The sequence below is a fragment of the Wyeomyia smithii genome, chromosome 1 (assembly GCF_029784165.1).
Source record: "Wyeomyia smithii strain HCP4-BCI-WySm-NY-G18 chromosome 1, ASM2978416v1, whole genome shotgun sequence".
Classification (NCBI taxonomy): Eukaryota; Metazoa; Arthropoda; class Insecta; order Diptera; family Culicidae; genus Wyeomyia; species Wyeomyia smithii.
The window spans coordinates 134,720,468-134,842,867 of record NC_073694.1 but is presented as its reverse complement, the minus strand read 5'-3'; the positions used below and the strand labels follow the sequence as shown (position 1 = coordinate 134,842,867).

The 122,400-nt window shown below is 40.7% G+C and overlaps 1 protein-coding gene across 1 annotated transcript; it reads left to right on the top strand.

Moving 5' to 3' along the window:
* The first annotated feature begins 59,531 nt into the window (after nt 1-59,531).
* LOC129717564 (uncharacterized) lies at nt 59,532-121,836 on the top strand. The gene is made up of 4 exons (XM_055667551.1): nt 59,532-59,908; nt 116,237-117,073; nt 117,782-119,840; nt 120,116-121,836. Exons 1-4 carry the CDS (start codon nt 59,756-59,758, stop codon nt 121,234-121,236), a joined length of 4,170 nt encoding a protein of 1,389 aa, XP_055523526.1. The 5' UTR covers nt 59,532-59,755; the 3' UTR covers nt 121,237-121,836.
* Nucleotides 121,837-122,400: the final 564 nt, after the last annotated feature.

The following is a 122,400-nucleotide window of genomic DNA, read 5'->3' as shown; positions in this document are numbered from 1 at the left end:
CTGAGGCAAATGTCTTGTGTTTTCGAATAAACGTAAATAACTCGTTAGTGGAACGAGATAAACGATTACTGTTTTCAGCAAAGATGCACATAATAGTAAAACGCTTCTTATGGCTTTGAGGTTTAGTTCACTTTTTGTCCGCAGAGATGGCGCACGAATCTAACTTTTGATAGGAACATCCAAGAGATATGGTTTCTTCAGCAAAGTTGTAAAGCTATTTAATTCAAACAAAACTACTGAAGACGAAACGATTTAGCAAATCTCGATTGTAGAGCCACCAAATGTTGATACAGTTTTCTATGGTCTTGTTTGTAAAAAACTGTTTTGAACGGTGCTTGATCAATTCAATGCAATCATTTATAACAATTTCTGTTCTAGGTTGTATGAACAAACTCACTAAATCGATCTTTTTAACTTCCTCGTAGGACATTGCTCGCTTCTTCGTAAAACACTTGAATAACACTTCAAAACTGTAAAGCACACATAAAACTTTGTTTCCTCCACATACACAAGCAATCAGACCGACTCAAAGGTATGAAGTAGAATTAGTCAGCCATAAAAGACATATGAGCCGCATGATTCAAGAGCATAACAATATGTGTGAGATTGCTGGTTCACGCGTGGGAGTAGTTGTGAGGTTAACTCAATGGAATTTCCTGTATGGAAAACCTGACTGCAATGTTGGAAAATGCAACCATGAGAACCTCCATTTGTTTATGCTGTATGCCGACATATCCGGTACACAGCTTCTACTTCGGCTGTAACTGACGAATAAATGCCCAAATGCAAGCTCGAACCATTTGTTTAACTCTGGCTGTAATATTTGTGTTTGGTGACAGAAGTTTGCGTGTGGTGTTTCATGGCCGTGTTTTCATAAAACAAACATTGGGAATCATTTTTAGGATAATAATTCATGTTTTTATTCGGTTTAGTATGATTTCACATGAATAATCGCTAAGTCTCAGCGATGTTGTAATAAGTTAACAAGATAAATTTCAGAAAAAAACTTTGGGTTGATAAAAAAACATCGTTTGAAGATAATAAAGATACACGCGAAAATCAATTTATTGCTAATATTAACCTTTTTTTTGAACAAAATGAAAAAAATATTTTTTTTACTAAATTGTGTACAACTGAATAATCATACTAATTTTCAAGTTTTTCCAGTATATTTTTGAACCTAATTGCTATGACATACGTTGATAAGTCTCCATTAAATTTCTAAAAATTACATAAAAAATTAAAAATTTTAAATTATCTTTTTCTACAAAAACGCAAATTTTACTCAAACTTTTAACATATGTTATAAACAACGTATATTCTAATAAACCAATCAATCTAATTATTTTACGTTTTTTCAGTGTGTTTTGAGCCAAATTGCTATAATATACGAAAAACTTTGTTGATGGATCACCCAAAAATTCAAAAATTGCAAAAAAATGGAAAATTTTTAATCATCTTTTTCTACCAAAACGCAAATTTTCCGCAAACTTTTAACACATATTTTTGAAGGGCACAAGTAGGGCTCTCAGACACACTATCAGGTGCTGTGCTTACACGTGCTTACATTTAATGTTTTTGATGGTCAAAATTAGGAAAATTACGCATATTTTCAATGTGGCCTGCGACTGACTCTGTAGGGTTGAAATCTATTACCCATCCTGTTTCAGGAAACTGATTTAATAAGCTTTCAATCATATTTGAACATACCATGATAGCTTTAGTAGGTTTTTATATATTCCAAAATATTCAGAAAAACTATTTTTCTCCGTTTCTGAAATAGGTAACTTTGAGGGCATTTTTCAACATGAACCGTTTTTTGTATCAAGATTTCATTCAAAAATCATGAAAATATAGATAAAATACTACAAAATCATGTGCTCAAAACATCCTGAATATGAAATTCGCATTTTGGTAATTTTGGCCACTCTTTTATATAGGGACCGTCTTATGTGCAAGCGTCAAATATTTGGCACTTTTTGACAGATAAAAATTTGGTCAAAGATAATTGTTTGTCACTCTCCAATTTTAACATGGGGCAAACACGGGCAAACAACAACCATGATGTCAAACAAATTTGACCATTATGTCAGAAGGTCAAATATTTGACCATTAGACAAAGAGTGTACTACAGGCTTAAGCCTCTCATCTCTGACACGCAACATGGATTTATGCCGAAACGCTCAACGACGACAAATCTTTTAACGTTCACTTCATATGCAATAGATGTTATGTCGAAAGGGTTTCAAACAGACGCTGTATACACTGATTTGTCAGCAGTCTTCGATAAAATCAACCACGACATCGCTATTGCAAAACTTGACCGAATGGGTTTTGGAGGCAATATTTTACGTTGGCTTCAGTCATATCTTGCGGACCGCCGCATCGCTGTTGAAATCGGAGACAACCGATCAAAAAAATTTCATGCTGCTTCCGGAATTCCACAAGGTAGTCATCTTGGGCCGTTAATTTTCCTTTTATACTTTAATGATGTCAATTGCGTCCTTAACGGTCCCAGGTTATCTTTTGCTGACGACATGAAAATATATGCCGAAATCAGATACTCAGAAGATGCTCTCAATTTACAACATGAATTTGAAAATTTTGCTAAATGGTGTGATATGAATAGGATGACTTTGAACTCTGATAAATGTTCTGTGATTTCGCTGACCAGGAAAAAGCGGCCTATAATGTTCAACTATCACTTGGGTGCAGTACCAATTAAACGAGAAGGATGCGTGAAGGATTTGGGAGTCTGGATCGATGGTCAACTCACATTCAAGGAGCATATATGCTACACTGTTGCTATAGCTTCTCGAAATTTATGACTGATTATGAGAATGGCCAAGAATTTTAAAGACGTGTCCTGTTTAAAAAGTCATATTGCTCATTAGTCCACTCGACGATAGAATACTGTTCGGAAGTGTCCAACCCTCATTACCTCAATGGTGTTAATAGAATCGAGGCAATTCAACGAAGATTTGTTCGTTTCGCTCTTCGTCATCTACCATGGAGTGATCCTCACCAGTTGCCAAGTTACGAAAATCGGGCGCAGCTCATCGGTCTCGACTCTTTGCAAGTAAGACGGGATCTTTCGCGCGCTATGGTAATTGCCGACACCCTCATGGCGCGAACTGACTGTGCTGTACTTCTGGGTAATATCGACATAAACGTGAATTCCCGAATTGTTCGAAACATCCCTTTTCTACGAGTTCCTTTTCGTCGCACAAACTATGGGGCAAACGGAGCTCTCATCGGACTACAACGTGTTTTCAATAGTTCAACACCTTCCTCGCACTAGGATTAGAAGTAGTTTTTTAAGTATATTAAGACACAATCATTAGGGCCAGATAGAGTCTGTCGATTTTTTTTGTGTGTAAAATGTGTAAATAAACCGCTTTATCTTCTCTTGGCGCTGTTTGAACGCGGGACATGCAGACAGCTCATGCGGAGTCTGCCCACAAGAGAGGCACTTTTCAGCACCCTTATTACTGGCGTCATCCGCATGTTGCTCTCCGCACTTGCCACAACGTGCTTTATTGCCACAGTGGGAGGCCGTATGGCCCAACTGTTTGCACCTTACACAATTCATTACCCGCGGTACAAACAAGCGCACGGGTAGACGCACCTTGTCCACGAGCACATAGCTCGGCAGAGCAGTCACGCGAAAAGAGTCTGATGGGGTGTAAGTTTTTACACCCTTGTCGAGCAACACTGAATATAATTGCTTACATTCGAGTATCTTGACTGGTTTCAGGCTAGAATCCTTGAAAAGGCCTTTTCCAGCCTTCAACATGTCCTCGACGGTCAGACTCGATTCGCTGACCACACCGTCAAACTCAAGTACGCGAGCTGGAATGTACACGTGGTACTCCCACGTGAAGAGCTCACAAGCAGCTATTTCGTTTGCTTGCTTGAAGTCGGATACCAAAACACGCAGTTTATTTGGGCGTACTTTCGTTATTTCAGTGACGGCTGAAAACCGTGCCAGATCTCCACAAATTTGCAATCTGTTCAATGCTTTTATTTTCGGCCGGAAAAATACAGCCCCAATACTTGCTTTGCCCTGCGGATACTGCTTTAGCCGATGGGTAGCTTCCTGCGGGGCACCATTTTTAACCCTTAGAACTTTCTATCCGGGAGGGCTAGGCGGTGGAACGAGCGGGTTTTCATCCCCGCTTTCGGTCATGCCACCATCGTCGTCCATGTTGGACGCGTGAGCCACACACGGAAAACGCCAATCAGCAAATAATATTGTAGAAAAAAACAAGAAAATAAAAACTACTTAGCTTCTGCAGACGCTCTCCTCCACAATCAGCGCACGGGCGATGCCAATCTCTTTTTACTTTTCCTTCCAGCAGGGTTGGTTGTCCGATCGTTCGAAGCTGCAGCCGTTACAGCCACACAGCAGCACCAACACAGCCAAGGGACGATCCATTAATGATGTCACGCTAAATTTGGGAAAAATTAGCTCCCCCCCTCCCCCTTGTCACAAGATGTCACAACTTCCTTGACCCCCCCCCCCTTAATTACGTCACGTTTTTAAAACCCCCCCACCCCCTGGAAATAATGATGAAAAATCGAGGAATTTGTTAGGAATGCATTTTTTCTCAGTGAGAACGATTTTACTGAAAGAAAAACTGAAACTAAAAGGAAAAGAAGATTATAGAAGATAACTAGAAAAGGATGCTGTTGATAGGGACGCATATCGACGACATAGAAAGCCGAGACAGTAATTGCAGCATCATTGCTGATTTTTGAAAGACCATCAATATTTAGTTCCTCTTCTTCAATCAATTCGCAATCCAAATCTTCTCCACATTGTAGTGGGCATAGTCCTTTCTAGTCAAAGAATTTATAGTGGTCCTAAATTTAAATATACAGTGAAAAAATTAGTTGAGTGAATTTTAATGAAACTGAGTATATGAAAACAACAGTGTATAACCAGAGCACGCAAAACAAACTGAGGAGAGAAAAGAGAATTAGTTGGTAAGCAGCGGAAGTCAACTTACGAAGACTCGGTGAGAGAGAAGCATAGATAGAAAACTCCAGAGCTAGAGGGAGAAAGCACGAACCAAACTGGTGAGATAGCTGTAGAGAGCTACGAAGAGGGGTATTGCATTTCACCGAAGGAAAAGTTCAGCATTCTGTTGGCTATACTTGGAGCGCGTGGATGCTCGTGCTTTTATCCCCAAAAATATGGCGTCGAAACGCAAAGCGGATCGAGACCGGCACGACACACATGTTACAAAAGCCAAGCATTTTTATTTATGTTTTGTAACAATTTTTGTATTGATTGGATTGAGAGACACTAAAAATTAATGAAATTGCGCTGTCATTCATAAACGAACATGCACGGTAAAACAGAATTAACGAACATTATGGTTTTTAACGTGAAAAAAATTGTCATTTATTTTATCTAAAGCAAATCCTAAGCAAAAAAAGGGATCGTAGAACTATAAATGAATAGGCGGGGGCCTAGCGTGGGTTCGAATCCCAACGCCGACATATGTGTCGATGGTTGTGGGGTGGAGTGATCCACTTACAACCAACCCAACTAGTCTAAATTCAATTCTAGCCGACACCGGGTTATTTTATGAGGCGAAAAATCTCTGGGATCACGCCTTCCATCGCATGAGGAAGTAAATCCGTTGGCGCCGGTCCGTTAATCAACGCACAGTGGAGAGTCGCTGGCCATCGACCCAAAAATGAAAATGCGAATTTCATTTCAATTATATTTTTCCTATAGTTGTATACTATTGAAGTGTCAGAATCCAAATTTAAGAGCATTACGACAAAATTTGAATATTCTATGATTTTTCAAAGTGTACTGAATCAGTGTTTTTTAGCGTTTTTCTTGAAAAAAAAATGCAATGTTGCGAAATTTGCTGGAGCCTCAAGGGTAACTTGTATCTTGATGACGTCTATGGAAAAGTTGTCTGTAAAATAGTGGAGAATATATCCTCTTCATTGGATGAATCAGGAACATCTAGTCCGATCCTGCGCAGAGTTGCGCAGAGTACCCTTGTTTTGAAGAGAAACAACAAGTGTTCGGCACATATCGAATTTTCAAAATGTAAATTTAAATTGCACACTGCAAACAGTCAACAGAATAACAAATGGCTCATATAAGTCTGATAAGAACAACGTTTTCAAACATATTTCAGTATGATTAATCATACTGTTTTCATATTTACAAGTTTAAGCCATCAATATTACAATATTCAACACAGTATCAAAAACTAAACATTGTTTATGTTTCGTTTCACCTGCACTGAGTACCAAAATCATAATTTAAGTTTGTATCATACCAGTCACATGTAAAAACAATCGTGTAAACACAAACCATGAAATAATCAATCGGCTGCTAATTTCTACAGAACAAATTGTGAATTATTATTCTGACGTTAGAAACTGCATTTTGAAAGCTCTCCTTGAAGATATTAAAACTATATTAAAAATGAACACAAAAATGAAGATGAAGGTGGAAGTGAGTGAAAAGAAGAATTCGATAAAAAGACGCAATGTAACATAGTCACTTTGAAAAAAAAACCAAGTCATAAGTAATTTTTATCACGAAGCATATTTTTCAATTGATATTTTTTCATTTTCTCAATAACTGAATAATATTTTTATATTTTTTCATGGCATATGAAAGTCCTTCAAGCATCATGCATTTTGCTTTCCAAAAAATTGAAACCGGCGTAAAATTTTCCTCATATAATATATATAAAAACATAAAAATTCCCCTGACGTCAAAAATACACATTTTCATGCAAAAAATAACATCAAATTCGGACTCAGTGTCCCAAAATTATATAAAAACCATGTATTTTCCATGATATGAAGACATTTTTTTGCTTGGCCAGAATTTGTATGGAGTCGCCCCACTGTGCAACGGGTCGTAAGTTAGGGTCCTGAGTGGAGCCGCCTCCCTGGGCGTCGGTGATTGGCACTACAAAAGTGGCGGAACTAGACCGACGGAAAATAAGCGAGAATAAAAAAACTATGAATGAATGATGCAAATAACATAAATAGTTCTGAGTTGAACTCTGTGGTTAGGTATGTGACTTTTTTATTTATTTATTTATTTTTTGAGTTTAAATGTGATGTCACACTCACGATAACCCCCCCCCCCCCATATGTCACAAAATGTCACAATAATTGAAACCCCCTCCCCACTCCTAAACGCATGACATCATTAATGGATGGTCCCCAAACAGCAGTGCGCCGGGTACTGAATCTCTTCAAGTAGCGACACAACGCACGTGTCTGTTGGCGTCCGGTAACGAAAGGCGATGATGCGTTGCTTTGTCTTCAATAGACGACAGCAGTGCACACGCAATACAATAGACGGTGACCGTGAAGGCGGATTTTTTTTAATTAATTTATAGGAATTTTAACTGCAGCGGCAGTCATTCATCCCTTTTCTTTATTGAACTAGTAAAAGCCCCTATTAGACTTGTTTTATTGTATAAAAAAAATACTGATATATTTATTTACATAAAATTTCACGTATAAGGCCTGTTTCTCGGATGAACTTTGCTAATTTGACTTCCTCTATTTTGTCATAGGACAAAACTACTCCTATATGCGGTTTCAATTTACATTCTTCCCGTTGTGTTGATGTATTATTCTAGTATGCCCTATTCGGAGTCTGGTTACTGCTCTCTGCTCTGTGGTCGATAAACGATCCGGCCAAGGTATTTAATGTAGTTGGTTTGATGGTTGCTAACAAACCATCACCGTTTTGAAGTAGAATACTTCTCTTAGGAAGTTCGGCTACATAGGGATGTGAAATGAAAATCTGAAACCGAAAAAAGTGAGAAATATGTCCAATTTCAAATGCTAATAAATCGGTTAGTTTTCGATGGATTTCCTTCGTTTTTGCAGTAATCGATTAGAAAATCTTCTAAGAAATTCAAGAGCATTACGACAAAATTTGAATATTCTATGATTTTTCAAAGTGTACTGAATCAGTGTTTTTTAGCGTTTTTCTTGAAAAAAAAAATGCAATGTTGCGAAATTTGCTGGAGCCTCAAGGGTAACTTGTATCTTGATGACGTCTATGGAAAAGTTGTCTGTAAAATAGTGGAGAATATATCCTCTTCATTGGATGAATCAGGAACATCTAGTCCGATCCTGCGCAGAGTTGCGCAGAGTACCCTTGTTTTGAAGAGAAACAACAAGTGTTCGGCACATATCGAATTTTAAAAATGTAAATTTAAATTGCACACTGCAAACAGTCAACAGAATAACAAATGGCTCATATAAGTCTGATAAGAACAACGTTTTCAAACATATTTCAGTATGATTAATCATACTGTTTTCATATTTACAAGTTTAAGCCATCAATATTACAATATTCAACACAGTATCAAAAACTAAACATTGTTTATGTTTCGTTTCACCTGCACTGAGTACCAAAATCATAATTTAAGTTTGTATCATACCAGTCACATCATTCTGTGCCGAACACGCATCAGTACTGGACGTGTTTGGTGATCGGTCCGATAGAGTATAAAACAAAAGACGTGTGAACAAGTGTTGGCATTGTTTGCCTGGTCGAGTGAAATAAATCCGGGTTCAAGGTCGTGCCTTTGTGCAACTGTTTCGCATCGTGACTGCCAGCTGGTGCGTAAGCCGATTTGGCTGCTGGCTGGATTGTGCTACAGCAGTGGACGAGACACAAACGAGGAAAAAGAAGAAGCCATCAGTGTCAGCGAGTTGTATCGCTGTGTGGAGTGATCTCACACCTGGCTCGCTGCTGGTGGCTGTTTGGTGCTGCTGTATTGGTGCTGCTGGCTGTAACGGCTGCTACTTCGAACGATCGGACAACCAACCTTACTGGAAGGGAGAAATAAAAAGGTACGTGTTCTTGTCAGCGCTAGTGCGCTAGACTTAGCGCGATGGATGTAGATCCCTCGCCTCCCGCGCCACCATCCCCGAACCCCTCTGACCCTGACCCTTCTGTTACCCCCTCCCCTGTTCATTCTTCAGTCCCCCCTCGCCCCAGGCTTTACCCAGACGGAGCCCAGGGCAGCTATACTGTTTATTTTCGGCCAAAGGCAGGACCGAAATCAAAAAAGTTGAACCTCTTGCAGATTTCTAAAGACCTGACGAAGGAGTACAAGGGCGTGACCGAAATTTCCAAGGTCCGGCCTAACAAGCTCCGTGTCGTGGTCGGTAACCTGAAAGAGGCCAACGATATAGCTTGCTCTGAGCTCTTCACACGCGAGTATCGCGTTTACATACCCGCACGAGACGTGGAGATCGACGGTGTCATAACCGATTCGAGTCTGTCCGTCGAGTGTATACTGCAAAGTGCCAAAGGGTGCTTTAAGAACAAAACGTGTCCCGAAGTAAAGGTGCTCGACTGCAAGCAATTGCGGTCAGCATCGATCATCGGTGGTAAAACAGTATACACCCCGTCAGACTCGTTTCGAGTTACGTTCGCCGGGTCAGCGCTACCAAGCCACGTCTCGATCCACCGGGTTCGTCTCCCTGTGCGATTATATGTGCCTCGCGTCATGAACTGCCTGAATTGTAAGCAGTTAGGCCACACCGCCGCCTACTGCTGCAATAAGGCACGTTGTGGCAAGTGTGGGGAGAATCATGCGGATGATTCCTGCAGTAAAAATGCTGAAAAATGCATTCACTGTGGGGAGAGTCAGCATGAGCTCTCGACATGTGCGGTGTACATGCAGCGCAGGGATAAAATAAAGAGGTCTCTCAAAGAGCGTTCGAAGCGTTCTTACGCTGAGATGCTGAAGAAGACCGTTACCACTTCTCCCATTACATCAAACCCTTATGATCTGTTGTCCTCTGATGAAACCGATTCTGACGATTCACCAGCGGGAACATCTTACGCCAATCCTGGGGAGTCTAGAAAGAGGAAAAATATTTCCTCTCCTAAACTTCCCAGAAAAGGTCCTAAGATTTCTTAAAGTGAAATGAAAGTTACAAGCAAACCAAACAGTGCTGCGGAAAAACCGAAGCAAACTCCTCCTGGGCTTGCAAATTTAAAGTCCCAGAAGGAGTTCCCAGCACTGCCAGGAACATCTAAAACCCCAGTTGCTCCTTTTGCACTCCCAGTTGATGAAACAAACTCTGGATTAGTGAAATTTTCTGACATTGTGGACTGGATTTTTGAAACTTTCAATGTACCCGATCCAATTAAAATTTTTCTTACAGCATTCCTCCCAACAGTTAGATCATTTTTGAAGCAGTTGACTGCCCAATGGCCTCTCCTTGCAGCGATTGTATCCTTCGATGCCTAATTCAACTGCGTATATGAAGGATTCTATCTCTGTCTTACAGTGGAATTGTAGAAGTATTTTACCAAAAATTGATTCGTTTAAAGTTTTGATAAATAAAAACAAATGCGATGCATTTTCCCTTTGTGAAACTTGGCTTACTTCAAATATTGATCTCAACTTCCATGATTTTAATATTATTCGCCTTGATCGAGACACCCCATATGGAGGAGTACTTTTAGGGATTAAAAAGTGCTATTCTTTCTATCGTATTAACCTCCCCTCGATTCCAGGCATCGAAGTTGTCGCATGTCAAATGACAATACAAGGTAAAGAGCTTTGTATTGCCTCAATATATATTCCCCCCAGAGCACAGCTTGGGCAACGGCTGCTCTTTGATTTAATAGAACTTCTTCCCTCGCCACGTTTGATTTTGGGAGACTTCAACTCTCATGGCGTGGCTTGGGGTTCCCCATACAATGATAACCGCTCCTCTTTAATCTATAACCTTTGCGATGACTTCGACATGACTATTTTAAACAACGGTGAAATGACACGTATCCCGAAACCTCCAGCGCGCCCAAGCGCTTTGGATCTATCCTTATGTTCGACGTCGCTACGGTTGGATTGCACATGGAAGGTAATCCTCGATCCTCACGGTAGCGACCATCTGCCTATTCTTATTTCAATTACTAACGGGTCAACTCGCATGCGACCAATTGACATTCCGTATGACCTCACACGAAATGTCGATTGGAAGTTATACGAGGAAATGATTTCAAAAGCGGTCGAGTCGATTCAACATCATTCACCACTTGAAGAATACAACCTCCTCGCGGGCTTGATTCTCGACGCCGCGTTGCAAGCCCAAACGAAGAAATATCCCGGCGTAACGATCAAAGAACGGCCTCCCACTCCGTGGTGGGACCAAGAGTGCTCCGATGTCTACACGCAAAGATCCGACGCGTTTAAGGCCTACCAGACGGGAGGTATACCTGGCGACTATATACGGTATTCGGAGCTTGATACCAAGCTTAAAAGCTTGGCTAAAGCAAAGAAACGTGGATATTGGCGTCGGTTCGTGAACGAGACGTCGAGGGAGACATCGATGAGCACTCTTTGGAACACAGCCCGAAGAATGCGGAATCGCGTAACGGTCAACGAAAGCGAGGAGTCTTCAAGTAGGTGGATATTTGATTTTGCCAGGAAAGTATGTCCGGACTCTGTTCCTGAGCAAAATATTGTTCGCGATGCGTCTCCGGGCCACGACGCGATAGAATCACCTTTTACGATGGCAGAATTTTCAGTTGCCCTCCTGTCCTGTAACAATAACGCGCCTGGATTAGATAGAATCAAATTCAACTTGTTGAAGAATCTACCCGGCAATGCCAAGAGGCGCTTGTTGAACTTGTTCAATAAGTTCCTGGAGCAAAACATTGTACCGCAGGATTGGAGGCAAGTGAAGGTGATCGCCATCCAAAAACCAGGGAAACCAGCTTCTAATCACAACTCTTATAGGCCGATTGCAATGCTATCCTGTATCCGGAAATTGATGGAAAAAATGATACTCCGTCGTTTAGACCACTGGGTCGAATCAAATGGTCTACTATCAGAAACTCAATTTGGCTTCCGCCGTGCCAAAGGGACGAATGATTGTCTTGCGTTGCTTTCAACAGATATTCAGCTGGCGTATGCTCGTAAAGAACAAATGGCGTCTGCGTTCTTGGACATTAAGGGGGCTTTTGATTCCGTTTCTATTGACATTCTTTCGGGTAAACTTCACCGACAAGGATTTTCTCCAATTTTGAACAATTTTTTGCACAATTTGTTGTCCGAAAAGCACATGCATTTTACGCATGGCGATTTGGCAACTTTTCGCATTAGCTACATGGATCTTCCCCAGGGCTCATGTTTAAGCCCCCTTCTTTACAACTTTTATGTAAATGACATCGACGAATGTCTGGCAAATTCATGCACGATAAGACAACTTGCAGACGACAGTGTAATCTCTGTTACAGGAGCCAAAGCTGCCGATTTGCAAGGACCATTGCAAGATACCTTGGACAATTTGTCTGCTTGGGCTTTACAGCTAGGTATCGAATTCTCTCCGGAGAAGACTGAGATAGTAGTTTTTTCTAGGAAGCATGAACCTGCTCAGCTTCAAACACAATTAATGGGTAAAACGATTTCTCAGGTTTTGGTACACAAATATCTTGGTGTCTGGTTCGACTCTAAAGGCACCTGGGGTTGTCACGTGAGGTATCTGATGAAAAAATGTCAACAAAGAGTGAATTTTCTTCGTACAATAACCGGACAATGGTGGGGAGCCCATCCAGGAGACCTTATAAGGCTTTACCAAACAACGATATTGTCTGTTATTGAATACGGGTGTTTCTGCTTCCGCTCCGCAGCAAACACACATTTGATCAAACTGGAGCGAATACAATATCGTTGTTTGCGTATCGCCTTAGGTTGCATGCAGTCGACCCATACGATGAGTTTGGAGGTTTTAGCTGGAGTACTACCATTGAAAAACCGCTTCTGGAGCCTGTCTTCTCGTATTCTAATCAAATGTGAGGTCTTGAACCGTCCCGTGATTGAAAATTTTGAAAGGTTAATCGAACTTAATTCTCAAACCCGTTTTATGACATTGTATTTCAATCACATGTCCCAAAATATTAACCCTTCTTCGAATATTCCAAATCGTGTCGACTTATCAAATACTTCTGATTCTACTGTGTTTTTCGATACATCCATGATAGAAGAAACTCGTGGAATCCCGGATCATTTACGCGTGCAGCAGATCCCTAAAATTTTTTCCAATAAATATCGAAACATCAACTGCGACAATATGTACTACACTGACGGATCACTTCTTGATGGGTCCACTGGCTTCGGTATCTTCAATAACAATTTAACCGTCTCCCATAAGCTCGATAATCCTGCTTCTGTTTACGTCGCAGAATTAGCTGCAATTCAGTACACCCTAGGGATTATCGAAAAAATGCCCACGGACCATTATTTCATCTTTACGGACAGTCTCAGTTCTATTGAGGCTCTCCGATCGATGAAAGATGTTAAGCACTCTCCGTATTTCCTGGGGAAAATACGGGAACATCTGAGTGCTTTATCCGAAAAATCTACTCAGATTACCTTAGCGTGGGTCCCTTCTCACTGCTCGATACCGGGTAATGAGAAAGCGGACTCTTTGGCTAAGGTGGGCGCAACAAACGGTGATATTTATGAAAGACCAATTGGCTTTAATGAATTTTTCGCACTTGTACGTCAGAATACGATCATCAGTTGGCAAAATGCTTGGACCAGAGGGGAATTGGGAAGGTGGTTACATTCTATAATCCCCAAAGTATCGACGAACCCGTGGTTCAAGGGGTTGGATGTAGGTCGGGATTTCATTTGCGTGATGTCCCGGCTTATGTCCAATCACTATAGATTTGACGCGCTCCTCCGTCGTGTTGGGCTCGGGGAAAGTGGTATCTGTGCCTGTGGTGAAGGTTATCACGACATAGAGCATGTGGTTTGGTCATGCCCTGTACACCGTGACGCCAGGTCTAAATTAATAGCTTCCCTGCAGGCCGAGGGTAGACAGCCGGCTGTTCCTGTTCGTGATGTCTTGGCGAGCCGTGACCTATCCTACATGTCCCTTATATACGTTTTCCTGAAATCCATCCACGCCCCAGTCTAGTCCCGTTCCCCTCCGTCTACACCCAACAAAACGACAAGAACACGTTTGAACCTTAAGCACAAAACCAACAACCAGACCCCGCACAATAGAACCAGGACCCAAGGACTACGAGCCTCTGTCCCAACTCACGACATCGTGGCTCAGCAGAACGAATCCATACATGCCATTCGACGATTATCAGACGACCATTGAACAACAAAACACTGATTGGAAATCCCATGCTAGTTTTAAGTTAGACTTAATTTCAGCTCGTAGTCGGCAGCGAGGATAAAAAATTTGCTTTAGTTTTTAAGTCATCAGATATAATTGGCGCCGTTAAACATTAAATTGTATTTGTGCCGTGTCAAATAAATGTTATGTGAAGAAAAAAAAAAAAAAATACCAGTCACATGTAAAAACAATCGTGTAAACACAAACCATGAAATAATCAATCGGCTGCTAATTTCTACAGAACAAATTGTGAATTATTATTCTGACGTTAGAAACTGCATTTTGAAAGCTCTCCTTGAAGATATTAAAACTATATTAAAAATGAACACAAAAATGAAGATGAAGGTGGAAGTGAGTGAAAAGAAGAATTCGATAAAAAGACGCAATGTAATATAGTCACTTTGAAAAAAAAAACCAAGTCATAAGTAATTTTTATCACGAAGCATATTTTTCAATTGATATTTTTTCATTTTCTCAATAACTGAATAATATTTTTATATTTTTTCATGGCATATGAAAGTCCTTCAAGCATCATGCATTTTGCTTTCCAAAAAATTGAAACCGGCGTAAAATTTTCCTCATATAATATATATAAAAACATAAAAATTCCCCTGACGTCAAAAATACACATTTTCATGCAAAAAATAACATCAAATTCGGACTCAGTGTCCCAAAATTATATAAAAACCATGTATTTTCCATGATATGAAGACATTTTTTTGCTTGGCCAGAATTTGTATGGAGCCGCCCCACTGTGCAACGGGTCGTAAGTTAGGGTCCTGAGTGGAGCCGCCTCCCTGGGCGTCGGTGATTGGCACTACAAAAGTGGCGGAACTAGACCGACGGAAAATAAGCGAGAATAAAAAAACTATGAATGAATGATGCAAATAACATAAATAGTTCTGAGTTGAACTCTGTGGTTAGGTATGTGACTTTTTTATTTATTTATTTATTTTTTGAGTTTAAATGTGATGTCACACTCACGATAACCCCCCCCCCCCATATGTCACAAAATGTCACAATAATTGAAACCCCCTCCCCACTCCTAAACGCATGACATCATTAATGGATGGTCCCCAAACAGCAGTGCGCCGGGTACTGAATCTCTTCAAGTAGCGACACAACGCACGTGTCTGTTGGCGTCCGGTAACGAAAGGCGATGATGCGTTGCTTTGTCTTCAATAGACGACAGCAGTGCACACGCAATACAATAGACGGTGACCGTGTAGGCGGATTTTTTTTAATTAATTTATAGGAATTTTAACTGCAGCGGCAGTCATTCATCCCTTTTCTTTATTGAACTAGTAAAAGCCCCTATTAGACTTGTTTTATTGTATAAAAAAAATACTGATATATTTATTTACATAAAATTTCACGTATAAGGCCTGTTTCTCGGATGAACTTTGCTAATTTGACTTCCTCTATTTTGTCATAGGACAAAACTACTCCTATATGCGGTTTCAATTTACATTCTTCCCGTTGTGTTGATGTATTATTCTAGTATGCCCTATTCGGAGTCTGGTTACTGCTCTCTGCTCTGTGGTCGATAAACGATCCGGCCAAGGTATTTAATGTAGTTGGTTTGATGGTTGCTAACAAACCATCACCGTTTTGAAGTAGAATACTTCTCTTAGGAAGTTCGGCTACATAGAGATGTGAAATGAAAATCTGAAACCGAAAAAAGTGAGAAATATGTCCAATTTCAAATGCTAATAAATCGGTTAGTTTTCGATGGATTTCCTTCGTTTTTGCAGTAATCGATTAGAAAATCTTCTAAGATTCCTACCAAATGCAGGAAATTGCAATTTTATTATTCGAACTATTGTACTATTGAAAATTATTAAGCCTTGTCAAAACACAAAATTCGACCTCTGATTGGTCGTTATATGATTGCTTTCCCAAGTACGGTCGACAGAGTTATGGACCTAGTAAATTGTAAATGCATTATTTGGCCTATATAAGAGCCTTCATCAGATATTAAACAGACATTTCATCAGATATTAAATTGAACAACTGAAATTTGAAGAACACAAATGAATATTTGAAGAGTTAATATTTTCTCGTTTTGCGCTATAATCCAAAGTTAATTATCTTCATCTACATGCATACTCTGACTATTATTACGTATTTGCGTCGCTTGGTGTTTGGCTACGGTTATGCAGAACGCAAATGACGGCGCGATGCGATTCGGCAAGACGAAATGTGTTGAAATGTATAGCTCTACTTCGCCTCAAAAAGAGCTGTATATTTCACCACGGTAAGGCGAATCGCATCGCGCCGTCATTCGCGTTCTGCAGACCTGTAGCCGGTCAACGTTTATTTACTAGAAAAAGTAGAGGTTGTATCCAAGACACGACCGCATAAATGACGTAGAACTACGTACACTATTAACAAATGCATTGAGTGTTTCATTACCCTAGTAACACAACTGTTTTTATCAATGTTTTATAGCGCTTTTTTGGCTGTATTGAGCGCTAAAAAACTTTGATAAAACCAATATTTTTACTTGGGTAATGAGTTATAATGTCTACTAATGAAGGGTTGTGAATTTCGTGAACTGGATTCAGCAGTTAGCAGATCGTGCCGAGTTAAAAACCATACACAGCACACACACACACAAATCATACCATATCATAGACACACACACACATCATACCATATCATTATACCATACACACATCATACCATATCATACACACATGATACCATATCATACACACACAGCAAGCAAGCGACCAATCAGAGGACGTTATTTTTATTTCAACAAGGCTTGACAATTTTCAATAGTGCAATAGTTCGTAGATTTAAACAACATTTTTCTGCATTTGGGCAGATGCGTGTATAATTTTCCAATCGATTGCTGCAAGAATGAAGAAACTTGGTTGAAAACCTATAAGCATTTGAAAAGGGATAAATTTCGTCCCAGTTTTTCAGTTTGCATCCCGGTATGGTATGCTAAAGTAAAACGTAGTTCTACGTCAAAAGGCATTTTGCTGTTCAAAATTGGATTTGGTGATGACGATCTTTATGCTGCCCCAACAGTGGGGGAATAATGGCAGTCTGGCGAGGCACGCTGAGAAGAACCACGCTGTTACTGAGACATGGTGACCAACCACAGCGCAAGTGATTTATTTAATTTGAAGGCAGCCACAGGCGCAACCCGCTGTTACTTCTGAGTGCTGTATCTGCTTTTACTGCTGTCAACGTTGTGAACGGTCCATCCAGCTCACCTTCCGACTAATGAATGTAGCTAGTTTTCCCAGAAACACTCTTTTATAGCCGAAGGGTACTACGTAATAGGCCACGCCCTTCTGTTCAGTTGTCTAATTCTCTAATATTCTTTAAACGAATTATTCCACAATTCGCATTCGATATTTGTTTCCAGCGAATAAACACCGATGGTGCTCTCACACACGCAACGATATTACCCCTATCGTATTACGGCTTGTATATTAAGCAAGCGATTTCGTTTGTCGCTGTCGCGTGTTGCATCATGTTGCAACTGAGCAGTTGAGAGACGACGCAATTCTGTTAATGCTGATTGATTGAATCGACTTCATATTAGCTCTGCATATTCGAATTAACTGCCTCTGTGAATGCGTTCTAACAGGGCAGTTTGTTATTCAAAATCCGTTATGTTGATCGCAGCCTTCGTGCTGTCCCAACCTCATTGAATCCAAAAATGGCCGACTTCGAGTCACCACTTCGAATTTTTGAAAGCACAAGACTCGGAAATAGTTAATGCGTTCCCTGTGAAAATGTTATTTTATGTTTGCTGTGGTGAACCAAACGTAAAATAGAATTTTCATAGGGAACGCAATGAGTATTTCCGAGTCTTGTGCTTTTGAAAATTCGAAGTGGTGACTCGAAATCGGCCATTTTTGGATTCAATGAGGTTTCACCTTAACTAAATAAACTACAACAGAATTTGATTGCTAGGATCCCGCGAAAAATGTTTGCTTGTGTTGATGCTAGGAAATTTTCACCCTTCAATTACTTGTTTATTTGCCTTGAAAAAAGGCATTTTGCTGTTCAAAATCGGTTGCTGATCGCAACCTTTGTGCTGCCCCAACAGTGGGGGAGTTAAGATACACGGACAACATGCACTGTGGAAGCTATTTCACCTTCTGTAAATTAGACGGCCGCGAAAGATCTAACTGCTAGAATCCGCACAGAATGCTTGCTTACGTTGTCAAAAATTATTAACTTTCAATGACTTGTTTATTTGCCTTGAAAAAAGGCATTTTGCTATTCAAAATTGGATTTGGTGATGACGATCTTCATGCTGCCCTAACACGGGGGAATAATGGCAGTCTGGCGACACACGCTGAGACGTGGGGCTGCTCCTGAGACGTGGTGACCAACCACAGGGCTAGTGCTGCCAAGGAAGTACGACTGCTGTTGACAACTTGTCGCTGTCCAGAACTATTATGAGCGGCTTCGGCTGAAACAGGCTCTTATATAGGCCAAATAGCATGTTTTCAATTGCAAGGTATATGATTCTGTCGACCATGCTTGGAAAGCAATCATATAACGACCAATCAGAGGACGTAATTTTCGTTTAAATAAGGCTTGACAATTATCAATAGTACAATAGTTTGCATAATCAATCAACAATTTTCTACATCTGGGTGGATGCGTGTATAATTTTCCAAACAATTGCTGCAAAAATGAAGGAAATCGGTTGAAAACAAACCGATTTATAAGCATTTAAAAAGGGACATATTTCGTCCCCTTTTCGTTAATAGTTTTCCTATTTACATCCCTATGTGGTAGGCTAAAGAAAAACGTAGCTCTACGTCAAAATGACTGACACGCAAGCAGCCGGGTTATCTTTCTTGTAAAAGTATTCTACTTCAACCTTGCGGTCGTGGCTTTGCATACAACCTTCCTGTGATTTTTTTCCATTCGTTTTCCCACTGTAAACGCAACGATAGTCTACAGCTTCTTATCGTACCTTCTCCGGGTACTTGTGTTGTTAGTAAGTTACAGTCTCGTCCTTCTTTCGCTAGGCGGTCTGCGATAGTGTTTCACATAATGCCAACATGGCCTGGGATCCAGCAGAACGTCACCTGTTTCTGATCAGCTTCCATTTCTAAGGCTTGTATCCAGAGCCGGATTTACGGCCCGGGGCCCAATTTTAAGTGGGGGCCCCAAAACAAAAAAAAAACCGTTTTTTATCGTACGAGTTAAAAACATTTATTTGTTATTAAAAAGTTACCAAATATTTGTTAGAATTTTTTATTACGAGTTTTTTTGCAGAGAACTTTATAATTAAATAATCAACATTCAACTCCTTAAGTATATCGTACTCGCAACTTAACAATGCTAAGTTTGACAGCCTTTCATTCTTCATAGTCGTACGCAACCTATTTTTAATCAGTTTCATTTTCGAAAAAGACCTTTCCCCAGTTGCGTTCGAGATCATTAGACTCAAATAAACCCGCAACGCGATTTCAGCGTTTACAAATACATTTTGCATATTTTTGGTCACAATCACATTGTATAAATGTAATTCAAATGATTATTCTCTGGACTCTGAAATTGCTCAGCAAACGAAAAAGGCTGAACTAACTCGTTTCCCAATCCATTTTCCAGATCATCCGGATAGGCAGCCACAAGTTTTTCAGCAGCAAGCTCCAGTTCAGAAGGTTTTGTGTTGATGTCGGACAAAAAAAAACGAATCGGTTGACCGCTTTTCGTTCATCGAGAGCATCGACCAGTTTATCAATCGCTGGTAGAATGCCTTATTCTTAAATTTCTCCTCTGCAGAAATCTGTGTCGATGCGTTTATTTTCTTAACACCAACGGGGCTCAGCCGAACGTTTGGTACTCGTACACAAACCACTTCGTATTTCTTATTCCTCGACAATTCAATGCCAGCTGACTTATAGGTATCATACTTATATTCCAAGAGAATCCATGGTGAACTCTTATGAATGTAATAGATCATTGCACGATGACATCACAAAACAAGAAGAAGAAAGGAATTTGACAGTTGTCGCGGGTTTGTTTACACAGTAACATTTTCGGCTCGGAACTGTCTTGTTAAAAATTGCGTTTCCAAGAATGAACCAAAAGATCACAGTAACGAATTCGCATAGGCGGAGAGTTTTCCCATCTTTTTCGTACTCGTATCATTCATTTTCACTCCTATCGCATAAAAAGTAAATGGAACGCATTGTAAACAAGCCCGTGGGAAGTGTCAGAAAAGTGAGGTTTATTTTCGTGTGCAATGATCTATTGTGATATTGGCGCTTGTGAAAAAATAACACTGAAGGAAAGTTTCAGATCAAAATGGTCTGTTCAAATTTTCTTACTGTAAATCGAACTTTTAATTGAATCTCATTTTTGATTGAGAAAAAAACTTTTTCTCGATTTGTGGGGCCCCAAAAATGCGGGGGCCCGGGCACCCCTTAAATCCGGCTCTGCTTGTATCCATGGGTGTTGCGAGTTACCTTTTTCCAGGGCCTCGAGGGCGCTGGCTGAGTCCGTGAAAATTACTTTGCATTAATCCGCATTTGCATGGTTTCTAATAGCGTACAACAGAGCCTTAGTTTCTGCTGAGAAGATAGAGCATTCTTTCGGTAGTTGAAATCGAATAGTAGTGTTATCTGCGAATATTCCTATGACATCTTTTACGGACATTAAGACCCCGGATCCGGAAACAGCAATCAGACCCGCACGAAACTCTCAAGGCCCGAGGGAGACAACCCAATATGCCAGTCCGTAATATCTTGGCCCAGCAGTGGAACATGTGCTTACCTATGGCAATGAAAACCATCATACAGTAAACCAGTGCTTTTAATGCAAAATATTATAGCTTTAAATAACATTTAGTTTCAGCTCGTAGTCGGCAGCGAGGATAAAAAATTTGCTTTTAGTTATTAAGATACTTCAGAAAGTAAGCTACCAGATATAATTGGCGCCGTTAAACATTAAATTGTATTTATGCCGTGTCAAATAAATTATAGATGAACAAAAAAAAAAAAAACTTTTGCGGACTCTACAGATCCGTCGGTGAAGATTTTCTTGTGTTGTGGGTATTTCGTGTTACATAGTTGAAGGAAGATTTGTCTGCCTTTTTAGGCTGGTTGTCCACCTTTATATTGCAATTTAACAGTTCAGTCGATTATCGGTGTTTTAGCATACCACCAAGTCTTAAAAGCGGGGCGATTTGGGGGATTGAGCTGTCTGTGAATTCACTGAACGCCATACTTATTCTTTCGGCAAAAGGAAAGCTGGAAAACTGTTGAACCCTTGATAATGTTCTACTTTGGTCAGATTCATTCTTGCCAAATAGAAGATTTGCTCTTTCAAATATGCGAACAATTTTGGACACTGCGTGGTGGAGTTTTAGATAGGAAAAAGGTAATTGGCCAGCTTCTGCCATAATAGATTCTATTGGACTGGATCGAAATGCTACACTACATTGCCTTATGCCCGTATTATGAAGTGGCTGAGGCTACTTGGAGTTGGTTTTGCTTACTCCACTGACTATTCCCATTCCGTATAGCATTTTTGGGATCAGAACAGCTTTAGCCATTTGTAGTAACGATTTTCTTACTCCCCTATTCATACGGTTACTAATGGATTTCAGAAGGTTAAGGATATTCTCAGTTTTTTGCGTACTTCCACAACATGCTACTTGAAGTTGAGTTTACGGTCAAATGTCACTCCAAGGATTTTTGCGCTTTCGACTTCGGGTATTGCAATACTGTTTATAGTCACTACTGGGACAGCGGGATGTTTGCGTCTTTTACACACGTGCATTATATTGGATTTCTCCGATGATATTTTTAAACCGACCTGGGTGCTCCATACTCCCAGGCGATGTGCTATTTCTTGAATTTTTCTCTTCAGTACTTTCGGGTTCATTCGTTGTTTTGCTTTCGTCTCGATTAGACGCAAATTGTTCATCTCCGTTTGAGTTTGCAAAATAACAATACACGAGTTATCGTACGGGTGTTTTTTTGTCGATTAGTTCTTGTGCTGCGCGATAACAATAGCCGGTAGTTTATCGGCAGAAACATCTTCTGCACACTGGTAGGGGCAGGCTACCCCGCCAGTGATCCGATACGCAGCTGATATATCAGCAAGAATAATTCTCCCGCACCGCTGCTACCCCGCTAGCAGCACGGACCACCATACGATCGAGCGAGTGGAAGTCAACTACAAGTGGCATCTACAAGGTCGCGTGTAGGATACGGCCACTGTGTCACAACACGAAGCTGGATCGTCATTGTTTGTTCTGCGGAGACGCTCGATTAATCCTACTATCAGCCGTGAGGTCGTGACTTAGACGTTCGGTGAAGTATTCACTTTAGAATTTTTATCATTATTATTAATAGTATTATTATTATTGTTATTATTATAATTATTATTACTATTATTATTATTAGTATTATTATTATTCTTATTATTATTATTATTATTATTATTATTATTATTATTATTATTATTATTATTATTATTATTATTATTATTATTATTATTATTATTATTATTATTATTATTATTATTATTGTTATTATTATTATTATTATTATTATTATTATTATTATTATTATTATTATTATTATTATTATTATTATTATTATTATTATTATTATTATTATTATTATTATTATTATTATTATTATTATTATTATTATTATTATTATTATTATTATTATTATTATTATTATTATTATTATTATTATTATTATTATTATTATTATTATTATTATTATTATTATTATTATTATTATTATTATTATTATTATTATTATTATTATTATCATTATTATTATTATTATTATTATTATTATTATTATTATTATTATTATTATTATTATTATTATTATTATTATTATTATTATTATTATTATTATTATTATTATTATTATTATTATTATTATTATTATTATTATTATTATTATTATTATTATTATTATTATTATTATTATTATTATTATTATTATTATTATTATTATTATTATTATTATTATTATTATTATTATTATTATTATTATTATTATTATTATTATTATTATTATTATTATTATTATTATTATTATTATTATTATTATTATTATTATTATTATTATTATTATTATTATTATTATTATTATTATTATTATTATTATTATTATTATTATTATTATAATTATTATTATTATTATTATTATTATTATTATTATTATTATTATTATTATTATTATTATTATTATTATTATTATTATTATTATTATTATTATTATTATTATTATTATTATTATTATTATTATTATTATTATTATTATTATTATTATTATTATTATTATTATTATTATTATTATTATTATTATTATTATTATTATTATTATTATTATTATTATTATTATTATTATTATTATTATTATTATTATTATTATTATTATTATTATTATTATTATTATTATTATTATTATTATTATTATTATTATTATTATTATTATTATTATTATTATTATTATTATTATTATTATTATTATTATTATTATTATTATTATTATTATTATTATTATTATTATTATTATTATTATTATTATTATTATTATTATTATTATTATTATTATTATTATTATTATTATTATTATTATTATTATTATTATTATTATTATTATTATTATTATTATTATTATTATTATTATTATTATTATTATTATTATTATTATTATTATTATTATTATTATTATTATTATTATTATTATTATTATTATTATTATTATTATTATTATTATTATTATTATTATTATTATTATTATTATTATTATTATTATTATTATTATTATTATTATTATTATTATTATTATTATTATTATTATTATTATTATTATTATTATTATTATTATTATTATTATTATTATTATTATTATTATTATTATTATTATTATTATTATTATTATTATTATTATTATTATTATTATTATTATTATTATTATTATTATTATTATTATTATTATTATTATTATTATTATTGTTATTATTATTATTATTATTATTATTATTATTATTATTATTATTATTATTATTATTATTATTATTATTATTATTATTATTATTATTATTATTATTATTATTATTATTATTATTATTATTATTATTATTATTATTATTATTATTATTATTATTATTATTATTATTATTAATATTACTATTGTTATTGGTATTAGTATTACTGCCTTTTTTTATTTTGATCCATTGTAGTTTGAGAAATTGTTTTTAAAATTTAATAGCAACTACTTGACCCCCCCCCCACATTCGAATATTTATCGTTTGTGTGCGGTAGAGCGTAACGCTCCCGCAAAATGGACGACATGCAGGTGCAACTATTCCTGGATGTGGAAACAACTGGGGAAGAGATTGAGATCTCCCCCATCAATTCCCCTCTACCTTCCCCGCTACCTAGCCCCGTACCAAGGGTACCGGCAACACGGGTGAAAGCTTACCCAGATGCTTCGAAAGGTCCGTTCGTAGTTTACTTCAGGCCCATAAAGAAGCCTCTGAATATAATTCAAATCGGCAAGGACCTGGAAAAACAGTTTTCGGACGTAACCGAAATTACAAAGGTTAGACCGAACAAACTGCGAGTTGTTGTGAGTAGCTTGAAGCAAGCAAACGCAATTGCTAGCTACGAGCTCTTCACGAGAGAGTACCGCGTGTACATCCCTGCCAAGGACGTGGAGATCGACGGTGTGGTTACCGAAGGAAGCCTCACGGTCGATGACATTTTGCGTCACGGGGTTGGCTGCTTCAAGAACCCCCTGATTCAAGATATAAAGATACTGGATGTCAAGCAATTGCATTCAGTATCCATCGAAGAAGGGAAGAAGAAATTCTTCCCTTCGGATTCCTTCCGTGTAACATTCGCCGGATCCGCACTGCCGAACTACATCTCTTTGGACAGGGTTCGTCTGCCTGTACGCCTGTTCGTACCGCGGGTCATGCATTGCCAAAACTGCAAGCAGTTAGGTCATACAGCCACCTACTGCTGCAACAAGGCACGCTGCAGCAAGTGCGGAGGCAATCATGCTGAGACCGCTTGCAGTGAGGATACTGAAAAGTGTCTTTACTGCGAGGGAACTCGGCATGACCTTTCGGCGTGTCCCGCGTACAAACAGCGCGAGGAAAAAATAAAGCGTTCCCTCAAGGTGCTGAGCCACCCTCGACAGGAAACATCTTTTCCTTTTTGCCAACCGATGAGGGTACATCTGACGATCCCGTCGAAGGGTGTTCTTATGCCATGCCAGAAGGATCTAGGAAGAGGAGAATGATCAACTCTCCTAATCTTTCTCGCAAAGGTCGCAAGATAACCCCTAGCGGAATGACCAATAAGCCAACACAAAAAGGAAGCGGTGAAGAAAAACCGAAGCAAGTACCTCCCGGTTTTAATTTTAAATCAAACCAGGAGTACCCACCGCTTCCTGGGGCACCAAAAACCCCTCGTGCACCCATTTCTCGATCAGAAGATAAAAAAGAAACAGGGTTCATAAAATTTTCTGATATTGTGGACTGGATATTTAAAACATTCAACATACCAGATCCCCTACAAAATATTCTTCTTGCCCTTCTTCCTACAGTGAAAACCTTTTTGATGCAACTAGCAGCAACTTGGCCCCTCATTTCAGCTATCATATCTTTCGATGACTAATACGGCGAAAGAGGTTAGGAATTTTATCACTGTATTACAGTGGAATTGCAGAAGTATCATCCCCAAATTCGATCTATTTTCTCATTTAATAAATACATACAATTGTGACGCATTTGCGCTCTGTGAAACTTTTCTCAATTCAAACGATCAACTCAATTCCCACGATTTTAACATTATTCGTCGAGATCGAGACTCACACGGTGGAGGGGTACTTTTAGGGATTAAAAAGTGCTATTCCTTCTTCCGAATCGACCTCCCCTCGATCTCGAATATTGAAGTCGTTGCCATTCAAACGAATATGAATGGAAAAGACCTATGCCTTGTTTCGTTATATATGCCTCCATCCGCGCGAATTGAACAGAAGCATCTCACTGATATAGCAGAGTTGCTTCCCGCGCCTTTTTTGATATTGGGAGATTTTAATTCTCACTGTACGCTATGGGGGTCGCTGTACGACGACAACCGATCTTCTTTAATCTGTAACTTGATCGACGACTTCAATATGACAGTTTTGAATACTGGGGAAGCGACACGTGTACCTAATCCTCCAGCACGTGAAAGCGTGCTTGACCTATCCCTTTGCTCGACATCACTAGCGTTAGATTGCCGGTGGAAAGTAATCAACGATCCCCACGGTAGTGATCATCTTCCAATCGTTATATCAATTGCTAATGGTTCAACTCCCCCGAACCCAATCAATATTTCCTACGACCTTACACGTAATACTGATTGGAAGTGTTATGAGTCTATTATAGCGCAATCTATCGAGACTCACGAGGAACTTCCTCCGGAGGAAGAATACGCGTTCTTAGCTGGCTTGATAATCGACGCCGCGACTCAAGCTCAGACGAAACCGATACCCGGGGTAACGATTAGACAGCGCCCTCCCAACAAATGAGTGCTCTGAGCTGTACGCGCGAAGGTCCGCGGCGTATAAGGACTACCGGGAGTACGGCACTGTCAACCTGCTTCGAAAGTACGAGGCACTGGGCAGGCAGATGAAGAGCTTAGTAAAGGCGAAAAAATCACAGGAAGGTTGTATGCAAAGCCACGACCGCAGGTTTAAAGTAGAATACTTTTACAAGAAAGATAACCCGGCTGCTTGCGTGTCAGTCATTTTGACGTAGAACTACGTTTTTCTTTAGCCTACCACATAGGGATGTAAATAGGAAAACTATTAACGAAAAGGGGACGAAATATGTCCCTTTTTAAATGCTTATAAATCGGTTTGTTTTCAACCGATTTCCTTCATTTTTGCAGCAATTGTTTGGAAAATTATACACGCATCCACCCAAATGTAGAAAATTGTTGATTGATTATGCAAACTATTGTACTATTGATAATTGTCAAGCCTTGTTTAAACGAAAATAGCGTCCTCTGTTTGGTCGTTATATGATTGCTTCCCAAGCATGGTCGACAGAATCATATACCTTGCAATTGAAAACATGCTATTTGGCCTATATAAGAGCCTGTTTTAGCCGAAGCCGCTCATAATAGTTCTGGACAGCGACAAGTTGTCAACAGCAGTCGTACTTCCTTAGCAGCACTAGCCCTGTGGTTGGTCACCACGACTCAGGAGCAGCGCGGTTTTCTCAGCGTGTGTCGCCAGACTGCCATTATTCTCCCGTGTTAGGGCAGCATGAAGATCGTCATCACCAAATCCAATTTTGAATAGCAAAATGCCTTTTTTCAAGGCAAATAAACAAGTCATTGAAAGTTAATAATTTTTGACAACGTAAGCAAGCATTCTGTGCGGATTCTAGCAGTTACATCTTTCGCGGCCGTCTAATTTACAGAAGGTGAAATAGCTTCCACAGTGCATGTTGTCCGTGTATCTTAACTCCCCCACTGTTGGGGCAGCACAAAGGTTGCGATCAGCAACCGATTTTGAACAGTAAAATGCCTTTTTTCAAGGCAAATAAACAAGTAATTGAAGGGTGCGAATTTCCTAGCATCAACACAAGCAAACATTCTTCGCGGGATCCTAGCAATCAAATTCTGTTGTAGTTTATTTAGTTAATACCCCCACTGTTGGGACAGCACGAAGGCTGCGATCAACATAACGGATTTTGAATAACAAACTGCCCTGTTAGAACGCATTCACAGAGGCAGTTAATTCAAATATGCAGAGCTAATATGAAGTCGATTCAATCAATCAGCATTAACAGAATTGCGTCGTCTCTCAACTGCTCAGTTGCAACATGATGCAACACGCGAAAGCGACAAACGAAATCGCTTGCTTGATATTACAAGCCGTAATACGATAGGGGTAATATCGTTGCGTGTGTGAGAGCACCATCGGTGTTTATTCGCTGGAAACAAATATCGAATGCGAATTGTGGAATAATTCGTCTAAAGAATATTAGAGAATTAGACAACTGAACAGAAGTGCGTGGCCTATTACGTAGTACCCTTCGGCTATAAAAGAGTGTTTCTGGGAAAACTAGCTACATTCATTAGTCGGAAGGTGAGCTGGATGGACCGTCCACAACGTTGACAGCAGTAAAAGCAGATACAGCACTCAGAAGTAACAGCGGGTTGCGCCTGTGGCTGCCTTCAAATTAAATAAATCACTTGCGCTGTGGGTGGTCACCATGTCTCAGTAACAGCGCGGTTCTTCTCAGCGTGCCTCGCCAGACTGCCATTATTTCCCCACTGTTGGGGCAGCATAAAGATCGTCATCACCAAATCCAATTTTGAACAGCAAAATGCCTTTTGACGTAGAACTACGTTTTACTTTAGCTTACCATACAGGGATGCAAACTGAAAAACTGGGACGAAATTTGTCCCTTTTCAAATGCTTATAGGTTTTCAACCGAGTTTCTTCATTCTTGCAGCAATCGATTGGAAAATATACACGCATCTGCCCAAATGCAGAAAAATGTTGTTTGAATCTACGAACTATTGCACTATTGAAAATTGTCAAGCCTTGTTGAAATAAAAATAACGTCCTCTGATTGGTCGCTTGCTTGCTGTGTGTGTATGATATGGTATCATGTGTGTATGTGTGTATGATATGGTATGATGTGTGTATGGTATAATGATATGGTATGATGTGTGTGTGTCTATGATATGGTATGATTTGTGTGTGTGTGCTGTGTATGGTTTTTAACTCGGCACGATCTGCCAACTGCTGAATCCGGTTCACGAAATACACAACCCTTCATTAGTAGACATTATAACTCATTACCCAAGTAAAAATATTGGTTTTATCAAAGTTTTATAGCGCTCAATACAGCCAAAAAAGCGCTATAAAACTTTGATAAAAACAGTTGTGTTACTAGGGTAATGAAACACTCAATGCATTTGTTAATAGTGTACGTAGTTATACGTCATTTATGCGGTCGTGTCTTGGATACAACCTCCTACTTTTTCTAGTAAATAATCGTTGACCGGCTACAGGTCTGCAGAACGCGAATGACGGCGCGATGCGATTTACGGCGAAGTAGAGCTATACATTTCAACACATTTCGTCTTGCCGAATCGCATCGCGCCGTCATTTGCGTTCTGCATAACCGTAGCCAAACACCAAGCGACGCAAATACGTAATAATAGTCAGAGTATGCATGTAGATGAAGATAATTAACTTTGGATTATAGCGCAAAACGAGAAAATATTAACTCTTCAAATATTCATTTGTGTTCTTCAAATTTCAGTTGTTCAATTTAATATCTGATGAAATGTCTGTTTAATATCTGATGAAGGCTCTTATATAGGCCAAATAATGCATTTACAATTTACTAGGTCCATAACTCTGTCGACCGTACTTGGGAAAGCAATCATATAACGACCAATCAGAGGTCGAATTTTGTGTTTTGGCAAGGCTTAAGAATTTTCAATAGTACAATAGTTCGAATAATAAAATTGCAATTTCCTGCATTTGGTAGGAATCTTAGAAGATTTTCTAATCGATTACTGCAAAAACGAAGGAAATCCATCGAAAACTAACCGATTTATTAGCATTTGAAATTGGACATATTTCTCACTTTTTTCGGTTTCAGATTTTCATTTCACATCCCTATGTAGCCGAACTTCCTGAGAGAAGTATTCTACTTCAAAAACGCGGGTACTGGCGGCGGTTCGTAAACGCGTTGTCCAGGGAAACAGCGATGAGCACTCTTTGGGATACCGCCAGGCGCATGCGGAACCGTGACGTTTCGAATGAAAGCGAGGAGTATTCAGATCGCTGGATACTCGATTTTGCCAAAAAGGTCTGTCCAGACTCTGTACTGGAACAGAAAACCTTTCGCGACGCGTTATTAGTAACTACGGAAGAGCCTCCATTTTCGATGTTGGAATTTTCAATGGCTCTCCTGTCGTGCAACAATAAGGCTCCAGGGTTAGATAGAATAAAATTCAACCTGTTGAAGAATCTACCCGACTCTGCAAAACGACGCTTGTTGAATTTGTTCAACAAGTTTCTTGAGCTTAATATTGTTCCGCATGACTGGAGGGAGGTAAAAGTCATTGCTATTCGGAAACCCGGGAAACCTGCCTCTGATCACAATTCATATAGGCCGATTGCGATGCTCTCTTGCCTCCGGAAATTAATGGAGAAAATGATCCTCTTACGGTTAGACAAATGGGTCGAAACAAACGGGTTACTTTCAGATACTCAATTTGGCTTTCGCCGGGGCAAAGGGACCAACGATTGCCTAGCGTTGCTTTCTACTGAAATTCAACTAGCCTTTGCTCAAAAAGAGCAAATGGCTTCTGCGTTCATGGATATTAAGGGGGCTTTTGACTCTGTCTCTGTAGAAGTTTTAAGCGCGAAACTTCATTCGCAGGGACTTTCACCAAATTTGAATAACTTTTTGCTCAATTTGTTGTCAGAAAAGCATATGTATTTCTCACATGGCGATTCGACAACTTCCCGAATTAGTTACATGGGCCTCCCCCAGGGCTCATGTTTAAGTCCTCTCTAATATAATTTTTACGTCAATGACATCGATGAATGTCTTGCAAATTCATGCACGCTAAGGCAACTTGCAGACGATAGCGTTGTATCCATTACTGGTGGCAAGGCTAGCGATCTGCAAGGACCATTGCAAGATACCTTAGACAATTTGTCTGAATGGGCTCTTAAGCTGGGTATCGAATTCTCTCCGGAGAAAACTGAGCTGGTCGTTTTGACGTTGACTAACGTCTATATCGAAGTTAGGCCCCTGAATTTAAAAATCTAATAATTCAACCAGGGAAAACCAGAGAAAAGTGGTCAGGTTTTGAGCGCTTATTTTGCAGTCATCTATAATCAGGTTTTCGAGGTTTTGGCATCAATCGATCAGAAATTCTTTTACGGTTAAATTTATGTAACAAAAACAAACTATTGTTTGAGATACACTATTGAAAAATTGGTAATTAATATCGATTGTCTAAATCATACCGCGCAGCCAATCACTACCTCTCTTCCCAAGCACAGTCGACACTAACGGATACAATCGATCTGACTTTGTTGTTATTGTTGTTGTCACTTTCTGTTTCCGATGTTTATGCTGCTGCTAGCGGAAAAAAACCTTGCAAATATGCATCTTTTTGTTGGTGTTAATTTTACGACAGCGGCCGGCGCCCCATCATTCTGATTCCAAAACCGCACCAGTGACATGCGGACGCTAGGTGATAGCAGCTGAAAGGAGGAAATACAAAATAGTACCGGTCATCTCGTGCCGGTTTCACCCGTAATGCTGGTGGCTTTAGTAGTAAATGGCTACTGCAAAACACTTAAATGGCTGGAATTCTGGACGGACTAACCAGGAAACTATAATCGGCAACTGGCACCTTTTGGTGCCTCGAAATTTTGGTACAGAAGCGGCTAATTGAATTTTCTGTTTTACCAAATGCTGCTGCTAGCGGAAAAAACCTTGCAAAAATGCATGTTTGTGTTGGTGTTAATATTATGACAGCGGCCGGCGCAGCCTTCAAGGAACATTTGTCTCTTCCATTCCATCATTTATGTAGCCCATCCCTCTTTTAATTTATCTGACGAAGCCTTGGTATAAAACGAAACGTTCGAACATTTCACCCCATCAGTTTCATTACTAAACCGTACCGGCTACATACGGACGCTATCTTGAAAGAATTCTGGACGGACTGACCAAAAACATGGATATATTCGGCACCTGGCCCCTTTTGGTGCCTCGAAATTTTGTTACAGAAGCGGCTAATTGAAATTTCTGTTTTATTACAAAATGCTGCTGCTAGCGGAAAAAACCTTGCAAATATGCATCTTTTTGTTGGTGTTAATTTTACGACAGCGGCCGGCGCCCCATCATTCTGATTCCAAAACCGCACCAGTGACATGCGGACGCTAGGTGATAGCAGCTGAAAGGAGGAAATACAAAATAGTACCGGTCATCTCGTGCCGGTTTCACCCGTTATGCTGGTGGCTCTTAGTAGATTAACCAGAAAACAACAATGTAATCGGCAACTGGCACCTTTTGGTGCCTCTAAATTTTGTTACAGAAGCGGCAAATTGAATTTTCTGTTTTACCAAATGCTGCTGCTAGCGGAAAAAACCTTGCAAAAATGCATGTTTGTGTTGGTGTTAATATTATGACAGCGGCCGGCGCAGCTTTCAAGAAACATTTGTCTCTTCCATTCCATCATTTATGTAGCCCATCCCTCTTTTAATTTATCTGACGAAGCCTTGGTATAAAACGTACCGTTAGAACATTTCACCCCATCAGTTTCATTACTAAACCGTACCGGCTACATACGGACGCTATCTTGAAAGAATTCTGGACGGACTGACCAAAAACATGGATATATTCGGCACCTGGCCCCTTTTGGTGCCTCGAAATTTTGTTACAGAAGCGGCTAATTGAATTTTCTGTTTTATTACAAAATGCTGCTGCTAGCGGAAAAAACCTTGCAAATATGCATCTTTTTGTTGGTGTTAATTTTACGACAGCGGCCGGCGCCCCATCATTCTGATTCCAAAACCGCACCAGTGACATGCGGACGCTAGGTGATAGCAGCTGAAAGGAGGAAATACAAAATAGTACCGGTCATCTCGTGCCGGTTTCACCCGTAATGCTGGTGGCTTTAGTAGTAAATGGCTACTGCAAAACACTTAAATGGCTGGAATTCTGGACGGACTAACCAGGAAACTATAATCGGCAACTGGCACCTTTTGGTGCCTCTAAATTTTGTTACAGAAGCGGCAAATTGAATTTTCTGTTTTACCAAATGATGCTGCTAGCGGAAAAAACCTTGCAAAAATGCATGTTTGTGTTGGTGTTAATATTATGAAAGCGGCCGGCGCAGCTTTCAAGAAACATTTGTCTCTTTCATTCCATCATTTATGTAGCCCATCCCTCTTTTAATTTATCTGACGAAGCCTTGGTATAAAACGTACCGTTCGAACATTTCACCCCATCAGTTTCATTACTAAACCGTACCGGCTACATACGGACGCTATCTTGAAAGAATTCTGGACGGACTGACCAAAAACATGGATATATTCGGCACCTGGCCCCTTTTGGTGCCTCGAAATTTTGTTACAGAAGCGGCTAATTGAATTTTCTGTTTTATTACAAAATGCTGCTGCTAGCGGAAAAAACCTTGCAAATATGCATCTTTTTGTTGGTGTTAATTTTACGACAGCGGCCGGCGCCCCATCATTCTGATTCCAAAACCGCACCAGTGACATGCGGACGCTAGGTGATAGCAGCTGAAAGGAGGAAATACAAAATAGTACCGGTCATCTCGTGCCGGTTTCACCCGTAATGCTGGTGGCTTTAGTAGTAAATGGCTACTGCAAAACACTTAAATGGCTGGAATTCTGGACGGACTAACCAGGAAACTATAATCGGCAACTGGCACCTTTTGGTGCCTCTAAATTTTGTTACAGAAGCGGCAAATTGAATTTTCTGTTTTACCAAATGATGCTGCTAGCGGAAAAAACCTTGCAAAAATGCATGTTTGTGTTGGTGTTAATATTATGACAGCGGCCGGCGCAGCTTTCAAGAAACATTTGTCTCTTCCATTCCATCATTTATGTAGCCCATCCCTCTTTTAATTTATCTGACGAAGCCTTGGTATAAAACGTACCGTTCGAACATTTCACCCCATCAGTTTCATTACTAAACCGTACCGGCTACATACGGACGCTATCTTGAAAGAATTCTGGACGGACTGACCAAAAACATGGATATACTCGGCACCTGGCCCCTTTTGGTGCCTCGAAATTTTGTTACAGAAGCGGCTAATTGAATTTTCTGTTTTATTACAAAATGCTGCTGCTAGCGAAAAAAACCTTGCAAATATGCATCTTTTTGTTGGTGTTAATTTTACGACAGCGGCCGGCGCCCCATCATTCTGATTCCAAAACCGCACCAGTGACATGCGGACGCTAGGTGATAGCAGCTGAAAGGAGGAAATACAAAATAGTACCGGTCATCTCGTGCCGGTTTCACCCGTTATGCTGGTGGCTCTTAGTAGATTAACGAGAAAACAACAATGTAATCGGCAACTGGCACCTTTTGGTGTCTCTAAATTTTGTTACAGAAGCGGCAAATTGAATTTTCTGTTTTACCAAATGCTGCTGCTAGCGGAAAAAACCTTGCAAAAATGCATGTTTGTGTTGGTGTTAATATTATGACAGCGGCCGGCGCAGCTTTCAAGAAACATTTGTCTCTTCCATTCCATCATTTATGTAGCCCATCCCTCTTTTAATTTATCTGACGAAGCCTTGGTATAAAACGTACCGTTCGAACATTTCACCCCATCAGTTTCATTACTAAACCGTACCGGATACATACGGACGCTCGGTGTTAGCAGCTAAAAGGAGGAAAAACAAAACAGTACCGGTCATCTCGTGCCGGTTTGACCCGTGATGCTGGTGGCTACTGCAAAGTACTAAAATGGCTGGAATTCTGGACGGAAACCAGTAAACAAGAAATCGGCAACTGGCACCTTTTGGTGCCTCGAAGTTTTATAATAGAAGCGGTTAGTTGAATTTTATGTTTTACAATTGCTGTTGCTAGCGGAAAAAAAACCTTGCAAAAATGCATGTTTATGATGATGTTAATTTCCCGACAGCGCTAGGTGTTAGCAGCTGAAAGGAGGAAAGACAAAATAGTACCGGTCATCTCGTGCCGGTTTCACCCGTTATGCTGGTGGCTCTTAGTAGATTAACCAGAAAACAACAATGTAATCGGCAACTGGCACCTTTTGGTGCCTCTAAATTTTGTTACAGAAGCGGCTAATTGAATTTTCTGTTTTACCAAATGATGCTGCTAGCGGAAAAAACCTTGCAAAAATGCATGTTTGTGTTGGTGTTAATATTATGACAGCGGCCGGCGCAGCTTTCAAGAAACATTTGTCTCTTCCATTCCATCATTTATGTAGCCCATCCCTCTTTTTATTTATCTGACGAAGCCTTGGTATAAAACGTACCGTTCGAACATTTCACCCCATCAGTTTCATTACTAAACCGTACCGGCTACATACGGACGCTATCTTGAAAGAATTCTGGACGGACTGACCAAAAACATGGATATATTCGGCACCTGGCCCCTTTTGGTGCCTCGAAATTTTGTTACAGAAGCGGCTAATTGAATTTTCTGTTTTATTACAAAATGCTGCTGCTGCTAGCGGAAAAAACCTTGCAAATATGCATCTTTTTGTTGGTGTTAGTTTTACGACAGCGGCCGGCGCCCCATCATTCTGATTCCAAAACCGCACCAGTGACATGCGGACGCTAGGTGATAGCAGCTGAAAGGAGGAAATACAAAATAGTACCGGTCATCTCGTGCCGGTTTCACCCGTTATGCTGGTGGCTCTTAGTAGATTAACCAGAAAACAACAATGTAATCGGCAACTGGCACCTTTTGGTGCCTCTAAATTTTGTTACAGAAGCGGCAAATTGAATTTTCTGTTTTACCAAATGATGCTGCTAGCGGAAAAAACCTTGCAAAAATGCATGTTTGTGTTGGTGTTAATATTATGACAGCGGCCGGCGCAGCTTTCAAGAAACATTTGTCTCTTCCATTCCATCATTTATGTAGCCCATCCCTCTTTTTATTTATCTGACGAAGCCTTGGTATAAAACGTACCGTTCGAACATTTCACCCCATCAGTTTCATTACTAAACCGTACCGGCTACATACGGACGCTATCTTGAAAGAATTCTGGACGGACTGACCAAAAACATGGATATATTCGGCACCTGGCCCCTTTTGGTGCCTCGAAATTTTGTTACAGAAGCGGCTAATTGAATTTTCTGTTTTATTACAAAATGCTGCTGCTGCTAGCGGAAAAAACCTTGCAAATATGCATCTTTTTGTTGGTGTTAATTTTACGACAGCGGCCGGCGCCCCATCAATCTGATTCCAAAACCGCACCAGTGACATGCGGACGCTAGGTGATAGCAGCTGAAAGGAGGAAATACAAAATAGTACCGGTCATCTCGTGCCGGTTTCACCCGTTATGCTGGTGGCTCTTAGTAGATTAACCAGAAAACAACAATGTAATCGGCAACTGGCACCTTTTGGTGCCTCTAAATTTTGTTACAGAAGCGGCAAATTGAATTTTCTGTTTTACCAAATGCTGCTGCTAGCGGAAAAAACCTTGCAAAAATGCATGTTTGTGTTGGTGTTAATATTATGACAGCGGCCGGCGCAGCTTTCAAGAAACATTTGTCTCTTCCATTCCATCATTTATGTAGCCCATCCCTCTTTTAATTTATCTGACGAAGCCTTGGTATAAAACGTACCGTTCGAACATTTCACCCCATCAGTTTCATTACTAAACCGTACCGGCTACATACGGACGCTATCTTGAAAGAATTCTGGACGGACTGACCAAAAACATGGATATATTCGGCACCTGGCCCCTTTTGGTGCCTCGAAATTTTGTTACAGAAGCGGCTAATTGAATTTTCTGTTTTATTACAAAATGCTGCTGCTAGCGGAAAAAACCTTGCAAATATGCATCTTTTTGTTGGTGTTAATTTTACGACAGCGGCCGGCGCCCCATCATTCTGATTCCAAAACCGCACCAGTGACATGCGGACGCTAGGTGATAGCAGCTGAAAGGAGGAAATACAAAATAGTACCGGTCATCTCGTGCCGGTTTCACCCGTAATGCTGGTGGCTTTAGTAGTAAATGGCTACTGCAAAACACTTAAATGGCTGGAATTCTGGACGGACTAACCAGGAAACTATAATCGGCAACTGGCACCTTTTGGTGCCTCTAAATTTTGTTACAGAAGCGGCAAATTGAATTTTCTGTTTTACCAAATGATGCTGCTAGCGGAAAAAACCTTGCAAAAATGCATGTTTGTGTTGGTGTTAATATTATGACAGCGGCCGGCGCAGCTTTCAAGAAACATTTGTCTCTTCCATTCCATCATTTATGTAGCCCATCCCTCTTTTAATTTATCTGACGAAGCCTTGGTATAAAACGTACCGTTCGAACATTTCACCCCATCAGTTTCATTACTAAACCGTACCGGATACATACGGACGCTCGGTGTTAGCAGCTAAAAGGAGGAAAAACAAAAGTAGGAGGGTGGTATTCAAGACACGACCGCATGACGTTGACTACCGTATTCTTAAAAAAAAAATATTCCATTGAAGCAAATAGTAGAGGGAATTGCAACGCTTCTTTTACAAAACTTCTGTAACAAAATTTCGTGGCTCCAAAAGGTACCAGTTTCCGATTATTCTCGTTCAGAATTCCAGCCATTTTAGTATTTTGCAGTAGCCATTTATTACTAACAGCCACCAGCATAACGGGTGAAACCGGCACGAAATGACCGGTACTATTTTTTTAAGAATACGGTAGTCAACGTCATGCGGTCGTGTCTTGAATGCCACCCTCCTACTTTTTTCTAGGAAGCATAACCCAGCTCAGCTGCAGCTCCTACTAACGGGTAAAACGATCTCTCAGGTTTTAGTCGCTAAATATCTCGGGGTCTGGTTCGACTCCAAATGCACCTGGGCTTGTCATATTAGGTATCTGACACGAAAATGCCAACAGAGGATTAATTTTCTTCGTACGATTACCGGAACTTGGTGGGGTGCTCACCCAGGAGACCTTCTAAGGTTATACCAAACAACGATATTGTCAGTTCTTGAGTACGGCTGTTTCTGCTTTCGCTCCGCCGCGAACACGCACATTATAAAATTAGAGAGAATACAATATCGTTGTTTGCGTATTGCCTTGGGTTGCATGCAGTCGACCCATACGATGAGTCTTGAAGTGTTAGCGGGTATTCTTCCGTTGAAACATCGTTTTTGGAATCTCTCTTACCGGTTGCTAATTCGATGCACAGTTATGAACCCATTAGTAATTGAAAATTTCGAGAGGTTGGTCGACCTTCAATCTCAATCCAGATTTATGACTTTATATTTTGACTATATGGCTCAAGATATTAATCCTTCTTCATACGATTCCTCCAATGTCGCTTTTAGCTACTTCTAATAATGCTATATTCTTCGACACCACCATGAAACAAGACATTTCTGGTATCCCGGATCAATTGCGACCCCAAGAGATCCCTAAGATTTTTTCCAATAAGTTTAAACATGTTAGTTATGATAAAAGGTTTTTCACTGACGGATCTAATCTAGATGAGTCCACTGGCTTCGGTGTTTTCCACGAAAATTTTACCGCCTCCTACAAACTCGATGCTCCTGCTTCCGTGTACGTCGCAGAACTTGCTGCTATTCAGTACTCTCTTGGAATCATCGAAACCCTACCCATAGACCACTACTTCATCTTCACAGATAGTCTCAGTGCCATTGAGGCTCTGCGATCGATGAAGACTGTGAAGCACACCCCGTATTTCCTGGGGAAAATACGGCGGTTTTTAAGTGCTTTAATAGATCAAAATTACCGGGTTACCTTAGCGTGGGTCCCTTCTCATTGCTCGATTCCGTGTAACGAAAAGGCTGACTCTTTAGCTAAGGTGGGTGCTATTGACGGCGATATTTATGAAAGACCAATTGCTTATGATGAATTTTATAGCATTTTGCGTCAGAGAACACTCAACAGTTGGCAATCATCATGGAACTCAGATGAACTGGGACGGTGGCTACATTCCATTTTTCCTAAGGTATCGACTAAAGCATGGTTCAAGGGGTTGGATGTAGGTCGGGACTTCATTCGCGTGATGTCCAGACTTATGTCCAATCACTATACGTTAAACACGCATCTCTTTCGTATAGGGCTTGTAGACAGTAATCACTGCGTTTGTGGCGATGGCTACCATGACATCGAGCATGTTGTTTGGTCGTGTACCGAATACTGTGGTGTTAGGTCTGAGCTTATAGATTCCCTTCGGGCCCGAGGAAAACAACCGAACGTACCCGTTAGAGACATTCTGGGAAGCGGTGATCTCCAGTACATAATACAGCTATACGTGTTCATAAAACACGCTGGTATTAAAATATGAAACTCTTCTATCTATTTGTTAGATTACCATTCCCGCTACACGCTGAAAGAAGATGATACACTAAGCTGGAGACACTCAAACGAAGACTCGGCATCTTTATGTTCACGCAGACACCTCAGTCCAAACTGCTCAAATAGAACATCACTGCTTAGCCATGTACAAATAAATAAATCGTATAACTCAATATAGTTAAAATCAAAATTGTAACTCCCCTCCTCTCACCTTAAATCCCCACTAGCTCGTAGTCGGCCGCGAGAATAAAGAAAAGGCCTCCCTCTTTTCCCTGCTAATTCAGAATTTAAAAAATGTACTTGGCTCAGTTGAACATAAATTGTATCGTGCCGTGTCAAATAAACTATTTAAAAACTAACTTTCGGGTTAGCGTCAGATACTACTACAAGTATGTCGTCAGCATATACAAATAAGCGTATGGACTTAGGAATCCCTTTAAAGACAGTGTCCATAAGAACTAAAAATATGGTCACTGATAACACAGAACCTTGGGGGACTCCCTTGGATTGGACTTTTTTGCATGACAGTGTGTCGCCAATTGCGACTCGAAAAGTTCTTCCGGATAAAATATTCTGTATATAGTTGATAATTCTACCACTGAGGCCCCATTTAGTAAGGATTGATACTATTTACTTATCAGCTGTGTCCTAAGCTTTAGCGATATCCACCATAAGGACTTCGTTGTGTTCGCCGTTGTCAAAAGATTTTCGTAGTTCTTTCTCCAAAGCTACGAAATATACATCCTCTTCCTCTTCCTTTACGAAAAACGAATTGATGTTTATTCAGCAAATTATTTCGTTCCAAGGTTTCCGTCTATTTACTAATCTTTCTACTGTCTTTCCCATACAGCTTAGCAGTGTTATTGGCCTCTGATTACCCAAAATTCTGTTATCTTTGCCTGGTTTTGGTAATGGTATAATAAGGCCTTCTTTTCACTGATCAGGGGTGTCACCCGATCTCCAAACTGTGTTTATAGTTTCAAGTAACTGAATTTTAACGCTATAGGGCAGGTGGTTGAGCGTAGGATAATCGATATTGTCTATGCCCACCGATTTACTTTCCCCTTTATCCACTGCCCAGAAAAATTTTTCGATTGAAAAGTCGTCGTTTATATGTTCATCTATAATTTCCACTGGTTGTTCAATTGGGGGCAGGAATCAGGTACACTGAGATTTTGCGCTGAAGAGCTGACTGCTTGGGGAGTAGTTTGCGAGGTGCTCGGCTACTAGATTTGGATCCTCGATGATTTCATCGTCAATTTTTAGCGTATGGTTTTGGGTATATTTTTTTCCGCATAAGGCTCCAAATCGTCCCTTGACTTTTTCTTTGCGTTGTTCACAACTTTTCTGGACTTGTTTCGGGCATTTTGAAATTCTTCTAGGGCTTGCTGTTTCCGAGGGTCGTCCTGTTTGTATCGTTTCCGGGTGCGAAGTTTATTTCTGCGTTGCCGAATTCCTTCTTTGACTTCATCATTCCACCAAGGCACGGTGTCAAAATTTCGATTATTATCGAGTTTTCATGTACCTCTGATTTTTTTTCACGAAAATGTTGCCAACTGGATAAGTATCAAGAATCGGGAAGTTAAAACATGTTTCATCGGCGATTTTTTGAAAAACTTGGATTTTAATTTTTTTTGCGCAAATCTACAAAAAAAAATCCCACTAACTTCACTAATGTCAGTCATATTAACATAGGCAGTGCATTTGAGGGTAGTGTAGTGTCATTGAATTTCGAAAATTTACCAATTAAGTCAGTCATTTTACCACAGACAAACAGACGTACCACTCCATACAAAATTCTTAAAAAATGTGGTTCCGATTAATTTGTGCGACACTTACTGGACATATTCCACAAATAATAAACTTTCAGCCTTTCTGCTGTTTCTGGCAGCATGGCACGCGACTGTCTACTGAGTTCAAAGGTAAAAGGGCTGATGTGCACCTCCGCTGCAGCGGGAATATTCCGAGTAATTGAAACTCATTTGAATTGACCATTATTTTGATCCATGAATATAAATTTCAAGGTACCTCGGTTTGTCTGTGATTTAACCATAGGAAATCACAGCAACCAATGGATTTGAGGATAGTGCAATGTCACTTCATTTAAAAAATCACAGGAAGGTTGTATGCAAAGCCACGACCGCAGGTTTAAAGTAGAATACTTTTACAAGAAAGATAACCCGGCTGCTTGCGTGTCAGTCATTTTGACGTAGAACTACGTTTTTCTTTAGCCTACCACATAGGGATGTAAATAGGAAAACTATTAACGAAAAGGGGACGAAATATGTCCCTTTTTAAATGCTTATAAATCGGTTTGTTTTCAACCGATTTCCTTCATTTTTGCAGCAATTGTTTGGAAAATTATACACGCATCCACCCAAATGTAGAAAATTGTTGATTGATTATGCAAACTATTGTACTATTGATAATTGTCAAGCCTTGTTTAAACGAAAATAGCGTCCTCTGTTTGGTCGTTATATGATTGCTTCCCAAGCATGGTCGACAGAATCATATACCTTGCAATTGAAAACATGCTATTTGGCCTATATAAGAGCCTGTTTTAGCCGAAGCCGCTCATAATAGTTCTGGACAGCGACAAGTTGTCAACAGCAGTCGTACTTCCTTAGCAGCACTAGCCCTGTGGTTGGTCACCGCGACTCAGGAGCAGCGCGGTTGTCTCAGCGTGTGTCGCCAGACTGCCATTATTCTCCCGTGTTAGGGCAGCATGAAGATCGTCATCACCAAATCCAATTTTGAATAGCAAAATGCCTTTTTTCAAGGCAAATAAACAAGTCATTGAAAGTTAATAATTTTTGACAACGTAAGCAAGCATTCTGTGCGGATTCTAGCAGTTACATCTTTCGCGGCCGTCTAATTTACAGAAGGTGAAATAGCTTCCACAGTGCATGTTGTCCGTGTATCTTAACTCCCCCACTGTTGGGGCAGCACAAAGGTTGCGATCAGCAACCGATTTTGAACAGTAAAATGCCTTTTTTCAAGGCAAATAAACAAGTAATTGAAGGGTGCGAATTTCCTAGCATCAACACAAGCAAACATTCTTCGCGGGATCCTAGCAATCAAATTCTGTTGTAGTTTATTTAGTTAATACCCCCACTGTTGGGACAGCACGAAGGCTGCGATCAACATAACGGATTTTGAATAACAAACTGCCCTGTTAGAACGCATTCACAGAGGCAGTTAATTCAAATATGCAGAGCTAATATGAAGTCGATTCAATCAATCAGCATTAACAGAATTGCGTCGTCTCTCAACTGCTCAGTTGCAACATGATGCAACACGCGAAAGCGACAAACGAAATCGCTTGCTTGATATTACAAGCCGTAATACGATAGGGGTAATATCGTTGCGTGTGTGAGAGCACCATCGGTGTTTATTCGCTGGAAACAAATATCGAATGCGAATTGTGGAATAATTCGTCTAAAGAATATTAGAGAATTAGACAACTGAACAGAAGTGCGTGGCCTATTACGTAGTACCCTTCGGCTATAAAAGAGTGTTTCTGGGAAAACTAGCTACATTCATTAGTCGGAAGGTGAGCTGGATGGACCGTCCACAACGTTGACAGCAGTAAAAGCAGATACAGCACTCAGAAGTAACAGCGGGTTGCGCCTGTGGCTGCCTTCAAATTAAATAAATCACTTGCGCTGTGGGTGGTCACCATGTCTCAGTAACAGCGCGGTTCTTCTCAGCGTGCCTCGCCAGACTGCCATTATTCCCCCACTGTTGGGGCAGCATAAAGATCGTCATCACCAAATCCAATTTTGAACAGCAAAATGCCTTTTGACGTAGAACTACGTTTTACTTTAGCTTACCATACAGGGATGCAAACTGAAAAACTGGGACGAAATTTGTCCCTTTTCAAATGCTTATAGGTTTTCAACCGAGTTTCTTCATTCTTGCAGCAATCGATTGGAAAATATACACGCATCTGCCCAAATGCAGAAAAATGTTGTTTGAATCTACGAACTATTGCACTATTGAAAATTGTCAAGCCTTGTTGAAATAAAAATAACGTCCTCTGATTGGTCGCTTGCTTGCTGTGTGTGTATGATATGGTATCATGTGTGTATGTGTGTATGATATGGTATGATGTGTGTATGGTATAATGATATGGTATGATGTGTGTGTGTCTATGATATGGTATGATTTGTGTGTGTGTGCTGTGTATGGTTTTTAACTCGGCACGATCTGCCAACTGCTGAATCCGGTTCACGAAATACACAACCCTTCATTAGTAGACATTATAACTCATTACCCAAGTAAAAATATTGGTTTTATCAAAGTTTTATAGCGCTCAATACAGCCAAAAAAGCGCTATAAAACTTTGATAAAAACAGTTGTGTTACTAGGGTAATGAAACACTCAATGCATTTGTTAATAGTGTACGTAGTTATACGTCATTTATGCGGTCGTGTCTTGGATACAACCTCCTACTTTTTCTAGTAAATAATCGTTGACCGGCTACAGGTCTGCAGAACGCGAATGACGGCGCGATGCGATTTACGGCGAAGTAGAGCTATACATTTCAACACATTTCGTCTTGCCGAATCGCATCGCGCCGTCATTTGCGTTCTGCATAACCGTAGCCAAACACCAAGCGACGCAAATACGTAATAATAGTCAGAGTATGCATGTAGATGAAGATAATTAACTTTGGATTATAGCGCAAAACGAGAAAATATTAACTCTTCAAATATTCATTTGTGTTCTTCAAATTTCAGTTGTTCAATTTAATATCTGATGAAATGTCTGTTTAATATCTGATGAAGGCTCTTATATAGGCCAAATAATGCATTTACAATTTACTAGGTCCATAACTCTGTCGACCGTACTTGGGAAAGCAATCATATAACGACCAATCAGAGGTCGAATTTTGTGTTTTGGCAAGGCTTAAGAATTTTCAATAGTACAATAGTTCGAATAATAAAATTGCAATTTCCTGCATTTGGTAGGAATCTTAGAAGATTTTCTAATCGATTACTGCAAAAACGAAGGAAATCCATCGAAAACTAACCGATTTATTAGCATTTGAAATTGGACATATTTCTCACTTTTTTCGGTTTCAGATTTTCATTTCACATCCCTATGTAGCCGAACTTCCTGAGAGAAGTATTCTACTTCAAAAATTTTACGAATAAACCATGAAGCTTGACCACGAGAAGTGTAAAATTTGGTTTGCGCCTTGTGCTTCAAAAAACCACATCTACGAAGAGAATAGGCGAGCAGTGGAAGAAAATGCTCTTTTCTCACTTTCTGCCTATGAATAACGAAAATGATAAAAAGTATCCTAGAGTTTTGTGCGGAAGTTGTTATCTGGGGGTGTACTGAAAGTCCAAAGTTAAGTGGAATGTGATCTAATTATTGTCCAATTACTTGTTGCTGGCGCACCTTTTCGAACAAGGTCTGAAGCATCGAGATGTGCACGTCCACGACTACAATAAAGATACTTAAATATAAATAACTTTGAATTATTCAAAAGAAAAATGTTTTTAATGAATTTATTAACCTAATCCGACCAAGATTGAATATTACGGATATTTTCTCTACGAAAACATAAAGACAAACTTGTTCTCTGGATTCCCGTACGTTTTTCCTGCATTCCCACAAAAATTGTTCCATCTTAAATTTTTTTTTGCGCTGAACGTCTTTTAAATAAATAAATTCAATTTTTCAAAAAAATCACCGATGAAATATTTTTTAACTTCTCGATCCTTGATTCTTATCCAATTGGCAACATTTCTGCGAAAAAAAATTAGAGGTACATGAAAATTCGATAATAATCGAAATTTGGACATCGTGCAAGGTACTTGACCTCCCAGCTGGTCTCGAGGTACGATGCTGGCCTAACAAGCCAGTTGTCGTAGGTTCGAATCTCGGCTCGGGAGAGACTGTTAGTGTCAGTAGGATCGTAGCGCTAGCCCCGCAATTGTCCTGTACACTTAACAGTTGGCTGCGAAGTCTGTGTATAGTAAACAGATGGTCGAGTTCCGAATCGGAATGTAGCACCAAGGCTTTGCTTTGCAAGGTACTGTACGTTTGCAACTCAGTCCTGAAGATCTAGGTATGGCCAATTCCGCTGCTCTTATAATTCTTTCGCTGAAATCCCCTACCGATAGTGCTTCATTCCTGGGGATGAACTCGTAAATATAGTCCTCATATTTCGCCCAGTTTGCGCTTTCATACTTCCATTTTTTACGTTGCCTTTGTTGTGGTGCTTTCTCTGTGAGGTTTATAATTATTGGAAAATGGTCGCTGGTGTGTGTCTCATCTTCCACCCTCCACTGCTGAAGTTTTTGTACAATTTCCGGTGATGCAATCGACAAATCAATTGCCGAGCCAGTTACAGAATCCAATCTTGTGTGAGTGCCAGTGTTCAGAACGACAAGGCCATGGTCAGTTATGAATTCTTCGATCACTGCTCCCTTAGCGTCCCTTTTGACGCTACCCCACATTGAAATCACCTAATAGAACAAACGGCGATGAAATTTGTTCGAATAAGCTGGCTAATTTTTCTCTTATTTCAGTCGGCGACATGGGGCATGGAATGTATACGGATACGAAAGTACATAGCTTTTTTTTTTGTTCACACAACATTTATTTGACACGGCACATTACAAATCATTGTTTTACGGAGCCAATTAAATCTAATGCCTTATGGTCTAGAATATCTTATAATCTAAAGGCAAATTCTTTACCCTCGCTGCCGACTACGAGCTAAAACTAAATCTAATACTAAAACTAACATGTTTTTTTTTTTTTGTTTCGCTGTTAAATTGGCACCTTGATGCTCTTCAAGTAGCTATAAACATGTAGCATGTATGGCAAGTTTCGCTGAGCGAGAATATCACGACCTGGCACATAGGGCTGTATTCCTCGGGCCCTGAGGGTATCCAAAAGTAGAGATCTGGCGCCGCAGAATTCAGCACACACCCAAACCACGTGTTCAATGTCTTGATACCCCAATCCACAAACGCAATGATTACTACTCGCCAGCCCAATACGCAAGAGATGTGCATCTAGCCCGTAGTGGTTGGACATAATCCGAGACATCATGCGAATGAAATCTCGTCCTACATCCAACCCCCGAAACCAAGGTTTGGTGGAAACCTTGGGGATGATGCTGTGTAGCCACCTTCCCAGTTCTCCCTTATCCCACGAGGCCTGCCAGTTGACAAGTGTACTCTGACGTGAAAGTTTCAAAAATTCATTGTAGGCCATTGGTCTGTTATAAATATCACCGTTTGTTGCGCCCACCTTAGCCAAAGTGTCCGCTTTCTCATTGCCCGGAATGGAACAATGAGAAGGGACCCACACTAAGGTAATCTGAGAAGATTTTTCGGATAAAGCACTCAGATGTTCCCGTATTTTCCCCAAGAAATACGGAGAGTGTCTTACATCCTTCATCGATCGGAGAGCTTCAATAGAACTGAGACTGTCCGTAAAGATGAAGTAATGGTCCGTGGGCATTTTTTCAATAACCCCTAAGGTATACTGAATTGCAGCCAATTCTGCGACGTAAACAGAAGCAGGATTATCGAGCTTGTAGGAGGCGGTAAAATTATTGTTGAAGATACCGAGGCCAGTGGACCCGTTGAGAAGTGATCCATCAGTATAAAAGGCATTGTCGCAGTTGATGTTTTTATATTTGTTATAAAATATTTTAGGGATCTGCTGCACGCGTAAATGATTCGGGATTCCACGAGTTTCTTCCATCATGGATGTATCGAAAAACACAGTAGAAACAGAAGTATCTAATAAGTTGACACGATTGGAGGTGTATGAGGAAGGATTTATATTTTGAGACATGTGATTGAAATACACAGTCATGAAACGGGTTTGAGAATTAAGTTCAACTAGCCTATCGAAATTTTCAATTACCAAGGGGTTCAAAACCTCACATTTGATGAGAATACGAGTAGTCAGATCCCAAAAGCGGTCTTTTAATGGGAGAACGCCCGCCGAAACTTCCAAACTCATCGTATGGGTCGAATGCATGCAACCTAAGGCAATACGCAAACAACGATACTGCTATACGTTCCAGCTTGATTAAATGGGTGTTTGCAGCGGAGCGGAAGCAGAAACACCCGTACTCAAGCACCGACAATATCGTTGTTTGGTAAAGCCTTATGAGGTCTCCTGGGTGGGCGCCCCACCATGATCCAGTAATTGTCCGGAGAAAATTCACTCTTTGTTGACATTTTTTCATCAAATACCGAACGTGACATCCCCAGGTGCCTTTCGAATCGAACCAGACACCAAGATATTTAGATACCAAAACCTGAGAAATCGTTTCACCCATTAACTGTAAGTGGAGCTGAGCAGGCTCGCGCTTCCTAGAAAAAACTACTATCTCAGTCTTCTCCGGAGAGAATTCGATACCTAGCTGTAAAGCCCAAGCAGACAAATTGTCCCAGGTATCTTGCAATGGTCCTTGCAAATCGGCAGCTTTGGCTCCTGTAACAGGGACCACGCTGTCGTCTGCAAGTTGTCTTATCGTGCATAAATTTGCCAGACATGCGTCAATGTCATTTACATAAAAATTGTAAAGAAGAAGGCTTAAGCATGAGCCCTGGGGAAGACCCATGTAGCTAATACGAAAAGTTGCCAAATCGCCATGCGTAAAATGCATATGCTTTTCGGACAACAAATTATGCAAAAAATTGTTCAAAATTGGTGAAAATCCTTGTCGGTGAAGTTTGCCCGAAAGAATGTCAATAGAAACGGAATCAAAAGCCCCCTTAATGTCCAAGAACACAGATGCCATTTGTTCTTTGCGAGCATAGGCTAGCTGAATATCTGTAGAAAGCAACGCAAGACAGTCATTCGTTCCTTTGGCACGGCGGAAGCCAAATTGAGTATCTGATAGTAGACCGTTTGATTCGACCCAATGGTCTAAACGACGGAGTATCATTTTCTCCATCAATTTCCGGATACAGGATAGCATTGCAATCGGCCTATAAGAGTTGTGATCAGAAGCTGGTTTTCCCGGTTTTTGGATGGCGATCACCTTCACTTGCCTCCAATCCTGCGGTACAATGTTTTGCTCCAGGAACTTATTGAACAAGTTCAACAAGCGCCTCTTGGCATTGCCGGGTAGATTCTTCAACAAGTTGAATTTGATTCTATCTAACCCAGGCGCGTTATTGTTACAGGACAGGAGGGCAACTGAAAATTCTGCCATCGTAAAAGGTGATTCTATCGCATCGTGGCCCGGAGACGTATCGCGAACAAAGTTTTGCGCAGGAACAGAGTCCGGACATACTTTCCTGGCAAAATCAAATATCCAACGACTTGAAGACTCCTCGCTTTCGTTGACCGTTATACGATTTAGCATTCTTCGGGCTGTGTTCCAAAGAGTGCTCTTCGATGTCTCCCTCGACGTTTCGTTTACGAACCGGCGCCAATATCCACGTTTCTTTGCTCGGACCAAGCTTTTGAACTTGGTCTCAAGCTCCAAATACCGCTTAAAGTCGTCGGGTTGACCTTTCACCCAAAAGAAGGCCTTAAACGCGTCGGATTTTTCCGTGTAGACATCGGAGCACTCTTTGTCCCACCACGGAGTGGGAGGCCGTTCTTTGATCGTCACGCCGGGATATTTCTTCGTTTGGGCTTGCAACGCGGCGTCGAGAATCAAGCCCGCGAGGAGGTTGTATTCTTCAAGTGGTGGGTGATGTTGAATCGACTCGACAGCTTCTGATAACATTTCCTCGTATAATTTCCAATCGATATTCCGTGTGAGGTCATACGGAATATCAACTGATCGCGTGCGAGTTGAACCATTATCAATTGAAATTTGAATAGGCAAATGATCGCTACCGTGGGGATCAAGGACTACCTTCCATATGCAATCCAACCGTAGCGATGTTGAACATAAAGATAAATCTAAAGCACTGGGGCGCGCTGGAGGTTTCGGAACGCGTGTCATTTCCCCGTTGTTTAATATTGTCATGTCGAAGTCGTCGCAGAGGTTATAGATCAAAGAGGAACGGTTATCATTAGAAGGGGAACCCCAAGCCACGCCGTGAGAGTTAAAATCTCCCAAAATCAAACGTGGCGAGGGAAGAAGTTCTATTAAATCAAGGGCAGCCGTTGCCCAACCTGTGCTCTGGGAGGAATATATATTGAGGCAATACAAAGCTCTTTACCTTGTATTGTCATTTGACATGCGACAGCTTCGACGCCTGGGACCGTGGGGAGGTTAATACGATAGAAGGAATAGCACTTCCTAATCCCTAGAAGTACTCCTCCGTAAGGGGTGTCTCGGTCGAGGCGAATTATATTAAAATCATGGAAGCTAAGATCTACATTTGAAGTGAGCCAAGTTTCACAGAGGGAAAATGCATCGCATTTATGCTTATTAATCAAAACTTTCAATGAATCAATTTTGGGGATGATACTTCTACAATTCCACTGTAAAATAGAGATAGAATCCTTCATCTCAGCCGATGAATTAGCCATCGAAGGATACGATCGCTGCAAGGAGGGGCCATTTAGCAGTCAACTGCTTCAAAAACGTTTTAACTGTTGGTAGAAATGCCAGCAGAAGACTTTTAAGAGGATCAGTTATGTTGAAATTTTCAAAAATCCAGTCCACAATATCTGAAAACTTCAGCAGTCCAGATTCTGGCTGAATCTTGGACAAAAAGAAGGAACAGTTGTGTTTTTTGATGTTCCTGGAAGTGCCGAAAACTCCTTACTTGAATTCAATTTTGCCAATCCCGGAGGAGTTTGCTTCGGATTTTCTACAGCACTTTTTTGTTTCTTAGTATCAGTCACTTCAGATAGAGACCTTCTCTGTCCTTTCCTAGGAAGCCTTGGAGAAGAAAGGTTTTTCCTCTTCCTAGATTTCCCGGGTTCAACAAAAGAAGATTCCCCAACTGAATCGTCAGAATCAGACTCATCGGATGGCAAGACCTCGAAGAGATTCGGGGAAACCAGTTTGGTGGCAGCGGCCTCTTTGAGCATTTCTGCGAAAGTGCGCTTAGAGCGCTCTTTCAGAGACCGCTTGATCTTGTCTTGGCGCTGTTTGTACGCGGGACATGCAGACAGCTCATGCGGAGTCTGCCCACAATAAAGGCACTTTTCAGCACCCTTATTACAGGCGTCATCCGCATGTTGCTCCCCGCACTTGCCACAACGTGCTTTATTGCCACAGTGGGAGGCCGTATGGCCCAACTGTTTGCACTTGAGGCAATTCATTACCCGCGGTACAAACAAGCGCACGGGCAGACGCACCTTGTCCACGAGCACATAGCTCGGCAGAGCAGACCCGGCGAAAGTCACGCGAAAAGAGTCTGAAGGGGTGTAAGTTTTTACACCCTTGTCGAGCGATACTGAATGTAATTGCTTACATTCAAGTATCTTGGCAGGTTCAAGGCTAGAACCCTTGAAAAGGCCTTTTCCAGCCTTCAACAGGTCCTCGACAGTCAGACTCGATTCGCTGACCACACCGTCAATCTCAACTACGCTAGCTGGAATGTACACGTGGTACTCCCGCGTGAAGAGCTCACAAGCAGCAATCTCGTTTGCTTGCTTGAGGTCGGACACCAAAACACGCAGCTCATTCGAGCGTACTTTGGTAATTTCAGTCACGGCTGTAAACCGTGCCAGATCTTTACATATTTGCATTGTGTTCAATGCTTTCACTTTCGGCCGGAAAAATACAGCCCCAATACCAGCTTTGCCCTCCGGATACTGCTTAAGCCGATGGGTAGCTTCCTGCGGTGTTCCATTCTTAACCCTTGGAACTTTGTATCCTAGAGGGCTAGGCGGTAGAACGAGTGGGTTTTCATCCCCGCGTTCGTCGTCCATGTTGGACGCGTAAGCCACACACGCAAAATGCCAATCACCAAATAATATTGTAGAAAAAAACCAAGAGAAAAAAAACTACTTATCTTCTGCAGCCGCTCTCCACCGCAATCAGCGCACGGGCGATGCCAATCTCCAGTCCTTCACACAAGAGTCCGGTAGCAAAAGCTGCAGCCGCCCCAGCCACACAGCAGCACCAGTACAGCCAAACAGCAGTACGCCGGGTACTGGATCTCTCGCAGTAGCGACACAACGTACAGTCTGTGGCGTACGGTAGCAATAGGCGATGATGCGTTCTTTTGTCTTCAATAGACGACGGCAACGAGCAGCAGTGCACACGCAATACAATGCACGGTGACCTTGAAGGCGATTAACTGGTCGGCACTATCGAGATCGAAATAAAATTGCGACCGAACACGACGAGAGCACAACTCGGAATGTACATAGCTTTTACCGGATGTTTAATCTCAGCTGCTGCAATTTGCAGAGAGGTTTTTAGGTTCAAGATTTTAGGGTCCGCACTTTGGTGGACTGCTAAACCGATGCCGTTTTGTGTTATCGATGTTGGACCTGGGCATATGAACCATGTGTATTTTGCTTGATGCAATGGGTGCAATCTGTGTAAGATTTCGGGTCGCGTATGTTTTGTTTCTTGAAGTGCAATCACTGTTGGTAGCCATTTGTTGGTAAGTAATTGTAGCTCTGCGTATCTTCCTTGAAGCCCGTTGAGGTTCCACTGTAGGGCGATTGTTCTGCCGGGTTCGGTAAAGCTTCGCATGTTTGCATGATGATCGACGTCTTCTGAAGCGTTTTGGGAAGGTTGTTGCTCGCCGATAGATGCTGACAAAGGAAGAATAGCGGAAGGTGATGTTCTTAAAGCATTTATAGATGATGTACTTGCCTGTGGGGATAGACCCCCCGCATCAACAGCCGCCGGAGGCTCAGCACCCAAAAGTGGAACTTCTCCGATCAGGGTTGGTGCGAGACAGAGCCTGGGGTTTATGGTCCCCTTACCATTTCGTCTATGTTGCTATCTCCCAGATGTATTGGGCTGGGTACACGTTTCAGTGTTTTTATATTGCTCGTTGGTTGTTGCTGTTATTCGATTATTGGCCGCAATGGAGGGTATTTCATCGACGGGTCTGGGTGTGACGTCCTGGACAGGTTCCCAACCTGGCTCCAGTTTATTTTGGGAGGGATGTGGCCCGTTAATAATTGCGTTTGTATTTCGCCTATGTGGTTGTCTCGCTGATGTTATAGGTAGGATTTTATATGTTGAGTTGCTGCTAGGTTGTTCATTGTTTGTTGATTGATTTACAGGTCGCACTGGGAGGTACATCATTAACGGGTTGGGGTATGACGTCCCCGACAGACTCCCCTTTCAGCTGCGCTTCCTCGTAAGAAAGTGAAGAGAGTACTGCACCTTCCTCTTCTTCAGACCTGTTTATTGTTTCTGTGTGGCAGTTGCTAATGCGTCTTGGGTCAGAGTATGTGGTATCGTCATGAGAGTTACTACCGCTGTTTCTGTTTTTGTTTGGTTTGAGCATGTTGATGAACAAAGATATCATCATTCACTTGCGTTTCCTCCTATGATAGCCATTCCTCTTCTTCCTCTCTTTCCGTGTCTCGCTCCTCTTCCATCTCGTAATCTCAATTACGTGTGGTTCGGCGAGATTTCCGTTTTATTTTCATGGGGGGTTGTATTGTCACGGTCGATCTCACTTTTTCGCTTTGATTTTCTTTTTTGGTTTCCTTTTTGACGATTTTTGGGATATTGAGGTGTCCGGTGTCCGTCATATCCGCTCTGGCTTTGGCCATATGATTTTTGCTGAAAGTTTGTGTTTGCTTCGGCGTTCTTCTGAATTCTAGATGTGATTCGAATTATATGTTGCTCCATATTGTAAACTGTTTGTTCCAGTTGTTCGAGTTTTTTGTTTTTAGCGTTCAATGCTTCAACTAGTTTGGCGATCTGTTCGTCCTTCTTCTTGTTGTCCTCCAACAATGCTGCTATCTTCTCTGCGTCAATCCTGGATTGTGCAGTAACCTGTGCGTAACTTCCGTTTCCTTGTTCCACCCGATTCTTGGCGTCGGTATAGTTTAGTTAGTGATCAATCATATTTTTCACTATTTTCGCTTCTTTTTGGAATACTGGGCATTTTCTGTTGCATGGACGGTGATCTTGTTCACAATTCTGACAGTATAAGTTTTCTTCACATTTGTCTACCACATGAGAGGCAGAGCAGTGATAGCACCTTTGCTGCTGGGTGCACCGCTTTTTTGGATGCCCATACGTGTAGCAGTTGTAACATAATAGTGGATTGGGATAAAAAGGGCGTGTCGGCACTTTCAATACACCTACTTTAACATACTCAGCATATGTTGTCTTTCCAAGAGTCAATATAATTGCAGGCGTATTTTTTATCTCGCCGTTTTCTATACGGGTGATTCGCTTTACGTCGATTACTCCTTGATTATTCAGTCGGCTTTTGATAAAGTCTGCTTCTTCCTCCAACAAGTCGTATGACGATATCACACATTTGCATGAGTTGAGTTTTGGGTGGTACGTAACTTCGATTTTCGTTTTGTCAATGAGAGTCTTCATTGCTAGTAGCTTTTTAACCTGGGATGGGTTTCGCACTTGCAGTCCATAGCTTTTACCTTGCCCTTCGCTTTTTGCAGATTCGATTGTTCCTGCTACTTGCTCGATGCTATCGCCTATCATGAAGGGTTTTTTGGGTATGCCTTCATCATTGTGCTTTTTCATTTGAAGGAAGGTTAACTGGCAAAATTCATTCCGTGGATCCATAAATGATGGAAGCCGCGGGCTTCCAGACTCTTCCATGTGGCCTCCACTGGAGGAGGCCATCGTTCACAAGTTCATTAGCTACGTATTGTTGGATGAGCCATTTTCACACCAAAAATTTGTCTAATGCTGGACAACAGTCGGCTGCTATCTACCCCGAAGAATACCGATTATGGTATTTTAGCTTGGCTGTTTATGTAGCGGAGTGTAAAAAATTGAACTGCTAACGTTCCTGTGAGGATATTTCAACGTAAATGTGAACAACACTATATATTACTACGATACAGAATCCGTCTCTGGTACTTAGTTTGCTATTGTATGCAATGCAATAGCCACTATTAGCTAACACGTATTGTGCATCTGCCGAAGCACATGGAACCGGTACTAGCATAGGGATACCATCTGATCGAAGTTAGAAATCAGGACATTTTTTCTGGGCACAATTTGACTAAGTTATTCTATTCTCCGAAGTATGAGCAAATATAACACGTAATCACAGACAGATGTCCAAGCAAGAACAACATTGATCGAAAATTCTGTGTAAATTTTCAAAGAGAATTGCGTTTCAAATCACTTGTACACTAGTGCCGTCTGGTCGCTACAATACATTTTTTTCGCTGGTACACGAGGCTGGCGTCACTGGTAGCGCTATCTAGTTACGAATTGCTACTACAAAAAACTTTACACAAGTTTGGAACTCAGCTTGGACGTCTGTCTACGACGTAATATTTGATTTACTCAGTCTTTTTTACGCGGGGATACGTATCTCGCCGAAAAACGAGGTAATAAAAAAATCCGCGTATAATCCGCGTAAAAATCCTTCGATTTTAAAATCCGCGTGAAAAAACCGTTAATTCGAAAAACCGTATAGAAAAATACCTAGTAAACAATCTGTGTGTATCTCTGACGATCCACTTTCATCAAACCACTTTGAATTATTACGCATTAAGCATAGTTTACAGTTCCGAGCGAAGTAAAAAATTTGACAAGTGAAAAAGCGTAAATTTTTGCTTGAAAACCCGTTTGTGGAATACGCAGGTATTTCACCAGCCTGCAGTTTACAGTTTAAGTGGAGCGAAATTCACGAGTTTACACCCCGAGCGAAGTGAAAATTGGCTGCAATTGACAGAATATAAACGCACGCAAGTTTTCGCTTGCAGCTGCTTTTTTCACTAGCGTTTGCATGCGTGAAAAAAGTAAACCCAAGTGAAAAAGATGAGATCCACAATCTCGATTTCGCTGGATCGAATTTGTTTACCAAGCGAAGTGAAATTTTTGCAGGTTGCATTTTGCACGAGCGTAAAAAATTAACATTTTGTATGAGATTTTCACTTCGCTTGGAACTCTAAATCGGGCTTTAGTAGATACTTTAATAATTCAACACACGTAAACTGTTTCAACTTAAACCCTGTTTAGAGTTCCAAGCAAAGTGAAAATCTCATACAAAATGTTCATTTTTTCACGCACGTGAAAAACGCAAGTTATCGATATTTTACTTTGCTTAGAGCTGTAAAAAAACTCGATCCAGCGAAATCAAAGGTTGTGGATCGCATCTTTTTCACTTGGGCTTGCTTTTTTCACGCATGCACATACTCGTGAAAAAAGAAGTAGGTAGCGAAATCTTGACATTTCAGCGCGTTTCCTGTCAGTTTCGATCAATTTTCACTTCGCTCGAAGTGTAAGCTCGTGAATTTCGCTTCACATGAACTGTAAACGCAGGCCGGTGAAATATTTGTGTGTTCCGCAACCGGGTTTTCACGACAGATTTCGCTAGCGAAAATTTAAATTTTTCACTTCGCTTGGAACAGTAAACTATGCTTTAAACTTAACAAATGCCAGACGCTTAATGGTAACGGTCAACGCGTGAGAGATTCGTCTTATTACTCTAGTGAGATTCAACCAATGAAAAATTTCGATCGCAATGAGCGTTACGACCTGGAATCGAAAACACTTATTGAGCAATTCTGAAAAATTCTGCTTATTGCCACACAACAAAGTTAAATATCTCAAGAAAATCAGGACAAATGCAAAAATATAAAAAATAAATCAGGACGCCCAAATAGGACTTCAAAATCAGGACATGTCCTGCTAAATCACGACGGATGGTATCCCTATACTAGCACCACCGATTTTTCTTAAATACTGGGTTAGCAAAGTAAGAACGGCTAAAACTATAACCAATTCAAATAGGCCACTATCAAAACTACAGATGGGTAGCATCGAATTCCGAGATAACTCCGTATGCCACAGGAAAATCAGCGAAAAAATGTTACTACGGTAGCGCGCGTTGTATATCAAAAGAGAGCTACACGCACACTGGTGAAGGCGGATTACTGGTCGGCACCACATTTTGCCACATTTTCATCTGTACTGGGAGCTGCAAAAATCTTTTTCATCTGTACCACACTATTTCCGGGAAAAATCTGTACCAAAATCTGTACCACTGGTCCAAAGTTTTTATTTTCTGTATTTTTGAGAAAACAGCTTCAACGTGAATTGTTTAAAGGAAACTGAGACTGCGTTGACTCAGTTAATATTAATTCTAAACTACTAGCTCGATTGTCAATAAAACTTTTGCACACTTAAGAATGGGGCTCGGCTTGGTAATGCATATTACCGAGCCATTGTGGTTCAATCTACTGAAAATTCAACCAAAAAACAGTGACACCCATAATTCAGCAACACTACCGATATTTCGGATTTTTTGTGCCAACATTTCAGTTTGGTTAAATCGAGATTTACGAAAAAATATAACAGCTGCTGTTTTTTAACCGAGTGGTGTCATTCTCGGCAGCAAATTACCGAGATTTGACAGTACATTCTAAGTGTGTGGAGTCGCGAGATCGCATTCATTGTATCGTTGCAGAGTCGGTCAAAAAGTTTTGTCTAATCTTTTTTATCTATTTAAAAAATCTGTACTTATCTGTACATTCTCTCGAAACTTGTTATCTGTACGGTACAGAATCTGTTCCGAAAAAATATGTATATTTCCAGATAAATCTGTACAGTTGGCAACAGTGGTCGGCACTATCAAGATCGAAAAAAATGCGACCGAACACGACGAGAGCACAACTCGGAATGTTTTATGCTGTTGTAAATGTTTGTTCTGTTGTGATTTGTTTAACAAATCTTATGAATATGAATCCAAAACCTGCCTAAAAGTTGAAATCATCATCGACGGCATGCTCAGTGACCCCGAATACATCACCCGTAAGTAGAAAAACTCTGCAAAATATTCAATTTCTTAGAACTCGTTTTGTTTTTTCATGCGAGAATCAGATGAGAATCCTGCACTTCGGAAACTTGAATTCCATTGTTCCGGATTGAATCCTCGAATATACGCTCTACTGATCGGTTTGAAATGTATTCGATCTATGTGCGATTACACAATCCTTCCAACTCGTCTCGAAGTATTATGCTGGCTTAAATAAGTTAAGTATTAAAGTAATTCAAATAAAGTTAAGAAATACAGTTTTTTCACACACTTGTTTTTATTCTAGTCTGGTTTTTCCACTTTCGCTGATGCATTAAGCAAAGGTCACGAAATTGGGCTTGATTTAATGCTTGAGCGGAGGCGGGGAGATCAGCTTTTGCATAACAACTTCTTTTTTCAAACTCATTGTTAAGATAACAAAACCAACGCTGTTAATATAACAACAAATAGGGTTTTGAATTCTAGCTATATTGACAGTGAAATAGTCAAAACAACTGCGTAGCTCTCGGTCACTGTTTTCGTAAGAAATACTACAGGCATAGTTGTAATGAATGTTTTACGCGTTCGGCTCAAAATCGTCCGTGCTCTGTAGTTAATTTGAACCCCATTTATAGTTAAACTTGCTACAACCTTTTTTTTTCAGTGTACGTCGATATGTCGATATGTATGTCTGGCATCTCTGACCTCGATGGAGATGTTTACATCTGTTAAGAAGATCTGTGGTGTTACACAAATGTCAACAAACCGCAGTGCCTTTGCTTTTCTGAGTGTACTATTAATCTAAGGAGCGTCATCTGGCTTCTCACTATTCTTCCTCATCCACCTCGATGATCCCTGTTGTATTTTTCGTAAGTGATGCCATTCACTCGGAAAATACATGAATATTTTAATGCTTTTTATCACCATTATGCACAATTCATCCTGTAGGCGATAGTTTTACCATCTAAGGGTTACCGGAGAATTTGAATCTTTAATATACTTAAAATCGACCGTGTCATCCAGGGGGGATTTACCGCTGTCAAATTTCATATATCTCGCTAAACATGTGAAAAGGGCCCATGTGCCATATGTAAACAAGCCACAATTTCACGTTTTTCAATGAATACAAGCTTAATCTACTCGTACAAATAAGATTTTTTGATAAAAAGTGAATTCTTTTATCAATAAATCTCATTGGTAAGAGCAGATTTCGCTTGTATTGATCAAAAAACGAGAAAATTTGGCTTGTTTACATATGGCACATGGACCCTTTTCACATGTTTGGCGAGATATGTGTGCGTTATCACAGATCAACTCTGGTCCATGAAGTTTGTTGGTCCATGACGTTTGATAAATTACCAATGTGACGATAATCCATCACCAATTTTCGTTAAAAACTTGTTGCTGTCCCAAAATTTCACTACGGAACGCATTGTTCATAAAAGTTTTCCGCTATTTCTCCAAGGGAATGGTATGGTAGCCTTCAAGCGTTACGAACATCTATTTCTGTACCGTTTGTCACAAAACTACTTTTCCTGCTGTCACAGTTTGCTTCACTTTGCTTTGGGACACAATTAATGTACTAAATATCACTTAGAATATCACATACCATGTGAAAACCTTAAGAAATTGCTCAAAACTGTCTGATCTGCTATTATTAATTGCAGTCAACATTTAGCCGGTTTGCCCGAATCTACATGAGATAAGGGTAAACTGCCCATTTTTCGGGTGCCAGTGCCAGTGATGTTGGTAACGCGTCAAATGTATGGTAGCTGACAGCGATGCCATTCCCGTGTATTTCTCGAGTTTTGTTTAAATAAAACGTTCCATTTTACTCCGATCAAAACGACAAAAACTAAAACATACAGACGCCTTGTTACCTTGTTGACAGATAGGTTCCCCCTGGTGTCATCCATCAATGATTATGATTCATTCAATGACCCATCTGAATTTCACTCTCCGCACAAGCAATATGCCTCAACAGGTATGTTCCAAACTTAATCCAGGACGGATTCAAAAGTAGAAATAAGCTCATATACACTATTTACTCCCGACATTGAGCAGCAGTATACTGTTCTTATGCTTCACGCAAAACCGTAATAACTCCTTGCGCACTTTTGGATCTTTTGGTAATTGATATTAGTGATGATCCAAGTTGGATCTCTTACTACGGCCGTATTTGTACGCTTTGTACTTTTTTTCAATGTTCAGCTAAAATTATTTTAGATCGTAACAGGTGACATCATTAAAAACATAAATCAAAACAACGAACAATGTTGCTCAGCAACACTGCCAGCAAGCCTGATGATAAATTTTAACGCACTCAGGGTTTTCAATTTCAGCCAATCAGCGAGTGGTTCCCAAAGTGGATGCAAATCTATACCCAGTTGTCTCTCCTTAGCTACTAATACATACGGAACGCAAATAAAACCTAAAATGTGTGAGTGGAAACATGAACTTAAAATTTAAGTTGTATAGCGACTGTCAAGTCAAATCTAAAGTGAAGTTGAAGGAAAAAGATGACTGCCTGCTCGTCGGTCGTTTCGTTGTCGCGTAAAAGTTAGCTTTAGAGTTGGCAATTTCCCGGTTCCACCGAGTATAAAGTGAGCTAAAGTTTCTGTTTTAAACAACTACCCGACGCAAGGAGTAGCGTTCGCGGTGTAATTCATTGAAAGAAAAAGGATATCTTCACAAGAAAATGTTCGAGAGTGATCTGCGTCCGGAACATAACGAAGGCCAATTTTGTCGGCTGTGCTTCAACAAATCTGATGATTTATCTTCGCTGTTTCCACCCGCCAGCATTCCGAACAAGTCTTTGCTTCATAAAATTTTTGACTGCACCTCCATAACGGTAAGATTTGTTAAGGCATTCCAAAGGGAAAAACTAGTGCTGTGGGAATCTCAAATTGTTTTATAGAAAAGGGGTGCCTACATGGTGGGGGACTGCCTCAGAAGGAACGGAAAAGAGACTACTCAGTGCTGCCAGCTTAATGCGAGTTAAGTATGTAAGCGGGGGTGGGAAAGGGGTCTACGAATTTATGAGTTTTTATGAAAAGTTTCCGTACAGCAAACTGAATGTGCCATGAACTTTTGTCTGTCTGTTTTCTAAATTATTCTTGAAGTTTTATTCCCCTGCAAATTGTACGATATCGATTTGTTTGAGTATTTGTATTAGTGGGTAAAGCGATTTATCGTAAGGCAAGCTTGCTTGTGTATTTATACTGACAGAAGTTAATAATGCAATGGTGTAGTTCACTTAGTTTAAAGCAAATGATTAGTTGGTGGAATCGATGTTCAATTTAAATATAGGGGCAGAAAAAATCATTTTTTATGAATTGTTTATTGCTAGGTTACTACAAAATGTAAATATTGTTGGACATTGCCAATTTAAATTACATTTTTACCTAAGATGTAATAGCATGAAAAACATTAGGTTTTAGACAACGATTTTGAATTAAAACAAAAAAAAAAAGCTACAGGAGCTGTTCTTTTTATTTGAAATCATATCAACTTTATGAATATCTGTTAAATTGTTTTTTTTTCACAACATTTATTTGACACGGCACAATACATCTGTTAAATTGTTGAATGATATTCTTTTATGTTACCACGGGACGGGAGAGCAAAATAAACGAAATGCAAAGCTCTTGCAATGACGTGTGTTGTGAGACAAACCTTTTTCAAGCAACTTTACTCAGTTTTATCCCATTTTGTCCGAATGAGCGGTAACAAATAAGGACCATATATCTGACAAATAAGCTGACAATAGCTTTGAATGGTTGTTTTTAATATACAAATGGAACAAACATTCAACTTAAAAGCATACGTCTTAAAACCAGCAAAACGAAAATGTAGATACGTTAATATGAAAGTTCGTTATAAAATTAGAAGGAAGATTAGTTTAAATTTTTTGTTGAAAAATTTGTGATTCTTATTAGTTCAAATGGTCGAAGTACAAACAAAACGGAGAAAGCGCCAAAAAGTATTTTGTGTGTAATTAGCATTTAATGTTCAACTACTCTTAAATTTGTCGTATTTGAATAAATTAGTAATTTTATATTACTTAAATTAAAGGAGTTTGAAAAGGTTCTGATATCAATATACAAATACAGTAATCACCCGATTAAATCTGTACCCGATTTTATCTGCCCCCGATTTTATCAGCCCCTGGTTTTATCACATTTTTCACCCGATTTTATCATTATAAAACATTTCATTAAAAAAATGTCAGGGTGAACTGATTTTCTATTACGCTTCAATATTTAAGATATTTTTCATAATTCTGTGTATCATTCTGGATGCAGTTTACATTAAAAATTCAACCGATGCACAATGTTACATTTTGCTGTTATCGTGCGAATAATTGAATAGTGATACAAATGTTTATAATAACCGCATAATATGTTCGGAGAAGTTTAAAAATATTTGAAAACGCATCTTTTGATGTAGAAAGCTGGGTGATCAATCCACCTAAAAGTGAGATAGAATATTTACTTTTTCATTAGATAAAGATAGACGCTTGGTGTCTTAGGCAAAGTATTAGGTGATCTCAAAACAAGAAACTTTACAGAAGACATCATGTTTCTATCTCTTACATATTGCAAGCAACATAAAGTTTTCTATGAGAAGGCATTAAAAATCGTTATATACATGTTAAGATTTTTCTGGTTGCAATATGTGAGAGATATCAGCATGCTGTCTTCGGCAAAGTTTAGTGTTGTGAGAACATCTAATATTTTGCCTATGGTACTGCGCTACAAAAAAGAAACTAATTCATTTTACCAATTCAAACAAAAACATGAACGAATAAAAAACTTAATTATAATTTATTTGCAACTTTACATGGATTTTTTTAGGTTTTTTTTTATTTGTTTAGGTTTGTTCAGAAAAGTTTTAGGCAACTGAATTATCTATCAAAAAAAATGTTTTAAAAAAATAGTGATGATCGATTTTTTATAGTCACTTTTTGTTTTTGAATTTTTTTTTTCAGTACAGGATCTCAAATTGAATTTTTTTAATATTTTTTTATAAAAGCTCAGACAGTTTTCTCAAATTCATTCCTTGACAACTTTTCTCTATCTTTTGTCATTATTCAGATATATCGATTTATGAAAAAACAACTGCAGCTTTTTTCATATGTTTGTACAGATGAATTTTCCAAAAAAAATTAAAATCGCTGATTTTACGTATTTAGTTATTGATTTAACATCTTCAATAAAAAAAAATAAAATTTTAAAAATTTCCCGATTTTATCACTTTCCCTATTTTATCATGCCAAAAATCATCAGGGTGAGATATAATCGGGTGATATATAATATATATATATATATATATATATATATATATATATATATATATATATATATATATATATATATATATATATATATATATATATATATATATATATATATATATATATATATATATATATATATATATATATATATATATATATATATATATATATATATATTTTTTTTTTTTTTTTTTTTTTTTTTTTTTGTTTCAGGTGAAGGGGAAATTTGCATCCAAACCCCTGAGGTGACCAACCTCAGGGAGTGTGGGGTTGGTTTGAATCAGTGACCGGACCCACTAAAACCCCTTCAGTCTCCAGCCCATAATACTCCCCGGGACCACCGCTAGGTATTGCTTCGGGGAGCGGCTTTTGTGCTCTGTGCACCCTCTTGGTTCTTTAGGTCTTTTTGCTAACTTAGCTAACTAACCTGGAGACTGGCCGTTAGCTAACACTGGCGTGTCGGTGGTCAACCTGTCGCCTGTTTTGCAATTCTAAAACTATTTGAGAGGCGGCTGTACAAACCGCCCTCCAAATGTTTGTGTCTTCACACATCCTCCGAACTAGGTTGTCCGGAGTGGTGTCTGACCCGCTCACTACCATCATGTCACTCCGCGCATGCACAAAACGAGGGCACACGAAGAAGACATGCTCAGCAGTCTCTTCCGCTTCCGCGCACTCGGGACACATGGGGGACCCCGCATGCCCGAATCTGTGTAGATACTGCCTAAAGCAACCATGGCCTGACAGAATCTGTGTCAGATGGAAGTTCACTTCTCCATGGCGCCTCCCGACCCATCCGGATACATCCGGAATAAGTCGATGCGTCCATCTACCCTTCACGGAATTGGACCACTCCTGCTGCCATCTGATCATCGAGAATGATCTTCTGGTACCTCGTATGCCCCTTGTGTCACGTTGATCGAAGCATTCTACGTCCTCCTTAATGGCTATGTTGATAGGCATCATGCCGGACAGGACGCAGATTGCGTCGTATGACACAGTTCGATACGCGCTCGCAACCCTCAGGCACATGAGCCTGTAGGTACTTTCCAACTTACCCCGATGTTTACTAGTACCTAGTGCTTTGGACCACACTGGCCCGCCGTATCTCAGTATGGACGAAGTCACGCTAGCTAGAAGTTTCCGCTTGCTGCCGTACACTGCTGAGCTATTGGACATCATGCGAGATAATGCTGCAATAGCCATTGAAGCCCTCCCACAGGCATATTCGACATGGCTCCCGAAGGCGAGCTTGTCATCGATCATCACCCCCAGCAGCTTCAGGGAGCGCTTAGAGGCGATGGTGCAATTCCCGACACTGATCAACGCCTGTTGCTTCGACTTGCGGTTATTGACAACTGAAATCTCCGTCTTATGATGCGCTAGCTCCAGTTTTTTGGAGCGCATCCAGTCCTCGACGACGCTTATAGAGTGCGAAGCCGTCAACTCAACCTCCTCGATCGACTCGCCGTAGACCTCAAATGTGATGTCGTCCGCAAACCCAACGATCACAACCCCTTGGGGGAGCTTTAGTTTCAGCACTTCATCGTACATGATATTCCACAGTACCGGGCCCAGGATGGAACCTTGTGGAACCCCTGCGGTAATTGGGACACATTTTTGACCCTCGTCTGTGCTGTAAACTAGCACACGATTCTGGAAATAATTTTCCAGAATCCTGTACAAAGACACCGGAATGTCTAGTTTCCGAAGCGAGTGGGCTATGGAATCCCAGCTAACACTATTGAACGCATTTTTCACGTCCAACGTGACGATTGCGCAAATAGCGAATGCCCCATCTTTTACGCTGGAGTGCTACCTCTGCTGTTTTGGTGACGGACAGAATAGCATCCACCGTAGACTTGCCTTTTCGGAAGCCGAACTGGTTACTCGACAGACCGTTTGCACTTTCGGTGTACCTAACCAGTCTATTGAGAATAACCTTCTCGAGCACCTTACCCGCCGTATCGAGCAGACATATCGGTCTGTATGCCGACGGGTCACCAGGTGGTTTCCCTGTCTTCGGCAATAAGACCAGCTTCTGTCGCTTCCATCTCTCTGGGAATGTACAGTCATCCAGGCACTTCTGCATGACTTCCCGGAATAGTCTGGGGGCCTCTTTGATGGCCTTCTTCACAGCCAGATTCGGAATCCCATCCAATCCCGGTGCCTTGCTCACCTTCAGGGAGTTGGCGATCGCGATGAGTTCCTCATTCGTAACCGTTTCCGCCTCCTCTGCCTCGGCACGGCTAACGCCGTCACTCATATATTGGGTGTTCGGCAGGTTGGCCGACCCCCTCTGGTCTGAGTTTGAGATACTGGAACGTCGGTGAAGTGACTCGCCAGCCGGAGGCCAAGGATTTGGCTCGTGGCGTGGAAAGAGTCCCTCTATGATCCGCTCAAGCATCGCTGGTGATTTTTCTGCGGGCGCCATCGCACCCTTAGTCTTGGCCATCACCATCCTATAGGCGTTACCCCACGGGTTAGTGTTGGCACTAGCGCACAGTCTTTCGAAGCACGCACGTTTACTAGCTTTTATTGCTCTCTTAAGCGCCGCTCTTGCGAAACTGAATGCCCCTCGACGATCTTCCCTTTCTTCGTCGGTTCGCGCACGTTGAATCCTTCTTCTCGCTTGAAGACACGCTCTGCGGAGGTCCGCTATCGCGTCGGTCCACCAGTAGACTGGTGGCCTTCCATGCCTAGGCTGGCGGTTCCTAGGCATAGTGGCGTCGCACGCCCGCGAAAGTAATGCAACAAGTTGATCAGCGCTCAGGTTACGAGTTCTGCTCGCCTCGTGTTCTAGTCTAATTGCTTCCGCAAATACCTCTTCGTTGAAGTGTGATATCCTCCACCCGCGAGGAGCTGGAGTGTTAATTCTACTCGCCACATGCGGTCTCGTTTTACAGTCTACGCTATAACAGACCGCCAGATGGTCGCTATGAGTGTAGCCATCGTCTACCCTCCAGTTCGTGATCAATCCTGGACTACAGAATGTCACATCGATGATCGACTCCGCGCCGTTTCTACTGAAGGTGCTCTTCAAGCAGACGTTGGCCAGATCTATGTTGAGCTTCGCCAAAGCCTCCAACAAGATCCGGCCTCTCTGGTTTGTGCGTCGACTTCCCCACTCAGTTGCCCATGCGTTGAAGTCGCCCTCCACTACCAACGGTGATAGACCGATCAGCTCCCCGGTGGCTCGGTCGATCATCCTTGCGAACTGCTCGGTAGACCAACGAGGCGGAGCATAGCAGCTGCAGTAGTACACTCCGTTCACCTTGGCAACCGCGTATCCTTCGTTTGAAGTTGACACTATCTCTTGAACCGGGAACCTGCTCGTCGTCCATATTGCCGTCATACCGGACCCGTCCGAAATCCAGTTACCGTTTCCGGAAGGAATTCGGTAGGGGTCCGAGATTATGGCGATGTCCGACAACGACTCAGAGATTGCTTGGTATAGCAGTTGCTGAGCCGCGAAGCAGTGGTTCAAATTTAGCTGTGTCACTCTCACGCCCGTGGCTTGCTAGTCGGCTTACCGGCCGTGCACCTCGGGCCTCCCATTATGTGCTTTGCGTCACGCTTCCCGGCGCACGCCAAGCACTTCGGGGGCTCTCAGCAGTCTTTGCTTTTGTGGCCTGCAGCACCGCACCGCCTGCATAGGGAGCTCCTGTCAGGCCCCTTGCAGCTAAAGGACTTGTGTCCTTGCTCGAAGCATCGAAAGCAGACCTCCGGCGGCTGGTAGATGCTGAGTGGGCACATTGACCAGCCCACTTTGAGCCTCGCTACCTTTAGCGCCTGGTTTGCGTCTACTGACGGAAGCCTGACAGTGGCGGTCTGGGTTCCTACTGGGCCTTTGCGCAGTCGAACTGCCTCTGGTGCCACAACCACTTCGCACTGCTCCTTGAGGGCATCCACGACTTCGCATGCCTCGGTGACTTCGTCCAGGTATTTAAGTTGTAGGGTTACCTGCGACGTGAGTGCCCGAACCTGCACTCTATCTCCAAGTGCCTCTTGGGCCAATGCCCGATAGGCTGGGCCCTTGTTTCTGGCTTCCTTGCGGAGCTCGACGATCATTTCTCCCTTGCGGGATCGGCGGATGCTACGCACATCTGCCCCCAGATCTTTGAGCTTCGCATCGCCTCTCATTGCCTTAAGGACTTCCGAGTACTTTGACTCTTCTGTCTTAAGGATGAGTGCGTCGCCCTTATTTTCAACTTTCTTCGTCGCAGGATTTGTAACCGGGTGCGGTTTTTTGGCCACCACTTTTTGGTTCCTACTGCTTCCCGGAACCGTTACCCACGGGTTACCGGGAGCCTTCTGCTCCTTGGCTGCCACCGTGGGCGTTGCTTGCGCCACTCCTACACCGGTCTGAGGGCTGTTAAACGCTTCTTGGTGCCCCCGGGGGCCGTCTCTCCCGGGGACTGTCGCGTTCGTTTGGCAGCTGGTCCTGCCGCGCAAACCGCCGCAAACGTGCTGGCGTCCGTTTGGACCGACTTCGTCGCCAGCTCGGTCACCTTCGTCTCCTCTTTCTCCGCAGCCGCAGCTTTCATTTCGAGCTCGGCATGCTCCTTTTTCGCAGCATCGACGGAGGACCGAAGCATGTAGAGGGCCTGCTTCAAGTACTTCGTTGTATTGCTGCGACTTTTCGCAAACTCGATTATAGCATCGAGCTGCTCAGACAGGGCCACTACCCTCGGTAGCGTTTCCCGCTGTCTTCCGACCGCCTTTAATAGCTGTGGACCAGCCACCGCGATGTCTTGCGTAGATCCGGTAGGCGTACTGCCTTTACCGTCTTCGCAGGCGACCTTCACTGCATCCGTCTCCACTTTTCTAGGCGGAGACCGCTGGATGCCACCTCGCGCAAATGGGTTTTCCAACCCATCTGCCCCCATCTCCAAAGTTTTGTTTTGCTGCATTTTTGTTTATTGGGTCCCCCTACCAGCCGCTATCCTTATCCATAATGGAGTAGTCGCCTAAATGGTCCCAAGGTAGTCTATGCCGGAGCAGTGAGGCCATGGCTAGGGGCGGCTGCCATAGCGCCTCATGGGCAACTATGACACCCCCGACCGGCGCAAGTCAGGAAAAGACATCTGATCCCACTCCTGCCGGGTTCCCACCAGGCAATGGACTCGGAACGTACTAAAAGGCCTGCCAGGTTTTACGGGACGGAGACCCCTGCACCGGTTGTACCGGTTGTTATCACACGACATTACTAAGGGAGCTCGGCGCAGGTGCCAGCCCAAAATCATGGTACGAAAACGAAATCCGACTCTTATCCTATAGTGATGCGACCAGTTGCCGTAATTGGCAACATTACTGGCATCAGTCCCAATGGGCGGTATAGTGCATTTGGGTGGTGGGAGCGGCACTACTCGCTCCGTCGGAGCTGCTTCCGGCCAGTGTGGCTTTTGCGAGAATTCAGCGGCCCAGTGCCTGAATCTCGCCACGACCTAGGCTAGCTCCCGCTGATGGTCCGGGACTGCTTGCTAGCAGTGAGCACTTCCGTGGCCTTCGGTAATCGCCAATTACCGACCCGTGGTGGCATACAGCTCTGCCAGATATATATATATATATATATATATATATATATATATATATATATATATATATATATATATATATATATATATATATATATATATATATATATATATATATATATATATATATATATATATATATATATATATATATATATATATATATATATATATATATATATATATATATATATATATATATATATATATATATATATTTTTTTTTTTTTTGTTTCAGGTGGAGGGGAAATTTGCATCCAAACCCCTGAGGTGACCAACCTCAGGGAGTGTGGGGTTGGTTTGAATCAGTGACCGGACCCACTAAAACCCCTCCAGTCTCCAGCGCATAATACTCCCCGGGACCACCGCTAGGTATTGCTTCGGGGAGCGGCTTTTGTGCTCTGTGCACCCTCTTGGTTCTATAGATCTCTTTGCTAACTTAGCTAACTAACCTGGAGACTGGCCGTTAGCTAACACTGGCGTGTCGGTGGTCAACCTGTCGCCTGTTTTGCAATTCTAAAACTATTTGAGAGGCGGCTGTACAAACCGCCCTCCAAATGTTTGGGTCTTTACACATCCTCCGAACTAGGTTGTCCGGAGTGGTGTCTGGCCCGCTCACTACCATCATGTCGCTCCGCGCATGCACAAAACGAGGGCACACGAAGAAGACATGCTCAGCAGTTTCTTCCGCATCCGCGCACTCGGGACACATGGGGGACCCCGCATGCCCGAATCTGTGTAGATACTGCCTGAAGCAACCATGACCTGACAGAATCTGTGTCAAGTGGAAGTTAACTTCTCCATGGCGCCTCCCGACCCATCCGGATACGTCCGGAATAAGTCGATGCGTCCATCTACCCTTTGCGGAATTGGACCATTCCTGCTGCCATCTGATCATCGAGAATGACCTTCTGGTGCCTCGTATACCCCTTGTGTCACGTTGATCGAAGCATTCTACGTCCTCCTTAATGGCTATGCTGATAGGCATCATGCCGGACAGGACGCAGATTGCGTCGTATGACACTGTACGGTACGCGCTCACAACCCTCAGGCACATGAGCCTGTAGGTACTTTTCAGTTTACGACGATGACTGTTGGTACCTAACGCTTTGGACCACGCTGGCCCACCATACCTAAGTATGGACGAAACCACGCTGGCAAGAAGTTTACGCTTGCTGCCATATACCGCTGAGCTATTGGACATCATTCGAGATAGTCCTGCAGCGGCCGTTGAAGCCCTCTTACAGGCATATTCGACGTGACTCTTAAATGTGAGCTTATCGTCAACCATAACCCCCAAGAGCTTCAAGGAACGCCTTGAGGTAATGGTGCAGTCACCGACTCTGACCACCGCCTGTTGCTCTAATTTGCGGTTGTTCACAACCGTAACCTCCGTTTTATGGTGCGCTAACTCCAGTTTCCTAGAGTGCATCCAGTCTTCGACCTTGCGTATGCAGTGCGCGGCCGTCAACTCGACCTTTTCGATCGACTCGCCGTAGGCCTCTAGCGTGATGTCGTCTGCGAAACCGACGATCACAACCCCTACAGGGAACTTTAGCTTCAACACCCCGTCATACATGACATTCCACAACACCGGGCCCAGGATGGAACCTTGCGGTACCCCTGCGGTGATTGGGACGCACTTCTGACCCTCCTCCGTGTTGTAAACTAGTACCCGATTCTGGAAATAATTTTCCAAAATCTTGTACAACGACACCGGTACGTGGATGCTCCTAAGCGCGAGCGCTATGGAGTCCCAACTGGCGCTATTGAATGCATTCTTCACGTCAAGCGTGACGATTGCGCAATAGCGAATGCCCCAACTCTTACGCTGGAGTGCTACCTCTGCCGTCTTGGTGACAGAGAGAATAGCATCCAGCGTGGATCTACCTTTCCGGAAGCCGAACTGGTTGCTTGCCAGACCGTTTACACCCTCTGTGTACTTCACCAGTCTGTTGAGGATAATCCTCTCAAGCACCTTGCCCGTAGTGTCCAGCAGACAGATAGGTCTGTATGCCGATGGGTCCCCTGGCGGTTTCCCAGCCTTCGGCAACAGCACCAATCTCTGTCGCTTCCACCTGTCCGGAAAGAGGCAGTCATCCAGGCACTTCTGCATGACTGCTCGAAATAGATCGGGGGCCACTTTCATGGCCGTCCTGATGGCCAAGTTCGGGATTCCATCCGGTCCCGGTGCCTTGCTCACCTTTAGGGAGTTGGCGATCACGATGAGTTCCTCATTCGTAACCCTTACCTCCTCCACAACCTCTGCACGGCTGCCGTCTCTCACGGATTGGATGCCCGGCAGGTTGGCCGACCATCCCTGGTCTGTGTCTGAGATACTGGAACGTCGGACGTGAGACTCAGCAACCGGAGGCCAAGGATTTGGGTCGTGTCGTGGAAAGAGTCCCTCGATGATACGCTCCAGCATCGCTGGTGATCGCTCTGCAGGCGCCAACACGCCTTTGGTCTTCGCCATTACGACTCTGTAGGCGTTGCCCCACGGATTCGTATTGGCACTCGCGCATAGCCTATCGAAGCAGGCCCTTTTGCTCGCCTTTATCGCACTTTTAAGCGCCGATCTTGCAGATCCGAATACTACATGGCGCTCTACCCTCTGTGCATCGGTACGTGCACGTTGCAACATCCGTCTTGCACGGAAGCACGCGCTACGGAGGTCCGCTATCGCGTCGGTCCACCAGTATACCGGTGACTTACCATTCCTAGGTTGGCGGGTCCTAGGCATGGTGGCGTCGCACGCCCGCGATAATGTGGCAACTAATTGGTCAGCACTCGGGCGGAGCCAACTGCCCCCCTCGCGCTCTCTTCTCATTGCTTCTGCAAATACCTCGGCATCGAAATGCGATGTCTTCCACCCGCGGACGGTCGGAGTATTGGCTCTACCCGTCGCCTGCCGCCTCACGTTCTGGACTACGCTATAGCAGACCGACTGGTGGTCACTATAGGTGTAGCCATCGTCTACCCTCCAGTTCACGATCAGTCCTGGGCTGGAGAACGTCACGTCGATGATCGACTCCTCACCATTTCTGCTGAATGTACACTTGGTTCCAACGTTGGCCAGATCTAGGTTGAGCTTTGCCGAAGCCTCCAACAAGATCTGACCCCTCCGGTTCGTGCGGCGGCTTCCCCACTCAACAGCCCAAGCGTTGAAGTCGCCCGCCACTACTAAGGGTGTTAGTCCCGTCAGCTCCATAGATAACAAATCGACCATCTGGGTGAACCTTTCGATAGACCAACGCGGCGAAGCATAACAACTGCAGTAGAACACTCCGTCCACCTTGGCAACCGCGTATCCTTCACAATCTCCTGAATCGGGAACTTGCTGGTCGTGCATATGGCCGCCGTACTGGACTTATCTGCAACCCAATTACCGTTTCCGGGAGGAATGCAGTAGGGGTCCGATACGATTGCGATGTCCGACCGCGACTCAGACGCTGCTTGGTATAGCAGCTGCTGTGCCGCATAGCGATGGTTCAGGTTCAATTGTGTCACCCTCACGCCCGTGGTTTCGTGGCCGCCTTACCGGCTGGGCTCCGTGGGCCTCCCATAAAGTGCTTGGCGTCCCGTTTTCACCACCACAACGCCTACATAACTGGCTCCTATCGGGCCCCTTGCAGGTCCAGGACTTGTGTCCTCCCTCGAAACACCTGAAGCAAACGTCCGGCTGCTGGAGTATGCTCAGGGGACATACTGACCAGCCAACCTTAAGTTTGGCTGTCTTCAGGGCCAGAGTTGCATCGGCCGATGCAAGCCGGAAAGTGGCCACCTGGGTCCCCGCTGGACCCTTTCGGAGGCGAATTACCTCAGTGGCTACTTCCACTCCGCACTTCTCCTTGAGGGCCTGTGCAATATCGCACCTCTCGGTGATTTCATCCAGGTTTTTGAGCTGGAGAGTCACCTCTGAGGTGAGTGCCCGAATTTGCACATCTTTCCCGAGGACCTGCTCGGCTACCGTCTTGTAGGCAGCGCCCTTGTTTTTAGCATCCTTACGGAGCTCAAGGATCATCTCGCCGGTGCGAGAACGACGGATGGTCCGCACATCCGCTCCCAGATCCTTGAGCTGGGTTTCGCCTCTCATTTTCTTCAAGACTTCGGAGCACTTGGACCTATCCGTCTTGAGTATGAGGGCGTCGCCCCTGCTTCGCGCCTTCTTTCCCATTTTTGGACGATTTGTCGCCTCGTCGTTGCGCTTGCTGTCTTTTTGGCGCTTCCTTCCTCCCACGGTAACCCAAGGGTTTCCCGTAGCTGCCACTTCGGCAGACTTTTCGGCGGACTTGGAGGCCGTTGGTGTGCTATCTCGCGGGCTTAGCACAACCAACCTTTTCTTGCTGTTCTCGGGGGCTTCCCCCGGAGACTGCCTTGCTCTTTTTGCGGCTGACCCGGAGGCGCAAACCGCTGCAAACATGCAGGTGCCCGTTCGGACCGACTTCGTCGCCCTTCCGGTCACCTCCGTTGCATTCTTCTCTGCAGCCACCGCTCTTGCCTTGAGCTCGGCGTGCTCCTTCTTCGCAGCATCGACGGAGGACCGAAGCATGTAGAGAGCCTGCTTCAGGTACTTCGTCGTGTTGGTGCGACTTTTCGCAAACTCGATTATGGCATCGAGCTGCTCCGACAGCGCTACTACCTTCGGTAGCGTGTCTCGCTGTCTTCCGACCGCCTTTATCAACAGTGGACCAGCCACTGCGATGTCTTGCGTCGATCCGGTAGGCGTACTGCCTTTGCCGTCTTCGCAGGCGTCCTTTACTGCATCCATCTCCGCCTTTCTCGGCGGAGACCTCTGGATGCCTCCTCGTGCAAACGGGTTTTTCAACCCATCTGCGCCCTTCATTATTTTCATTGTTCATTTTTGTTAAGTGGGTCCCCCTTCCAGCCGCTATCCTTATCCATACTGGAGTGGTCGCCTATCTGGTCCCATGGTAGTTTATGCCGAAGCAGTGAGGCCATGGCTAGGGGCGGCTGCCATAGCGCCTTATGAGCAACTATGACACCCCCGACCGGCGCAAGTCAGGAAAGGAAATCTGATCCCACTCCTGCCCGGTTCCCACCGGGCAATGAATTTGGAACGTACTGGAAGGCCTGCCAGGTTTAACGGGACGGAGACCCCTGCCCCGGTTGTTGTCTCGCCGTTTCAAGCCGTTGTCACACGACCTTACTAAGGGAGCTCGGCGCAGGTGCCAGCCCAGAATCGTAGTACGAAAACAAAATCCGACTCTTATCATATGACGTTGCGACCAGTTGCCGTAATTGGGAAATTACTGGCATCAATCCCAATGGGCGAATAAGTGCATTTGGGTGGTGGGAGCGGCACTATTCGCTCCGTCAGAGCTGCTTCCGGATAATGTGGCTTTTGCGAGAATTCGGCGGCCCAATGCCTGAGTCTCACCACAACCTAGGCTAGCTCTCGCTGATGGTCCGGGACTTGCAGTTGCTTGCAGTGAGCACTTCCGTGGCCTACGGTAATCGCCAAATACCGACCCGTGGTGGCATACAGCTCTGCCAAATATATATATATATATATATATATATATATATATATATATATATATATATATATATATATATATATATATATATATATATATATATATATTTTTTTTTTTTTTTTTTGTTTCAGGTGAAGGGGAAATTTGCATCCAAACCCCTGAGGTGACCAACCTCAGGGAGTGTGGGGTTGGTTTGAATCAGTGACCGGACCCACTAAAACCCCTTCAGTCTCCAGCCCATAATACTCCCCGGGACCACCGCTAGGTATTGCTTCGGGGAGCGGCTTTTGTGCTCTGTGCACCCTCTTGGTTCTTTAGGTCTTTTTGCTAACTTAGCTAACTAACCTGGAGACTGGCCGTTAGCTAACACTGGCGTGTCGGTGGTCAACCTGTCGCCTGTTTTGCAATTCTAAATCTATTTGAGAGGCGGCTGTACAAACCGCCCTCCAAATGTTTGGGTCTTTACACATCCTCCGAACTAGGTTGTCCGGAGTGGTGTCTGGTCCGCTCACTACCATCATGTCGCTCCGCGCATGCACAAAACGAGGGCACACGAAGAAGACATGCTCAGCAGTCTCTTCCGCATCCGCGCACTCGGGACACATGGGGGACCCCGCATGCCCGAATCTGTGTAGATACTGCCTAAAGCAACCATGGCCTGACAGAATCTGTGTCAGATGGAAGTTCACTTCTCCATGGCGCCTCCCGACCCATCCGGATACATCCGGAATAAGTCGATGCGTCCATCTACCCTTCGCGGAATTGGACCACTCCTGCTGCCATCTGATCATCGAGAATGATCTTCTGGTACCTCGTATGCCCCTTGTGTCACGTTGATCGAAGCATTCTACGTCCTCCTTAATGGCTATGCTGATAGGCAACATGCCGGACAGGACGCAGATTGCGTCGTATGACACAGTTCGATACGCGCTCGCAACCCTCAGGCACATGAGCCTGTAGGTACTTTCCAACTTACTCCGATGTTTACTAGTACCTAGTGCTTTGGACCACACTGGCCCGCCATATCTCAGTATGGACGAAGTCACGCTAGCTAGAAGTTTCCGCTTGCTGCCGTACACTGCTGAGCTATTGGACATCATGCGAGATAATGCTGCAATAGCCATTGAAGCCTTCTTGCAGGCATATTCGACATGGCTCCCGAAGGCGAGCTTGTCATCGATCATCACCCCCAGCAGCTTCAGGGAGCGCTTAGAGGCGATGGTGCAATTCCCGACACTGATCAACGCCTGTTGCTTCGACTTGCGGTTATTGACAACTGAAATCTCCGTCTTATGATGCGCCAGCTCCAGTTTTTTGGAGCGCATCCAGTCCTCGACGACGCTTATAGAGTGCGAAGCCGTCAACTCAACCTCCTCGATCGACTCGCCGTAGACCTCAAGTGTGATGTCGTCCGCAAATCCAACGATCACAACCCCTTGGGGGAGCTTTTGTTTCAGCACTTCATCGTACATGATATTCCACAGTACCGGGCCCAGGATGGAACCTTGTGGAACCCCTGCGGTAATTGGGACACATTTTTGACCCTCGTCTGTGCTGTAAACTAGCACACGATTCTGGAAATAATTTTCCAGAATCCTGTACAAAGACACCGGAATGTCTAGTTTCCGAAGCGAGTGGGCTATGGAATCCCAGCTAACACTATTGAACGCATTTTTCACGTCCAACGTGACGATTGCGCAATAGCGAATGCCCCATCTTTTACGCTGGAGTGCTACCTCTGCTGTTTTGGTGACGGACAGAATAGCATCCACCGTAGACTTGCCTTTTCGGAAGCCGAACTGGTTACTCGACAGACCGTTTGCACATTCGGTGTACCTAACCAGTCTATTGAGAATAACCTTCTCGAGCACCTTACCCGCCGTATCGAGCAGACATATCGGTCTGTATGCCGACGGGTCACCAGGTGGTTTCCCTGTCTTCGGCAATAAGACCAGCTTCTGTCGCTTCCATCTGTCTGGGAATGTACAGTCATCCAGGCACTTCTGCATGACTTCCCGAAATAGTCTGGGGGCCTCTTTGATGGCCTTCTTCACAGCCAGATTCGGAATCCCATCCAATCCCGGTGCCTTGCTCACCTTCAGGGAGTTGGCGATCGCGATGAGTTCCTCATTCGTAACCGTTTCCGCCTCCTCTGCCTCGGCACGGCTAACGCCATCACTCATATATTGGGTGTTCGGCAGGTTGGCCGACCACCTCTGGTCTGAGTTTGAGATACTGGAACGTCGGTGAAGTGACTCGCCAGCCGGAGGCCAAGGATTTGGCTCGTGGCGTGGAAAGAGTCCCTCTATGATCCGCTCAAGCATCGCTGGTGATTTTTCTGCGGGCGCCATCGCACCCTTAGTCTTGGCCATCACCATCCTATAGGCGTTACCCCACGGGTTAGTGTTGGCACTAGCGCACAGTCTTTCGAAGCACGCACGTTTACTAGCTTTTATTGCTCTCTTAAGCGCCGCTCTTGCGGAACTGAATTCCCCTCGACGATCTTCCCTTTCTTCGTCGGTTCGCGCACGTTGAATCCTTCTTCTCGCTTGAAGACACGCTCTGCGGAGGTCCGCTATCGCGTCGGTCCACCAGTAGACTGGTGGCCTTCCATGCCTAGGCTGGCGGTTCCTAGGCATAGTGGCGTCGCACGCCCGCGAAAGTATGGCAACAAGTTGATCAGCGCTCGGGTTACGAATTCTGCTTGCCTCGTGTTCTAGTCTAATTGCTTCCGCAAATACCTCTTCGTTGAAGTGTGATATCCTCCACCCGCGAGGAGCTGGAGTGTTAATTCTACTCGCCACATGCAGTCTCGTTTTACAGTCTACGCTATAACAGACCGCCAGATGGTCGCTATGAGTGTAGCCATCGTCTACCCTCCAGTTCGTGATCAATCCTGGACTACAGAATGTCACATCGATGATCGACTCCGCGCCGTTTCTACTGAAGGTGCTCTTCAAGCCGACGTTGGCCAGATCTATGTTGAGCTTCGCCAAAGCCTCCAACAAGATCCGGCCTCTCTGGTTTGTGCGTCGACTTCCCCACTCAGTTGCCCATGCGTTGAAGTCGCCCGCCACTACCAACGGTGATAGACCGATCAGCTCCCCGGTGGCTCGGTCGATCATCCTTGCGAACTGCTCGGTAGACCAACGAGGCGGAGCATAGCAGCTGCAGTAGTACACTCCGTTCACCTTGGCAACCGCGTATCCTTCGTTTGAAGTTGACACTATCTCTTGAACCGGGAACCTGCTCGTCGTCCATATTGCCGCCATACCGGACCCGTCCGAAATCCAGTTACCGCTTCCGGAAGGAATTCGGTAGGGGTCCGAGATTATGGCGATGTCCGACAACGACTCAGTGACTGCTTGGTATAGCAGTTGCTGAGCCGCGAAGCAGTGGTTCAAATTTAGCTGTGTCACTCTCACGCCCGTGGCTTGCTAGTCGGCTTACCGGCCGTGCACCTCGGGCCTCCCATTATGTGCTTTGCGTCACGCTTCCCGGCGCACGCCAAGCACTTCGGGGGCTCTCCGCAGTCTTTGCTTTTGTGGCCTGCAGCACCACACCGCCTGCATAGGGAGCTCCTGTCAGGCCCCTTGCAGCTAAAGGACTTGTGTCCTTGCTCGAAGCATCGAAAGCAGACCTCCGGCGGCTGGTAAATGCTGAGTGGGCACATTGACCAGCCCACTTTGAGCCTCGCTACCTTTAGCGCCTGGTTTGCGTCTACTGACGAAAGCCTGACAGTGGCGGTCTGGGTTCCTACTGGGCCTTTGCGCAGTCGAACTGCCTCTGGTGCCACAACCACTTCGCACTGCTCCTTGAGGGCATCCACGACTTCGCATGCCTCGGTGACTCCGTCCAGGTATTTAAGTTGTAGGGTTACCTGCGACGTGAGTGCCCGAACCTGCACTCTATCTCCATATATATATATATATATATATAGATTTTTTGAAAATATTGCTCCATTCTGTTACTCCTTGTTCATATTCTTCATATGATACCCAACTAAATGACATTTTTGATGAATGTTTGTTACTGTTATGGGAGGGTAGCGTTTCGGTTTCCAGTAGCAAACTCAGCCGTTTCCAGTGAATTAGCTCAAAGCTATAAATTTATTTAAAGGGAATAATAGAAATTCGTTGTGGTACTTAATTTATAATACTCACAAATAGTCTCGAACTAGGCACTTAATTTATTTTAATTATAACGCTGCTACCCATAACCAATTTAAAAACAATGACATGTGTGTTTCCTAACCACAAGCAACTATCTGACAGTTCTCCACATACCAGCATATTCCCGCCTGAACGTCAATCGCGCCGGGGGGTGCGCCGTTTTATTTTTCGTTTCTGTCCACCGTAATATCCTCCCCCTCGTGCCGAGTGGCACCGAATTCACCGCTGTTTTGCCCTCCACAACTCGCTCTCTCATGATCGGTCACATCCAGAACCGCTAGGTTACAAACCGCTCTACCTTTCAGCATGCCGGTCGCCGTTTCCACATCTGCGCGACGCGCAACTCCGTCCTTCCCAGGGTAGATTCTACTAATTCGACCACGAGTCCAAAGGTTCCGTACTTTTCCATCGACTATCATCACCAAAGCTCCTTCTTTGATCGGTGTTACATCGTGGAACAATTGGCACCGCCGAGTTGAGATCGGCAAGTATTCGGTAATCCAACGTCTCCAGAACGAATCCAGCCTTTCTTGTATCAGTTTCCAACTATTCTTCAACGCTCCCTTCTCATCCGTCGGTGGTTTGACTAACTGGCGAACTCCACTAGAGCTGAGCATCAGGAAGTGGTTCGGAGTTAACGCTTCCTGCTGTGCACTATCCAGTGGTAGGTAAGTCAACGGCCGGAAATTAACCATATGCTCAGCTTCGGCCAGAAATGTCGCGAACGATTCGTCGTTCAGCTTACGCGACGTAGGCAGCACTTCTAGCGCCGTCTTTACCGAACGCACCATTCGCTCCCAGCATCCACCCATATGCGGAGCCGATGGTGGGTTGAACCGCCACTGAGTATCTGTGTCCGTAAAGGTGCTGCCCATGGCTAAGTTGATTTCCCTCAACTCCTCGTCGAGCTCTCTGCTGGCGCCTATGAAATTCGTGCCGTTGTCTGTGTACACCTCTTTCGGTGCTCCTCTGCGAGCGATGAATCGTCGAACTGCTTTCTTACACGAGTCGGTTGTTAGACTGTGTACTACCTCCAGATGTATGGCTCGGACGGTCAGACACGTGAAGATCGCTACCCAGCGTTTAACGCTACTACGACCGATCTTTACTAGATATGGCCCAAAGTAGTCGATACCTACAAAGGTGAAGGGTCGAACGAAAGGAGTGGTACGAAACCAAGGAAGCGGGCTCATCTTCGGAATTGCAGGAGTTGCTTTGAACACTCGACACCACTGACAACTCTTTTCCAGTGACCGGATTCGTGTTCTCAAGCTTGGAATGAAGAACTTCTGACGTATTTCGTTCGCTACCGTTTCATTGTTGCCGTGACGAAACTTTCGATGATACCAGTTCAGCAGCAAGTTGGTGATCGGATGACATTTGGGCAAGGTTATCGGAAACTTCGTATCGTACTGAACACAGTCTGCCGCGGAAATGCGACCATCAACGCGCAGCAAACCGCGATCGTCCAGCATCGGAGGCAACCTTGCTATCGAACTACTTCGACTTAGGGCCTTTCGGTTCTCTGGTGCTAATCGTGCGTTGCGATTCATCGTAGCCACTTCATCCGCGTAAACAACTGATTGAGCAATCCGCCAGAGACACTCCTCTGCGTTCTGCAGATCTTCACGGCTGATATCGCCTTCGTCGCTTCTCGGTTGCCTTCCAATACGCTGTAATAGCTTCCCAGCCAACCGGTGCACATACGCCATGCTTCGTAACAATCGCTCGTATTTCGAAAACCTGGACACATCAATCAATGACACTGCTAGAAAATGACTGCAGACGTACGCTGGTCGCAGCTCTTCTTCAGTTTCATTCGCTATCGTGAACTTGTCCGCCGGCCAATCCTTATTTTCCTGGTACAGAAAGGCGGGTCCACGCATCCATCGGCTGTCGGGCTTGCAGTTCGGGCCTTTACCCCACTTCGTGGCTTCGTCAGCGACGTTTATTTTAGTTCCCAGCCACCGCCATTCATCGGTTTTCGACAGGGATAGGATCTCGTTGGCTCTAAACGCCACGTACTGGCGATATCGGCGAGTATCTGACTTGATCCATGAGATAACGGTGCTGGAATCGCTCCAGAAGTTCGTGCGTTTGACTTGTACCAAGTGGCCATCTTCGATAGTCTTGCGTATGCGGGCACCAATTACAGCTGCCCGCAACTCTAGTCGAGGAACTGACGTTTGCTGTAGTGGAGCTACCTTCGTCTTGGAGGAAACCAGGGCGCATCGAATTTGTCCTTGATCTCGAATACGAAAGTACGCTGCTGCAGAGTAGGCTTGCTCGCTGCCGTCTACAAAAATGTGGAGCTCCAGGTCTTCGTAACAGGCCGGATCATATCCTGGAAAGTAGCATCGGGGAATTCGGACGCTGTCCAGCTCCTTTAGAACTTGCAACCAATGCTTCGCTTCCACCGTATGAATAAATTTTCGGGTATGCGATCGTCCCAGCCCAGCTTTGCTCTCCAAAAGTCCTGCAACAGGATCTTTCCTTGGATTACTAGTGAACCGACCAGCCCCAAGGGGTCGTAGATTTTTATCACAAAGCTCAGCATCATTCTTTTCGTCGGCACAATGTTCCCTTCTACGAGCGACTTCAGATCATCTTGCAGATTAAACTTAAAGCAGAACACATCCTCGGTCGTCAGCCAGGATAAACCAAGAACGCGTTCCGCGATAGCGACATTGCACGCCATCGTGATTAACGGTTCGCCGGAAGATTTACGAAAGACGAACAAAAGTGCGCTTTGGTCACTCTTCCTAACTCCGAGCTGCAAGAACATTTCTTGGATATCGCCGGAAAAGGCAACTTCCCTTTCACGAAACTTGAACGTAACATATAACTGTGGCGTCAATAGATCCGGACCCTTCTGGAGCATCGTATTCAGCGAAACACTGTTCACCTTTGCGGCTGCGTCCCAGATAACTCGTATCCGTCCTGGCTTGTTTGGATTCTGTACCACGCCTAACGGAAGGTACCAGATGCGCCGAGGATCAAATTCTGCCATTTCTTTCTCGGTTACTACGTGGATGTAGCCCTTCGATTCAAAATCTGCCACCTGCTGTCGTACGCTGTCGTATAACTGAGGATCCTTCTCAAGTCGTTTCTCCAGGCACCTCCATCGACGCTCGGCCATCGGTTTACTATCCGGGAATTTGATGTCGTCTTGCGCCCAGATTAGCCCGGTTTCGAACCTTCCGTTTTCTGTCCGAACTGTCGTTTCTTCAAGTATTCTGCGTGCCCGTTGGTCATCGGCTCCTTCCACGTTAGGAGCTACAGAAACTCCTAGGCTCTCTATCGAGAAAAACTCCTGCACGTAGTCGTGAAGATCGCGTTCAGTCGAATCCGCACAGATGTGCATTTGACGATACAGGAAATTGTTTTCTCCCCCTCGTACGCGGCCACATACGACCCAGCCGATACGAGTCTTCGCAGCGATTGGTTCATCTTCATTTCCTTCGCGAAGCTTCGTTGTGGTCAGCAAGTGTGAGTTACTCAACCCAATCAGCAGTCCAGGAACGATTCTCTGGAAACTTGTGACCGGTAGATGTCGCAAATGTTGGAACTTCTTTGCTAACTGCTCAAAGTCCAGCGATTGTTCCGGTAGCCCTAGGTTGTCGACTGTATATATTTCAGATAGCTGGAATTTTCTTCCGCTACCTGTCTGCGATATGCTCAGCCTATCCACCACCGTAGTTTCTATCTTCTTATTTATTCCACTCGTCCAATGGATGCACAGGGAATGTGCTCGACTATCTACACCTAACTCGTCTGCAATCGCCTGTTCCATAAGTGTTACAGAGGAGCCGTCATCCAAAAACGCGTAAGTGTCCACTGCGCCGTTCTTTCCGTACAACGTTACAGGAATTATCTTGAACAACGTTGACGGAACCGGAATCCGGTGAATGGTGACGGTAGCATCTGTAGAATTCCCGTTTGATTTCTTCAGTGGCTCACTGTGCAGTAAACGGTGATGTCGCTTCTGAAAGTTGTTAATTCCGCAGACTTCACCTTCGCATGGCCAACGAGTGTGTGACACGAGACATCGACGACACGGTTTGTTGTCTTTTACAAAATTCCACCGGCCGTCAATCGAGAGTTTCTTGAAAGCTACACAACTCGCAGTTGTATGACCAGGAATGCTGCACTTAGGGCAGCTTTTGCTTTCTTATTTTCCTTTGCCCATAGGAGTCTGGAGATGTTCGCGTCGTTCGGCGGGTGGGTTGGTTAGTGATTCCTTCCGTTCGTGCGTAGCATGCGCATTCAGTATTTCTACTCTACTTGATATATCGGGAGTCGTTTGATGGTTGTTACTCACGGGTACGCTTTGCGGGTTCGTCTCTGGAACGTTGTGCTGATGCTGACCATCTGCGTGTCGTTCTACTATATGTTGTGCCGATTGTTGCTCGCGTAGCCGTTGCAACTCTTTTACAAGATCCTGCTCCTGTACCAGAAATTTTTGCTTCTCTTCGTCTCGCTTCGATCGTTCGGCCTGACACTGCTGTTGACACTGTTGCTGATAAATCTCCTCCATCAGTTGTCTGTCCTGCTCTCGCTTCAATGCTGAATGCTTCAGCAGGTTTGCCAACTCCTGCTCTCGCTGTTCTCGCCGGCGGAGTTCTTCTTCCTGCTGCTGAGCATGCTTCCGCATCTCGCTTGTCTCGCGTTGCCATTCTTGGTACGGTGTTGAATTTTCAATTAGCCTCGGGACGATTTTTGGGAACGTGTCTACTTTCAACTAACTCGGAATGTGACCGCTGATGTCTAACAATCTCACTAGTGGTTGAATGTTGACTAGCGGTATATCCGGTAAATTATCAATGCGCTGTTGCCGCTCATTGGACTGCAGCTTTGAAACGCCCGCGTGCTCAACGCCAGCTACCGTTCGATCGGGATACTCTTCAACGACATCGCTGATATCGATGGGTTCCTCTATTTGAACCTGGACCAGTTGGTTTACCTTATTTCCGGATGAACAGGACATTGCTTGTTGGTGGAACCAGGCTTCTACTTTGCCTCGGCTGCTTGCTTGACTGCGACTGCTTCGGCTGCTACGCGTACTTCTCACATCTTCATCCTGCTGGCGAAGCAGCTCATGTTTCCGAGCTAAGTACTCTTTTCACGTTCAAGTTTTTCATTCATCGCTTTTTCGACCAATAGTTTTTCCTTCAGCAACTTTTCCTCCTCCAGCTTCTCTCGCACATAGCTCTTCTTCTAACCGTTGAAGCTCTCGCGCTATCACCGATCTCCGGGAACTCGCTGTGCTGGACTTTCCAGTCTTAGAGCTTGCACGGGACGGTGGAACACACTTCACACAGTTAAAGTCACTGGATCGCACTGTACTAACGTCCACTTTCGCACAGGAGAAATGGTACCAACTCTCGCATTTTCCGCATTGGACCATATACAACTCCGCATTGTTGGGTCGTGTACATTCCCCACAATCGAAATGCTCACCGTGCTGGATGTCGACCTTCGATGGTTCGAATCCGTCATCCTCCGAATCTATCGTTGGTGGGCTATCACGGGATGATTGAGGACTGCTGCAAGCTGGATTTTGATGGGCCGCTCGGGTTTTCGACCGGGTCTGGCGAACGAATGATCCTTGACCTTGCATTGTTTACGGTATTTCTTTGAGAATGTTATGGGAGAGTAGCGTTTCGGTTTCCAGTAGCAAACTCAGCCGTTTCCAGTGAATTAGCTCAAAGCTATAAATTTATTTAAAGGGAATAATAGAAATTCGTTGTGGTACTGAATTTATAATACTCACAAATAGTCTCGAACTAGGCACTTAATTTATTTTAATTATAATGCTGCTACCCATAACCAATGAAAAAACAATGACATGTATGTTTCCTAACCACAAGCAACTATCTGACAGTTCTCCACATACCAGCATATTCCCACATCATTCCCGCCTGAACGTCAACCGCGCCGGTGGGTGCGCCGTTTTATTTTTCGTTTCTGTCCACCGTAATAATTACTTTTCCGATTAGACCAATCATACGATTCTTTTGCGCTTGTAATGGGATGTTTATGTTCTTTAGCTAAACTTGCATTTCTTGCCATTCGTTTTAATATGCCACCAATTGCATCGCATGGGCCTTGACCATGAGAAGTCACAAAAAATGCCACTCTGCATCGACGTTATATTTTGTTTTGAACTTGCAAAGACTTGCAAAGTTTTTTCTATTTTTATATTGTGCGGCAGCTTTTATCAACTGTATTGTTGTTTTCAAAAAACTCATTAATTTGACAATGAACACCTGAACCACAACAGCATCATGATGTAGTACTTCCGATATTATGATGAAGCTGATATTCTTAAGTGTTCCAGATTCTGAATAGTAAACAACGAAGTGATGAATAGTGGTTTGACTATTATTCCAAAAACTACACGAATCACAAATTGATAAAGACGTATTAAAATGAGCTTGACTGTTCAATATGTTTAATTTTGCAATAACGTTTTCGTTTAATTTGCGTAAGCTTGATAAGCACCGATGATCAGGAAAGGGTTTACAGCATTACAGCGAAAAAAAAAAAAAAAAAAACAAACAGTTATTATTAGTAAACAAGTAGGTAGTGTTGCACGACAAACATATTTTTTTATGAAACATTCGGCAAGGGGGAACGTATAGGTAGGCTAAGGTACAGCGCTTGAGTTATTTATCCAATCGTTTTGTTTTCAAAGAATGAATTGTATATTTATGATCAAGCATTCCAATGAACGTATGTACGTATAAAATTCAAATATTTTTTTTAATTGAAATTTTTTTTTTTTAAATATTTTGGTCAAAATTTTTTTTTGTACAGTGTATGTTTTTTTCATGATGCATTTTCAATTCCCTACAGCTCATTCTCAGACAGTTTTTTTATACAACCAACGGTTTCTGGGCTACAATGCTTCAAATAAAACCTATGCCAAAAGGCATACGCCCTTTTAGAATATAACTCATGGGTGTAAAAAATCGCTCCATCTGTGAAAAATGCTTAGTTCGCTAAGCCAAATACGTATGCAAAGTTTCATTCAAATCAAAAATGGTCGATATTCGACCATAGGTCATTTGGCGCGATTTTGCTCACCTTCTGTTCTAGTTCATCCTTCACACCCTCGTGAAACTACATACATTGTACGCCATTGCAACCAATCACTCTCTTTTGACGCTATGCTTGTAGTTATGGCTTACTCTGGTTGGATGCAAACTCGGTTTTCGCAACCTTTTAGAGACCTGATGTTCAAATGATTTCGTTTTTTTCTAAAAGATTGCTTAATAATTTTCTCACCCATTGGTGTTTTTTATAATTAGAATTAGAGCCAGGTGGCTTTCGTTTATTTGATGCAGACTTCTAAGCCAACTGGTCGTGTAAAGGACAATTGTGGACCTAGTACTACAAACTGAATGACAAAAACAGTCTTTCCTATGTCCTCTATATGTCGTTTGGGATTATTATTGCTTCACTGTACAGCAGTAAAGATCAATGAAAAGTTACAATCCCTAGTTTTCACGCACGTACAATACTAGCATTAGAGAAAATTTTAAAAAATGTCGGATACGGGTCGCGTTCGGGTTGGGTGAAAAAAAAAACATTCGGGCTCGGGTTTGACAATGTTGGGTAAAAATTTGTATTTTTAGAAATTTACTCTTTCGATATTTGTTTGCTGGCTTCAACCCGGGAGCATTTTGCGGTCCCATATAATCTGAATGTACCCCGTTTTTGTTGGTTCTCTGGTTCTGTCAGATCAGATTTATGGGTGTACAGTTTTTGAAATGGTAATGCACACATGGGAATTATATTCTTTTATTGTGAAGTTTTATTCGTGATGGTTCACGGTTGTTGATACAATGCTAGATGGCAACTGTTAAAATGGAAAAGATGGTTAGAAAAGGAAAAACATCCAAAATAAATCTCCCGAAACACTCTCTTAAAAGAAGTACCGTGTAGCACGCGGCGAGAACAGAAAATGTATTTTGTTGATGGATCCATCGCCGACAATAGTTCCACCATGCAGAATGTTGTTAGTGACCTCTAAATGTATGGGAAAAGTGTTCGCAAATGTGCTTTTAAGATACATAATAACCTCTCTATTTCATTTTTAAAAATAGTAAAAACGATGTTTTTTTATTCTGGTTAATGATATTTATGTAAATTTGATGATTTACAGTAACAAACAAGGTTAAATTTTGGTATAACTATACTGCCTATAACCGCATATCAGTCCCATCTGGAAACTCATCGAGTTGAGCAAACAACGCTTGAAGATATTTTTCTTGTTTTGGGTATTTCACCTGTTTGGGGTGGGTTATTCTTATTTTTTCGACATAATGCAATGAAATAGACCTTAATCATAACTTCTCCATTGAAAAAAATTCCTTTTTCGTGGAAAAGGGGCGAGATGAGCAAACAACGCTTGAAGATGTTTTTTTTGAAAATTACAAATGAGAAATAAGGAAGAGACTGATATGCGATTATTTGGGCCAGCGGTTCTCAACCTGGGATACGCGTACCTTTAGAAGGAGCCTTCAGGAGGTAAGCGAAAGAAAAATCAGTAATGGCGGACAAAGAATTTTTTTTAAATACTTTATTTGTTGTTCAAACTTGCTTTTAAAACATGACTGTAGCAATCAAACAAATCACAGTTCAATTTGAAACCTGAACTAGACTACCACAACATGATTTACCTCTACTCTCTCGCACTCTGCGAGAACATTCCAAGCCAGGAATATAGGGTAACTGACGGCTTCCTCAGGTGATATGTATTGTGGGCGGGATTCAGTTTACCAAGCTCTACTGTTTTTATTCCACTCAGAAACTCAATGTATGTTCACATACCTTGAACGTTGAAGTTTTTCTGTTCACATGAATGAATCATTCCATTAAAAACTCAAACATATTTATTGTTTTCTGTCAAAAATTAAACTGCCACTTTCACACATCTAGATATTTCACCCGGCCGAAGAAAACTTTCACGAATCACATCTTCGCCGCTAGCGATATTGGGTTACGATTTTCTCGAGAAATATACACTCGTTCACCCTCAAATAACCCTTGTTCCGTCGCACTCGCGAAAGCAAATAACTCATGCACTTTGAACACTTTCCATTAATGGAGGATACGGGATGAATAAAACTTCAATTTATCCAACACATCCAACAGGTTGGTTTACTTCGTCAGCAGACAGCACGGCATGTTGCTGGTGTTTTTGTTGCCAGAACAAAAGGAAACTGTTTTTTGTTGCAAAACGTGCCGTATCCTTTTTTGAATAAAGTTTATGACATGTGAAACCATGTTTTGATGTTTATTGAATTGCAAAAACTCTTATTGCTATTTGCATATTCCTACACAAAGAAATTACTTTATAAATCAAATAGTAATCAGCTTTAGAGTACAAACATATTTTGCGGTGAATATAGAGCCACTGCGCACTGCGCAAATATCTCGATCCTTTTTGTTCTCAAACAGTAAACGACAACATGTATCAATCCCTCGACAATCGTGTGTACAGAAGCGCTCAAATACATATACAAAAATACAAATATGACATCACTAGTATTAATTTGCACATACAACTTATGGCGTCAGAATTCTACTTATACTTTGAATGGCGGAATAACGAAGAACGTTTATTTGGAATTCATAGCAATGAAACTAGATGAAACGAGTATAGTTCTACAAGCTTTCTTTCTCTCTCTGTTACTAACGAATTAAACCAAATTCTGACTACAATGGAAATGGCTTGACCAAAAAGGAACTGTAAGAGTGGCTTTTTTAAATTAAATTTAGAAGCTCCGTCGAACTTCTTGTGTCTTTTCTTAATTTTTACAAAGATAAAAAGTAGGAAAGTATGCTCAAAAAATAATAGATGAAATTAGACAGCTTACTAAAGAAGGATGACAGTTTAAAACATAACAAACGCCATTGACTGACGAGAATTGATAATTTACCCTAATTGATTTGGAAAATATCGGTACGCGGACAAAAAAAGGTTGAGAACCGCTGATTTAGGCCATCAAGTATCAAAATAATCGCATACCAGTCTCACTTTCAACCGTTCTGTGTAGAAGTAGTCATATTTTTCTCAAGTATTGTGAATATGGGCACACGCTTATGACCGCAGATAGCTTCTATGCTGCATGGAGGATGGTGGAGATGTCCACCCATTACTTACCTCGACTTTAAGGTTGTTGTTGAAAAAAGTTAAAGGGTATGTGCTTGAGTGCACAAACGTAGGCTTGCCGTGGGACTATGGTGGGTGTGGAGATTTAATTCTTCCCAGGGGCGACTCGTCCATAGGTGCAACCTGTGCATTGCACACGGGGACGCCAAGCAAATAATAAATTTCTAAACCAAATTATATCTACATTTTAATAGTTTATAGTTTTACTTTTAAATAGTAACGAAGAGAATAACTTGCGTTTTTTTTTGTAGACATGGATGTGATTACTTCTCCAAATTGCGACTTTCAGAATTTGTAGTTGAACAGTTAGGGTCGAAAGCCACGAGTCGCCCCTGATTCTTCCATAGCCATAGTATATAACACACACCAAACGTACAAATACCATACACAATAATCCATGAACATTTCACAAAAAAACCACATACACCTGTCATAAACCACAGCATACAAATACCAATACCCACATGAACTGCCCATAAATGCATAACAGTCCCATGTAATTTCTCATCACTTTTTGCTTAAACCTCAAAAATTTCTTCACATACCCGGTGCTCTAAAAAATCGCATGCTAAATTTATTAGAAAAATAGGAATTTTGGTCAGTCCCATGTTACAAATAATCACAAAACAAGCTCAGTGCTAAAAATAACTAGCATAAAATTATGGTCACTATCATAGAAATATCAATTGAAGTACTTATAGGAAAAATAATTTACTTGTTGCCTATACAAGTATTCTGTCATAAATATATTTACCTCGGATAAATGCATTTTTGCACACACATGTTATACACACATACACGTAATATACACACACACACACACAAACACACACACACACTACTCACACACACACACTACTCACACACACACATTACTCACACGCACACGCTACTCAGACACACCCACGCTACTTACACACACACACACACACAGTGACACACACACACATACATACACACATACATACACACAGACACACACACAAACACACTCACGCACATACAAACACACTTACGCACACACTAACTTTTGTTTTTCAACTATATCAAGAAGTTTAATTTACGACCACATAAACAAAAAAAAATCTGTATAAATCTGTATTATTTCCGGAAATCTGCAATCTGTATATGCAGATATCTATATGAAAAATACGCAAAAAATCTGTATAAATGCAGATAAATCTGTATATGTGGCATCACTGGACACACTATACCTACACTATCGGCAGCACCCAACCGGCTTCCAAGTCTTTCAATGGTCCCTTCCAACGGCTTCCAATGGTCCCCAGTGCCGTTCACGTCCAATTTCGGGCTGTATTCCAACAACGATAGATTACCACTGGTGGGGTCCAACTCAGATCGAAGGGAAGCCGAACTGTTCATCTTGACGGTCGACCAGGGAATGATCTTCTCTCAACACGGAATGTCTTTTTATAGCGTCACTCAGTGTGGGGAACTTGGGTGATTGGGGGAAGAACCAATCACGTGGTTGCATCTCTGCTTTCTTTCTTCGTCGCTTATGTTGGGCGATGAATACGATGCCAATTGGCTGGCATTGCTAGCCAATGACTGAATGCGTGAAATCATTTCGTCTATGTTTTTGAAGTCTGCGTTAGAGAAATATACCAATCGTTTGAAAAATGCATGTGGATATTCGACCTTCAAACTTTTCCGCAGTTTTCACGGGGTAATAAAAAAATGGTAACTATAATTAACATGTTATAGAAATCTTGTATATTTTAGCTTTCCAACAGTATATTAACTATTGAAATCGGAACAGTTGTTTGAGCGCTTTTGGCATCTAAAATCTTCCATTCCGCCAACCAAAAACGTTGCATGTTCAATCTAGTTTTCACAGAATGTACCTTAGTATAGTGAAGAAAGACGTAGTCCCACGTCAAAACAAAATATAACGTTGAGGTCTTGGATATGCTACTGAATAATTTCCTTTCTTACATCTTCAGTGTTTCGCAATAGGGTAACCGCTCCTATATTCATCTCAGTGCCTATATTCATCTCATCACTGTGAAAAATCTGAAAAAAAATATTTTTTCTAAGTTTTAACTTATTTTGTTTTCTGATTTTTCAAGTTCAAATCAATGTTAAGGTAACTTTTTTGGTTTTGAAAATAAATAGATTTTTCAGAATTGGGGGTTTTCAAGATATTGAATTCATAATATACCTATCTTTAAGCTAAAAATTAACACTCATTGAACCTGTCTGTATGATTCTTTTGAAGACTCATTATGTATAGAAAAATACTAATAATTATTATTTCTTTTATTTATATTTTCAATTTTCTATGCTCTTTTTTTGAAGAACAAAATTATCAACGACTCTATACACCAAACAAACCGTCAAAAAAAAATTTCTTCACAAAATTTGAGCTATTAATATTTCTATTACTCCATGATCCAACAACCATAAAATTTTAGCTTACCTTTTGTAGATTTTACAGGCAAAAACATGTTTTTTCAAATAAATTTGAAAAAAAAATATATTTTTAATTCTATTTTATATCTTTTCTTTAAATTTTTCCAATTTGTTCACATACCTTGAACGTTGAAGTTTTTCTGTTCACATGAATGAATCATTCCATTAAAAACTCAAACATATTTATTGTTTTCTGTCAAAAATTAAACTGCCACTTTCACACATCTAGATATTTCACCCGGCCGAAGAAAACTTTCACGAATCACATCTTCGCCGCTAGCGATATTGGGTTACGATTTTCTCGAGTAATATACACTCGTTCACCCTCAAATAACCCTGGTTCCGTCGCACTCGCGAAAGCAAATAACTCATGCACTTTGAACACTTTCCATTAATGGAGGATACGGGATGAATAAAACTTCAATTTATCCAACACATCCAACAGGTTGGTTTACTTCGTCAGCAGACAGCACGGCATGTTGCTGGTGTTTTTGTTGCCAGAACAAAAGGAAACTGTTTTTTGTTGCAAAACGTGCCGTATCCTTTTTTGAATAAAGTTTATGACATGTGAAACCATGTTTTGATGTTTATTGAATTGCAAAAACTCTTATTGCTATTTGCATATTCCTACACAAAGAAATTACTTTATAAATCAAATAGTAATCAGCTTTAGAGTACAAACATATTTTGCGGTGAATATAGAGCCACTGCGCACTGCGCAAATATCTCGATCCTTTTTGTTCTCAAACAGTAAACGACAACATGTATCAATCCCTCGACAATCGTGTGTACAGAAGCGCTCAAATACATATACAAAAATACAAATATGACATCACTAGTATTAATTTGCACATACAACTTATGGCGTCAGAATTCTACTTATACTTTGAATGGCGGAATAACGAAGAACGTTTATTTGGAATTCATAGCAATGAAACTAGATGAAACGAGTATAGTTCTACAAGCTTTCTTTCTCTCTCTGTTACTAACGAATTAAACCAAATTCTGACTACAATGGAAATGGCTTGACCAAAAAGGAACTGTAAGAGTGGCTTTTTTAAATTAAATTTAGAAGCTCCGTCGAACTTCTTGTGTCTTTTCTTAATTTTTACAAAGATAAAAAGTAGGAAAGTATGCTCAAAAAATAATAGATGAAATTAGACAGCTTACTAAAGAAGGATGACAGTTTAAAACATAACAAACGCCATTGACTGACGAGAATTGATAATTTACCCTAATTGATTTGGAAAATATCGGTACGCGGACAAAAAAAGGTTGAGAACCGCTGATTTAGGCCATCAAGTATCAAAATAATCGCATACCAGTCTCACTTTCAACCGTTCTGTGTAGAAGTAGTCATATTTTTCTCAAGTATTGTGAATATGGGCACACGCTTATGACCGCAGATAGCTTCTATGCTGCATGGAGGATGGTGGAGATGTCCACCCATTACTTACCTCGACTTTAAGGTTGTTGTTGAAAAAAGTTAAAGGGTATGTGCTTGAGTGCACAAACGTAGGCTTGCCGTGGGACTATGGTGGGTGTGGAGATTTAATTCTTCCCAGGGGCGACTCGTCCATAGGTGCAACCTGTGCATTGCACACGGGGACGCCAAGCAAATAATAAATTTCTAAACCAAATTATATCTACATTTTAATAGTTTATAGTTTTACTTTTAAATAGTAACGAAGAGAATAACTTGCGTTTTTTTTTTGTAGACATGGATGTGATTACTTCTCCAAATTGCGACTTTCAGAATTTGTAGTTGAACAGTTAGGGTCGAAAGCCACGAGTCGCCCCTGATTCTTCCATAGCCATAGTATATAACACACACCAAACGTACAAATACCATACACAATAATCCATGAACATTTCACAAAAAAACCACATACACCTGTCATAAACCACAGCATACAAATACCAATACCCACATGAACTGCCCATAAATGCATAACAGTCCCATGTAATTTCTCATCACTTTTTGCTTAAACCTCAAAAATTTCTTCACATACCCGGTGCTCTAAAAAATCGCATGCTAAATTTATTAGAAAAATAGGAATTTTGGTCAGTCCCATGTTACAAATAATCACAAAACAAGCTCAGTGCTAAAAATAACTAGCATAAAATTATGGTCACTATCATAGAAATATCAATTGAAGTACTTATAGGAAAAATAATTTACTTGTTGCCTATACAAGTATTCTGTCATAAATATATTTACCTCGGATAAATGCATTTTTGCACACACATGTTATACACACATACACGTAATATACACACACACACACACAAACACACACACACACTACTCACACACACACACTACTCACACACACACATTACTCACACGCACACGCTACTCAGACACACCCACGCTACTTACACACACACACACACACAGTGACACACACACACATACATACACACATACATACACACAGACACACACAAACACACTCACGCACATACAAACACACTTACGCACACACTAACTTTTGTTTTTCAACTATATCAAGAAGTTTAATTTACGACCACATAAACAAAAAAAAATCTGTATAAATCTGTATTATTTCCGGAAATCTGCAATCTGTATATGCAGATATCTATATGAAAAATACGCAAAAAATCTGTATAAATGCAGATAAATCTGTATATGTGGCATCACTGGACACACTATACCTACACTATCGGCAGCACCCAACCGGCTTCCAAGTCTTTCAATGGTCCCTTCCAACGGCTTCCAATGGTCCCCAGTGCCGTTCACGTCCAATTTCGGGCTGTATTCCAACAACGATAGATTACCACTGGTGGGGTCCAACTCAGATCGAAGGGAAGCCGAACTGTTCATCTTGACGGTCGACCAGGGAATGATCTTCTCTCAACACGGAATGTCTTTTTATAGCGTCACTCAGTGTGGGGAACTTGGGTGATTGGGGGAAGAACCAATCACGTGGTTGCATCTCTGCTTTCTTTCTTCGTCGCTTATGTTGGGCGATGAATACGATGCCAATTGGCTGGCATTGCTAGCCAATGACTGAATGCGTGAAATCATTTCGTCTATGTTTTTGAAGTCTGCGTTAGAGAAATATACCAATCGTTTGAAAAATGCATGTGGATATTCGACCTTCAAACTTTTCCGCAGTTTTCACGGGGTAATAAAAAAATGGTAACTATAATTAACATGTTATAGAAATCTTGTATATTTTAGCTTTCCAACAGTATATTAACTATTGAAATCGGAACAGTTGTTTGAGCGCTTTTGGCATCTAAAATCTTCCATTCCGCCAACCAAAAACGTTGCATGTTCAATCTAGTTTTCACAGAATGTACCTTAGTATAGTGAAGAAAGACGTAGTCCCACGTCAAAACAAAATATAACGTTGAGGTCTTGGATATGCTACTGAATAATTTCCTTTCTTACATCTTCAGTGTTTCGCAATAGGGTAACCGCTCCTATATTCATCTCAGTGCCTATATTCATCTCATCACTGTGAAAAATCTGAAAAAAAATATTTTTTCTAAGTTTTAACTTATTTTGTTTTCTGATTTTTCAAGTTCAAATCAATGTTAAGGTAACTTTTTTGGTTTTGAAAATAAATAGATTTTTCAGAATTGGGGGTTTTCAAGATATTGAATTCATAATATACCTATCTTTAAGCTAAAAATTAACACTCATTGAACCTGTCTGTATGATTCTTTTGAAGACTCATTATGTATAGAAAAATACTAATAATTATTATTTCTTTTATTTATATTTTCAATTTTCTATGCTCTTTTTTTGAAGAACAAAATTATCAACGACTCTATACACCAAACAAACCGTCAAAAAAAAATTTCTTCACAAAATTTGAGCTATTAATATTTCTATTACTCCATGATCCAACAACCATAAAATTTTAGCTTACCTTTTGTAGATTTTACAGGCAAAAACATGTTTTTTCAAATAAATTTGAAAAAAAAATATATTTTTAATTCTATTTTATATCTTTTCTTTAAATTTTTCCAATTTGTTCACATACCTTGAACGTTGAAGTTTTTCTGTTCACATGAATGAATCATTCCATTAAAAACTCAAACATATTTATTGTTTTCTGTCAAAAATTAAACTGCCACTTTCACACATCTAGATATTTCACCCGGCCGAAGAAAACTTTCACGAATCACATCTTCGCCGCTAGCGATATTGGGTTACGATTTTCTCGAGTAATATACACTCGTTCACCCTCAAATAACCCTGGTTCCGTCGCACTCGCGAAAGCAAATAACTCATGCACTTTGAACACTTTCCATTAATGGAGGATACGGGATGAATAAAACTTCAATTTATCCAACACATCCAACAGGTTGGTTTACTTCGTCAGCAGACAGCACGGCATGTTGCTGGTGTTTTTGTTGCCAGAACAAAAGGAAACTGTTTTTTGTTGCAAAACGTGCCGTATCCTTTTTTGAATAAAGTTTATGACATGTGAAACCATGTTTTGATGTTTATTGAATTGCAAAAACTCTTATTGCTATTTGCATATTCCTACACAAAGAAATTACTTTATAAATCAAATAGTAATCAGCTTTAGAGTACAAACATATTTTGCGGTGAATATAGAGCCACTGCGCACTGCGCAAATATCTCGATCCTTTTTGTTCTCAAACAGTAAACGACAACATGTATCAATCCCTCGACAATCGTGTGTACAGAAGCGCTCAAATACATATACAAAAATACAAATATGACATCACTAGTATTAATTTGCACATACAACTTATGGCGTCAGAATTCTACTTATACTTTGAATGGCGGAATAACGAAGAACGTTTATTTGGAATTCATAGCAATGAAACTAGATGAAACGAGTATAGTTCTACAAGCTTTCTTTCTCTCTCTGTTACTAACGAATTAAACCAAATTCTGACTACAATGGAAATGGCTTGACCAAAAAGGAACTGTAAGAGTGGCTTTTTTAAATTAAATTTAGAAGCTCCGTCGAACTTCTTGTGTCTTTTCTTAATTTTTACAAAGATAAAAAGTAGGAAAGTATGCTCAAAAAATAATAGATGAAATTAGACAGCTTACTAAAGAAGGATGACAGTTTAAAACATAACAAACGCCATTGACTGACGAGAATTGATAATTTACCCTAATTGATTTGGAAAATATCGGTACGCGGACAAAAAAAGGTTGAGAACCGCTGATTTAGGCCATCAAGTATCAAAATAATCGCATACCAGTCTCACTTTCAACCGTTCTGTGTAGAAGTAGTCATATTTTTCTCAAGTATTGTGAATATGGGCACACGCTTATGACCGCAGATAGCTTCTATGCTGCATGGAGGATGGTGGAGATGTCCACCCATTACTTACCTCGACTTTAAGGTTGTTGTTGAAAAAAGTTAAAGGGTATGTGCTTGAGTGCACAAACGTAGGCTTGCCGTGGGACTATGGTGGGTGTGGAGATTTAATTCTTCCCAGGGGCGACTCGTCCATAGGTGCAACCTGTGCATTGCACACGGGGACGCCAAGCAAATAATAAATTTCTAAACCAAATTATATCTACATTTTAATAGTTTATAGTTTTACTTTTAAATAGTAACGAAGAGAATAACTTGCGTTTTTTTTTGTAGACATGGATGTGATTACTTCTCCAAATTGCGACTTTCAGAATTTGTAGTTGAACAGTTAGGGTCGAAAGCCACGAGTCGCCCCTGATTCTTCCATAGCCATAGTATATAACACACACCAAACGTACAAATACCATACACAATAATCCATGAACATTTCACAAAAAAACCACATACACCTGTCATAAACCACAGCATACAAATACCAATACCCACATGAACTGCCCATAAATGCATAACAGTCCCATGTAATTTCTCATCACTTTTTGCTTAAACCTCAAAAATTTCTTCACATACCCGGTGCTCTAAAAAATCGCATGCTAAATTTATTAGAAAAATAGGAATTTTGGTCAGTCCCATGTTACAAATAATCACAAAACAAGCTCAGTGCTAAAAATAACTAGCATAAAATTATGGTCACTATCATAGAAATATCAATTGAAGTACTTATAGGAAAAATAATTTACTTGTTGCCTATACAAGTATTCTGTCATAAATATATTTACCTCGGATAAATGCATTTTTGCACACACATGTTATACACACATACACGTAATATACACACACACACACACACACAAACACACACACACTACTCACACACACACACTACTCACACACACACATTACTCACACGCACACGCTACTCAGACACACCCACGCTACTTACACACACACACACACACACAGTGACACACACACACATACATACACACATACATACACACAGACACACACAAACACACTCACGCACATACAAACACACTTACGCACACACTAACTTTTGTTTTTCAACTATATCAAGAAGTTTAATTTACGACCACATAAACAAAAAAAAATCTGTATAAATCTGTATTATTTCCGGAAATCTGCAATCTGTATATGCAGATATCTATATGAAAAATACGCAAAAAATCTGTATAAATGCAGATAAATCTGTATATGTGGCATCACTGGACACACTATACCTACACTATCGGCAGCACCCAACCGGCTTCCAAGTCTTTCAATGGTCCCTTCCAACGGCTTCCAATGGTCCCCAGTGCCGTTCACGTCCAATTTCGGGCTGTATTCCAACAACGATAGATTACCACTGGTGGGGTCCAACTCAGATCGAAGGGAAGCCGAACTGTTCATCTTGACGGTCGACCAGGGAATGATCTTCTCTCAACACGGAATGTCTTTTTATAGCGTCACTCAGTGTGGGGAACTTGGGTGATTGGGGGAAGAACCAATCACGTGGTTGCATCTCTGCTTTCTTTCTTCGTCGCTTATGTTGGGCGATGAATACGATGCCAATTGGCTGGCATTGCTAGCCAATGACTGAATGCGTGAAATCATTTCGTCTATGTTTTTGAAGTCTGCGTTAGAGAAATATACCAATCGTTTGAAAAATGCATGTGGATATTCGACCTTCAAACTTTTCCGCAGTTTTCACGGGGTAATAAAAAAATGGTAACTATAATTAACATGTTATAGAAATCTTGTATATTTTAGCTTTCCAACAGTATATTAACTATTGAAATCGGAACAGTTGTTTGAGCGCTTTTGGCATCTAAAATCTTCCATTCCGCCAACCAAAAACGTTGCATGTTCAATCTAGTTTTCACAGAATGTACCTTAGTATAGTGAAGAAAGACGTAGTCCCACGTCAAAACAAAATATAACGTTGAGGTCTTGGATATGCTACTGAATAATTTCCTTTCTTACATCTTCAGTGTTTCGCAATAGGGTAACCGCTCCTATATTCATCTCAGTGCCTATATTCATCTCATCACTGTGAAAAATCTGAAAAAAAATATTTTTTCTAAGTTTTAACTTATTTTGTTTTCTGATTTTTCAAGTTCAAATCAATGTTAAGGTAACTTTTTTGGTTTTGAAAATAAATAGATTTTTCAGAATTGGGGGTTTTCAAGATATTGAATTCATAATATACCTATCTTTAAGCTAAAAATTAACACTCATTGAACCTGTCTGTATGATTCTTTTGAAGACTCATTATGTATAGAAAAATACTAATAATTATTATTTCTTTTATTTATATTTTCAATTTTCTATGCTCTTTTTTTGAAGAACAAAATTATCAACGACTCTATACACCAAACAAACCGTCAAAAAAAAATTTCTTCACAAAATTTGAGCTATTAATATTTCTATTACTCCATGATCCAACAACCATAAAATTTTAGCTTACCTTTTGTAGATTTTACAGGCAAAAACATGTTTTTTCAAATAAATTTGAAAAAAAAATATATTTTTAATTCTATTTTATATCTTTTCTTTAAATTTTTCCAATTTGTTCACATACCTTGAACGTTGAAGTTTTTCTGTTCACATGAATGAATCATTCCATTAAAAACTCAAACATATTTATTGTTTTCTGTCAAAAATTAAACTGCCACTTTCACACATCTAGATATTTCACCCGGCCGAAGAAAACTTTCACGAATCACATCTTCGCCGCTAGCGATATTGGGTTACGATTTTCTCGAGTAATATACACTCGTTCACCCTCAAATAACCCTGGTTCCGTCGCACTCGCGAAAGCAAATAACTCATGCACTTTGAACACTTTCCATTAATGGAGGATACGGGATGAATAAAACTTCAATTTATCCAACACATCCAACAGGTTGGTTTACTTCGTCAGCAGACAGCACGGCATGTTGCTGGTGTTTTTGTTGCCAGAACAAAAGGAAACTGTTTTTTGTTGCAAAACGTGCCGTATCCTATTTTGAATAGAGGTTATGACATGTGAAACCATGTTTTGATGTTTATTGAATTGCAAAAACTCTTATTGCTATTTGCATATTCCTACACAAAGAAATTACTTTATAAATCAAATAGATATAGTAATCAGATTTAGAGTACAAACATATTTTGCGGTGAATATAGAGCCACTGCGCACTGCGCAAATATCTCGATCCTTTTTGTTCTCAAACAGTAAACGACAACATGTATCAATCCCTCGACAATCGTGTGTACAGAAGCGCTCAAATACATATACAAAAATACAAATATGACATCACTAGTATTAATTTGCACATACAACTTATGGCGTCAGAATTCTACTTATACTTTGAATGGCGGAATAACGAAGAACGTTTATTTGGAATTCATAGCAATGAAACTAGATGAAACGAGTATAGTTTTACAAGCTTTCTTTCTCTCTCTGTTACTAACGAACTAAACCAAATTCTGACTACAATGGAAATGGCTTGACCAAAAAGGAACTGTAAGAGTGGCTTTTTTAAATTAAATTTAGAAGCTCCGTCGAACTTCTTGTGTCTTTTCTTAATTTTTACAAAGATAAAAAGTAGGAAAGTATGCTCGAAAAATAATAGATGAAATTAGACAGCTTACTAAAGAAGGATGACAGTTTAAAACATAACAAACGCCATAGACTGACGAGAATTGGTAATTTACCCTAATTGATTTGGAAAATATCGGTACGCGGACAAAAAAAGGTTGAGAACCGCTGATTTAGACCATCAAGTATCAAAATAATCGCATACCAGTCTCACTTTCAACCGTTCTGTGTAGAAGTAGTCATATTTTTCTCAAGTATTTTGAATATGGGCACACGCTTATGACCGCAGATAGCTTCTATGCTGCATGGAGGATGGTGGAGATGTCCACCCATTACTTACCTCGACTTTAAGGTTGTTGTTGAAAAAAGTTAAAGGGTATGTGCTTGAGTGCACAAACGTAGACTCGTCCATAGGTGCAACCTGTGCATTGCACACGGGGACGCCAAGCAAATAATAAATTTCAAAACCAAATTATATCTACATTTTAATAGTTTATAGTTTTACTTTTAAATAGTAACGAAGAGAATAACTTGCGTTTTTTTTGTAGACATGGATGTAATACTTCTCCAAATTGCGACTTTCAGAATTTGTAGTTGAACAGTTAGGGTCGAAAGCCACAAGTCGCCCCTGATTCTTCCATAGTCATAGTATATAACACACACCAAACGTACAAATACCATACACAATAATCCATGAACATTTCACAAAAAAACCACATACACCTGTCATAAACCACAGCATACAAATACCAATACCCACATGAACTGCCCATAAATGCATAACAGTCCCATGTAATTTCTCATCACTTTTTGCTTAAACCTCAAAAATTTCTTCACATACCCGGTGCTCTAAAAAATCGCATGCTAAATTTATTAGAAAAATAGGAATTTTGGTCAGTCCCATGTTACAAATAATCGCAAAACAAGCTCAGTGCTAAAAATAACTAGCATGAAATTATGGTCACTATCATAGAAATACCAATTGAAGTACTAATAGGAAAAATAATTAACTTGTTGCCTATACAAGTATTCTGTCATAAATATATTTACCTCGGATAAATGCATTTTTGCACACACATGTTATACACACATACACGTCATATACACACACACACACACACACACACACACACACACACTACTCACACACACACACTACTCACACGCACACGCTACTCAGACACACCCACGCTACTTACACACACACACACACATACATACACACATACATACACACAGACACACACACATACAAACACACTCACGCACATACAAACACACTTACGCACACACACACACACGCACGCACACACATACACACACGTTACTTACACATACACACATACGTAATCTACACATACACACTCATACACGCACACGCCACTCACACAAACACACACACCCACACGCTACTCAGACACACACGCTTGATATACGACACACTCAGTGATGCCACATTTTCATCTGTATTTCGGAGCTCAAAAAATCTTGGCACCTTGGTAAAATTTCAAAAAATCTGTATAAAAATCTGCATATGTACTGGACATATCCTTTTCGAAACAAAACGCATTATAGCTTGTTTAACATCTATCCCGTGACTCATTCATGCACACGTTTATGCATATGAATATAGTAAAACCTCCGACACACTGAACCGCATTTGCGTCAACTTTTGTTTTTCAACTATATCAAGAAGTTTAATTTACGACCACATAAACAAAAAAAATCTGTATAAATCTGTATTATTTCCGGAAATCTGCAATCTGTATATGCAGATATCTATATGAAAAATACGCAAAAAATCTGTATAAATGCAGATATATCTGTATATGTGGCATCACTGGACACACTATACCTACACTATCGGCAGCACCCAACCGGCTTCCAAGTCTTTCAATGGTCCCTTCCAACGGCTTCCAATGGTCTCCAGTGCCGTTCACGTCCAATTTCGGGCTGTATTCCAACAACGATAGATTACCACTGGTGGGGTCCAACTCAGATCGAAGGGAAGCCGAACTGTTCATTTTGACGGTCGACCAGGGAATGATCTTCTCTCAACACGGAATGTCCTTTTATAGCGTCACTCAGTGTGGGGAACTTGGGTGATTGGGGGAAGAACCAATCACGTGGTTGCATCTCTGCTTTCTTTCTTCGTCGCTTATGTTGGGTGATGAATGCGATGCCAATTGGCTGGCATTGCTAGCCAATGACTGAATGCGTGAAATCATTTCGTATATGTTTTTGAAGTCTGCGTTAGAGAAATATACCAATCGTTTGAAAAATGCATGTGGATATTCGACCTTCAAACTTTTCCGCAGTTTTCACGGGGTAATAAAAAAATGGTAACCAAAATTAACATGTTATAGAAATCTTGTATATTTTAGCTTTCCAACAGTATATTAACTATTGAAATGGAACAGTTGTTTGAGCGCTTTTGGCATCTAAAATCTTCCATTCCGCCAACCAAAAACGTTGCATGTTCAATCTAGTTTTCACAGAATGTACCTTAGTATAGTGAAGAAAGACGTAGTCCCACGTCAAAACAAAATATAACGTTGAGGTCTTGGATATGCTACTGAATAATTTCCTTTCTTACATCTTCAGTGTTTCGCAATAGGGTAACCGCTCCTATATTCATCTCAGTGCCTATATTCATCTCATCACTGTAAAAAATCTGAAAAAAAATTTTTTTTTCTAAGTTTTAACTTATTTTGTTTTCTGATTTTTCAAGTTCAAATCAATGTTAGGTAACTTTTTTGGTTTTGAAAATAAATAGATTTTTCAGAATTGGGGGTTTTCAAGACATTGAATTCATAATATACCTATCTTTAAGCTAAAAATTAAAACTCATTGAACCTGTCTGTATGATTCTTTTGAAGACTCATTATCTATAGAAAAATACTAATAATTATTATTTCTTTTATTTATATTTTCAATTCTCTATGCTCTTTTTTTTGAAGAACAAAATTATCAACGACTCTATACACCAAACAAACCGTCAAAAAAAAATTTCTTCACAAAATTTGAGCTATTAATATTTCTATTACTCCATGATCCAACAACCATAAAATTTTAGCTTACCTTTTGTAGATTTTACAGGCAAAAACATGTTTTTTCAAATAAATTTGAAAAAAAATATATTTTTAATTCTATTTTATATCTTTTCTTTAAATTTTTTCAGAGTGTGTACTTTTTTCGGAAGTAAACAACTACTATTTTCAGTTCTGCTGGAGACGTCATACCAATCAAACAAACCGTCCTGGCCCTAAAATTATTTTGGTTCATTAACACCATTTTCACACAGGTTTACTTTTTTCAAAAATAAGTCAAGACTAATAAATAAGCTTCAACCAAATCGAAAATGGTCGATTAACATTGATGTCTTATGTGGCTTGAAGTTGCTTAACTGATCCTGTAAATATTCCCTTTGTAGTGTCGAGGCATTTGGGTCTTGAAGTAAAACAACAAGCAGTTGTATAGGTGGCGGTTTTACCCCTTGTATAGTGGGCGACTTTACCCCCAGTGGAACATTTTCATATTTGTCCGAAAAAGTAGTCAAAATCACAAGATTACTCACGGCCTTCGATATTTCCGAAAGAAGATAGATTCAGGCAAGCGATTAAACGTATATTTACGAACAAAACAATAGATTTTTAGACAGAAAAACCTTAAGTCCCGTTATCGCAAAACAATAGCGCATTGACTGGTTGCCAGCTGAAAGGTTGTTTTTGATTATTTCTGCGACCGTTCGCGCACTATCAAAACAGAAAAACGTGCAAAATGTTATGTAATTATACTGTAATAGACACGTTAAAGAAATTTTTCAATTATTTCATAACTTGGTAGTAAAATTACGGTGGGCGGTCTTACCCTGTTTACCCCTATAGCTTAAGGCTATTATCCCTCTGATTCACGAAACCAATAACCTTTCGGCAACGAAGCTTCAGAAAAAGTTGCAGTTTCAGTGTCTATTTAAAATTAACTTTTGTGTGGAATTTATTTGAAGCAACTTTGCATTTATTAATTATTTGAAGATTTTTTAACAGTGAAAAGCTTGAAAAACAGCACCAAATATTTGTTATATGGAGTGAAGAAAAAAAATATGGCCATACTCAGGAAAAAACATTTGGTGGGACTGATATGCGATTATTTTTAAGATGGGATAATTTGACCTCACATTTTTTCCTGACTTTTTCAAAAAAGCAAGAAATAGATGGAATCTGATATTTAACTCAAAGACGATGAAAATCCATATGGTATGCGATTATAGACAGTATATACAATAACATAAATTTTTGAGGTTTTTTAAAGGTTTCCTTCGGACGAGATTTTTATTAGATACTGATTTGATCATTCACAGCTTCTAGAAAAATTTGTGAATATTTGAAACTTTTTAGGAATGTGCACACGGATTCCATCTGGTATCTCTGACCTAAGGTCAAAAGAGTACACCCACAGACAAACAGACGTGCCTTTTCGAAAAAAATCCTGAAAAATCTTCGTCCTTATTCGAAACGTTACACTCATGCGCCACCATGTAAGCTTATTGCCTACTAACTTATATTCGTAAAACGGGTTTTGTTTTTGCTAATGGGTGTGCGCGATTGCTTAAATCAACACCAGCGGCATCACTGACGATTTTTGTCTTTGATAACGAATGTGCACGCTTGCTTATAGCGACACAAGCGGAATTACTGCCCACTAAGCAAAATTTCAAAATAATCGTTATTTTTCTGGTCGATGAAATCGTCATACGTGGTACGTCTGTTTGTCTGTGGCACACCTATTGCAGCGTTATTCTGTATGTAAAATTGGCGATTCAACGCCAAACTAAAAACGACCGTGCGACTTCTGGATTTGAAGTTTAGAACTAGGAAAATGATGATAGATTCAATTTTTAGCCATGGCGCGTAAAAAAAACCGCGTAAATTCCGGAATCCGCGTAAAAAAAACCATCGTTAATTTTGCATTCCGAGTGAAGGGAAACCGAAATCCGGGCATAAAAAAATACCGCGTAAATTCCGGAATCCGCGTAAAAAACGCCGCGTAAATTCCGGAATCCGCGTAAGAAAAAACCGCGTAAATTCCGGAATCCGCGTAAAAAAAGCCGCGTAAAAAGCGACCTTAGTGTATTTGCGTAAAATGGATGTTCTTGACGTCAATAACAATAAAGCTGGTTAGAAATTTTATGCACCATCTAGTAGACTGGTTACTGTCAAGAAAATACATATGTAATAGGAAATATATGAGATCCGGTTTCGTTTTTAATTTGAGATTATGTTTTTACAGGAGTTGCGTGTTAAAATTGCATTTTCTCATTGTGAATCTACCGTCTAGTGAAAAGAATCTAAATATTTAAAGCTTCCCGCTGCGTAAACTCGTGATAACTCTCTGCAAATAGAATCATGATAGGTAAAATACTGTTTGCAAATCATCATCAGTATTTTTACTGCAGCGCCAACTGTCAGTCGAACAGACATTTTAATCGCGTATTGTGATTACCGCGTTTATAACATGCATATACTGAAGTAGGAAACAGGCATACAATGATCATAATTTCTCTCTTATCTCTCTTTCCTACTCATTCTCTATTTTTAAAAATTTATATTCCTTCAAATTTATTGAATTATTTATTAAATTATTGTACCAACTCCGAGGGGAAAGACAGTTTTTATCTGAGTTACTCTTATGTTTGGGAGTAACTCTAATTTACTCAATATAACTCCGAAATATCCAGATGATTCACATCTTCGATTACCTTGAGAATAAGAAAAATATATGAGCGGTGAGACCGAGTAACATTCATATTTATATTCGCGGTGGGGAAAAGGTTTAAGGATAGATATTCAGAGACACGAGAGATACTCAGATTTGCTCTTTATTTTTCACGTTTTCTCAAAAAAACTCAAATTTACTCACTTTTATCTGAGTTACTCTTATGCTCGGGAGTTACTCTAATTTACTCAATATTACTCCGAAACTCTCAGCTGATCCACATCTTTGATTACCTTGAGAGCAAGAAATATATATGAACGGTGGGACCGAGCAACATTCATGTCTATATTTGTGGTGGGAAAAATGTTTAAGGAATAGTTACTCAGATTTGCTCTTTATTTTTCAGGTTTCCTCAGAAAAACTCGGAAAACCTCAAATTTACTTACTGTCGTTTGACGTCCACGTCTAGTGATACGAAAATTTTTTTTTCTGCAAAAAGTTGTTCCGCCAAACCCGGACGATCCCATTGTAAGTGGATACGCAAAACTAAGAGAATCTGGCAAGTTGTGGAGGAGTTGAGAGTAGCGAAAATTATTTATTTGTTTTTGAACATTCAATAGCATTATTATCGAGAGGATCCATAGGAAGGCGAAATATGCTGCCCGGGCGAAATATGATTCCTCTACCCATTTAAAATTACACATTTCTTATTGTGTTGAGAAGTCACCATTTGTGATTGGTCATACGAAACTACTCATTAACAGTTTATTATAAATACAGCTACTAACAACTTTTTCATATGAATAAAAATTCATATTTAGCAATCAATTCCATTTTTCGTGATCCGGATACAACCTATGGACCACGAGTTGTGGCTTTTTGGCTGATTCACTAGTCAACAGGTGCACTCCAAAAGCTCAAACCTGAAAAATAAAAGATTATAGCTATTCAACCATTCCTGTGAATTTTGGTGTCCCTAGCCATTACCGTTTTTTCAAAGACTTAAATGAGTTTCCTCGTAAACATAACGTTAAAGCGACAAACCCGGCGAGCAATTTTTTTACGACACTCTCACGTATGGTGACGCGTTTTGGCAATTGCTAGGGGCACCAAAATTCATAGGAATGGAAACCTGAAAAATCAGGAAATTCATTTTTCAATCAGGGAAAACTAAAAAATAATCAGCATAAGCTTTTAGCATAAAAGGCTAAATCGGGACCGCTACTGTTTGGTTTCATATCTGATCGAATATTTTTTTCACTGGGATTTCAGAGTTGCGTTCATCTACGTTGTACTTTTTTGTGCCGAATGTTGAAAAATACCAGGAATGATATATTTTAGGGAAAATCAGGGAATTTGATTATGAAAACTTTTTCGCCACCCTGAATAGTTGAATAGCTATAATCTTTCAATTTTTCCGTTTTGAGCTTTTGGAATCCACTTTTTCTTTTTCATTTTGTCGACCAGTGTTATGAACAAATTATTTTAGACATCTTGTATACTGCCGCTCTTCGCATGTCGGTCCCATAGCAAAAAAAAAACTCAAATGGAGAAAACGTCGATTAAATTATTTAAGCAATTTTCCTAGTAAGAGATTGTTATCAATTGGTAAAATTAAGTATGTTCAAGTCAATTGACTTAAAAAATGACATAAATTATATTTTTCTATCAACATAACAGCAATGTGACTGACATGCGAATAATTTTCGATCTGATCAGCTAAATATTCGCATAACCGTCTCCTAACGAAAAGAGTTGCTTCAGAGTATACGACAACTTCGGCAGCAGTTCTCTTGGGCAGGTTTTCTACAGCATTCTAATGCACAACCCGTCGAAGAAAACTGCTACCGAAATAGTAAGATACCCTACTTTTCCCGTTTTTTTTGTCATAATTATCAATTATTTATTACTTCTTTCTCGCGGGTGATGCCATATTGTATTACCAGAAATCTAAACTTGAATTACAATTCATCAACTATACTTGCAACTATCAGCGATGAAACTATTAAATAGGGTTGGAGAACAGATCGATCTTCAATATGCATATGATTTCTCCGCGAGGAGATAGTTTATAAGAAAAATGTGTTACAAGAGAAAAATGTGTTTGTTTAAAATTACGTCCACATTTTAAACAGAAGGGAGAAGTTTCAAACATATGTGATAAAACGAGTAAGTAATATGCAAATATTGCGACATGCAAGTAAATTATTGAATTTATCGTGTAAAATGAGTATGATTAGAGGTTAATTCAGAATAATAAGCATTTCTATTGCATAGTATGGTTCAAAAAAGAACACTTTAGGACATCAGTTAGCCCTCCACGATCAATAAAATGAACGTGACTGTTATGCGTATATTTTTGACATGGGACAACACAAACGGGTTTTGATTTTCCATGTTTCACGAACAAAGTTTACTATTTCATCATTTTTTAAAAGCTTGAGATGATTTCAGACAGATTCCAATAAAAAGTCAAAATCATCAAAAATCGATATAGGACGGATATGCGAAGAGCGGCAGTATAGTGTTCTATTGCGGTCAATCTTAGAATTCTGCTTCGTTGTAACACTAGTAACGCTGGTAACATAAGTTTTAGTTTTAGTAATTTTTGACAAATAATAAAATTTGTATATAAGAAAAGATTTATCATATCGCTATGTTGATTTATTCATGTCCTTTTTTTGAGAAATGAAACAACAAATATTTAGTCTTTCTCGAGCTCAATTATGCATATTATTTATGCATATTGGGATGCCAATGAAATGAATGAGAAAAATTTGTTGAATATTTTCTTAAGCAGTAGGGCTCGAATGTTTGGTCTTCTCGAAAAAAGTTCTCATGCAAAATTTCAACTCAATAGGACTTCGGGAAGTCGAGCCCTAAAACGGTTGAAATGCTACTTTCTTGACCGATGAAACAAAAACATCCAAGAAAATCACTTTCTGGGACCTAGAAATGTTCAAGCTGGTGCCAATGGAATGTATAGAAAAAAGTCCGTGTTTCGTTCAGTGGTAGGTGGTGATTCCAAATATAGTGGAAATGAAACCTCATGCAAAATTTCAGTTCAATTGGACTTTAGGAGGGGGCTTAAGCTTTTTTTTAACCTATGAAAAAACCACGGTAGCTAGCTCATTGAATTTTTGAAATCAATTTTTTAGATGCGAATTGTCTTAGAAATGCATGAAACTTTGAGATCTTCTCAAAAATGTTTTTGCCTGATTAAGAAAAAGTGAAACTGTGGCTGCTCAGTCGCAGAAAGTGCATTTGAAAAAAATAACATGAAATCTCGACGTCTCATGCATTCCAGGTGGCATAAAAAATCCGGAAAACACTTTCTGTGAATGGTCAAGGATGCTGAAAAAGCGTCGAAAAGGCGGGGCTTAGGCTAACTTTTGGCAATGGTGCTTATTGCGGGAGTCACTTCACGATGAATTATATTTTACTCACGCTCACTTCACTTTTTGAGACCTATTCCCGATTCTACCTCAAGTGAGGTTACAAAAATTACCTCCGTGAAGTGAGCTTGACAGTGAAGTTGACATGAAAATAGGACAAGTGAAATGAGAGTTTTTTCCAGCTCAAAAAGTCCCAGAAAGTCGATTTTTTTCATTTTTTTAGATAACACCAGATTTTCTGCATTTCTATGACTGTGGCATCAGAAAAAAAAATTTTTTTCGATATCGAAAATTTCATGAATTGCTACGCGTTTTTTTCACCAGTCAAAAAGTTGGAACTTTGACCGCTCAGAGGCACGGATCGAATTCAGATTCGTTTCGTTACTGAAAAATAAATCCAATTTATCATTCCATCACAAATCAATCAATTTTCAAGACTTATCTTCGTGGAATCATTTCATCGTTCAAAATTGTCGTGAAATAATTCCACGCGAAACGTCACTTATTCCATTTTTACTTCAGTGATATGACACTCATAATAACCTAGATTTCACGGCAGATGTCACTCTGCGACGTTTTTCTCACTAACGTGAGTCCCGTAATAAGACTTTATTCACTTCCCAAGTATGATGACAGTTCTACAAGGTACGCTACATTTTTGTCTATCCACGCACACAAACAAATCTCGTTATGAAAAATTTCGCGTTTTGTATGGAATTCAGAACATTTTTGGAAATTTCTTGTTTTATGTTGTTTTATATCTGATTTTTTTGGTTGGAGAGTGAATCTCCAGTTGAAACACACTAGAAATTGATATAAATTTAGATTTAATGTGAAAAATTGCGACAATATGTCGAACTAAAATATATAAAAATGCTATATTTCTAATAGTTGGAGCATAATCTTAGTCATTGTCATAGCTCATGACTTTTGTTACTGTATGAAACATAAGCGACTCTATTTAGAAGCGCTATTAGACTACAATAAAACAACGAAAAGTGCAAAAAGGTTACCGGCAAATTGATAAAAAACAGCATATTTTACCTAAATCGCAGTATGTTTATGTATTCCCCACAAATAAAACATGTTTCAACATCATTTCTATAACTTTTCAGGAAAGTATGTTTTATAAGTTTAGTTTAAAATGCAAAATCATTTCAAATTTCATACAAAATTGGAAAAAGTTCATAACGATCACTAATACTAATGCATCGACGTGAATAGCATACCTTGTAGAACTGTCATCATACTTGGATTCACTTCACTCTGATTCCCGTAATAAGCACCAATGTCTCAAAGTGGTTTGTTAGGAACATTCTACTTTTACGTATTTTCTATTTAGTGTTATTTATAGGAGAAACCGGAATGCTGTTGCTGAAACGGGTATTGCGGTTCTCAAAAAATACAAATACCTATGTGGTGAACCATAAATTGTCTTAGAAACATGTTTATTAGCAAAGTGAATTAAAGCAAATCAGCCGATGGCAAATCATGCTTCAGAGCGTGTTCAGAGCGCCAAATGATCGGAAAATACGTTTAACTTTAATCAACCATTTTTGATTTAGACATGTCCAATCGAAAAGCTCACTACAATTACCTTTTTCGTGCATCTGTTTTCAAGTTATTTCAAATTTAAGCTTAGATAAAGAATTAAGACTAATTTTTTCATTGATACAAAAAACAACTGAAATTTCCTCATTTTTTTTTTTTTTTGATTTAATTATATAGAGTCAATTATTCCAAAACTTTTGGTGAAAAGTAAAAGAAACGTAAGACGAATTATTACTTAAAAGTTAAGCTTTGGAGATTTTTTTTATTGTTATTATTATTTATTTTCAACTTTTAACAGAAAAATCAAGTTCTAGTGATACAATATTATTGTATAGTAATTTCAAATCATAAAGCTCTTGGTGACTTACTTTCTAAATGCATAATTTTGCGAGATATTCCAAAATTAGGTTTGAAAAATGTCAGTTTTTCAAGAAAGTATGATTTTTTGGTGAGTTATCAAGAGCTTTATAATTTGAATTCACAATTAGAATCATATTGCATTATTACCATTTGATTTTTTTCCGTGTTAGGTATTTTTGTCACTGCGACCAATTTTCCGACATTTTGACATATTTATTACTTTGTTTAAAGTTTTTTCCATCCTGAATTCTGGAGTACTTTGTGATAAGGTCGTATATCTAAACGTAAACAAAACGAGTGAGAGATGATTTGTGCTTGTGAAGTACAAGAGATATAACTCTCACTCGTTTTGTTTACGATTAGACATACGACTTTATCACAAAGTAGTCGAGAATTCTGAACTTTTTATCTAAAGTTTTGGAATAATGTCACGTCCCGACGAAAAATAAGTTTCAAGTAAAATTTCACTTTTTTGCTTCATTGAAAAGTTAGTATTTTTTTTTTTTGACTTTCTAAGCTCGAATTCGGAATAATTCGAAACCAACTGCATGTAGAAAGTTAATTGTTATAAGCTGTTTGATTGGAAATATCACTCCAAATCTTTTAAATCATAAGAATACAAATATTTTGAAAAATGTTGGATTCAGAGATGCCAGATGTTCTTGAAAAATGTCTGCAACTGCTCGAAAAACCAGAAACATGTGCTCGAAATCTGAAAAAATCTATCCGTGATTCGAACAAATTTCGCTCACGCAGGCAAAAGTCTGTAAAAATCTGCACACATTTTAAGAAAATCTGCGCAAATATGAGGAGACTCTGAAGAAAACCCGCAGAAACCGTGGAAAATCTGCAAATCAATAAAAACCTGCACACGGACTCCAAAAGTCTGCGTTTTGCAGACAAATCTGCGCATTTTATATCCCTGGTTGGATTTCGAAACCCTTACCTTTACTAAAAACTATCTTTTATATCTCCACCCTGGACTTTTCACCAACAATTTCGTTATAATTTCAGGTTTGAATAAAAAAAAATTTTTTTTGCTAAAAAAATTGTTTTTTCGCATTGTATATTTTTGATTTCTCTACAATTCATTCTTAGAAAGTTTTTCTGTACAACCAAATGTTTCTGAGCTACAATGCTTTGAATAAAACCTATGACAAAACGTTACGTCCTTTTAGAAAATTACTATTGATTCTGAAAAATGTGTCCACCCGCAGATAATACTCATGCCGAATTGTTATAATATTGTTATAATTTATTGAAATCCATCTGACAGAGTGTGTGTCTTAATGAAAAACTTAATACTAATGTCAATAAACTATCACAAAAGGTTACCTAACGCGAATTCTATTTTTAAAAGCTGTGCCAGTTATATTAAAATCGAACGCATCTGCTACTGTGTTAAAGCTGGCCGACATGAAGCGTATTGGGTCGAATTGACCATATTGTGCGTTGCGTTGAGGCAGGTTCAACAGGGATCTTGGTCTGAGCGATCGTTCAGGGGCATATATATCCAGGTGGCCGAGGATTTCCGGGGCGTCGATTTCATTTGAGAGAACTTTCCAATGAATACAGCTTGCGCTTCGAATCGTCTCTGCTCAAGAGTTTGCATTCCTTAAAGCCGACAGCGATCAGTGTAGGCTGGCAGATTTGAGGAATTGCGCCAAGGGAGGAATCTCAGCGCATATCGTACAAATTTACGTTGTACGGATTCAATTCTGGCAATCCAGGAGTTGTGGAATGGACACCATACAACGGAGCAGAATTCTAAGATAGACCGCACTAGAGAGAAATACAGCGATCTGAGACAAAACGGATCACGAAACTCGTTGGCTATCTTAAACATGAATCCGAGTTGTCGATTAGCTTTAGCGATGATCTCGTTGTAGTGCAGTTTGAAAGATAGCGCAGTATCCAAAATAACTCCTAGGTCTCGAATTTGTGTCACCCTAGATAGAGGCTGACCGGTCATAGTATAATCAAATAAGATTGGCTTCCTTGTCCGATAGAAGGAGATGACACTACATTTCTGAACGCTTACAGAAAGAAGGTTTCTAGAGCACCATAGGCTGAAAATATTCACCACTTGCTGGAGCTCAACGCAGTCCGCATAATTTCTCACGACTTTAAAGAGTTTTACATCATCGGCGTACAATTTACGGCAATCTTCCGGAAGTAACAAAGATTATCATTATCATTGATGAATATCATGAAGAGTAGCGGTCCTAGGTTGCTACCCTGCGGGACTCCAGAGACATTCGTGAACTCTGCAGAAAACTCACTTCCTATCTTCACACAGAGTGTTCGATTCATCAAGTAGGAACCAAGCCATTGCACGAGAATAGATGAAACTCCAAGTTTTCCAAGTTTAGCCAAAAGTATCCTGTGGTCTACTCGATCGAACGCCGCTTTCAGATCGGTGTATACTGCATCTATTTGAGCACCGTTACTCATATTTCTCAAGCAAGTTGAAGAGAATTCGGCTAAATTAGTCGTAATAGAGCGTTTCGGGTAAAAACCATGTTGGTCCGACGTGATGTAATGTTTGCAGCTGTCGAATAGGGCGTCGTTTACGACTATTTCCATTACCTTAGAGCATGCGCAGAGAAATGTGATGCCTCTGTAGTTTTTCACGTCACGTCTATCACCTTTCTTATACAAGGGAAACATAATGAGGATTTCCAACTGGAGGGAAACACGCGTTGTCGAAGAGATAAATTGAACAGCAGGCATAGCGGATGAATAAGGACAGAGGCACATCGTTTCAGAACGCATGACGGAGTTCCATCAGGGCCAACAGCGAAGGATGATTTCAGTTTATCAATGGCAGTAGTAATGTGACGGCTTGTTATTTCAAGCAGATTGAAATCAATAACATCTCTAGGAAGGTAACTTAAAGCAGTATCAACCTGGGCGTCGGAAGCAGTATGCTCATGAAAATTGTGCTGAAAGCTACGGGCAAATAGAGTACATTTTTCAAGCAATGTGCTGCCGTGACAATCGCCAAGAAACATATCTACTGGTAAACCATCTTCTTTACGCTTAGAATTCACGAACGACCAAAATAATCGTGGATTCCGTCTAAGGTTACCCTGCATCCTGGAGGTGTACCGTTTGTAAAGGAAGCGGTAATATTTTCTGTATAACTTGCTGATTTCATTGAATCGATGCTTCGAAATTGGACAACGCGCTTTACAATAATGTCGCAACGCCGTGGAACGCTGTTTCTTGAGATGCCGAAGACGAGGATTAGACCAAGCGGGTTTTCTTAGAGGTCTTCGCGGAGGAACAATACGGAAGATTGCTGAGTTGATAGCACAGTTAAAGTACTCAACAGCATCATTCATAGGTGGGGAGGATTCCAAGAATTGCCAATCGATGCGAGAGAAAGCAATACTTAACGACTCAAAATCAGCTCCACAAAAATCAAGACATGGAACGTCACCAATGTCCTCAAATTGTACGGGTGCAGTTACATCTATCGTTATATCTAATGCAGGGTGATTCGTATCAAGCGGCAGTAAGGACTCACTCGCGTCAGTGAGTTCACATGAAGTGGCGTCATTCACTAGCACCAGATCTAGTAAACGATCGTAGTCGTTAGTAGCGTGGTTCACTTGGGTCAGGTTGTTCAAACTAAACCCGTCTAGCAAAGCGGAACAGGCAACAGATATCCGTGAATGAATCAGATCAATTGAAGGAATGCCATCGCTCCCACGTTTCCAAATTACGCCCGGCTGATTGTAGTCTCCAAATAGAAAATACGATCGTCGAGCCAGGTCTCGGTTAATACAATAATGTCGTGGTCACATTCAGTAGCCGTCAAGAAAAAGTCGTCAATTTTGGTACGAAGTCCACGAACATTTTGGTAGTAAATCCGAAGTCCAGAGGAATGGTTATCAGCCGCAAGGCTACGTTCTGCGAACACTGGCGGCGGGACGTCAAGTTGCCGAAGACTGAAAGAGCAGTACGGATCAGCGGAGGGAACTGAAGTTACGAAGTTGTACTTGCCGTGAGTAGCGTTTTGAAAGTCTCGTTCCCCGCTACCGCCCGTGGGACCGGGATGACTGATGAACGCAGGCAGGAAAGGCTCGACTACGGCGGGGGGGCCGGAGACTTCCATAGTACGTGAGCTAGTGCATCCCAGTGTTCCGCTAGTAGGTAGTGCAATGTCGGGTGAAAAGTCGGCAGGTGGTAAACTGGAACACGGAAGCTGATCAGGTATGGAAGAGTTGCTAAGAATCGTATACTTGCCTGAGGATAAAAGTTGGGAGGCCCCTTCCTCAAACTCGAGCGCAGCGCCAGAACGACTCTGATGGCGGGAAGCATAATTTCGTCGAAGTATAAACTGCGGGACTGGATCGAGCGGGTTGGGGTCTCCCATGGTGCGACAGGCAATGCGTTCTGGCGAATCCTGGATTAACAAATTCCGGATAAGGGTGTTGAAGGCAGGTGAGACCCCGGAACGGGCAGCTCCGTGATGGAAGGTGTATTCAAGCGAGGTATCCAAGGGTTTTTTGAATCGTCCTCAAATTCACGAAACAAAATTCCTTTCGGCCAGGTATCGGAGCGAAGCGCGATTTCTTTGAAGGTTGGATCCATCCCAATTTTGTATGAGATAAAGCTCATTTTGCTCATATCAGCCCCTTTTTTCACCAGTGGTACTACTTTTACAGGACCATGACATTTCAAACTGTCTTTAACCAATTTTTCGATTGATTCCGGTTTGACACTGGGGTGAATACGTGAGAGATATAACCAAAACTGCTCAGCTGGCTCCGGAACGGTCAGGATCTCGGTCGAACCATTGCCATCACTTACCGCTCTGGTACCTCCAATGAGTGGTTTAATGATAGGTGAACCTTCGTCACGACGCCGTTTCTGAGGTGGTGGACGACTGTAGTCACCGGGTCCGATGTTTGCAGGGAGAGATGCGATTCGTTTCGACAATTGAACAATCTGCTGACCCTGCTTGGCTAATTCGTTTTTGAGTTCAGCTTGTGCGATTACCTGACGCTCTGTTATAGAATTAATCGCACTACCAAACGAAGAGATTGCAGATTTGAATTGCGCACATTTCATCAGTTTAGCGCACTCATTGCACATCCAGAACAAATTTGGGGTTGCATGGACGATGTTCAAAAATGCTTTGTTCAATTTCGTGCTAGTGCATTTTAAATGAATCATTCTGTCGCAAAAAGCCATGCATGAGATGGATTCTTCATCACCTTTTACCGGTTTAGCACAATGATCACAAGCGGTAGACATACTAAAACAATTTGCGAATAAAGAACCAAACAAGAACAACCGATAGAGTCGCTCTAAGAAGTAGAGTAGGATTCTGCAGCGCGCCTTTCAAAATCAAAGCTTAGACCCTTTCGAGAGTTGTAACGAGAGTCGGACAATTATGCTGGTGCAACTTATTTTACAACGCAAAAAATCACTGTAGACTAGTAAAACACAGTAAATTTCACTATCTTCAGATTGCAGGCACTCAGATACTACACTTTAGCACGACAAAAGCCGAAAAATAACAACCGGTGATATGGTAAAATAATCAAAATAACGGAGCTAAATCACGGCGAGGTAAACAAACTAAACAGCGTTGCCAAAAAAATTCCTTTATTCCTCTGTGTCAGTGCAAATCTACACATATTTTACAGTGCGACAGGGTCGAAATTAAGTGAAGGAATAAAGATGACTTTTGACAGCTGTTAAGTTGGCTCCAGGTCAAATTTGGAAATTTGCTATGAGTTTGCTAAGTCGAAGAGGATGGCATTTCTATCTGAACACTACACGTTAGACCGTAGGCAACACATCGGGCCTATATTTAAAATGTAGCCCCGAGGCAAATGCATAGCGAAAATTCCATATTCCTACCACTTAAGACTTAAACTAAATTTGAAAAATAGACCGCTAAGTCCTTTTAAGTTTTTACGTGTTTTACAAGCATTTTTTTAACATTAACAACCAGTATCTTGACAAAAAAAATCGTCTGAGAATTCAATCTAAATAAGCTGGCAGTAATATTAATGTAATAAAATAAATTGTGTTCCAAGATTTAGATAAAAGTTGTGTGCATAATATAATACTATTGTATTTTTATTGCAGTTAAGTTTCCGAGATGATCACAATGCGAAGATTTGTAACAGCTGCATTGTCAGTATTGAAGCTTTTTCTAAGTACAAAAAGAAATGTGTCGAAAATGATAAATTGTTACGAAAACGAAGGACCAACTTTTTCTCTGGACTTGGTTTAACGTCAGATCCTGCTTCTGTTAGAGCTAGTGGAGTATTAGACAACGAAGAAAAACAGCTGAACAAATCGGAACAAGACAATATACGTGAAAATAAAGACAATTGTTCAGTTAAGCAGGAGGTTATTGATGAAGTTGATGATGATGATGGATACTTCAATCCCGATCAATTTCTTGCCCAAGAGACCCAGATCGGCGATAAACAGCTTGACCAATCGTCACTGAATGGAGGTAATCAAAACGACATCAGTCCGGCTAGCAATGTTAATTTTGAAAGAGGATGGAGAACAACTGAGTTTTCTCCACAACCGGGCAATTCCGGGTTAAAGGCACTTAAGATAACAGACTACTCAAATTTGACAGGCAAGCGTGGAAGGCCTCAAAAGTTTATAACGACAGTACCTACCGAAAGGCTACTTGCACGTCCTGGTTTGCGACCTACTTCAAATCCATTCCAAAACTCGTCTCCCTCAACACCACAACCACGTGGCTTCGAGAGTGCCTATCGCCAACATTTGAATATGAGCAATGGCGGTAGACTTTCAGGACTTGAACCTTTAGCATTAGGTGGCAGGTACGACGCATTCACATTAACATCAGCGGAACAGACGAGGAAGGTCCAGAAATTTCTCGATGATGGTTTGCGAGATCTAATTTTGAATGCTGGTGCTCCAAATCCCAATTTTGCAATGGTGAGTATGATTTGAACTTTTCACTATAGTTTATGGATGCGAGTAACTCGACAAACATCCGAGTGGTTGACTTAGTCGAGCTTCCTGACTGAAATTAAACTTGACTCGACTGCTGCAGTACCAAAATCAGTCAGTCGAGTAAGGTGACTCTCGACTCGTTGTAAATAGGCTATGTGTTTCTCCTATGAATGTAGGGACGTATTACAGAAGCTTAAAGGAGCAACTCGTCTCATTTGACATCGTCATACATGGTTTACAAAATCAAAATAAAAATAGATATGAATTCCCAGTTTGATTGTTAATTACCCGATTTCTAATCATTGTTTGCAGTAATTGAACCTTTCTCTATATGACCGTGGAACTAGAGTGGAAGAAAACTGAATAATCTGTAAAAGTTCTACTAATTGCCAATTCCAATGCCATAACGTTTTTTCGTTTGCTGCAAATGTTTTTTTACTGCTTTTTCACATTTACCTTTACCCTACCAATTAAACCTTTGTTATTTTGGCATAATTAGGGCCTGCCCAGATGAGCTTCATACCTACCAATAAGACAGAAAGTAAATATACATGTATTAGCTTCTTTAGAAATAAATAAATATCTTGCAAACATTTGCAACTTCTTCTACACATTTTTTCCTAATACTATGTGTTAGTGTGCGTTAATGATGTAAATGAAATAATTTGATATTTTTCCAATTTATCTTAGGACGGTGGTTATACTAGTTTCAAAGTGGTAAAAGCCCGCTGCAATTCATATAACATAATCTTTGAGGCAAACCGTTTCCTACGCCGAAACAAATCGTGCAGTGGTTTACCGAAATGGTATTGGGCCTGCAGTGTCAGTGGTTGTCCAGTAAAAATTTGTAGTTATAAAGGAAGATTGTTCAAGACAAATGACAAAATCAACCACATTCATCCGCCTACAGAGACTGACGAAAAACAACTTGATGCAATTCTGCCAGAACAAGCAGATGAAGAACTTTCGCAACTACAGCAATCACCAGCAGTAGGATCTCATAGACCTCAACTTGAGCAACAGCAGCGGGAACAAGGCTTAAGGGAATCAGGCGAGTCTATAATAAAAACAACCTCGCAAGGAAGTGTAAAGGGGGATGAACTCATTGATAAGGCTGAACAATACAATATAACGAGAGATAATGATGAACACGAGATTTTAGTTTACAAGGAACATAAGCACAAATTATCAACTGTAAATGAAGAAGGAGTAAAAATCTGGAAATGTGTTAACATGAATGATGAGGGCCATGTATGCAATGATGTCATACACCAATTCACCGATGGAAGCATAAAATTGCAAAAAATGGTTAAGAAAGAAGAATTAAGCGATTTTGATGAAGGAGAAGAAACAGCAAATGACGATGAAGGTGATGGAGGTAAACGCAAAAGTCGCCCTCCAAAGGTGGCTGTTTATGAAGGATATTATTATAAGTATTGTCACGCAAGACCAGAAGGTACCTTGTATTGGAGATGTGTAATGAAACAAGACAACAATTGTCTGGCCTCTTTGCATACGAAAGCAAATTTTGAATTCCTTAATTTAAATGACCAGTCGCACAATCACGATTCGCAGGATCCGCCAGTCAAGCTTGAAAATGTTATAGTTTGCAAGGTAATAGCCACAGCAAAATCTCCGCCTGTTTTACCAGCTGGATCTTCAGATTTTCAACTGGTGAAGAGTGGGCAGAAACGAGAATTTCTTATCTATCAAGGCTACCGTTATTATTTCCAATACGAGTCCAAGAACGGCAAACGTTCTTACAGATGTACAATGTTCCGCAATTGTCCAGCGGGGGCGTTTTTGATGCCGGACAACACAATTGCAGAGGCTAAGAACTTTGTTCATACGCATCCACCAACAGAAAATCTAGAGAAATATGTAACAAAAGACAGTTTGATTACTAGTCCAATCAAAGATGCAGATGGCCAACCGCGAAGACAGCAGCAAACTGTTGCAGAAAGCGGTCAATTTCCTATGATATCTGATCCTGTTACAAGTGCCAGCAGCAACGAAGAAGTTGCACGTGCGAATGGCTATAAAATTATTATGAATTACAAAAACAAAGAGATACTCATTTACAATGGATGGCGATATTTCGTTGATTACAAAAAGAAAAATGGTGGTCAAGTCTGGCGATGTTCTTCTCATAGACTTTGTCGAGGTGCTGTGCATCTGTTTCCAGACGGATCCATAAACTTTGCCAAATTAGTTGATCATAATCATATGCCACCTAAAAAAAGTCTTAATGCCTCAAATATTTCTGTTGATTCGGGTCGAATCGGGGACAGTTTTAATAACATAAATTATTCTAACAACGGGTTGTTACCGGAAGTTCCATCTAATGCATATGCTCCACCGTACCATCGATATATTACTCATAATGGACATCGTTTTCGGTTTGCTACTCGTAAGCGGGAAGGTACTATTTACTGGCGTTGCGCAATGAGGCTAGAGACCAAATGCCCGGTATCTTTTCATACTAAGGAGGACACATACGAGTTGGTTAGCATGAGAAATCATGAGCACAATCATGGAATACCATCTCTCTGGCCGGAAGTTGCGGGAGGTCAAATTGATGAAGAACTCCCAGCAGTGAAGATGCCTCAGGAAGAAATTGGAACTTCCGATTACATTTTGGCTAAGAACTCTAAAGGTCGAGACGTTATCCTTTACCAGAATGGACGATATTACTTGGACTACTCGAGAAAAGATGGTAAAATAGTTTTCCGCTGCTCTTCTGTTGCAGGTAGGTTTTTTTATTTTTTTTTTAATATAAATGCAATTCATTGAAATCAAACTTGCGATTTATATTTTGAATCTCCATTTTATTCAGTTTAATCATTTTCCGGTTACATACTAACGTAACTGCAGAACATTTGGTTTGTACTTTTGATGACCTTTTCGATCGAGTATCAAAAGTTCTTTTGTAACTTTTGGCCCAACTGAAAATAAATAACAAAGACCATTCAATCATCTTAACAGAAAATGCGATATAAAATGTTGTTCATTTGTTTTTTTTAGGGTGCCGTGCTACCGTTTTTCTGCTTCCGAACAAAACCCTTCAGGTAAATCGTGATCTGGTACATAACCACGGTACCACTTCAATTATGAACAACCTAATGAATCAATCGATTCATATGCTTGAGCAAAGCTGTGGTTCCAAATCAGATGATGAGGTTCAATTAATTGCTCCTCCAGATCCGCTTAGCATCGATGTGAATCAATCCGTTGACCCAGCATCCTCATCGTCATCATCCTCATCACATCAATTGCCTAAATTCATTGTGCATCATGGATACCACTATAAATTCGTTTCTAGAGATGTAAACAATCAGACAACATTTTGGCGATGCTCAAATTACGAGGCTAAAATGAATTGCAAGACCACGCTTTATACTAATCTTGCTGGTCAGGTGATACGTTCTAATAATATTATACATAACCATAAAGCCGAAGATTATAACAATGCTTCTGCTAATAATAGTTTAGCAAAAAGAAAAAATCTTATTGGTTCACGAGACTATAAAATCGTAAAGAATTGGAAAAATCGAGACGTACTGGTGTTTCAACAATGTCGATACTTTCTCCACTATGTTAGAAAAGATGGTCGAAAAGTTTGGCGTTGCTCAGCAATTCGCAGTTGCCACGCTGCCGTATATCTCGGGGCAGATGGTCGTGTTGATCAGGTAAAAGGAGAACATGTGCACGATGTACGAGCGGAAGGTGAACCTCGCAGGAGACGTGCAAGAAGATCACATTTGGAGCTCGTAGCTCATGGTGGAGGTCCTGATGGAAACGGAACCATGTCTTCCGGAAATGGCAATGAATGGATCGATTATAGTGACTATGGAATGCAAATAAATAGCAGCAGTAATGATAACAATTCCTTGTGGGATAATTTCAACCCTCATCAGATGGGAGTGATAGGAGATAACGGTGCAAATTTTGACTTTAGTTATCATTCAGTGTTTGGCAATCAATCAAGCTTTGGAGAAAGCTTCGGAATGCTAACGAGTGAAGCAGACACAACTGGGCTCGACGATGACGATGAAAACCTACCTTTAGAGCCGGACATCAGCTTCCAAGAACACGAAAATTTTGAAAGCCTACAGAACCAGCAGGATCTCGACCCGGTGGTATAGATGGATTGAGAAGTATCTAAAAATATTTTTAAATTGAGTTTCTTGTTTTTGAATTGAAATAGTTTTATATACGTTTTAAGTTAAAAAAGATAGTTTGTAATCATATAGAATCGCGAATTTACCTGAACAAAAATCGATCATCTCGGCAAAATTTCTTCCATATGTTTGACCTGTTAAACATTTTTTTAACAGAGAGTATTCTTTTTTAGCCATGTCACATACAAAGGCGTTCAATGATTCATTTGTGAGACGTGTAATTAGGAAAAAACGTAGTAAATTGTGGATGAAACTGTAAGAAAAAAGTTAAACCATGCAACTGGAGGCTGCTGAGAAAATCGCAGCTGTGTTAGAGAAAAGAAAGCCGAATGTTTACTCGTTCCACTGATTGGGTGACGTAGAGAGCTAGAGTACATGTTATTCCTATATATTTTAATTAAAAAATATAATTTATCCTTACACTTAAACTCGACGTGAATAAACCAGCACACATTATTAAAGAATGAATATAAAATGCAATTTTACAAATCCCTTTCCACATTTAAGTACTACATTATTCATATGATGCAAATATATTGATACAATTATGTATGGTATTTATTATTAGCTAGACTAGAGGCTTATTATTCCTAAATTTCATTTTCCGAAATATCTATTAACGCATTTTGCTATAAGAACAGTACAAAAAAAATAATGAGTTAGAAACGAACGCTGAAACCATGCCCGGATTTGAGGGGGGGCCAAGGGGGAAAATGCCCCCGGCCTCCCGATTCAAGGGGCCCCTCTAGTCCTGGGGCGACCTTTTTTTGCTCGTCACCTTCCAGAACGTTACCCCTAAATGTTTTAAGAAAAGAGGGCCTCACAAACAAATTTGCCCGGGGCCCCCAGTGCCTAAATCCGGCCCTGGCTGAAACTCAAAAGGCTAAACCTTTGAAACCGAACCGAGTGCCATTCTTTCACAGTGATTAAATAAATGTGAAAATTGATATTCTATCTCGCATGAAAAAATGAAATCATTTGATCAGTTAATGGCGTTTTAACAAATATTTTCTTTGGCAGGTTGCGTAAAATGCACGAACAATTTGTGGGTGGCTGAACTTCAAATACCAATTATTTAAAACTAGTTAAACGATCCCGGCGATGCATTAGCACAACTCAATTCAAAAA

Excerpts from the sequence above, each read along its gene's own strand:
- LOC129717564 (XM_055667551.1), top strand. The coding sequence starts at position 59,756 with ATGTTCGAGAGTGATCTGCGTCCGGAACATAACGAAGGCCAATTTTGT. Across the intron at positions 117,074-117,781 it reads CAAATCCCAATTTTGCAATG|GACGGTGGTTATACTAGTTT; the intron begins GTGAGTATGATT and ends AATTTATCTTAG. Across the intron at positions 119,841-120,115 it reads CCGCTGCTCTTCTGTTGCAG|GGTGCCGTGCTACCGTTTTT; the intron begins GTAGGTTTTTTT and ends TGTTTTTTTTAG.